The sequence below is a fragment of the Panicum virgatum genome, chromosome 2N (assembly GCF_016808335.1).
Source record: "Panicum virgatum strain AP13 chromosome 2N, P.virgatum_v5, whole genome shotgun sequence".
Classification (NCBI taxonomy): Eukaryota; Viridiplantae; Streptophyta; class Magnoliopsida; order Poales; family Poaceae; genus Panicum; species Panicum virgatum.
This window is the reverse complement of record NC_053146.1, coordinates 6,183,003-6,321,796: the sequence shown is the minus strand read 5'-3', so window position 1 is coordinate 6,321,796 and position 138,794 is coordinate 6,183,003. Positions and strand designations below refer to the sequence as shown.

At 46.3% G+C, this 138,794-nt stretch overlaps 15 protein-coding genes, 1 long non-coding RNA gene, 2 other non-coding genes and 1 pseudogene across 28 annotated transcripts; 4 read left to right on the top strand and 15 right to left on the bottom strand.

Moving 5' to 3' along the window:
• The first annotated feature begins 1,589 nt into the window (after positions 1-1,589).
• LOC120658693 (regulatory protein opaque-2-like) lies at positions 1,590-4,718 on the top strand. Its single transcript, XM_039936932.1, has 6 exons — positions 1,590-2,048; positions 2,796-2,850; positions 2,951-3,143; positions 3,265-3,340; positions 3,437-3,562; positions 4,152-4,718. The coding sequence occupies exons 1-6, from the start codon at positions 1,671-1,673 to the stop codon at positions 4,539-4,541; spliced, it is 1,218 nt and encodes a 405-aa protein (XP_039792866.1). The 5' UTR covers positions 1,590-1,670; the 3' UTR covers positions 4,542-4,718.
• An 18,279-nt stretch (positions 4,719-22,997) lies between these two features.
• Positions 22,998-24,751, top strand: LOC120659522. Its single transcript, XM_039937700.1, has 2 exons — positions 22,998-23,350; positions 24,334-24,751. The coding sequence occupies exons 1-2, from the start codon at positions 23,222-23,224 to the stop codon at positions 24,433-24,435; spliced, it is 231 nt and encodes a 76-aa protein (XP_039793634.1). The 5' UTR covers positions 22,998-23,221; the 3' UTR covers positions 24,436-24,751.
• On the bottom strand, positions 24,568-30,371 carry LOC120659520 (guanylate-binding protein 5-like). Of its 4 annotated transcripts, none has more exons than XR_005669049.1 (17): positions 29,902-30,371; positions 28,980-29,082; positions 28,785-28,854; positions 28,660-28,698; positions 28,452-28,569; positions 28,301-28,358; positions 28,151-28,215; positions 28,045-28,066; positions 27,906-27,966; positions 27,280-27,339; positions 27,154-27,173; positions 27,000-27,065; positions 26,538-26,705; positions 26,193-26,450; positions 25,676-25,888; positions 25,196-25,598; positions 24,568-25,100 (listed from the first exon to the last, which is right to left on the bottom strand). XR_005669049.1 is itself a non-coding variant. In XM_039937697.1 (17 exons), the coding sequence occupies exons 1-17, from the start codon at positions 30,048-30,050 to the stop codon at positions 24,959-24,961; spliced, it is 1,884 nt and encodes a 627-aa protein (XP_039793631.1). In that variant the 5' UTR covers positions 30,051-30,371; the 3' UTR covers positions 24,568-24,958. The 4 variants fall into 4 exon arrangements, 3 of the variants coding, with proteins under 3 accessions (XP_039793631.1, XP_039793632.1, XP_039793633.1); XM_039937697.1 differs by having other exon boundaries at positions 25,196-25,467; XM_039937698.1 differs by having other exon boundaries at positions 25,196-25,467; positions 28,045-28,051.
• Positions 30,372-31,172: 801 nt separating this feature from the next.
• On the bottom strand, positions 31,173-31,268 carry LOC120663139. The gene has a single exon (XR_005670361.1). It is a non-coding gene; the product is annotated as a small nucleolar RNA SNORD96 family (small nucleolar RNA).
• A 149-nt stretch (positions 31,269-31,417) lies between these two features.
• On the bottom strand, positions 31,418-31,506 carry LOC120663150. Its single transcript, XR_005670374.1, has one exon. It is a non-coding gene; the product is annotated as a small nucleolar RNA SNORD96 family (small nucleolar RNA).
• Positions 31,507-47,344: 15,838 nt separating this feature from the next.
• LOC120659519 (pentatricopeptide repeat-containing protein At5g64320, mitochondrial-like) lies at positions 47,345-52,740 on the top strand. 3 transcript variants are annotated; one of them, XM_039937695.1, is made up of 4 exons: positions 47,345-49,587; positions 50,253-50,468; positions 51,469-51,700; positions 51,784-52,740. In XM_039937695.1, the coding sequence occupies exon 1, from the start codon at positions 47,380-47,382 to the stop codon at positions 49,450-49,452; it is 2,073 nt and encodes a 690-aa protein (XP_039793629.1). In that variant the 5' UTR covers positions 47,345-47,379; the 3' UTR covers positions 49,453-49,587; positions 50,253-50,468; positions 51,469-51,700; positions 51,784-52,740. The 3 variants fall into 3 exon arrangements, with proteins under 3 accessions (XP_039793629.1, XP_039793628.1, XP_039793630.1); XM_039937694.1 differs by having other exon boundaries at positions 51,779-52,740; XM_039937696.1 differs by lacking the exon at positions 50,253-50,468 and having other exon boundaries at positions 51,779-52,740.
• A 2,426-nt stretch (positions 52,741-55,166) lies between these two features.
• LOC120659518 lies at positions 55,167-57,124 on the bottom strand. The gene is made up of 2 exons (XM_039937693.1): positions 56,473-57,124; positions 55,167-56,351 (listed from the first exon to the last, which is right to left on the bottom strand). The coding sequence occupies exons 1-2, from the start codon at positions 56,863-56,865 to the stop codon at positions 55,581-55,583; spliced, it is 1,164 nt and encodes a 387-aa protein (XP_039793627.1). The 5' UTR covers positions 56,866-57,124; the 3' UTR covers positions 55,167-55,580.
• A 10,814-nt stretch (positions 57,125-67,938) lies between these two features.
• LOC120659513 (pyruvate kinase isozyme A, chloroplastic-like) lies at positions 67,939-72,130 on the bottom strand. Its single transcript, XM_039937685.1, has 6 exons — positions 71,430-72,130; positions 70,735-70,825; positions 70,463-70,656; positions 70,013-70,134; positions 68,779-69,257; positions 67,939-68,607 (listed from the first exon to the last, which is right to left on the bottom strand). Exons 1-6 carry the CDS (start codon positions 71,949-71,951, stop codon positions 68,306-68,308), a joined length of 1,710 nt encoding a protein of 569 aa, XP_039793619.1. The 5' UTR covers positions 71,952-72,130; the 3' UTR covers positions 67,939-68,305.
• Positions 72,131-72,765: 635 nt separating this feature from the next.
• On the bottom strand, positions 72,766-76,790 carry LOC120662308 (annotated as a pseudogene).
• LOC120659517 lies at positions 74,512-75,149 on the top strand. Its single transcript, XR_005669048.1, has 2 exons — positions 74,512-74,767; positions 74,902-75,149. It is a non-coding gene; the product is annotated as an uncharacterized LOC120659517 (long non-coding RNA).
• LOC120662307 (putative disease resistance protein RGA4) lies at positions 76,770-79,055 on the bottom strand. Its single transcript, XM_039941484.1, has one exon. It carries the CDS (start codon positions 79,053-79,055, stop codon positions 77,139-77,141), a length of 1,917 nt encoding a protein of 638 aa, XP_039797418.1. The 3' UTR covers positions 76,770-77,138.
• Positions 79,056-79,277: 222 nt separating this feature from the next.
• LOC120659516 (putative disease resistance protein RGA3) lies at positions 79,278-81,219 on the bottom strand. Its single transcript, XM_039937691.1, has one exon. It carries the CDS (start codon positions 81,058-81,060, stop codon positions 80,206-80,208), a length of 855 nt encoding a protein of 284 aa, XP_039793625.1. The 5' UTR covers positions 81,061-81,219; the 3' UTR covers positions 79,278-80,205.
• An 8,890-nt stretch (positions 81,220-90,109) lies between these two features.
• LOC120659514 (pyruvate kinase isozyme A, chloroplastic-like) lies at positions 90,110-95,930 on the bottom strand. 5 transcript variants are annotated; one of them, XM_039937690.1, is made up of 9 exons: positions 95,566-95,930; positions 94,387-95,099; positions 94,061-94,298; positions 93,540-93,950; positions 92,917-93,007; positions 92,644-92,837; positions 92,194-92,315; positions 90,944-91,422; positions 90,110-90,772 (listed from the first exon to the last, which is right to left on the bottom strand). In XM_039937690.1, exons 4-9 carry the CDS (start codon positions 93,795-93,797, stop codon positions 90,363-90,365), a joined length of 1,554 nt encoding a protein of 517 aa, XP_039793624.1. In that variant the 5' UTR covers positions 93,798-93,950; positions 94,061-94,298; positions 94,387-95,099; positions 95,566-95,930; the 3' UTR covers positions 90,110-90,362. The 5 variants fall into 5 exon arrangements, with proteins under 5 accessions (XP_039793624.1, XP_039793621.1, XP_039793620.1 ...); XM_039937687.1 differs by having other exon boundaries at positions 90,278-90,772; positions 95,044-95,099; positions 95,564-95,702; XM_039937686.1 differs by having other exon boundaries at positions 90,278-90,772; positions 94,061-95,099; positions 95,564-95,876.
• A 1,164-nt stretch (positions 95,931-97,094) lies between these two features.
• Positions 97,095-103,020, bottom strand: LOC120659512 (putative disease resistance protein RGA4). Of its 2 annotated transcripts, XM_039937684.1 has the most exons (4): positions 99,632-103,020; positions 98,756-99,529; positions 97,698-97,779; positions 97,095-97,603 (listed from the first exon to the last, which is right to left on the bottom strand). In XM_039937684.1, the coding sequence occupies exons 1-3, from the start codon at positions 102,885-102,887 to the stop codon at positions 97,730-97,732; spliced, it is 4,080 nt and encodes a 1,359-aa protein (XP_039793618.1). In that variant the 5' UTR covers positions 102,888-103,020; the 3' UTR covers positions 97,095-97,603; positions 97,698-97,729. The 2 variants fall into 2 exon arrangements, with proteins under 2 accessions (XP_039793618.1, XP_039793616.1); XM_039937682.1 differs by having other exon boundaries at positions 98,756-103,018.
• Positions 103,021-104,468: 1,448 nt separating this feature from the next.
• Positions 104,469-106,674, bottom strand: LOC120659511 (disease resistance protein TAO1-like; the record flags this gene model as incomplete). The annotated part of the gene is made up of 2 exons (XM_039937681.1): positions 104,469-105,063; positions 106,050-106,674. Coding segments are annotated over 2 exons (675 nt in total), but the record flags the coding sequence as incomplete, so codon positions are not given.
• On the bottom strand, positions 104,469-107,692 carry LOC120659510. Its single transcript, XM_039937680.1, has 2 exons — positions 104,981-107,692; positions 104,469-104,889 (listed from the first exon to the last, which is right to left on the bottom strand). The coding sequence occupies exon 1, from the start codon at positions 107,652-107,654 to the stop codon at positions 106,800-106,802; it is 855 nt and encodes a 284-aa protein (XP_039793614.1). The 5' UTR covers positions 107,655-107,692; the 3' UTR covers positions 104,469-104,889; positions 104,981-106,799.
• LOC120659507 (putative disease resistance protein RGA4) lies at positions 107,646-116,776 on the bottom strand. The gene is made up of 2 exons (XM_039937677.1): positions 116,248-116,776; positions 107,646-108,637 (listed from the first exon to the last, which is right to left on the bottom strand). The coding sequence occupies exons 1-2, from the start codon at positions 116,618-116,620 to the stop codon at positions 107,679-107,681; spliced, it is 1,332 nt and encodes a 443-aa protein (XP_039793611.1). The 5' UTR covers positions 116,621-116,776; the 3' UTR covers positions 107,646-107,678.
• LOC120659508 (putative disease resistance protein RGA4) lies at positions 113,917-116,241 on the bottom strand. The gene has a single exon (XM_039937678.1). It carries the CDS (start codon positions 115,208-115,210, stop codon positions 113,951-113,953), a length of 1,260 nt encoding a protein of 419 aa, XP_039793612.1. The 5' UTR covers positions 115,211-116,241; the 3' UTR covers positions 113,917-113,950.
• An 888-nt stretch (positions 116,777-117,664) lies between the features above and the next one.
• On the bottom strand, positions 117,665-120,009 carry LOC120659509 (60S ribosomal protein L4-1-like). The gene is made up of 2 exons (XM_039937679.1): positions 118,854-120,009; positions 117,665-118,049 (listed from the first exon to the last, which is right to left on the bottom strand). The coding sequence occupies exons 1-2, from the start codon at positions 119,952-119,954 to the stop codon at positions 117,936-117,938; spliced, it is 1,215 nt and encodes a 404-aa protein (XP_039793613.1). The 5' UTR covers positions 119,955-120,009; the 3' UTR covers positions 117,665-117,935.
• Positions 120,010-138,794: the final 18,785 nt, after the last annotated feature.

Here is a 138,794-nt window from a genome sequence, read left to right as displayed (position 1 = left end):
CTAATTTGTTTTGTCCAAGTAAGATATATAATATTCTTCCATTTTTATATGAAAGGCCTTTTTTTATTTCTCTATTCCACTCCATTTAGATCTAAGAAAGAAGAGCGGCCAATATATATTGGGCGTGAGGTTGTGGGGGTTTAGTCCCACATTAGTATTTGTTAACTCCTTTGCACGAATCGAGGATAAAACGTACGCTTGATATGAATGCACGTACATGGCAGCATTGCTTTCCTATGTATTGCAAGGTCAACATGTTTCAAAAGAAATTTTTTGCATGCACGCCTCCATTCCTGGTGCACGCTGACTCTGAACAATTTCTTGCACGCCTTCCATTTTATTGCACGCGCATATTTCTAATTTTTTGCATTCTGATGGCTGCGCAGTGTGCGGACGGGCCGGTGGATGGGTATTTTAGACCCTCAATAATAATTTATCACCAGCTAGAACTCTAAAACACAACTATATCTAGGATAAATTTTGAATATATTCTGGAACGGCTGGAAACGGAAGCAGTACATAATATATAATGGCACTATAAATATTAAAATCATATGTTAGCACTAAAAACACAAATGTGTTGATAAGCTACAATCTAGTGCATAGTGTACACGTCTTATGTTTTCGTGTGCACTTTTTATAGATAAAGTGTAGCTTCGTCGATACAAAAGGTTTACAAATGGACAAGCATATAGTTTGGTGGCTAATTAGTTGAGGACTAGTACAAGCATAGAAAATCACACAAAAAACAAAAACTGAAACAGCATTATCCCATGTATATTCCATATACAATATCCCTATAGGATGTAGCTGAAATTTCTGTTTACCTTTCCTTTCATTTGGACAGATTATCACATTGTAAGTGATGGTTATTCTATATTTTTTATGTTACTCGTAGTTTCTCCACATCAACCTCAAAGATCTAGCTAGGGTGAATAGAAAGTGCAAATACATGTTGGTAGCCATGGTAGTATCTACTAGCGCAAAGTCAGTTAGACTTGTTCAGTTGTTCTCCACTTATTTAAAGCTAGAAACACACAGAGATGGTTAGACTGTGTTTGGCTGGGCTTCACCTTGCTCCAGCTCCTGCAATGTAGACCACCGTAGCGGAGTCAGGAGAAGCACCAACAAACCAGCACCACTAGCTCCTTCTATTCCCTAGGTAAAAATGAGTGGAGCAGGAGCTGTTTTTCCGCTACAGGGCGAAACAGTACAACACAGTAGTGCAGGAGCTAAAGCCTCTACGGGAGGAGCCGTGCCAAAGAGGCTCATAGTTTGATACTTTGAACTGCCCTTGGCTTACTACCAACACGTGTGTTAAAGTGTTTAAAGGAAGCAAAACATTATAGCGTCACGATAAAACTCATAATAACTTTGTAGCACCTAACTTTGCTTTCTGTTAGCCTTTTTCGTTCCCTTCCCAAACAAAATTACTTGTCCTCTTTGCCGTGGTCACATAGAACGTGCAAGGTTCATGCACTTTTGCCTCTCCAGAAATTTCCGAAAACACAACCTTGCAGTAGATAAATAGGGGGGGGGGGGACACCCTTCAAACCCACACACCCGAACTTAACTCCTCATGGGTGCATAGTAGTAGGCAAACCCATGTCACTGGGTCCTTCCCTTGCCACTTCTTTGTTTCCTTAAAATTCACTTGGGATTCCATTAACATGGATCATGTCATCTCAATGGAGGAGATCCTTGACCCCTTTTGGGATATACCACCACCGGATAAATCTCTAGTGACTGGCAACGACATCATAGATGGCGTTGTTACTAATGGTGATGGCGGGTGTGGCAACACGGTGGATCAGAGCTCCTCAGAGTGGAGCTTTGAGAGGTTATTAGAAGAGGATCTTCTAGCTGATGCATCAGCAATGGAGAACTCTAGCAGCAGCGGCTCAGCCCTTCATGCTGAACCAGTGGTGGAGGTGGACCATGCAACCATGGCGCCTATGGCGGTTAGCAGACTAGGCAACGCCATGGAGTACAACACCATCCTGAAGCGGAAGTTGGAGGAAGACCTCGCCACCGTTGCCATGTGGAGGGTATCTCTATTGCCTATCTTTTTCCCATGTTTCTGATCTATATATGATGTATAAATTATATTTTGTAGTGTGCTTGGCTAGGTGTGCAATTGAAAGAAATTTTGGTTAGTTATTACAAATAACATAATTGTGCTCTGGTGAAGTAGTACTAAGTACAAATCACATCTAGGGCATGTGATAAACACATTTAAAAGCAATGTGGAATAGTTTATGATATGGACATAGCATTACAATTTATTGAGATCTGAGCTGTGCCATGGCTACACAAACAAATAGGCATTAGTTTACTTTAGTAAGGTCATTATGCTTGTTTGAGATTTTGTATGGTGCTAATGGCACGGGCGATAAGTTATATTTTTGGTACACTCCATTCTTACTCGTTTTGCACCTTGACTAGTTACTATCTGTGAACTATTTGGTTGCAAAATATTAAAATATGGAAACATATTGTGTCTTACAATAAGGTAAAAGCTGTGATCAAATTAGGATGTGATAAACCAAACTAGCATCTCCTTTTGTCTAAACTATTCTATAAAGCCCATGAGGAATTTACGAGATGAAATCATAATGGCATTTCATTCACTAACTATTAGTAACAACAAAACAATAATCCATTTACATGTAAAAATTTCATTACATTAGAAATAATTGACTTCACACGTGCATGTATTTGTTTCATTATATAGTTGTTTTTAGATGTTTCCACTCTGCTTTTTTAACTCCAAATTTTGGCATGTCCATTCACAGGCTTCTAGTGTTGTACCTCCAAGATGTTCTCAAGGCTCAACCAATTACATTGGAGGTACTATATTGTGCCCTTCAGGGTCACTATTCTATATTGAATAAACCAAAGTTGATTATGTACACAAGACGTACTTTTCGCCTCTTTCCACTCATTCTAGGTAACAGGAATCCCGTGCAGAACAAATCCAGTGGTGAAGGCCCAATAAATCGTGTTCGAAATGCATATATTCGTGCAAGGTTTGCTACTTCCTCTTCCTCAAGGGAGCCTTCACCATCAGATGATGATGACATGGATGGAGAAGTAGAGATACTGGGATTTAATGTGCCTACTGAAGAGAAAGTGAGGAAAAGGTAACATTTACATCATGAATGTCTTCACCCACATCCTTTTGAAAAGCAGCTCAATGCTATAGAAGTTCAAAATACTATGGAAATTATTTTCTGACTTCTATCTTGTTACCCAATTTTTTAGAAAGGAATCCAATCGAGAATCAGCCAGGCGCTCAAGATATAGAAAGGCAGCTCACTTGAAGGACATGGAGGATCAGGTGTGGTTTTCGCAAAGTTATTTCATTCGATTTCATACTCAATATATTTAGGAAAATGTGAAAGCAGTGGGTCTGAATGATGTCAGATGATTACAGGTTGCACACTTAAGAGTTGAAAACTCTTCTTTGCTGAGGCGCCTTGCTGCTTTGAACCAGAAGTATACTGATGCCACCGTTGACAATAGGGTACTGAAGGCTGACATGGAGACCCTAAGAGCTAAGGTATGATATTTGCTCTAACATGTCCAATGCACTGAATCCTCAAGTGCCTTCTTGCAAATCATGTAGTTTATGTAGAGAGGGACTTATGTATATTCTATTGAAGTGTTGGGAGAATAAGATTTTTGCCATTGTAACATATCAACATATCAAATTTTCTCGTCATGATTCCTAGAAGGACAATAATCTAGCTAGTACCGAGTAATGGCACATGTAAATTTTGATTTATTCATAGGATAAAAAGTGGTTGTGCCATCTATCACAACATGCATCAATTAGACACACTAGAGAATTCCCCAATCCTTATGGCAAACCAATGTAACCAGTGGTAGATCCAGGAATGGATTAAGGAGGGACTTATTTCTTCCTCCTTTCTTCTTTCCCCCCTTCTTCCTTCTTTCTCCTCAAAAATGGAGGGGGGCTCAAGAGGGGGCTCCATTATTTGTGGGGGTCTAGGGAGAGCTGGAGCCCCTTAGACCCACCGTTGCCTCCGCCACTGAATGTAACTAACTGATTGACTAATTCTTATATTACTGAGTGAATCAAAGTATGTGGATATATAGTTCACACAACATGTGTAATCCTATTGCAGGTGAAGATGGCAGAGGATGCCCTGAAGAGGGTCACAGGGATGAGCTCATCACAGCCCTCCTTGCCCATTCAGGTGCCGGCTAACACTGATGCTTCAGGCCCTATCCTTGACAACATCATTGACTACCTGATGAGCTCAACAGATGCCACGGCTGACAACAACTTCGTGCCGAGGACGACGGCCCCGGCGCCATTGCAAGCTGAGAAGCCAACCAGCAATGGAACTTCCAATGGCGTGATGCTAAACCGGATTGCGGCGCATCACGCGGTAGCCGTCGAGCTTCTCCAGAACAGGTTGGGCGCCATGCCGACCTCCTCCGACACTACATCGCCGGAATCCATGCCGTCTGGTGTGGACGAGTCCATGAGCATGGATGCTAGTGTGCATTAGGCACTAGTACCTACCTCTAATGAGAACTGAAATAAGTTGAACGGTGCTGTGTCATCGTCGTCGTCGTCGTCTTCTTTTTTGTCTGGACCTTTGGTTTTATGCGTCCTGGAGTCGTTGGTAACACCTTCTGAGTTCTGAATAAGGCACAAAGGTTGTCTCCGTTGACATTGAAGTGACCGCAATAATGAGCATTTTATTGATTGCTCCTAGTTCCCAAAACCTTAATGAAAGTGTTATTTTGATTCATCCATCTTCGTGCAAGACATTGCGTAGATTACTTAAAGTTAGTTTAGATGTCAAAGAAACATCCTTCTTGGATATATAACCTCAACATGAACACTTGACGTATGTTATCCCAGCCAATTCTTGAAGCCAATAGAATGAGGCCACGTGGACTTGATAGTTACCAAAAATTGAGTGACGTGAAGATTAAAATCACTCGATTTTTTTTGGGGGGGGGGGGCGAATCACTCAATTTTGAGTGACCCGCAAGAGGGGAAATCAGCGGGTCTCACTAATTTACGGTTGACCATAGGGAGGGGCTCCCTACGATCGATCTCCCGACCGTTTTTCCCTTTTTAGTATTTTTTTTGTTATTTTCCGATTTTGGAAATTTTTTGTAAGAGAAATTTTGGAGAGAGAAAAATTTTTGACGAGAAAAAATTAGACACAAAAATTTGAAAAATTTTGGAGCAGCAGCAAATTTTTCAAAAAGAGAATTGAAGAGCAGAAAATTTTTTCAAGAAAAAAAATTAGAGAGCAGAAAAAAAATTCAAGAAAAAATTAGGGGAGAGAGGAACCTTCAAGAAAAAGTTTGAAAAAAAATTGATGAGAAACATATGAAACAGAAAAGTTTGAGAAATAATTAGAAAAAATTTCAAGAAAAAGTTTTCCATCCAAATTGTAAAAAAATTTGCATCCAAAACCAAGAAAAAATCCAATGAAAAGAATTGTAAAGAATTTTTGCAACAAAAAAGAAAAAAGAAAAAAAACACTTGCCTGAAGCTGTCCGGCGAGCCACCACGCCGGGCCTCCTCTGCCGCGGGCCCGCCACGCCTCCCCCACCGGCGGCACGCCTTCTCGCCGCGCGGAGCATCCCTGTCTGCGAGCCTCCTCGCCGGCGCCGCGCGGCGCCCTTCCCATGGTGGCGCGCCTCCCCGCTGCCCCCAGGCCACCCCGCTGCGCCCGAGCCTCCCCGCCGCGGCACCCCGCCACCTACGAGCCTCCCCGCCACCGCCGCGCGGCGCCCTTCCCGCGGCAGTGTGCCTCCCCGTCGCCCCCGGGCCTCCCCACCACGCCCTACCCTCCCCGCCGCCCCCGAGTCTCCCACCGCCGCCACCGCGGCACCCCGCCGCCGGCAAGTTGGCTGCAGCCCTGCCACACCAATCGGGCCCGATGGGATCTGGGAGGAGAGGGAAGAGAGAGGAAAAGAGAAGAGGGAGGAAGAAAGGAATGGGAAAGAGAGAGGAGAGAGGGTGAGTGGAATCGATCGTGACTTTTGCAACTTACGGTCAACCGTAATTTCAGCATCTCGGAAATCAGCTGGAAACCTGTGCACAAATCACTAAAAAAAGAAGATGATGACCCACTCAGTGAATCCGTCATTTACAAATAAGATTTTTTTTCAAAATATTACAAAGTACAGCGATACGGACATGACATGAATATAAACAACACATAGAAACACTGAAATTGATAATACTAAAACATACTTAGACTTAAGTCAGATCCCTATGTTAACCAAACCCAGAAAATGAAACATACCTTTTAACAAAAAATGATACCTTTTTTTTTATCATTGCAGATGTTTACATACACATACGTACATTTGCAGTGGTAAATCTAGGATTTCTAGTGATGGTGGTCCAATAAAAATTTCTTCAGATATTTTAAGTGAATAATCTAATTTAATCTTATAAAAATATAATTTCTAACTTTTTTGTTTTCTCAATTCAATTATCACTTGTTGTATATAAAACAGTAATTATAATTAGTAACTATTTTTCTGTGAGGTAATAAATAAGGACATATGAGAGAAAAAAATATATATCCCTCACTTGAGTGAAATATCACCTTTTCTCACTCAATTTTTTAGACCACTGGATTAAAATCCAAGGGCTCTCTTTCATCTTCTACCTCCCTTCATCTTCTCCCCTTCCACGCCGCCCAGCCCCGCAGCCACCCCCCGGCGCAGGCGCGCTAGGGTTGCGCCGGAGCTCCGGCGCAGCCCTAGCGCGCCCGCGCCGGCCGCTGCGCAGGCCCCTCCCGCCACCGCCTCCCGCAGCCGTTGCCGCCACCTGACCCCGCCCAACTGCCGTCCTCTGCCGCCCGGGCCGGCGGCGCCACCGCCGCCAGCCTCGCCACCCCGTGCCGACCACCACCGCCGGGCCGGCCTACCGCCGCCGGCCCTCCTTCTAAGGCCGGTGGTGAGCAGCGCCCCCACCCCCAGCAATCCGTAACTCTAATCGAACCCTAACCTCGCCGGAGTTGGAGAAGGTGTAGATGGGAAAAAAATTCGAGTGAGGAGAGTCTCCAAATCACTCGAGTGAGATTTAGCTTTTCCGAGAAAAAAAACTTTGACTCTCCAACCGAAACACTTCGGTACACTTTAATACCAGGAAAGTTTCCTCCGTTTAGATTTCTACCATGCCGTCGACTTCTGTTACCCTTCTCTGTTAGACTGTCCACACTGGCCCGAGTAAAACTCAAGAGCAAAACGGGCCTTTTGCTCGCGCGCTCGGACATGGCCCCCCGAGCAAATTTAGGAGGCCACAGCGGCATGAGCAACACAAAGAGAATCCGGCCCAGTTAGTTTCTTCCCGCCAAGCCGCTGAAAGTGTAGATACTCGGGCGGTGGGCGGCACGAGCAAATTTATTGGGCTGCGGTGGGCGGCGTATATTTGCTCCACGGGATGCTCTTTCCGCTGTGCGAACCAGACCGAGCATTTTTATGTTTGCTCCTCCGGTTACTCGGGTCGTTGTGGACAGTCTTACCCTCCGTTTAGATGGCTGCTTGCTTCCATTGGCGGCCACGAGCCTGGGCACAAGCAGTGCGAAGGCATCACGCGGGTGCTCGCCGGCGACGAGCGCGAGCAGCCGGAGCTAGTGCCGGCGCAGCGGCGTCCTGTCGGCGGGCCGCACATCGGAGACCGCAGCCACGAACACCGGCAGCTCGTCGGCGTCCAGCTCCGCGGCCACCATGGCCTCAGTGTCCCGGTCCGAGAGCCGCAGCAGGCAGCGGTTCCTCGCCGGCACCAGGGGTACCAGGTGACGAGCGCAGGAGCACCAGGGGTTCACCGTGGTTTCGTTTTTGCGGTTGGTTGGGGACGAGGTGGCCGGGAGGATGAGCTTCACCGGCGGTGCCCGAGCTCGGGGCCGGCGGCAATGGCGGCCGCGGGGGTTTCAATCCCCGGCGCTAGGAGGCATGGCGGCGGGCAACAAGTGGTGGAGGAGGTAGCTGGGAGGATCAGGCAGATGTGTGTGGCGGCGATTTGAGAATAGTGGCCGGAGGTACGAGTAATTGGCCGGCTGATAGAGGCCGTGCCTTCAAGTTCGGGCAACCGAATCGTCGCGAACGCATGAGTCGCCTCCACCTCGGCCTGGCGCCGCTCCGCTGCTCGGAGAGGCGGTGAGCCTTGGCACAGAGGAGGCTGTGGACGGCAGCCGCGGCGTGGTGCGCGGCGTCCGTGTGGAGCGCGGCTGTGAGCGCGTTGAGGAGGCCCGGCGCGGACACAAGCTGCTCCCGCGCGGAGGTGGAGATGTTGAGGATCACGGCGGCGGCATCCACGCCCACGCACGCACCGGAGGGGGCGGCGACCTGCGCAGCGAGCAGGGCCACAGCGCAGAGGAGGCCAGCAGCCGTCGCGGGGAAGAGAGGGAGGGGCCTGCGCCCAGCGCCCGGCGCGAGGAGAGAGGGAGAGGCCGGGTGGACGGAGAAGACAGACGGATGGACGGAAGACGTGAAGAGTGGCAGATATCTAAGAGCTTCTCAAGTGGTGATTCGATGCATGTTGAAAAAAAGAGGACACGCGTAGTCGGACTCTCAATGATTCTTCAAACTCCAGTGATACCGACCCATACAGTGGGGTCACCTTGAATAGAAAAATCGTTTCATCGTCCCAATCTTTGTACAGCTTGGCAACAGTCGGCAGTCAGCCGTTGAAATTACTGTGCATTTATAGTTTTCTATTGCCCTTGCATCGACCTCTCTTTGGGAGTCGAATTCTGGTACTGTACAAAGATTCGCTGCAGTCCAGTGCTCATGGTTCGAATCTTGCACTGCCAGCACAGCCCAAGATTCGCTTTCCAAAGGCCACTGGAGAAGCCCTAAGGCTCCGTTTAGTTAAAAAAAAGTTTGCACAGTACTTGTCACATCAAATCTTTGACACATGTATGAAATATTAAATGAAGTTGAAAAAAATAACTAATTATATAATCTAACTGATTAGTACACGATGAATCTTTTAAACCTAATTAGTACTTGATTGGATATCATTTGTCAAGTAACAACGAAATGTGCTACAGTGACAAAACTCAAACTTTTTTACCAACTAAACACACCCTAAACGGAGTAAACTTTCGCTGGTATTAAAGTGTACCGAGATGTTTCGGTGGTAGATTTCTAAAACAGGAATCTTGTCATAGATCCAATTTTACCATATTTCTTCCACGGTTAGGTCACCATCTTGCCGAAAACTGGATCGTGTTGCATGGTTCAGCAGTTCACCTTCTTGGCTAATATTATTCAGCTGTTCCTTCTTGGAGTAGCGATATGCTGTAATCTGAAACTGAAATTCAGTTTGGGGAAGCACTTCGTTGAAAGCGACATAGCACTCCATTTCAATGATTCGATGGAAACAGTACTAATGAGGGTTTTCAATTTCAGTATTAGAATTTTTTGAAGTCCCGAAATTACCAGAAATCGGTTCGAACTTTGCCAAAAAAATTTAGACTTCAGCATAAAGTTCGATTTTCCAAAAAATTCAGAACTAAACAAAATACTAACATGATTTATGACTACACTATTGGAAAGAAACCTACAACAAATGAATTGCAGTTCTCTTCTTATAGTAGTTGTGAAACGTACAGTGTGGGTAGCCAATTCTCTGAAATAATACATATTGCAAGCGTCAGATTCTGTAAGCACAATGAGACCTATAGCATGCATGGGACTATGGAGACACATTCATAGTATCCGTCATTTCGTTTCATTCATACATCAAAATTGTGGCAAAGTGGAGACGGTGAAGGATGTTCCGCCATTGACTTGAATCTGTCATACAGCAGCTGAGGGATCAGAGCCTGGATTACCCTTGTCCTCCTGATCCTTGCCCCTGTTAAGGCTTAGAATGCCAGCAAGAGAAAGCAGAGCCCAGATATGGGTGAGGAACTCCCCACCATTTTCAAGACGCAACATGTGTTGTTTGGTGGTGTAGTGTGAGGCAGCAACATGGATAATTGTCTCGGCCCAGAAATCTTGCAGCACCTCCCAGCGATCCCCATAGGGCATCCTCTCCAGCTGCTTACCAAGCTTCACGCCTTTTTGGAAAATCTTCCTATTGTCATCTTCTTCCTCTTGTGTCATACTAGTGTAAATGTCAAAAAGACTGAAGTAGTATCCAAAATGGTCCTTACATTCTACCATCACCTCCTCTACCAACTCTGCTATGTCTGCCTCGTGGTATGGAAGCAGCTCTGGGACAGATCCAATCAAGTATGCACAGTATCTGGATAAATGAACTGCAACACCTCGGTGACCATCGCGAGCAATCCTGTTTCTTCTGCGGTGTGGACAAAGCAGTTGTAGCACATATCCAGACAAGTTTGCACCTTGATTACTACCCCGGGTAGTCCCATTACTGCTAGGGTCATCAGAAATATCACAGTATTCAGTTGCAATGTGCCAGATTAACATGACTTCCAGCTGAGAGAGGTCCTTGAGTGCCCAAGAATACTCATTGGACATTTGGTTGTGCGGCCTCACTAATGTTTCTCCATTGGTAGTTAGGTTGCTGCCATAAGTTGCTATGAGCAATCTAGCAACAGCTCTCTTCAATGTATCAGAAACCTCCACTGGGTCTGGCTGTTTTCTTGGAAAGATAAATGAGTGTTGATCAATCTTCTTTCTCAACTTCCCAGAAATCGTAACCCTTCTAAGAAAACTAATGACTCTTGCAAAAACATTGTGTTCAAACAAATTTTTGTTGACATCCATGCAGGTTAGGGATACCTGTGCCCAATTTGAAGCCAGATAAAACGTTGCCTGCACTAGCTCCACTATGAGGGCTATACTGAGAACTAGTAGAGTAATGATGTAATCGGCTTCTGAAGGGTGTACTTCTATCATAGGATGTGATGTTTCCAGAACCAGTGTTTTTCTAAAGGCCAACACTCCAACAATAAAAATTAGAATGATCTTGATCAAAACCACAGAAGGTTGGAAGAATGGCACGGGCCCAAAAAAGACATAGGGATACTTAGTGAAGAATAAATCGTAGCAAAATCCCAACTGTGCCTCAACAATTGTGAACGCTCTTTTGAACTCCCCTTCAGATGGCAACAGCTTGTTGAAGAAAAAATTGTGGGCCTTAAGACGATTGGCCTCGGGATAGAATACCCCGAAATAGCGCTGTCCCACGAGCCGCCAGAACAAGGTAAAGGATAGGCACATGTCTTTCAGTGCTTTGTCATCAGCTGAGTTGGCAAAAGAGTCCCAAATCTTGTTAATGGTGATGAATCGACCTGTAACACCTGCCTCGCGGACGGTCCGCTCGGGGTCGGCGGACGGTCCGCCAGCCAACGCCCAGATATTTATCCGGATGGACGTGGGCCCCACCTGTCATTCCTCTCTTCCTCCTCACTTCGTCCAGAACCGAGCGGAGCTCGAGCGCTCGCGCCGTCGTCGCCCCCTTCCGTCGATCTCTCTCCTCCGGCCACCACACTTCGATTCCTCGCGCAAGAACCTTCCTCGGCACCTCCTCCACCTTCCCAAACCCCCAGTCCGGCTTCTTATCGGCCGGAATCGCCCAACCACCGCCGGTCACCATTGGAGGTGCTTGAAGCTTTGCTCCACCATCGATCCGCCTCTCCGGTCGTCCTCCGCTCGAACCGACCGCGAGAATGGATTCGTGGTGAGTTTCTTGTGCTCCCCGGTCTTTTTCCCCTTCCGCGTTGTGTCGCCGGTGGCGCGGTGTCAAAAGTTAGGTATTGCGGACGGTCCGCCTGGGAGGTGCGGACAGTCCGCCGGTCAGATTAGGTTTCGTCCAGAGACGATGTTGTCTCTGGTGGTTTAGCAGAACTGACTGCGGATGGTCCGCTATAGGGGAGCGGACGGTCCGCCGTTGAAACTTGAAACTTGTCCAGAGACGATGTCTCTGGTGGGGTTCGGAGGATTGAACTGCGGACGGTCCGCCACTTGGGCGCGGACAGTCCGCAGGTAGGATTAGAGATTGTTCCAGAGACGTTGTTGTCTCTGGTGGGTTAGCGTAGGTGTATTGCGGACAGTCCGCTAAGGGTGAGCGGACAATCCGCCGTTTAGATTGAAGTTTGTCTAGAGAGGTACTTGATTCTGGGGGTCGGTAGAATGGTACGGCGGACGGTCCGCCACTTGGGCGCGGACAGTCCGCAGGGCATTCCAGTTGAAGTAAAATAGTTACATCTTTGAGCTGCACTCATTTATTTCATATGCATACGTGTAGCATCCGCAGTTGAGGGCGCCGTATTTGAGGTGATTGCGGCACCGCAGGAGCAGCCGGCGCAAGCCCAGGAGGAGAGGTGTGAGCACCCGGCCCAAGGCCCGTCTGACCCCAGCTCTGTGCAGCAGCCCGAAGGCAAGCCCCGGTGCACATTCTATTAATTTTAAATTATGACACCTAGATATGTATTTATTACTTGTGCATTATGTTTAGGAGTTGTTTGAAACCCTAGTTGCATGAACACTAGGTTCCCTTGAGTTGTTCTAGTATGTATAGGACGATAGAAATGCTATGCTAGATAGGGTTCGGTAGAAGTCGAGTAATTTTGGGTTACTCGCGAGATATAGGATGGTTTATGTTTCCAGATATGAGTTACTAAATATGAATGAAAGTCATGGAATGAAAGAAAGAATAAAATCTGAGACCGGGCGGGAGAGGTGTAGTTCCGCCTGTGTTGGTTAAGGACCGAGCCGTTGTTGGTCCTGCTGATCATGTTTGAACTGTACTAACCGCATGCCGGGAGTAGGAGGTAGTCGAAACCGGTAAGCCGAGTACTGCCTTGCTTCGGAAGTACAGAACTTTTACCCACCCCTTAGGGCGAGTCGAGTGGCCGCGGAGAATCGGGATGCATGAGTTTACTTTTGGTGGTCTCTCGTAGGGCTCGGCTGACTATTTGCAGGTGGGGCGGTTCTGTAGTTCGAGACAGGGAGGGGAAAAGTTGGTGCGTGTGGTCCGACGGGGCTAATGCGTGCCGTGTTTGTTATGTCCACCTTGCAAGGTTAAATCGAATCGATTCGCCATCAGTCGCTCTCGGATATGAGCACCTTGGTCACTGCGTCGCATCGTAGTGTTGTGATGGAATAATGGTTATACCTATGTTGATGAACATATGATTTATTATTTATTGCTCCACTATATTTGCTCTAGATTTGGTTATGCAAATATTAGACTATGTTAATTTATATAGAACTTGACTAAAATAAGGAAAGTGAGGAATTATCTTAGTCGCTGTTTTCTGCAAGTTAACCACCAGCCAAAAACCTTACATGTCTAGATATGTGGGCTAAGTTATACCCACTAGTCGGGTAAGTCTTGCTGAGTATTAGTTGCTCATGGTTTGTTGTTTACCTTATTTCAGGTTTAGGAGCTAACTAGGTGTCATATCAGTGGGCTCGATGTGGCGCCTTGTCTTCACGTTTCGGTAGTTCTCGATTTATTTAGTTTGTTTTATTCATTCTCTAGTAAAAATGCTCTGTATGTTATATTCTTTTCCGTTGCTATCTTTTCATTTGTAAATTTTAAATGTTAAGCTGTTCTGTAAAAGTCTTAATATAATTTGCTATTTTTTGTAAGATTGTATCATGCTGGTACCTTCTGCGCTCGCCTTCGTGCGAGACTTCTGGTGTGTTTCGGTCGGCCTGTGGGTTGAAAACAGCTTGTTAAGTTACACTTAATTAAGCTAACGCTTCAATTGATGGCGGTTATGCTTAATTAAGCATTTTAACTCGACGGGTCTGTCACACGACCCAGACGAATATATGCTGGATGTGGATAGTCGTAGACCTTCATGCTCTGTGGGCCAGAGTCATTTGCACCATCATTTACAGTTTCCTCTATCCTCTCTGCAGCTTGTGTTCGCCAGCTCTTCTTTATGATGTGGAAAATATTTCTTTCCTTTGGGTATCCGAAACATGCTGAATAAAGTGATTCAGATGTCTTTGTCATTAAAACGAATATAACAAGAACCATGACACACATTGAACTTGCTCTGCCATTCTTCATGTCCACATTTTGCTTTAGGTCAAAGGACGTATTCCAGTTCCAATTATCAGGAGCTGGAGATAATAATAGCTGGAGGAACATAATTGCGTAAAATAAATCCCGATAACTCTCAACAAGAACATGCATGAGCCTCTTGTAAAAGCTACCATAGAAATCATATTGCCGGACCACAGTGGTGCCAGCTGAAGCCATGATGAGAAAAACAGCCCAGACAGGATACGACGAATTACGCCTGCTAATGGGCTGTAACCCGCTCCAAACCCAACTCCACCCAAATATAAGCAGGTGATTGCCCCGACCCAACCCCACCCATTTAATTAGTCTCCCCACCCGGCCCAACCCGCCCCATCTCAAATGGGTATCTCAAATGGGTTTCCTCTGTCCTGTGGACTTCACCATCTCCACCATCAACACGGGAGGAAATCTTCTGTTTGCTGGAGCTGTGCTTCCCCGTTCCATCTTGAATCTGCGAATTCCCGCTTAGTTCAGTAGCATCCGTCCCCGGGCCTTGGCGAATTCGCTCTTTCCGGACTCGGATCGGATGTATCCCCGAGCCACGAAATCGTCGTGCAAGAGGCTTGGATCTTCGGAGCAGGAGGGGAAGATTCGATCTTTCAGGCCCCCCAAATCCCGCTAGTAGCTCACGCGGAGGCTTCTTCTAGCCGCAGCCCTCGCCCCATGGAGACCTCCACCATTAGCTTCTCGTCCCCATCCTCGTCGCCCCGGTCCCCGCTGCCGCCGCCGCGTGCCACACCGGCGGAGCTCGAGGCCGTCAGGGCTGGGCCGCCTCAGCGACAATCTCGAGCGCCTCCTCGACCCGGCCTTCCTCGACTACACCGACGCCGAGATCGCGCTTGCCGCGGGGAAGGGCGGCGCCGCCGTCGACGTCCACCGCTGCTTCCTCGCCGCCAGGAGCGCCTTCTTCCTCGACCACTTCGCCTCCCTCCCGCCACCCGCCGCCGTTGGCAAGAGGCCCCGGCTCGATCTCGACGGCTTGGTCCCCGGCGGCGGCCTGGTCCACGCGGCGCCCGCTGCGGCGGGGCTTGCAGATGCAGGTGTTCTTTCCCCACCCACCCCAACCCATCTTATCCCTAACCCCAACCCGCCCCAACCCTTTGACATATAGAACCCGTTTCCACCCATCTACACACACCCCGTATCAGAACCCGCCCCAAAAAACCCGTTTCCCCCCGACCCATTAGCAGGCGTACGACGAATTCTTGATTGGGGACGACTGCATCGTGCCCAAGGTGTAGACGATGAGAGGGAACATAATTCCATTACACGCCTGCAGGCCATATTTGAGGAAGGAATTATGGCACCGCCGCTTGCAAGAACCCAAGATGAGCTGGAGAAGCAGTAGCACAGCAGCCGCTACCACCAGCACTTCCACCTTGATGATCGTCCTCCTTGAGTGGTTCAACCAAGGGGACAAAGCCTCCATTGCCCTCGTCATGTTTACCACTCCATCTTGCTTTGAGGCAGGCCCCATGGCCATCGAAGAGAGATGAATGGGGAGGTGTTGCACTTCTAGACTTTAAGCGTCTGTCTTGTCTTGGAGATGAATGGGGATTTGGGGAGAGGTGTTGCTCGCTAGACCTGGGCGTGTGTCTTGTCTTGAACATGAAAACAAGGCTGGTTTCCACAGGTTCATATACATGGCGCTGCTGGCTTCGCCCAAACAAATTAGAAAGACTCGGACAGAGCCCATGTCTTTTCTTAACATATATGTGGTCCCAGCTTTCCCCAAACAAAATATGACTATGGACGTGTCTCTCTCTCTCTCTTGTTAACTCTGAGTCAGTGAGTCTCCCACTAACTCTTAGTCTCCCACTGTGACAGAACCGCCAAGTTAAACGGCTTAATTAAGCGTAATGGCCATCATTTGAACGCATCAGACGCATTAGCTTAATTGAGTGTAACCTGACAGCTTGTTTCCAACCCACAGGCCGATCGAAACACACCAGAAGTCTCGCGCGACGACGAGCACAGATGGTACCAGCATAATATAATTTCACAAAAATAGATAATAACAGAAATATTTACAAAACAGCTTTAAATTTAGAATTTACATAAAATAAATGACAGCAGCGGAAGAGAATATGACCTGAGAGAAGGAAATTTGATTGAGAACCAATAAAACAAAACGATAACTATGAACACGTGAGGACGTCACATCGAGCCCACTGATGCGAATCCTGGTTAGCTTCTATACCTGAAATAGGATAACAACAAACCCTGAGTATACTAATACTCAGCAAGACTTACCCGACTATGGGTATACATAGCCCCCTATCTAGACATGCACGGCTTTCTGGCTGTGGATTATTTGCAGAAAAGCGTCTAAAGATGGATCCTTACTTTCAATATTTTAGCTCACATATTCTATGTAGAAAGACTCTCATCTAATGTTGGCCTAACTAAAACAATCATGTTGGAGCATTACAATAATGATTCGAAATAGTTCCATCATGTATCCCTAATATTTCTAATACATTTCTACGTAGCGACAAAGAGATCAAGGCCCTCATAACCGCGAGACACGGCGAATCGATCCGATTTAACCTTGCAAGGTGGACCTAACCAACACGTCACGTATTTGCCCCATCGGACAATACAAACCAACCATTCCCCTCCCCGCCTCGAACTACAGGAACCAGCCCAACGACATATGGTCAGCCGAGCTCAACGTGAGACCACAAAAAGTAAACATCTGCATCCCAATTCTCCGCGACTACTCGACTCGCCCCAGGAGTTGGGTGCGGGTTCCTGTACTTTCGAAGCAAGGCAGTACTCGGCTTACCGGTTTCGACTACCTCCTACTCCCGGCATGAGGTTAGTACAGTTCAATCCCCGATCAGCACTGCCACAACGACCGGTCCTTGATCGACACAGGCGGGGCTAAGACAACCAGGAACCCTGTCCTGCTGCCATACCTAAACATCATCACTCCCCGCCCGGTCTCACAATTCCATATCACTTTCAATAACTCAGATACTGTAACATAACTATACATATAACTTATATCTCGCGAGTAACTGAAAATTACTCGTCTTCTAAACATCCTATATCTCGCGAGTGACAAGCAGTCACTCGACTTCTATCGAGACTTATTAAGCATAGCGTTTCTATCGCCCTATACATACTAGTACAACTCAAGGAACTACGGATCATGCAACTAGGTTTCAAATCAACTCCTAAAACGTAATGCATAAGTACTAGCAACATATATGGATGTCATAATTTTAAAATACTAGGACATACACCGGGGCTTGCCTGCGGGCTGCTGCTCAGAGCTAGTGTCAACTGGGCCTTGGGCCGGGTCGTCACGAAACGCCTGCGGGGCTGGCTCCGTCTGCTCCTGCGGCTCTGCGATCACCTCGTATACGACTTCCTTGGTCGCGGATTCTATATGCATGCATATGAGACAATGAGTAAATGCCATCATATGAGACAATGAGTAAATGCAATCATGAATTTGCCATTAGAAGATAAACATTAACAAATTAACAATTTACATAAAAGGATGCAAATATAGTGATAAATAACTTTAACCCTAAGTGCTAGGAACAATTAGAAGCTAAATTATCAATTAGAGCATGATTTATTATAAAACAAAATATGACTAGCAAAGACATTATTATTTGCCTCTTATAATTTGCATAAAAATCTACATGTAAAATAAATATTATTATACCTATACACATAATTAAGTTTGGTTACATATTATATTCATATACTAAACTAGGTCCTATGTGTATGAAAATTTTATGGTGGATCACTCATGTTTAAAGTAAGCTACTGCAAAAATTTCACAATTTTTAGATTAACAGATCTAGAGAAACTAATTAAGCAATACTAAACACAATCTAAATTTTTGCAGGGGTAAAAAGGTTATTTTGCCACTGTGGATATTTTTCCTCCATAGATCTTACTCTAACAAACCCAACAAAATTTATTTCATATTTTTTTGCATTTTTCCTTGAATTTATATGGAATTTACAATCTACAGCCGAAATAAATCAACAAAATAAACAAAATCCCCCCCTTAACCCACTGACCAGCGGGCCCCACTGGTCAGTGGGAGGGGTTTCTTCCCCTGCTCGACCACGCACGGCGCGGCGTGCGGCGGCGCGCTAGGCGCAGGCCAGGGGCCCTCGGCGGCGGCGGCCGGCGGCGTCCCGCGCGGCGGCGCAATAGCAGCAGTGTGGCGGGGCCCGCGCGCTCGCCCCCAGGCGGCGGAGCGGGCGGCGCCAGCAACCCTAGCGGCGGCGCTAAGCAGAGGAGGTGGCGGCGCGGCTCGGGCCGGCGGCGGTGGGGTCCAGCGGCGGCGGGGCGGCGCGGTGCGAGCAACAGTGAGCTCAGGCGGCCCTGGTGCGCGCGCGAGTGGGGCGGGAGGTGGTGCAGAGGCGGCTCGCGGCGCACGGCGGCGACGACGCAGTTCGGCCGGCGGCGGCGTGGTCGAGAACGAGCGTGGAAACCTCGCGAACGTGAAGGAACGTGGAGAGCATGAGCACCAGTGGCTCACCTAGGGACGATTTGAGCCGTCAAGTGAAGAAATCGATGATCGGACGAGGGAGTTCGACGGCGACCAGAGCTCCGAGCGGCTTTAATGGCTGGCGGCCGGAAAAGCTTCGGTTCCCGGCGATTTGGTCGATGAGGCTCGCGAAGGAGGGGTCGAGGAGGAAGCTAGGAAGGTAGACAAGCTTCGGGTGAAGTGGATTTGGGATCCATGGAGGGAAACTCGCGAATCGGGCCGGCGAGCGCGAGTTGTTTCAAACGCCGTCCATGGCGAACCCAGGGAGGAGAAGGAGAGGAGAGCGAGACGTAAACGAGAGTGAGGCAGGTGGCGAGCTCGGAAGGAAGAGCGTGGACGACTTGGCTACGTCGCTGGCCGGGAAAACGGGGCGACCCTCCACGACGGCAATCGCACGGAGTGGAGGAGCTTCGGGAAGGGAGGGAGCTGGCCGATGGCCATGCCTTGCCCTGTGCCGAACAGGGAAAGGGGATGACAAGGATGGAAGGGTGGATGACGAATGGGCCATGGCTAACGGTGTTTTGACCAGCAATTAGCGCTTGATCCATGTGCTAATCACCGGGTGTTACACCCACTATCTTGTGGGTCACTACGATTCGTCTATCATGATGGAGGATTAGCGAGTGAAACTTCCTTTTGCCATTAGTTGCTGAAGCGCGTATATAAAAGCTGAAACAAGAACTAGAACAGCAGTCCGTCAATGATATATAGCCCAGTGCAAAAGAGAAATTTAAAGCCTTACTTGGTTCATGGCATGCAACCTTTGTGCAATTTTGTTAACTCTGAGTCAGTGAGTCTCCCACTAACTTTTGGTTCACTATACGATTCGTCCATCATGATGGAGGATTAAGTAGTGAAACTTCTTATTACCTTCAAATGCTGGACTCAACAGTCAGTCTAACATATAGCCCAGTACTACACCATTAGTTGCTGAAACGTGTACATCTATACCTAATAATAAAAAGATAAAATTTCTCTATACCCTTTTCTTTGTCCGGTCCTCCCTCAACTAACTTTGTGGATGTGAAAACCATCACCAACAGATCTACACCATCTCCTCCTATTTTATTATATATGAGTATCTATGGTTTCTTTAAGGTAACTTGAATACAAATTCTAATCTACTAGCAAAAATTGCCCAAGCGTTGCAACGGGTTATAATTGTTTATAATTGAATTTTGTTCCATGTGCGAATACCCAAGACAGTTGTGATTCGTCTCCACCTCGTCATCCACCACAAACACCGCTAAGTCTGTCTGCACTCGTCATACTCTATATTGATCCTCTAAAAGGAATATTACATTCTGGTCATCGAGATTCTCTACTCTATGTCCAGTTTTCCCACAGCCATTCATCCTCTATTTTCTACTCTATACCAACCGCCGGACCCATGTGTCAGTTTTTTTATTTACCTCACCCGACCGCCCTCCCTCCCATCACTCTCTCTCTCTCTCTCTCTCTCTCTCTCTCTCTCTCTCTCCGCCCCTTCTCCCCTGCTCCAACCCGCCGGCGCGGCGGCCGTCGGCCTTCTCCTCCCTCCTCCCTGGCTCGCCGCCGCCAATCGGCTCCTCCATCCGTCGTGCCGGCCGGCCTCGAGCTCGTCGGCGCGGAGGTCGGCCGGCCTGGAGCGGATCTGCGCGCGGCTCGTCACCCGCGTCCGTGCTCATGGATTTCCTCGCTGCCTTGTCGCCCGCGTCCGCCGCCTCCGCCGCGGCTCCTTCGCCGAGGCCGCCAAGCGCGCGTGGCAGCCGGAGCAGCGGCCTTCGGCCTCCCGTGCTCCCTCTGCGACGGGCCGGCGGGACGGGGCCAGCCTCCCCTGCCCCCTCCGCACCGCCCCTCCCCTGCTCCAAGTGGTGCGGGGCAAGCGGATCCCGGCGGCAGGTCCGGCCGGCAGGGCGGCTTGCTCAATGCGGCGGCACTCGCCTCCCTCCCTCCCTCCGGCGGCGCTCGCCTCCCACCCTCTGGCGCGGAGGCGCCGCACGCGGGCCAGCACAGAGCAGAACAGCGGAGCTACGGTGGCAGCGGGGCATGCGCGCGCGGGCGGCGAGAGGCCACGACAGGTGCATGCGCGCGCAGGCAAGCGGCCGCGGCCCTCCTCCATCTCGGGCCGGCGGCGGGCCTCATGGCGGCGCACTCCCTCCTCCCCCCCCCCACCTCCCTCCACGCCCAGGCAGCACGGCGGCGGGCTAGCGGCCGAGCGGCCGCGACGAGGCGGCAGCAGTGGCGCCGCACGGTGGGGCTCGGGCGGCCGCGGAGCGCTGCGCCGTCGGAGCAACGGCCGGAGGCAGAGCGTCCATGGCCGCAGATCTACGACTGCCACTCTCCCTCCTCCCTCCTCGGTCTCGGGCCGGCGGTGGGCCTCGCGCGCGTGGATGAGGACGGCGGGGCGGCGTCCGGGCGCGGGAGGAGGCAGGGAGGAACGGCCGCAGGCAGGCCCCACGCCGCGTACTGGACGGCCGCTATCGCGCTTGATTTGCCGTGCGTGAGCCGGTCCGCTACGGCGTGTGGGATACCGTCCCCCGCTGCAGCAAAAAAAAAATGGTAAAATCGTGCGCTATATCTTTTACCGGGCCTTTTACAGGCACCGCTGTGGACAGCCTAATATCATCTCTTGGCTCTAGCTCGCCCATACAGGGCACAACGTTCTTCCTTTGTATCTTCTGAAGTGTGTACTTGCCCATACGCGGTGGCGGAGGCACGGCACGGCGCGGACGGCGGTGCGCGGAGGGACGGAGGCCGGCGCGCGGCCGAGCTGCAAGAAGGCGTCGCGCGGCGGGTGGAGGCTGACTGCGGTAGTACGGCGGTGCGGCGTGAGGCCGGCCGCGGCAGGACGGTGCACGCGAGGTTGGCCCTCCTCCTCCTCGGCGGTGGGCGTCCTCCACACGCCATCCCTCTTCCTGGTGGCAGAGCTCCCAGCGCAGGTCCTTCCTCGGCGGATCTGGCGACCCGGTGCACGGTGAGACGGGGCTGGCTATGACGGCGCATGTCAAGGCGGACCACTACGGCACACGGCGAGGCGGGGCAGGTGCACGGCAGTGGACGTCGAGGCGGGTCGCGGCGCGGAGGAGGAAGGGGGCAGGCAGCGTCTCTCGGCCCGCCGTCATCCTCCGGCTCGCCGTCCTCCTCCGGCAGCGGTTCCTGCTTCGGCTGGCCCTCTCCGGCGCGGATCCGCTCATCCCTCGAGTGGATATGGCGAGGACGGTGGCGGATCGGGAGCTCGAGTTCAACCACGCCTCCCTCGGGACTCAATCTCGGCGGCGACGGTGAGGAGCTGCTGCCCCCCAGCGCGCCTCCTCCGGCCTCCCCTGCCGCCTCCCAGCGGCCACGCCTCGCCTCGAGCTCGGCCGGCTTCCCCCGCCGCCTCCTCCGTCGCCGGTCTGCTGGTGTGCCCGCTCTGCCCCGCCGACTGGGCGGTTGGGATGGTGCGAGAACGGGGCGGGCCCCAGCCACATCGCCGATAGCGAACCTCCTTTACGTCCTCTAGAAGTAGCGTACGCGATAGCGTGCGCGGTAGAGGACGCCGCTGCAGCTGTTTTTCCGCTCCTGAAGGGTCGAGTAGCAACCAGGGTTTTATTTCCCAACCGGTTTCCGGTAACCGCCGGGCTCCGGTTCCGGTTTACCGGACCGGTTTGACCGGTTACCGGTGGAAACCGGTTGAATTCAAATCCAAATTCAAATAAATTCAAATTTTCCCGTGCAACCGGTTCCGACCGGTTTACCGGCCGGTTTGACCGGTTTACCGGCCGGTTTTACCGGTTTACCGGTCGGTTTGACCGGTTTGAAATTCAAAAGCTCCCATGCAACCGGTTTACCGGCCGGTTTTACCGGTTTACCGACCGGTTTGACCGGTTTACCGGCCGGTTTGACCGGTTTGATCGGTGGGCCTTCATGGGCCGGCCCATTTTTTTTCTTTTTCTTTTTTTGATTTAACTTTAAATTCCCACAAACTATACTAAATGAATGAATTTTTGAGAAAATTTGACACCATTAGATTCATCACACCTTGAAGTATTTTTAGGAATTTTTTGGGAATTTTCATTTTTTGAATTCAAATTTAAAATTTGAATTTTGGCCGGTTGGGTACCGGCCGGAACCGGAACTGGACCGGACCGGTTTGACCGGTAACCGGTCAAACCGGACCGGTTCCCACCGGTTAGGTTAACCATGGTAGCAACCGGCAGTGCGGATAGCCTGAATTACTCTGAACCTTATTGTGTAGGACTTAAAAAAACAGGATTTGAAGATTTTTCTTTATATATACGGCACGTTTGGTTTCAGACCGAGGTTAACCGAGCGAAAGCTCAAACTTCGGCCTACTCCGAAAAGGAATTATGCTACGGTTTGATTCCAGGCCGAAGTTGGGCCGCTCACAAAAAAATTAGACCCATCCAAGGCCCAGTCCACAGCACCTACCGCTGGGCAGAATCGCGGTCACGTCTGGGTGTAATGGTGTACGTGGCTGGACTCCGCCCCGCATCCGAGCTCGAACCCAAATCTGAACCAGATCGGGTCGGTTCGGTTCGGTCCAGCGGGCCGCCGCCGCCGTCGAGGGACCAGGGGAAGAGACCGAGAGAGGCGGGGCGTTTGAGCTCAGAGTGAGGCCAAGGGGGGCAGCGGCGGGGAGAGGAGTGAGGAGGAGGAAGGGGGGTCGCCGTCGCCGGCGGAGCATGTCGTCGCTGGGGACGTCCAAGGGGGTCCTGGAGATCGCCAAGTTCGGCGTCTACGTCTCCGTGCCCGTCGCGCTCACCTACCTCGTCGCCACCGACTCCAAGACGCTCAAGAAGCTCATGGGCCTCGTACGTTCCTTTCTTCTCGCTCTCTCTCTCTCTCTCCCTGAATCGTCGCTCTCGTCGCGAGGAGGCGTCTGGCCAATTAGCTGGTCGGATTGGTACTGCTGCTGCTCGTGTGATTGTTCTTGGGCTCTTGGCTAAGGACTTGGATTTGGATCTGTGGCTCGGCTGTGCCTGTGCCTGTGCCAGGCATTTGGGGCCGCTAGCGCTAGGATTTTTTTTGTTTCGGATGCTGAATTTCAGAACCATTTTCAGCCATGAACCGACTCGGAAATGGTTCTGAACCATGACCTGATGGTGCTGCTCGCGTTGATTGACAGTGGGATGCACTTGAGATGACGCTGCCCCAATCTTGCTACAGATTCAATTGGATCCCGGATGCAACAATCTTGTTATTCAAAATTTCTAGTATGCACAGCAGGAGTGCTTGTCTTTGCTTTAAGAAGAATTTTCCCCCCACTGTATGTGCAGTATAAGTGCCTATCGTTGCATTAAGAAAAATTTATAGGTTCTGTTACAGCACTAGGCAGCTGACTTGCAGCATACTACTTAGCCAAACGCACCGCAAAAACTCTTTCAGGAAATTATACAGAAAACAAGCAACAAGTTGTAGTTCATTAACCAGGGTGCTGAATGCCTGCTTGTATCCTTACAGAGCTTCTCTTTGCTGGGGAGCTGTGGATGCATATGCACACATTCACCAAATCACCACCAAGGTTTGAGCCCTCTTTGGCTTCAATCAGGGTGACTTTCTTTTCTTAGTGAAACAACATCGTGTTTCTCCCTAGATATTCTTCTTCTGAATCCTAATAAAAATGTTAGTGTTCTGGTGTGCAAATGGCAGTTTGCGTACTTGCTCAACTCCTATGGAACATGTCTGATCCTCTATGTACTTTCCAAAGACAAATACATTAGCTGTGTGTGTTGATATACCCTGCATCTATGTTGCTTAACATGAACACTGAACTGTCTTTATGCACCCTTTGCAGCGTCCATATGTGGTTTATCCACCTGAAGGCCCACGCCCACCGCCGCCTGAAGAACTTCGCGAGAGGGCTCGGGAAATAGCTCGTAAGAGGCAGCAGAGCTGAGTGGATTGGTGACTAGGGAACATCAAAGATCATAAATCCAGCTCACAGATATTGTAGAGAATGACACTCTGGTTGTTGATATGGAACATGTGTTTGGCCTTGGTCGGTAACATCTTTTTGCTGTTGTTGTCACTGTTGTTGTCGTAATAGCGTTGAAGTGGCTACGGGTCATCTGCTTTGAGCTGTGAGGGTTGACTAGATGTAATTCACTGTATTTCTTGTTGGGAGGCAGTTCAAAGAATAAAAGAAAGGCCATATTTCGTACATCAGCATCACTTTACTCTGAGTCTAATGTTACTATAAAGAATGCAATTGAGCTGGATGGGTACCTCTGAGCATAATTACTCTGTTTGGATTTACAATTTTACAACAGAAGCTTACAGGGTGCCTCCAGGATGCTCATTTTCGCATTGCCATGTGGAGTTAAATGAGTCTGTTATCTGTTGGCTGGGAACACTGATAAAATCACGCCCAGCCAACAGGTGAAGTATGTACACGCTCTTGTTTGTGTGTACTTGGTGGATCAGTCTGTTCTTGGACGATTGGAGCTTCTGTAAGACCCATTGTACAGAGGCAGCAACGACCGTGCGATCCCTTTCCTTCCACCCAGGCAACGCCAATAAATCGCCAAAAACGACAGCACGGCAAGGATTGGGATTGCCCATCTGTGCAAGAAGATCAGCAGCATATAAGAGCAACAACCCATTAGAGATTAAGATTACAAGGGCGCTGCATTGTCACAGGGAGGAAGAGTGCATACCTGTCAAGGTCAAGAATAGGGTTGTACACAATGGTTTCCCAGGTAGAGACGACGACATGCCAGACAGGGTTGTAATACAGGGACTCCGAGGACCAGAAAAGCCTCGTGTATGTCTCCAGGAAGGCAAACATCACCCAGGCAGCAATCTCCAACAGGAAGAACTTGATCACAAAGCGCCCGATGACAACCATGATCAGGGAGAATATCACCAGCCAGTTGAAGAGCTTGTTGTTGTACTCCTTGATGAAAAGAGAACGTGATCTTGCCAGCATCTGAAGCGTGCATAGACGATAGAACTTGATTCAGTTTAACAATGTCCGATAGCAAATACAGTCAAAAGGTGATACTTCTGTTTTGTTACTGGGGAAACATATACTATAGCACACCAAACAGCTCTGTTTCCCTGAAATCCATCACAGTTAATCATGTTCTCATGGAAGTCATCTTAACTTGCATTTTTTTAAGTTAAAAGAGATAAACCTTTGACATCCGGCGTTGATAACTTTCCTTGGCTGGTCCTATGCAATCCATTTCAAATCTTTGATTGCAGAGAAGAAATCCTGCATCAAATTTTGCCATGGACGGAAGCTTTAAGACTTGAAGGTGTTCCATTTTATCTTCGCACTCTGAGAATCGTGCTTCGCACAACTTTGATGACTGGTATTCGTTAGCTTGACCAAAGTTTCTGAAGACCTAAAAAGAATAACTGGTTAGGTATTACCGATGTTTTTTTTTCATATTGCATAGGCTGCAACACACACAAAATAAAAAATGACAAAAATACTTCTTCCACTAAAGCCATGCAATCAAATTATTCAAATTCACCACAAAATAAAATGCACAAAACCATTACACTGTCATACTTAGTCTTTGGGTCGGAAGGAATAAATAGAAAACCTTGAACTCTAGCAAGGAATAGAAACTTCATGACTGGGACACAATGCGGAACAAAATTTTATTATGAACTGATAAAATGATGAACAAAATGTCAGGTAACCTTTATAATCTCTTCATCAAGCTTGGAGGTGGATTGAGCAGCATGATGTTTACCGAAATGCTGCTTGTCGAAGAGGCTTCTAGCTTCATCTTTTGCCAGGTCATGAAACTGCTGAAGTTTATCCACTGATACTGGCAGACCTGCTCTGCCCATTCTTTCATTATACAACTTCAAGCAACGTTCAACAATGGCCTTATTGAAAACTTCAACAAGTGATCCAGTTGATGGAATTTCACCTTTATTCAAAACCTCAACTATCTAAAACAAAGGCAATAGTTTTGAATATTTTGCAAAGATACATTTGAGATATTCTATGTAAGTAATGAACTTTCAAAGAAGTATTACCTGCCCTAGGAAGGATACAAACTCCGTCCCATTTAGAGTTCTACCTTGCACAACTTTTGGTTTTATCAAGGATGAAACAATTTGTTTCAGTTGATCTCTCCTTTTTAAGTACAACGGATCAAGTTCTTTGTCATCCAGATCACATAACTGTGTCCTTTGCAGATGAGGCTGGAAAAGAATTTAAGCATCTCAGCTACCCATGGGCGCAAAAAAAAAGGCAGATTGCCAAACTGAATTCACGTTGGAGTATAGGACAATTTATTGAATTGTAGGTACTGTTCTTATATATGTAGCTTAAAAGAGCAAAGTTAAACAATTAAGTCCTCATCAGGATCATGTTTTACACTTCTGATAAGCACTGTATAAATTTAATCTACGTAACATAATGTCAGCTGAAGTGAGATTCTTGAGAATCCAAAAATTCGCAGCCATCAGTGTTGCTAATGGTCTTGTGCAACACACCTGTGGCAAGCTAAAAGCTGTACTGTTATCTCCCATAACCGCCAATGAGTCTCTGATTTGGTTGATCTGGCATTAACATGAAAGCCATTTTCTTCAACCAAAATTACATATCATATATTCAAGTTAGTAACATATTGGCTCAAATAACTGTTACCTCATTAATATATTTGTCTCCTGTAGCAATACACAAATGAGTAAGTTGAGCTCAATACCTTACAGGTGCTTCTATAGAAGAGCAAAACAATACAAAATATTAGTTTGTACGATAACTTGAACTAACCATTGTTGTTAGGCACCCGTTGGAGTGCCTCATCAACCATCTGCTGAACAGATTTTCCTTCTGCATCATCGAAGTTAGTGACATCAGAGTAAGTTTAAGAAGTTATGATATAAGAGCATATATCACTACTACTGCGAGTCTACAACACATGCTGATGACTAATGCAACACCTACCTTACGAAAATGCAGGTACCTAGAGAGAGCATCAACCAATTAATGTGATGGTATGTACTTTACAAACCCCATGAAAAAATTATCTCCATGCAGCTTGTAAGTGTCATGGTTCATTACCTATGTATTTACCATGTGTTTTTTAATCACATCAATGGTATGTATTCAGAAAAAAAGGTAACAAAGTGTTCAAACAGACTGCCTGGGTGAGGGGTGGTTGCCTGAAGGAACTAATTTATATGGATACTTTTCGTAGAAGCGAAAAGAATCAGTAACTAATTTGAAGAGTTGTGGCACCATGTATCTATACAAAAACTGTTTAGGTAAATCAACCCTAAAGGGGTGCTTGAATAGATAGCAACATTTGCAATACTAGGAGATAAGAAGACTATTCCCTAGAACATTTGCACCATCCAAACAAAAAATAGTGATAAGCAAAACTGGAAGCAACTTACGGAGGAAATCCCTCTGGATTAGCCACAGAAGTTTTGCTGGCTCAAAAGCGACATCTTGCCCCTAAAGAGACAAACTCGTGATTTTGTTATTGTTTTCCACTTCATAACTCTGAGACTTAATAAGTTAATGAAGTATTACCTTGACTCTGGTTTCCACAAGTCCGAGGGGGGAAATTGGAAATAAGTTAGAATACAGGGTAATTATTAACTGGAAAGCTCCAAATCAGAACTAGAATCAAGCAAACCTTCCATAGAATTCTTCAGCAATTTCAACAGCAAATGAAAGCCTAGAAATATCAGCTTCACGAATCTGTCACCAAAAGGTGTAAATTAACTCCTATCAAATCAAAGAGTGGAGATGAAAGCCCTGGAGGCATCAAGGGAGAGAAACTCACTGTCTCAGGAAGATTGTAGATCAGAACAGAACTTAAAACAGTTGCCAGAGCAAATATCCTGCCACAAGCAAAAATTTTAACTCATTTGTTGCCACATACAAACAAGAAAATGACAATTCAGAATTAGCATGGCTTATTTGTAGCAACCAACCTATCATCATATACATTTGATTTTCCAACACTCTCAAATCCTTCAGTGTCCAGGTATAGGACAGAAACTATGGAGCCATCAATATCCACCTCAATGGGGGTATCCAAAACCCATATACCTGCAACGTGTGGTTCAGCGTGCTCATGTCCTCTGACAAAAAAATAATAATGAGAACATTAGATTGCTTTTAATTAGCAAGTCATCTTACCTTTTGTTTTGGTATCCCGCATGTGTCCAACTCCAAAACCTGCACAGGAAATTTATCATCCCTCCAGTCCAAATTTTAAATACTTAATTTTCTGAAGCATGATGTAGAGCTGAAGCTCAGTGTACCTTTGTCACATGAAAGGGAGAGGAGCTGGTTGAGAAGAAAAGATTTGCCAGATCGATATGGACCAATGACCTGATTTTTACAACAACAGACAGAAAACTTAGTAAAGGCAGCATGTTTGTGTTTCTTATGATAAAATTAATATCCAGTATCTACATAAACTTATAAGTCATTCAAATATTAAAGTTCGAGCATACAGAGACAGCAGCTACTGGAGTTTTGATCCTCTGAATGGCCTCCAAACCTTCTTTTGCAAGACGGAGTTTCGTGTGTCCGTAATCTGGTTCGACTATTGGAAACCTGCAAAACTATCTAATGAAAAGTCTGGAAATAGATGAACTTTCTACAGTCTATCTTGTTGAGTGTTGACGATTACCAATATGTTCCATCTCAATTGATTCATATATTTTGAGCTATACTGGAATTAAACGGGACACATATTTCACTCCCATATACACTGAGAAAAACATTTGTTAGTTTAGCTTTACCGTCCATCCAAACAGCAATGTGCCTTATTCCGTTAGATCACAGTTTGTGGATAAGATCAGATGGCCAAGTGTTCAATTTAGTTATTGTCATCCATTAATATACAGAACAACAACGTTTGCATGCTTGATTAGTCATGTACCAAGCAAGTATAATACCACACAAAGTAGTACCTACTCCACGTTTCACATGACTATACCCACTTGGTTTCACCCCCCATGCGTTAGCAAGAACCTACTCCCCTTCCACAACTCAGCTTCGCACATAACTACATTTCACATCAAAAAAGGCCAGCACATGCCGCCCATTAAATCACTTCTATCACTCTACCAAAGCAGCAGAAATTCGCACATTTTTTGAGTTACACAAAATGGCCTCGTATGCAATGTATGCGGGGATGATCGATTCGCAACTGAAATTTGGGCTTCTTCCAATCTAAAACATGATCTGAATGAAATGATGCTGTCATCTGAACCCGGTGCTACAATCTAAAGCCGGATGAAGAATCCAACGCGAAATCTGACGCTTAAACATAGGAAATGGGAAATCGGGAATAGTCAGCGAAAGCTTTCAACTTACACTTAGCATTGCATCCTCATTAAGTTTTTTTTTTAAAAAAAAATTCCAACTTACGCACGCTCGAGGCCGCCGGCATCGGCATCCCCAGCCGCCCCAGCCGCCGCGGCTGCGAGACACCACAGCGCCGCCGCCGCCACCACCAACACCGCCAGGGCACGCGCCCGCCACCCCATCACTGCCGGGGCACGCGCCCGCCACCCCATTGCCGCCAAGCCACCTTTCGCCCGCAGGAGGCGCGACCAGACCTTGAAACCCACGCGCGACCGCCCTCAAACGGCTTGCGGTTTCTCCTCGGGTCGTGGGAAGGAAGCTTGGACGCGGAGGGGAGGGAAAGGGAGAGGCCCCGCGCCAGCACCGGGTACGGGCTGATAAAGGGCTCGGGTTGGGTTCCGTGACCTTGCCCCCGCAGGGGCGGTGGCTTTTGCTTGGCGAGCGGGAGGAAGGAGACGTCGCGGCGAGGCGACGTGGCCGGCGTCGGCGGGCGGAAGCGGAAGAGGAAGAGGCGATCGGAGGGTAAGTTTTGATTCGTTCATTAATCGTTCAAATGAGGGGGATTAATTCAGACACTTGATTCGGTTTAGAATCTTAATCGAGGATGTGTCGATGTCCACGTGTCAGCACGCGGGCCACCCTTCCAGCCAGCTCGGACGCCGGAAGAGTGGGCCCGGGCCCAGCGTGTCAGCGGGAGAAGGAGAGATGGAAGCCATGGGCTGCCCTCAGATCAGCAGTTGGGCCATGTTTACCAGCCCAAGGCAGAGAGAGGTCCAGCCCAAACGAAACAGCAGCAATTCCGGATCCTCAGTGGTTCAGTTCCTCACGAGTCGCGACCTCAACGCCGCCGTCTGCATTTCACTTCAGTTTCCTGCTGCCAAGCATCATCAGTAGAGGCATAGGTTTTCAAATTTTCGTTACCAGTTCAATTCAACCAGATGTAGATGGTGTGCTGCTGCATGTTTCTCATTAACTTTACGTCTTCAGATTCAGAGTCATTATTTTCTTTTGAAAGAAAAATTCAGAGTCATTCTTCAGATTTAGTCTATGTTGCGTCTTCAGGTTCGGATTTCAGGGCGGAGTTTCTTGTAAAAGCTTACTCCTCGACATACCGCGTGTGGGCTGTGGCATGGTATTACTGCGAGAGGCATAGTTTTTCTGTATGCATAGTGATTTGAACACCATGATCGCCGCTTCAGGTCGAAAATTAGCAACCCTTTCTTGGGCTTATCTGCTGCATGCCATGTCTTTGAATTTAAATTCTGAACTCGATCTGAAAGACAACTAAAGTTGGTTCTTTTACTCCAATCTCAGAGTAAGTGGTTTGCTTGGTTTGGCCTCAGAATTGCAGAATGGCAGCATGGCTTGTGACGAGCCAATCAGCCACGAAAGATGGTGTTCTTTTATGCGAAGTTTCTCATCACCGGACATCAAACAAACTCACTTCTCCGATCCAACCAAGTCTCATCTCAATAAAGAAAGGCAGCAAAAAAAACCTAATAAAACGAACATCACTGATGAAAAGATGCATCGTGCAAAACCATTACACCAGAGATCATATCTGAGGCGTATCAAGGGGGGACATCAAAATTGCAGAGTTGGCAGCATGGCACGAGGCAATCAGCCCCAAAAGATGGTGTGTTTTGGTTGCATTTTTCATCACAGTCCAGCTAGTTTGCACTCGAAGATCGATCCCAGCAAACGAAACAAAGAAGAAACAAACAGAGAAAAAAATTCAAGGCAAAAGGAGGGAAACAATACAAGAACCCAGGAAACAAACCACAATGCTTCGAGATCAAATCCAATCGAGAGAAACAAATAGGGCGCCGTAACAAGAGCGGCGAACGGCGTTGCGGCGGCGGCGGAGGATGAGGAGGAAACCCTAGTCAGACATGGGATGGGGATGGATTGCCAAAGTGGAGGTTGTTTCTTTATATATGAGATGGGGTGAACTCCCAGCCCGTTGGATTGGGTGTGGTAGAAAATAACAGGCTTCGGGTAGACCTAAACCTAAAGGCCCCAAATGGGCCCGATCATGTCGGCCCAACGGAGGAGGAGCAACACAAGCAATTCAAAACCATTTGTGCGAGCAAAACTAATGTTCTCTTTGGGACTTTGTCTAAAAAAACAAATGTTCACTTTGGTAGTTTGACATTGTTTGCACTATATGTATACTGGACGAACTTACCTTTCAATTTTCCTCGAAAAATTTTCCTACCAAGATAGGTATAAGAAAATTACACATTAATAATATGTGCTTCATCCCTTCCAAATTGTAGGTCGTTTTCGCAAATCTAGAAATACTTTTTTCTATGCATCTAGATGCAAGCTATGTCTGAATACATAGCAAAATATATATTTATATATATATTTGATAATAATAATCTAGAATTTAGAATGGAGGGAGAATAGTTCTTTTAACACTTTCTCAGTTTAGTAATGATAACTAAAGTACTTATGTTTCGATCCCTTTCTCACTTTGGGCGCTAAATTTGTCCCGGCTATATTTACTTTCAAATTACTCTTTAGAATTAAGTGCATAAGAGCATAACTTTTCAATGACGTGATTGGAGTTTCCTAAATACCAAATCGCTCTTAATTTTAGAGCTTATTGGTCTGAGCACTCTTTATGGTTGAAAATACCTAGTAAATGCCCCTATTTTGTCTACAAGTATGGTTGTATGTAACACCCGGTGTTAATTTTTACGATAATATCGTGCTTAATCGCTAATTAAGGCTAATCACAATCATTAGCGCTAATCGAGTCGCATAGTAAACATCGTTTTAGCCGTGTTCGACCGCGTTTTTCTCCCTAATCCGGGCTCCAAATCAACTTTCGCCCAAAACAAAAGTTGTAGATCTTATCTTCCTCTACAACTTCTATTTTGGCCAAATTTCAAGTTTCAATTGGTTAAACATGACTCAAAATCAGTCAAAACAATCACTGTGATCTCCTGTTCTCCCCTGTGCGCGCCCATGCCGGCAAACTGGCAGCCGGCGGCGACGCCACGCGTCGGCCGTCGCGGCGAACTTCGCCTTACATGCTCGTCGCCCTTATCCTTTGCGAGCACGGGAAGCTTCTCCTCTCTTCCATCCCATTCTCCTTCTTCGCGCGCACGCCGAGCCCGACGCGAGCAGAGCTCATCGCCGACGCCCCTCCGGGCGTTCCTCGCCGCTCCGCTCGATTTCCTCACGCCCCAAGCCGAGTAACCTCGCCCTCCACCTTCTCCACCCATCCACGAGTTCGATTAAGTCGTTTCCCGACCGAATCGCGCTCGCCATCGCCGGCCGCCATTGACGCTCACGTCGAGCTCCGCCCCCCTTCGTCGATCTTCCCTCTCCGGCCACCCTCCGCCCAAACCGAGCCCGCGGAGAGCTTCCCCGCGAGCCCCTCTCCCTCCCCATCCCTTTTCCCCTCCCTTCCGGCACCACCCTCGCCGGGGCACAGCTGCGCTGCCGCGGCGGCCATGCCGCCACCGCGAGCGCACGCCGCGGGCCGCCCCTGTGCGGGGCCGCGTGCCATTGCCGCGCCCCCCGGGGCCACCTGGGGGCCCTGGTCGTGGGCCCAAACCGCTGCGCCGCAGTCGTGTCCCGTGCCGGCGGGAACGCCGCGCGCCCCAGCTCCGCCATGGTCGCCGCCCCGGGTGCACCCTGCCCAACCCTGTGCGGCGCCGCTCGCAAGCCGCCGCCGCCACCCACTCTGGCCGCCACCCTGCCCTGCTTGCACCGCCGCCGGCCGGTTACCGCCGCCGCGGGCCCCTCCTCCCCTGCGCCAGAGCGCCGCCGCACCCACGGCGTGTGTGGTCTGGGTAGGGAAAACCGCCCCTCCCTCTGACCTATGGGCCCACATCTCCAATTAGGGGTAGTTTTTGTTTTTCTTTTTGTTTGATTTGAGTGGAAGTTTGATAATTTGTAGAAAAATGCAGAAAAATCCTATAAATGCAAAACCAGATCCTATAGCTTCATAATTTCGTGCTCTATCTGATAGAGCCATGTAATAGCTAGATTCCATCATTTTTGCTAGATGGTTTTGCTTGTTCTTGTTTAGTAGTAGCAAAAATCTAGAACTCTTTCTTTCGGTCATGGAACTGAGCATGATCTAATTCGATACACCCTTCAGTCTTCTTGAGGGAGACACTTCAGGCTAAAAGGCGTCTGGAACTAAAACCCCACCTCAGCATTTCATCATCCCTTGAACCTTAGTCGAGGATGTTACTTTCCCATTTCACCCTGCATTTTTGTATAAGTATTGCATTGCATCTTTCCATGAGTTTCATGCATGGCATATTTTTATTCGTGTAGACGCTGAAACCGAAGTTGCCTATGAGTTGATAGCCGAGCCGGTCCAGGAGCCTCCCACAGGAGACCAGCAGTCAGGAGAAGTAGTTGAGCCAGCGCCAGAAGAAATCACTAACTCTGCTGACCTGCAAGGCAAGCCCCGGAGCATATCCCTTATTTTAAGTACTCTATGTTTTATTTAAAGTATTGTGCATTTATGTTCAAGGAGTTGATTGGAACCATGGATGCATAATCTTGGATACCCAGTGTCTTTATTAGTTCAGTTTATCACTAGCACTGCTATGCCAAGTAAACCCGGTAGAAGACGGGTGATTTCCTGTCACCCGCGAGATATAGGGTTACTACTTCAGTAAGAGAAGTGAGAAATAGTGCTGTAAGAATGATATTGGAGACCGGGCGGAGGGAAAGTGGAACATGATTATGGAATAAAGGAAAATTGAGTCTCCGCCTGTGTCGATTGTGGACCGTACCATTGCTGGCCGTGCTGACCAAGTTTGAACAGTACTAACCACATGCCGGAAGTAGGAGGTAGTCGAAACCGATAAGCTAATTACCTAATTGCAACAGAATCTGACTCTCCATCCGCTACACTGGCGTGGTGCGAGGGCGGATGATGCAGTCGTCCACGGGTTCATAGGGTGTTCGCACGTGTGGGACTCATCATCCGAGTGTTTGCGGCCGCGTGTCAGATTTCGAGGTAATTATGGGAACAATTGCTCGGTGTGACTCAACGGGGTTGCACTTGGCATGCGAGTTAGGTCCACCTTGCAAGGTTAAATTGGATCGATTCGCCGTGACTCGCGGTTATGAGAACCTTGGTCACTTTGTCGAATCATAGTAAAGAAGTGGAATGAGACTGGAATGGAAAGGTTGAGTTGTATGTTACTAAAAATTAATATGATCAACCATGTATGCTCTAGAGAACTAGGCAAACCTAGTTTATAGTTGTCAACTCAATTGGAGCTAAAATATTAAAAGTAAGGATCCAGTACTAGTGGCTTTTCAGCAAAAGAACTACAGAGCCAAAAAGCCTTACATGTTTAGGAGTCGGCTAAGTATATACCAATAGTCGGGTAAGCCTTGCTGAGTATTAGAATACTCAGACTTGTTGTTGTAACATATTTTAGCAGGATGCGTTCTGTAGGATTTCGAGGAGATCTGCGCCTCGTGGATCGGTCAACCACTTCCTCCGGGTTGGTCGGTCGAGTGGGTCCCGTCTTCTCCGTGAAGTTCGGGTAGGTGAGCATCACATCAGTGGGCAAAATGTGAAGCTCGTCTTCTGTTGTCGACGTTATCTATCGTATTGTATTTTTGAAGCTTGTTTTAAAACTCTAAATTACTTTCCGATGCATTTGAACTCCGAAGTTTGAATTGTAAACCTCGCTTGTAAACACTTTTTGTAAATTAATTTGGTACTTTTGTTATAACCTCTGGTTGCAAAGGAATTTGAACACTTTTGTTGCCAGTAATCATCTGTGCTCGTCTTTTGGCGAGAGTTCCTGTGTAATCGATCCTGGTTACAACAGGCAGTCTGAGTGTACTGGTTGAGTGCAGTAATTCTGGATTAAGTTTAAGTGTTAATTATTGCACTTGATTGGTATTATTTGGACTATTCAGTGACAGCTGGCATCTGAGCTAATTGCATTGGGGGGTGATTACTTACGAGTTTAATTAAGTTAAGTAACCTATCTTGCAAAGTTTCGGATTTTCGAAAAGTTGACGCTAGATGCGCTAAGGAATAGAATAGATAGTTCGTATGCCCTAATTATGTTCTATAAGTTAGGTGGCATCTAAGTATCTATTTTATTCCAGCACTTCCAGCATTTACTTCTCGTTAAATCTTACTTTTGTGCACAACTACTATACTGTAACGACGCACCTACGCTGAGGTAAGCAAGGTGAGTATTCTGGTAGTCCTTAGAATAGCCCACGTGTTTCATACGTGCACGGGTCCCATATGATGAGCATACGAGGATGTGATAAGACTCAATTCAAATGAGCCTGTCGCTATCTGCCGCCTGATATGGAGTGCGGATTTCTTACCGTGTGATTGTGATCACGGCCATCTCGAAAGGCAATGTTACGAGGTGAAGACTCGTTATGCAGTTGGTCATAACCGTGTACCTTGGGACACGTGTACCATTGGGTATCCCGTAAGGTGATTTGTACGGGAAGTGAATACGTTGCCTTGATAACGTATGCAGCGCTGCTCATTCAGCGTCGAACATTTGGGTGCCGTCTCTATAGTGAACGGTAATATATGGGTGAATATGTGGGCAACTGCATATGCGTTACCCATGTGGCGTAGGACACATGGGGGTCGTTCGTGTGTGCTGGCACGAAAGGTCCAGAAATGGATATATTATCTCTTTATATACCTTGTATTTGGATTGTTTGCAGGAATACTAACTACGTTACTCGCGTTATGAAATCCTTGATCGTAGGGACGACTAGTATATATATAGGGAGAGTACGTAATTGTGCCGCCAAATCCTTTTGTATACCATAATGGTACTTGTTTGGGTGAGAAACGAATAGCGCGAGCATGCATTCTGGCATCTTTAAAAATTTATTGCATATCTGGGTGGTTTAGTAATTTATCTTATCCGCAGTTATGTATGTTTCTTATTAAGGTTTATCGCTCTTTTATCAATAACTGTGGCTTATGTTAGCGTTACCTGTCCCTACAGATGGCTGACTTCACGCAGGTGGTGGTGGATGCTGAGGGCTGGGCACACTCCAATGCCCTCCACACTGGCCATTTTCCTCGTCTGCTGTGGGAGATGCTGATGGCTTTTGGTTATACCGAGCCCCCACAGTACACAGGACGTGAGTCTAGCCTGCTGGGTACAGAGTGTTGCTATATGATAGTCAAGATTCCACCTTGCCCATCTCGTCTGGATTGGGATTCCTGGCAGCTTACAGTGCTTGGCAGGAAGCTAGCCGACTCGTGGGAGATTGCGGCTAGAAAGGCCATTGAGGAGTTCACGGAGAAGCATCCGGCCGAGATAGTGGATACTCCCTACAGTGTCATCCCTCTGAAGGATGAGACCACTCAGGCCTGGGCAGAGCGGGTGAACCGCAATCTGAACTACATGATGCTAGACTACAATGCCAGGACATCTCTCTTGTTCCGTTACTCCACAGCTTTGGCTCACATGTATGAGCAGCTTCGTGAGGAGAATGTGGAGTGCCGAAGCCAGGCCCGTGAAGCTCATATTCGTCAGAAGAACATGAATGACACCATGGACAGAATTAGAGCTTTAAAGGCTAAGTCTCATGCGAGGAAGTTGAGGATCCAGGAGCTGACTGCGGAGTTGGCAAACAGGACGCAGATGGTTGAGCACCTGGAGGGGCAGTTGCAGGAGGCACATGAGATGGTCAATGATGTGCAGGCTCAGGTGCAGGCCCTTGCAGACATGGCAGTAGCTGAGGTTGATGCGGAGGACTCTGAAGATGAAGAAGAAGAGGAGCCTGAGGGGATCCAGGGAGAGTCCGGAGTGGAGTCTGGACCTGAGACGCCGTGAGGACGTAGTCAGAGGGCAAAATTTCTCCCCTCGTGATAGCCTAACTTTTGCGTAGTTGGTAGGATGGCTAGTGTGACGCCTTAGGCTAACCTTGGGTAGAGAAATTCTTTTGTGACTCAGTGACTTGAGTCATGTATGATAGACCTTTGCCACTGTTAGTGTGGTGTGTTGTGGTTCCACCGGGACGGTGATGATGTAGGCAAACAGTTTCTGGCCTGTGCAGCATGGCTGCTGTTGAAAATAAATAAATTGGTTGTGATCTTTTATCCAAAGGCTGTTATCTCAAAGGTTGATGCTTGGTTACGATTTGTTGAGGGTATGGGTGTGTCATTGTGGATGATACAACATTTCTATTATGAGCCATGTGTTGGGTATATGCAGCTCGAAATTTTATTTGTGCAAAGTTACTATCCATTATTTTTAAGATATTATGGTGCACAAATTTAAATGGATAATGGGATTTTAGTGAGAGTGGGATAATTTTTGTTGGAGCGATTATATTAGCTATGCACATCCTTATTTTACATGGACTAGTCCTAATAGCGAAATAGCTAACCAAGGGATGTTACAGATGGGCGATAACAACGCTGCTAACCATGGAATTGGGGGGTCAAGGAGCACAGCCACCGCCACCTCCCTCCTTGGCTTAGGCTATTGCGGCCCTTATAGCTGACCGCAATGAGCAGACCGAATTGCTGAGGCAACTGGTGCAGAGTAATGCTAGTAGAGACCAACAAGCACCCCCTGCAGGAACTGACTACATCGGTTTTCTTGCCACTCAACCGCCCTTGTTTCATAAGGCAAATGATCCACTGGAGGCCGATGCGTGGATTCGCACCATCGAAGATAGGTTTAGTATCCTTGACTGCTCAGAGGTGAACAAGACTGCCTTTGCAGCACAACAATTGAGAGGTCCGGCAAAGATATGGTGGGATAACCACAAAGCTCTGCTCCCTGCCAATGCTCATCCCACCTGGGGTGAATTTGTGGCAGCATTTAGAGCCCACCATATTCCCACTAGTTTGATGAGAAGAAAGATAGCAGAGTTCCTAGCATTGAAGCAAGGGATCAATACTATTCTACAGTATGCGCAGACCTTCAATCAGCTATCCCAGTATGGTGGCTTCCATGTGGATAGTGATGAAAATAGGCAGGATTGCTTCAGGAGGGGACTGAATACAAAGCTGCAGGACAAACTAGCTCTAACTATATGTGCTAACTTTAACGAGCTAGTTAATAAGGCTATCACTCAAGAAGATGCCATAGTAGCTCATAAGGCTGACAAAAAGAGGAAGGCACTGGTTGTATCTTCCAGCAGTGCATCGCAGAGATATAGGCTGGTGCAGACAAAGACTCAACAAACTCCAAGTCGCCCTATGCAGCCAGGTCGTTGGGTTGCTAGGCCGCCACAGCAGCAGACAGGTGTACCCCGTCTCCCTACGCCACAACAATGGCAGAGACCTCCAGCTTCGCAGTTTGGACACCCCAGCAACTATCCTTGTTATAACTGCGGGCTTCCTGGGCATTTCACACGTGATTGTCCCATGCCACGTAGGCAAGTCAATTACAAGCCTCCTGCACCAATTTCAACTTCTAGTACCCAATACAATAAGAAGAAGACTGTACCTGCAAAGACCAGTCGCGTGAACTACACTGCACTGGAGGATGTCACTGAAGGTACTCAAGTAATGACGGGTATGTTTTCCATCAACCAATGCCCTGTTGTTGTGTTATTTGATTCTGTGCATCGCATACATTCATCAGTGAGGCATGCGTAGCACGGCTCAATCTACCAGTAACACACATGGATAAACCTTATACTATCCATGCACCGGGTGCACAGTTAAGGGCTAATCGACTCGTTCGGGGTGTATCCCTTAACCTAGGTGAAAAAATTTTCCGAGCCCCTTTCATTGTTCTTCCAAATCAAGGGATAGATGTCATCTTGGGAATGGATTGGATGGAAAAACATGGTGCTATCCTTGATACTTCTTCTCGTTTTATCTGAATCCATTCTTTCGCATATGATTCTTTGGATATCCCTCTTCCTAAATATGACCGATCAGTCAAGGCAATCTATCATCTAAAAGGGGAGGGTGTAGCAGAAATTTCTGTAGTTTGTGAGTATCCTGATGTGTTTCCGGAGGAATTACCTGGTATGCCTCCAGACCGGGATATTGAGTTTGTTATTGAATTACAACCTGGTACCGCACCAATATCTAGACGACCCTACAGAATGACTCCTAGTGAATTGGCTGAATTGAAAATCCAGTTGTAAGAGCTGCAAGATAAAGGTTTTATTCGACCAAGTACCTCACCTTGGGATTGTCCGGCTTTGTTTGTAAAGAAGAAGGATCATGGGTTGAGATTATGTGTGGATTATCGACCCTTGAATGCGGTCACAATCAAGAATAAGTATCCTCTCCCTCGTATCGATCTTCTTTTTTTATCAATTAGCTGGTGCTAAGGTATTCTCAAAGATAGATCTTCGATCTGGCTATCATCAAATAAAAATCAGGCCATCTGATATACCAAAGACGGCATTTTCCACTCGTTATGGTCTATATGAATATTTGGTTATGTCCTTTGGATTAATCAATGCTCCGGCTTATTTTATGTACCTCATGAATTCGGTATTCATGCCAGAGCTGGATAAGTTTGCGGTGGTATTCATTGATGATATCCTAATTTATTCCAAGACAGAAGAAGAACATGCTCAGCACCTCCATATAGTACTTCAGCGTCTCAGAGAACATCAGTTATATGTCAAATTCAGCAAGTGTGAATTTTGGCTAAAAGAAGTTCCATTTCTAGTCCATGTCATCACGCCTGAGGGTATTTCCGTTGATCCCAGTAAAGTACAGGATGTACTGAATTGGAAAGCTCCAACTTCAGTGCCTGAAATTCGGAGTTTCTTGGGTTTAGCGGGATATTATCGTCGGTTCATACCTGAATTTTCCCGAATTGCTAAACCTATGACCGAACTTCTCAAGAAAGATACCAAATTCCACTGGAGTGATCGATGTGAGGAAGCTTTCCAGAAGTTGAGAACTCTACTTACTTCAGCACTAATCTTAGCTCAACCCGATACAAAGCCATTCGATGTCTATTGTGATGCTTCAAGCACCGGGATTGGCTGTGTTTTGATGCAAGAAAATCGAGTGATTGCTTATGCTTCTCGATCACTCAAGTGTCATGAAGAGAACTATCCTACACATGATCTTGAATTAGCAGCTGTAGTTCATGCTCTGAAGATCTGACAACATTATCTTATCGGAACACTCTGCAATATCTACACAGATCACAAGAGCCTTAAGTATCTCTTTACTCAAGCTGAGCTGAATATGCGCCAATGAAGATGGCTTGAATTGATTAAAGATTATGAGCTAGAAGTGCATTATCATCCAGGGAAGGCAAATGTAGTTGCGGATGCGTTAAGTCGCAAGGCTCACTGTCATTGCCTTTCTGCTATACTTTTGAGTGCGTCTCTTTGCTATGAAATGGAAAAGCTAAATTTGAGTATTGTACCATCTGGTACGTTGGCCCATATAGAACTCACTCCTACTCTTCGTGATCTGATTATTGAAGCACAAAAGAAAGATAAAGGGATAAAAGAAATTGAGAGAAGAATAAAAGTAGAAGATTCGATAGTACAATGTTTTCATTAGGATAGCGAGGGTGTAATATGGTTTAAGAACCGATTAGTGGTGCCTAAGGATTTTGATCTCCGAAAGCAAATTCTTGATGAAGCTCATACTTTCCGACTTTCCATCCATCCTGGTAGTAACAAAATGTACCAAGACTTGAAACAACGATTCTGGTGGACTAGGATGAAAAGAGAAATTGCCAAGTATGTATCTGAGTGTGATACCTGTCGAAGAGTCAAGGCTAGCCATTTACGGCCCGCCGGGACTCTTCAGCCTTTGAGTATTCCTGAATGGAAATGGGAAGACATCAGCATGGATTTCATTGTTGGTTTACCTCGAACTCAGAAGGGTTATGATTCGATCTGGGTCATTGTAGATCGCCTCACCAAATCTGCACATTTCCTTCCAGTTAAGACAAAATACTTGACCAAACAGTATGTCGAGTTGTATATGGATCGCATCCTATGTTTACGTGGTGTGCCAAAGACTATCGTCTCTGATCACGGAAGCCAATTCACTGCTCGGTTTTTGGAACAATTGCATGCTTGCTTAGGAACTCGTTTAATCCGCAGCTCTGCTTATCACCCTCAAACAGATGGCCAAACAAAGAGAATCAATCAGATTTTAGAAGATATGCTCTGCGCATGTGTCTTAGCCTATCCACAGAAATGGGATCAATGTTTGCCATTAGCGGAATTTTCTTATAACAATAGCTATCAAGAAAGCATCAAAATGGCACCATTCGAAGCTTTATACGGTCGTCGATGCCGTACTCCTCTGAATTGGTCCGAAGTTGGAGAGAGGACTATTTTTGGACCTGACATAGATAAAGAAGCCGAAGAACAAGTTCATCTTATTCAAAAGAACTTGAAGATTGCACAGTCCCGTTACAAGAGTTATGCGGATAAGCGGCGTGACCCACTTGTTTTTGAAATCGGTGACCACGTCTATTTAAGGGTATCGCCTTGGAAGGGTATTCAGCGATTTGGGATAAAAGGAAAGCTAGCTCCCCGCTACATTGGTCCATACCCAATTGTAGAAAGATGTGGTCCAGTAGCTTATCGGTTGGATCTTCCTACAAATCTCTCAGCAATTCATAACATCTTCCATGTATCACAACTGAAGAAATGTCTGAAAATTCCAACTGAAGCTATTAATAGTGATACAATTCAGTTAGAATCTGATCTCACTTATGTTGAACATCCTATCAAGATACTTGACCGCAAGGACCGTATTACTCGTCGTACTACCATCAAATTCTATAAGGTTCAGTGGAGTCACCACGCTGAGGATGAAGCGACTTGGGAAAAAGAAGAGTTTCTAAAGTCCAAGTATCCGGAATTCTTAAACTCATATCAAGGTACTCCACACTTGAGCTTTCCACCTTAATTCCGTCATTCTGAATCTCGGGACGAGATTCTTTTTAGGGGAGAAGGCTGTAACACCCCGGTGTTAATTTTTACGCTAATATCATGCTTAATCGCTAATTAAGGCTAATCACAATCATTAGCGCTAATCGAGTCGCATAGTAAACATCATTTTAGCCGTGTTCGACCGCGTTTTTCTCCCTAATCCGAGCTCGAAATCAACTTTCGCCCAAAACAAAAGTTGTAGATCTTCTCTTCCTCTACAACTTCTATTTTGGCCAAATTTCAAGTTGCTATATCAAATTTTGAGTTTCAATTGGTCAAACGGGAGTCAAAATCAGTCAAAACGATCACTGTGATCTCCTGTTCTCCCCTGTGCGCGCCCATGCCGGCGAACTGGCAGCCGCCGGCGACGCCACGCGTCGGCCGTCGCGGCGAACTTCGCCCTCCATGCACGTCACCCTTATCCTTTGCGAGCACGGGAAGCTTCTCCTCTCTTCCATCCCCTTCTTCTTCGCGCGCACGCCGAGCCCGACGCGAGCAGAGCTCGTCGCCGGTGCCCCTCCGGCCGTTCCTCGCCGCTCCACTCGATTTCCTCGCGCCCCAAGCCGAGTAACATCTCCCTCCACCTTCTCCACCCATCCACGAGTCCGATTAAGTCATTTTCCGACCGAACCGCGCTCGCCATTGCCGGCCGCCATTGACGCTCACATCGAGCTCCGCCCCCCTTCTTCGATCTTCCCTCTCCGGCCACCCTCCACCCAAACCGAGCCCGCGGTGAGCTTCCCCGCGAGCCCCTCTCCCTCCCCGTCCCTTTTCCCCTCCCTTCCGGCACCGCCCTTGATGGGGTACAGCTGCGCCGCCGCCGCAGCCATGCCGCCACCTCGAGCGCACGCCGCGGGCCGCCCCTGTGCGGGGCCGCGTGCCATTACCGCGCGCCCTGGGGCAGCCTGGGGGCCCTGGTCGTGGGCCCAAACCGCTGCGCCGCCGCCTTGTCCGGCGCCGGCGGGAACGCCGCGCGCCCCTGCTCCTCCATGGCCGCCGCCGCGCCATTGGGCGCCGCCCCACGTGTGCCCTGCCCAACCCTGTGGGGCGCCGCTCGCAAGCCGCCGCCGCCACCCGCTCTGGCCGCCGCCTTGCCCTGCTTGCGCTGTCGCCGGCCGGCTACCGCCGCCGCGGGCCCCTCCTCCCCTGCGCCAGAGCGCCGCCGCACCCACGGCGTGCGTGGTCTAGGCAGGGCAAGCCTCCCCTCCCTCTGACCTATGGGGCCCAAGGCTCCAATTAGGGGTAGTTTTTGTTTTTCTTTTTGTTTGATTTGAGTGGAAGTTTGATAATTTGTAGAAAAATGTAGAAAAATCCTAAAAATGCAAAACCTGTTCCTATAGCTTCATAATTTCATGCTCTACCTGATAGAGCCATGTGATAGCTAGATTCCATCATTTTTGCTAGATGGTTTTGCTTGTAATTGTTTAGTAGTAGCAAAAATCTAGAACTATTTCTTTCGGTCATGGAACTGAGCCTGATCTAATTCGATACACCCTTCAGTCTTCTTGAGGGAGACACTTAAGGCTAAAAGTCGCCTGGATCTAAAACCCCACCTCAGCATTTCATCATCCCTTGAACCTTAGTCGAGGATGTCACTTTCCCGTTTCGCCCTGCATCTTTGTATAAGTATTGCATTGCATCTTTCCATGAGTTTCATGCATGACATATTTTTATTCGTGTAGATGCTGAAACCGAAGTTGCCTACGAGTTGATAGCCGAGCCGGTCCAGTAGCCTCCCGCAGGAGACCAGCAGTCAGGAGAAGTAGTTGAGCCAGCGCCAGAAGAAATCACTAACTCTGCTGACCTGCAAGACAAGCCCCGGAGCATATCCCTTATTTTAAGTACTCCATGTTTTACTTAAAGTATTGTGCATTTACATTCAAGGAGTTGATTGGAACCATAGATGCATAATCTTGGAAACCCAGTGTCATTACTAGTTCAGTTTATCGCTAGCACTGCTATGCCAAGTAAACCAGGTAGAAGACGGGTGATTTCCTGTCACCCGCGAGATATAGGGTTACTACTTCAGTAAGAGAAGTGAGAAATAGTGTTGTAAGAATGATATTGGAGACCGGGCGGAGGGAAAGTGGAATATGATTATGGAATAAAGGAAAATTGAGTCTCCGCCTCTGTCGATTGAGGACCATACCGTTGCTGGCCGTGCTGACCAAGTTTGAACAGTACTAAGCACATGCCGGAAGTAGGAGGTAGTCGAAACCAGTAAGCTAATTACTTAATTGCAACAGAATCTGACTCTCCATCCGCTACACTGGCGTGGTGCGAGGGCAGATGATGTAGTCGTCCACGAGTTCACCGGGTGTTCGCACGTGTGGGACTCATCATCCGAGTGTTTGCGGCCGCGCGTCAGATTTCGAGGTAATTATGGGAACAGTTGCTCGGTGTGACTCGATGGGGTTGCACTTGGCGTGTGAGTTAGGTCCACCTTGCAAGGTTAAATCAGATCGATTCGCCGTGACTCGCGGTTATGAGAACCTTGGTCACTTCGTCGCATCGTAGTAAAGAAGTGGAATGAGACTGGAATGGAAAGGTTGAGTTGTATGTTACTAAAAATTAATATGATCAACCATGTATGCTCTAGAGAACTAGGCAAACCTAGTTTATAGCTGTCAACTCAATTGGAGCTAAAATATTGAAAGTAAGGATCCAGTACTAGTGGCTTTTCAGCAAAAGAACTACAGAGCCAAAAAGCCTTACATGTTTAGGAGTCGGCTAAGTATATACCAATAGTCGGGTAAGTCTTGCTGAGTATTAGAATACTTAGACTTGTTGTTGTAATATATTTTAGCAGTATGGGTTCCGGAGGACTTTGAGGAGATCTGCGCCTCGTGGATCGGTCAACCACTTTCCTTCGGGTTGGTCGGTCGAGTGGGTCCCGTCTTCTCCGTGAAGTTCGGGCAGGTGAGCCTCACATCAGTGGGCAAGATGTGAAGCTCGTCTTCTGTCGTCGACATTATCTATCGTATTGTATTTTTGAAGTTTGTTTTAAAACTCTAAATTACTTTCCTCTGCGCTTGAACTCCGAAGTTTGAATTGTAAACCTGGCTTGTAAACACTTTTTGTAAATTAATTTGGAACTTCTGTTATATCCTCTGGTTGTAAAGGAATTTGAACACTTTTGTTGCCGGTAATCATCTGTGCTCGTCTTTTGGCGAGAGTTCCTGTGTAATCGATCTTGGTTACAACAGGCAGTCTGAGTGTACTGGTTGAGTGCAGTAATTCTGGATTAAGTTTAAGTGTTAATTATTGTACTTGATTGGTATTATTTGGACTGTTCTGTGACATTGTATATAACTCTCACTTGCACCCAAATGTGGCTGGCATCTAAAGTTGGCTGCTAAGAGACAATCTAGCCAAATGTGGGAAGATGGTAGCTCATTTGTGTTCCATGCTGAGAGAGATCTTGTGTGTAGGGGTGGGGGGGGGGACGCATGCCCCACTATCACTTTGCTATATTGTTGTATCTCGTCATTTGGAGATGGAAGGTGATATGAAAAAAAAATCAGAAACGTATAGAAGAGGTGAACTTTGCTATGCTTGATAAATATTTGGAGTCAAACTATCCACTAGGTGGAGATTTGTGTGTCCTACAAAACTAAGGCTGTGAGTTTGGAAGCCTCACACAGCAAGGGGAGTGTAGAGAGCAACCGTGATTTTGATGTGCTTTTGTGAATTTTTCTTTCTTCATGAATCTTGCATGTTTGTGTCAGGGCGGATCTAGTAGTGGGTCTGGGAGGACTCCTGCCCTACCGCCCGGGCGGTGAAGTAGAGTGAGCGGAGCCCTCGGCCCGGAGGGGGCGGAATTCTATGCATTTCCCTATTCGGGGTCTAAGCCAGAAGTGGATTATTATATAAAAAAAGCCAGAATTGGATCAATCACGTTTATTAGAAGTTGACAATAGAGTGGTTGTACCAGCCAAAACTCATCTACGTATGATTGTAACACCTGCTGATGTACCTCATAGTTGGATTGTATATTCCTCGGATGTCAAATATGAAGAAAGTTTGAAAGCTCAATGGAGAAAGAGTTGCTCCCCCTAGAGGCTCCAACCCCCCCCCCCCAATCCCCCCAAACAATGGAGCCCCCTTAAGCCCTCCATGTTTAAGGAGAACGGAGGAAGAAGTTGAAGAAGAAGAAAGGAAAGAAGAAAATCAACTCCGTCTTTATTCATTTCGGGATCCGCCACTAGTTTGTGTCATTGTGTGTGGTGTTGGCTATGTGTGTCAAGCCAAGCACTTTTTCTTAAGAGTGTGTAATTAAAACAATTCAACAATATAGTATGTAAATCCATGATGATCCTAATACAGTATAATATAAACCTCAAAAATAGTGTTGCAACGCTACAAATGATTTGGAATTCTGAATACTCTGATAGTACATGAGGCATTGACTTCAGAATTTGAGGAAGGGTTCTGATAAGAGAAATACATGTAGCCGGCCAGCCTGGTGACTAATATAATTGTTTCCCTTGTGGTGTTACATACAAAAACTGTTATCTTTCAAACAAAAAAAATACAAAAACTGTTACTCCTATATGGTGCGCAAGTGCGGTGGTGCCATGGTGGCAATGCCGCCGATCGCACGGTTGGTCCTGCCTGCATCACGTGCTTTCACTCGAATCGGCGCGGAGCGTTGGAATGGGAGAGCCCCCGACCCCGCGGCCCGCGGCCAGCTCCACTGCCCGCGCCGGCGCCGGCGCCGGCGCCGGCGCGACGTCATGGTCGGAGCTGCTCGCGCCGTTCGACCTCTCCCGCCTCCGCGCCACGCTCTCCTCCCGCCCGCTCACCCCGCGCCGCCTCGCCCGCCTCCTCGCGCTCCCGCTCTCCCCGGCCACCTCCCTGCTCCTCCTCGACTGGTACGCGGCTTCCCATCCCGCGCTCTCGCCCTCCTCCCTCCCGCTCCGCCCCGTCCTCGCCGCCGCCGACCCGGACCGCGCGCTCGCGCTCCTCGACTCCCTCCCGCCCGGCCGCCTGCCCCCGCTCCGCGAGTCGCTCCTCATCCCGCTCCTCCGCTCCCTGCCCCCCGGCCGCGCGCTCCACCTGCTCGACCAAATGCCCCGCCGCTTCGCCGTCGCCCCGTCCTTCCGCTCCTACAACGTCGTGCTTTCCACGCTCGCGCGGGCCGACTGCCACGCTGACGCGCTGGCACTGTACCGCCGGATGCTCAAGGAAGGCATGCCGCCCACCACCTTCACCTTCGGGGTCGCCGCGCGCGCGCTCTGCCGACTCGGCCGTGCTGACGAGGCACTTGCGCTGCTCCGCGGGATGGCGCGCCACGGCTGCGTGCCCGACGCCGTGCTGTACCAGACGGTCATCCACGCCCTGTGCGACCAGGGCGGGGTCGCCGAGGCCGCCACGCTCCTCGACGAGATGTTCCTGATGGGTTGTCCAGCGGACGTGAACACATTCGACGATGTCGTGCGCGGCCTGTGCGGGCTCGGGCGGGTGCGCGATGCAGCCAGGCTGGCGGACAGGATGATGATGAAGGGGTGCACGCCGAGCGTTCTGACGTACGGGTTCCTCCTGGAGGGGCTGTGCAGAGCAAGGCAGGTGGATGAGGCGCTGGCAATGCTAGGGAGGGTGCCAGAGGTGAACGTCGTGTTGTTTAACACGGTAATCGGTGGGTGCTTGGCTGAGGGGAAGCTGGGTAAGGCGACAGAACTGTATGAGATAATGGGTTCCAAAGGCTGCCCGTCAGATGTGCACACATACAATATATTGATACATGGTCTTTGCAAGCTTGGGAGGATTGGTTCAGCTGTGCGGATTCTTGGTGAGATGGAGGAGAAGGGTTGTGCTCCAAATGTCGTGACCTACACAACCTTGCTGCATTCGTTTTGCAGGAATGGCATGTGGGATGACACAAGAACAATGCTGGACCAGATGTCGGTGAAGGGCTTGATTATGAATTCCCAAGGATACAATGGAATGATATATGCAATATGCAAGGATGGCAGGTTTGATGATGCAATGAGGCTCGTCCAAGAGATGAAGAGTCAGGGGTGCAAGCCTGATATTTGCACGTACAATACAATAATTTATCATTTGTGCAACAATGACAGGATGGAGGAGGCGGAACATCTTTTTGGAAACTTACTTGAAGAGGGTGTTGTCGCCAATGGAATAACTTATAACACTCTCATTCATGCACTTCTACGTAATGGAAGGTGGCAGCAGGGCCTAAGGCTTGCTAATGAAATGGTACTTCATGGCTGCTCACTAGATGTTATTAGCTACAATGGGCTGATAAAAGCCCTCTGCAAAGAGGGGAATGTTGATCGGAGTATGGGGTTGCTTCAGGAAATGATGGAAAAGGGAATTAAGCCAAATAATTTCTCATACAACATCCTGATCAGTGAGCTCTGCAAAGCAAGGAAGGTACGCGATGCACTAGAGCTCTCAAAGGAGATGTTGAATCAAGGACTCACTCCTGATATTGTGACTTACAATACCCTCATAAATGGATTGTGCAAAATGGGATGGACACATGCTGCTTTAAATCTCCTAGAGAAGCTACCCAACGAAAATGTGCATCCTGATATTATCACATATAATATTCTCATTAGTTGGCACTGCAAAGTCAGATTGATTGATGATGCGGCTATGCTTCTAAACAAAGCAGTAAGTGGAGGGATAGTTCCTAATGAGCGAACTTGGGGAATGATGGTGCGAAATTTGGTCAGGCATCCAGCCAATCTCGAGGGGTATTAGAAGGTTTTACTGTATATGCTGTATGTTGTAATGGCTGTCATGGTTTTGGTACTATGTGAAGCTTGATATGTTTTGAAGGTCAAAATGAAGCGCATCTTGCCTTCCAGCACACCATTCGTCATGCATGTTGATCTGGTACATATTTCTTCTCCAGTTACACCTTGTACCATCAATGCTCCTAATGAGCAAACTTGGGAATGTTACATATTTCTTTCCCATATGATGCCTAGTGACACTAATAAAAAATTGAAATATTTGAGCTGTACTCACAAATAAATTACAAAGGTAATAACTTTTTATACATTGTGCCTGTCGCCCATTGCAATTTGCAAAATTACTCCTGCTTCTAACTTTTTCTTTGGTAGAAGAATAGGTTATTCCTTTGAAATCTTGACCCTACTCTGTTCTTGTGAACTCTAGAAATTAGGAAATCTGTTATAAGCATTCATGAACTGTATGTGTATACCTTTTTCATTGCCATGATCATGATGGAAAATAAGGATACATACTCAACTCAAACAATGGACATCTTCATTCAAGTAATAACATAATATAAAAAAAAAACTCGACCATGTGGGGAACATTTTCCCCTGGGTGTGCCTTAAGAGATGGGAGTACGGAACCCTTTAGGGAGGTAGTCACAAGCTACGGGGACCTGAGTTTGAGCTTAGGTGGGCAAGCTTTCAACTTGGGGGCTCTACCAACTGAGCTATCAATTTTTTTTCTCTGTACTTATGCAAAATAATTGGTTAAATGCATGAAATATATCACAGCTGACATACAACACTTGAACTTTGCAGGACTGTTGCAGTTCTCTTAGAATACTGATTAAGCGTGATAGCAAACATACTAGCCGGTTCTTTGAGATAGTTCAACCATAATGTTGGCTGAAAAGTGCCTGAATGGGAAAGGAAGGGAAAGTTTCCAGTAGCACAGTAATCATATTTGTGAGTGATACATAATGGACCTTTCTACCTGTCCAGCACATCCTATCTGCAGTATTAAACCACCCCAAGGTACATAACTCTGAGTAGGCAAGTAAAATATCTAGGTAGGCATACTTTCTTACATCACCTTTTTTGGGAGCAAGAAAACAGGTGCACCCCAAATTCTATTTCCACATGTTGTCTTGAAGTTTGCCCCAACTTGTTCACAGTTTGTTCTTCAGAATATAACTAATTTAATTGAGGTGCCCATGGGTAATTCTAGGGAACAGTCTAGCTTGATGGGATCTTTCTATTGTGGAGTAGCAAATGCACTGTAGGTTTCATTTAAAATTTGTGAGCTTTTACTGGGTTCTCCATAAATGAGTTGAGTATAATTGACTTGTTAAATTAGAGATAAAGTTACTATGATTTTTTTTCCAAAGGTAGGGATTTATCTGGTATATTCCATTATGGGCAGTATTATAGCTGAACGGATTTTGCAATGACAGGGAATCTGGTTGGTGCAGGATCAATACCTTGATACTTTAAATAAAAAAACTGTGCTGCTGCGGTACTTACTTTATGCGGGAGCTGTAAAACTAATGCACTTATATTTAATTTAAGCCATTGTAGCTGCATTTGGGAGGGGACCAATATAGATATGAAACACAACTTGGATCTTGAACATGAAATACTTTGGTGCGGAGTCCAAATTAGTAAATTTAAGCTTTTAATGTATTATACATGTACTGTCTAACTAATCAGCCATACCGAGACATAAAATGGAAGAAGGGCGCATAGCCCGGTATGGCCTCCATGAGTCTCCGCCCCTGCTGCTGGGTGGTGGCTGCATAGTGTCAATTTGGGGCTTGGTGTTAATGATCCTCATGAAAATAACGTGCTTGCATAATTGCATTGGAAAAGTAGTTAAGCTCTTCGTGTCATTCCGTTAAACTGGGTTCTACCACAAGTTGACATCACAAATTACGAAATTTTTATCTACTGTACCGTCCCTGTAGCTGTGCTTACATATCTGATTAGTGACTGAAAGCTAACTTATAGTTTCCTGTTTTCTCGCTGTGTTATCCAGTGGCAGTGGGCTAGCGAGCACCCATCATGAATCACAGCGTCTCCGTGGCCCTGTGGTTTGGGTCGGTGATGGTTGGGAACTCGTGGAGCTGTGATAAGCATTGCTGTGGCGCTTGAGGAGAACGTTCGGTTACCTGAGATAGTGTCATGTGGGTTTTTTCCCTCCATCACTGGAAATCCAAGAAACCATGCTGGTGTTGAAGGAAAGCATGCCAGTGCCCAGGCCCCCGCAGGTATTACATTTGTTATATGCTCGTGTCTATTTCCTGTGTCCTGAAGCACCAGTTGAGCCCAAGCATTTCCAAATTCAGTGCAGCACAACATGGGTGGAGGGAGCTCCCCCTCTGCTCCCAGCATTATTGCAAGGGCGTCCACCGGGTCGTGAAGGGACGGGCCAGCGACACCGGCGGCCGGCCTTGGGGCGCCACCTCACCGTCCCTTCCCTCCTAGACCAGCGCGCGGCTCGGGTGCAGACGCAAGGCGAGCGTGGTGGACTGGTGGTGACTCCGTTGCTCCCAAGGCTTCCCCAAAGCACGATGCGCCCATGGCCGAGGCGCCGGCGGCCACAGCCCATCTGCGTGCGTGCGTGCGGACTGGAGGGGAGCTGTTGCCGTTCCTCGCGCTAGCTTCTTTTTGTTTACCCCTTTGGACGCCGCGGCTGTCTGCTCGAAACTGCAAACGGCTTTGCCTCGATCTAACCTGCGTTCTCGTGCGAGCGCGGGACGCGAAGCCTGTGGTCAGCCGGGCAGTAAGATCCTGTGGCGCCGAAGCCCAAGCCAATCCTCTGCGGTCGACTGCAGTGACCGACATGTGGGCCCAACAGGCGTCCAGGGCATCTGGGCCCGCGTGCAGCGACGGTGTTACTCTACAACCGGCTGCAGAGTTGATTACCAAACCGAAGCCGAAGCCGAAGCCGCTGGACGTGCCCGGTGTCCAGCCAGCCATGGGATACAATCAGCACACCCACGCCGCGGCCGTGGGCGGTGGGCCTGCGCGACGCGACGCGAGGCGACACGCGCGCGCACGCGTCGTCGTCGTCGGCCTCGGGCTCGGGCTCGCGTCTCGCCCCTCGAGACGCCACGGGCGCGGCGCAGGCGGCAGGCCTGCCTGCCCGCGCTCGCTGCTGGTCGCCGGCGCCGCAGGGAACCTAACCTGGGCAATGGCATGGGTCCCATCTCTCCTCTGAGACTCTGACCTGCCCCACCTGGCAGCACAATCAGCTTGATACTCGGTCAAAATGCACCAAACAAGGCATTCGCCTCGTCTCCTTTTCCGCTCGTGTTCCACTGTGTCTGTGTGTGCTCGCCTCGTCTCCTATCTGTACAGTACTGTACTCCAGGGCTCCGCTTAGCAGTAAAAGGCGGTGGGTGCTGGCGTCGCGCGTCGGCGTGGTCGCTGCGGCCGCGAAGGCGTAGCCGGTCGCAACGCCTGCGAGCTGGGCGAGCACGGCGGCGAGGAGGCCTGTGCGCGCGCACACGCCATGTGGGTCTTCTCCATCCGTGTGCCCGTGCTGAGATGTTTCGGCAGCGTCATGGTGGCGTGGCGGGCGGCGGCTGGTGGCGTTCAGCAGCGTCGTGGTGGCGTGGCTGGCGGCGTCGGCCGTCGATTGCATCTCAGTGCGGCTCTGGTGGGTTCGGTGGAGGTCAAGGTGAAAACCTGGACGACGACGGCTGCGGACGCCGTTCCCTCTTTGGAGGCGTCCTCTCTCTGAACCTCACCATTTCGCCGTCCTTCGGATATTGCGGGTGAAAACCTAATTCTTCTTGGGCTGGTGTCGTTGTGCCTTGTGGCATATCTTTCCTGAAGGCGACGCTAGGCATTTCCGACGTGGTGGTTCGACTTTTTCCGGCCGGCTTCAGCAGAGAGTTTTTTTTCTTTTTTCTCTCTTTTTTAAAAAATAAAAAATAAAAATAAAAAAGAGTTGGTGGGCGTGTGGTAGCTCGTATCGACGTCCTAATTCAATCGGGCAAAGTTTGTGGAGGCTCATGTCGATGACCCAATCCGACTGAGCGGGGTTTCTTTCGAGGCTCGTGTTGATGTCCCAATCCGACCGGGTAGAGTGAGTTTAGGCTCAGGTCGATGATCCAATCCGACCAGGCAGAGTAAGTTGAGGCTCGGGTCGATGTCCCAATTTGACTGGGTATTTGTTGGAGTTGATTTGATCTCGGCGCGTGCTGATGCTCCAATCTAACTGCCTGGTGTTGCTTTGTAATTTTTTTTTCCATTTGTTGTTTACTCAGATTTTATTTTTTTAATATAATCGGTAGCTCAATCTGTCTGGTTGGTTTCGAAAAAAAAATTCGACGAGAGGATCAGCAGTAAAAGTTGTTGGGTGATTCCTTCTCTCTTTTTTTTTACCGAGCAGGACGATGCTCCTCCGTCCTCAAAAATAAGTTCGTTTTTTTTTTTACCGCGGTGGGAGGAGAGCGCCCCCACGCTGTCGTCATGGGCCTGCGCGCGCACGCGTCGGCCTCGCCGTCGGTCGCCGCCGCCCACGCCCCTCTCGAGACGGCACGAGCGCGGCAGGGCAGCGCACGCCCACCTCCTGGTACTCCGGCCCTGTTTGGATGAAAATAGCACAAGTAGCACAAAAATTTTGACCAATAATTAGAGGTACTAAATAAAGGTAATTTACAAAACTAACTCCACAGCGCTGTACTACTTCGCGAGACGAACCTAATGAGGTTTTTGACCGCACGATTCGAGAATGGTTACTGTAGCATCACTGTAGCCAATCATCGATTAATTACTATCATTAGATTCGTCGTGAAAAGTTACACCCATCCGTAAAAAGGTTTTGCAAATAAACTTCGTTTAGTACTCCATGCATTGAAGATTTTTTTTTCGGGAATTGTGTGCTAGTAGTACTAGAGCTAAACCAAACAGGGCCTCCAAGACCACTCTGTACGACGTCGACGACCTGACAGGCTGCAGCGATATCCATGCTGCCATGGATGGCTGATGCAGATTTATTACGAGAGAATATTATTTATCACGAGAGAATAGTATTATTGATGGGCTGATAGCTGGTAGTTGGTACTAATTTAGTACAAGAAAACAGTACCGTTGGTTGACTGACAAATCAAACCAACACAGTTCATTTCCATATCCTTTCTGGTCAATGACGCCGGGCCCCACACTCGCAGTAACTGCCCCTCCCTGCTGCGTTCAGCTCCTCAGCTCAGCCACCAGCAGCCCGGCAGTGCTCGCCTCACTCCTCGCCGTTTCTTCAGACTTGTGTTCAGTTGCTTCGCGAGTAAAACCAGTAAAACCTCGCCGTTACCTTTACCTGTCGACCAGTCTACACGATAGCTGCTCGCAACAGAGCTCAGCTGATGAGATGACTCCATCACCAACACTGTTTGCAACATTGCCACTACAGAGTCGAGAAGAGAAGTAGCTGTAGACTGTAGTAGATTGTTTTCTTTACTAATGTCACAATCACATATTTGGACACATATATAGTATTAAATAAAATTTATTTACAAAATTTGTTGTATAAATAGATTGTAAATCGTGAAATGAATCTAATAAACATACTCAATTCATAATTTGCCATAATTTGTAACTATCATGCTACAATAACTACCTGTTAATTTTGAACTAATCATAAATTATTTAGATTTATTGGATTCGTCTCACGATTTACGATGCATAAAAATTTTATAAATATATTTTATTTAATACTTCGAAATCTAATTTTATAAATATATTTTATTTAATATTTCGAAATACCAAGATTTCGTTTCAATTCAAATCACAAGCCTGACATGACCTGACGAACCCGATACAGTACTACAGGTAGAAGTTCAGAACGGCAAAACCGCCAGGTTCCTTCCGTTCCCCCGGCGGCGGAGAACCGAAACATATGCTCGGAAAAAAAAAAGGAAACCGGACAAAAAGAAGCGTTTTTCTCTCTTTACCGAGGAGCCGGAAAACCGCTAAAACACCTGGAGCCGGCCCTCGGACGGATCGAGAAACGCGAAGAGAAAAAAAAAGGCGACAAAATTTGGGTGGAGGTGGAGTTCTTGGGTTGATCAGCTAGCTAGTGGCCGCAGGAGGAGGGTGGCGCTCGTTAGCGTTATTCGATCCGGCACGCCGCCGCGCGGGGGATCAGAGCACGGAGGCGAGCCCCGTCACAACCTTCCCCTTGCCCTGCGGCGCCGGCGGGCTCTGCTTGCTCGCCTCGGGCTCCTCCGGGCGCCACGGCGACGGCGACACCACCACCGTGATCTTCTTCTCCTCGCCGGCGGTGCCGTCGGGCGCCTTCGGCTTCTCGTCGAACCGCAGCTCGAACTCGCCGGCGAAGCTGGCGGCGGACGCCGGCGCGGCGAGCGCCGGAGCCTGCGCCGGCGGCTTGTCCGGGACGCCGGCGCGGGCGTGCGGGGACAGCCACTTGGCGCGCATGTACTCGGGCTTGCGCCACGGCGGGAAGTGGAGCCCGCGCTTCCGGAGGCTCTGCCGCGCGGCGTCGGCGACGAGGGCCACGACCCGGCCGAGCCGGTCGGGCGTGCCCACGAACAGCGGCGGCAGCGCCTGCAGCGCCGCGCGGTACGCCTTGGTGGGCCGCGCCACCTCGAACTCCGACCGGAAGTCCACCTCCACCACGAGGCGGGTCGCCGTCGCCGCCCCGGGCCCGGGCTCCACCGCCACCACCGCGTCGATGTACTCGTGCTCCCCCGCCGGGTGGGAGGGGCCCTTGTCCCACCGCGATGTGCACACCGCCGCGTCGTACCCAAGCGCGCGGAGCCCGTCCGCCACCGCACGCCGGACGTCCGCCTTCTTCCGGCCGGACCCGCCGCCGCCCCTGCCGCACCGCTCGGCGATCCGCGACGCGTCGGCGAGGAGGTTCCGCTCCGCCGTGCTCGCGCACTGCACCAGGCCCTGCGATGCGAACGCCGAAAGGGGGAGGGGGAAGAAATTCAGTTCGTGCCCAAACTCGACGACGACGAGCGATCGATTCTTCCGGAAGCGACACGAGATGAGTCCGGACAAGAGAGGCTACCTTGAGCAGCTCCAAGGCGTCGCCGGCCGCGGCCGGCGCGGCGGCGGGGGCGGAGGCGGAGGGGAGGAAGTAGTCGGAGTCCTCGTCGTCGCTGCCGTCCTGGTTGCCGTTGAAGCAGTTGCAGCGGCCCCGCGGGGGTCGCTCCACCACGGCCGCGTTGTCCTCCATGAAGCTCAGCACCATCCGGTCCAGCCCGATCGACCCGACCTCCGCCTCCCCGGCGGCCGCCGGCCTCTCGTCCTTCTCCCTCTCCCTCTCCTTGCCGTCTGCGGCCAGGCGCTCGGCCGGGGTCACCCGCACCATCAGCCGCCGGAACATCGACACCCTCGGCGGCGCCGGCGGCCTGCCCTCCATCGCACCCTGCTGGCTCCTGACCGGGAACAGAAACGTCATCGACCGCCGGCAACCACCGCACCCTCTCCACACCCAGCAACCACCGCCCTCGCTCGACGACAGACCAAGAATGACGCCCGCCGCGTGCCTTGTTCAGAACTGAACGGTACCCATCTACACCGTCCTAGTTGTGGTTTTCGCTCACAGGAGGCTCGCCGGCGTCGGCCATGTCCGGCGGGTCGTGCTCTCTTCTTCTCAACGGAGACGGGGACGGAGGAGTGAGACAGTGGAGTTGCCCGCGAGGTCTTTATAAAGAGGGAGGCCGGAGGGGCGGAGCGGAGGGATGGATGACGTGGCGTAGGTGGGCCCGCCGAGTACGTGGCGTAGTGGGTGGAGGCGGTATGGGGACGGGGGCGAGGACGACGTTGAGAGGTGGGCCCGAGCGGTGGGTCACGGTGTTGTTGCCGCTGTTGTGAGAGGGAGACGGGCCGGACGGGGGGACTCCGGACTCCGTGGGCGGAGGTATGTGACGGATTTGCCCCTGAGTGTCGGGAGGGCGAGGCGAGGGAGGGAATATACCTGGGCATTTCTCGGGTTCGGGTCGGGTCGAAAAAAAAACCGATAGAAACTCTCATGGCTCGAGTCCGCCCGTGGCCCGACGAAAACCCTAAAATGTTGGCCCGAGCCCGCCCGCAGCCCGACCCGACGGCCTGCGGGCCGACCCGCTGACCCAACGATCACCCGCATGATCCCAGAAACCAGCAGCAACAATCGTACAGGCATGACTAATTTAAATATTACATGATCCGAACATCACAATTCTGATAAAACAACTGTACAACACATGCACCACAGACAATAGTTCACACAGATCACAGATGTGATAAAATAAAATGGCAAATGGCATAAATAAATAAGATAATAGATCACAGATGTGTCTTTTTGACCGGGCCGTCGGGCCGGCCCGCGGGTTTAATTTTCAGCCCGCACCCGACCCGAATTTTTCACCGGGCTGAAATCATGGCCCGGACCTGCCCGCCGTGTTCCTCGGGCCGGGTCGGGTCGAGTTTTTTTCGGTGGGTCGGTCCGGGTTCTTCGGGTCGGGCGGCCCATGCCCAGGTCTAGGAGGGAAACTGCAAGTTTTGGCAGGGGTAGTCTTGGTATTTACGTGGGAAAGGTCATTTGGGTGTTCGAATGACGAGTTTGGTCTCCTTGAATTTGCCCTTGTCTCCGCTGCCCGTGGTTTTGTGTGTGCGCTTCTATGTTAGGTTTGGATGCGTCAGACTAAAGTTTAATTCTATTAAGTAAAAATTAATTATAAAATAATTGTGTAAATGAATGCTAAATCACGAGACAAGTTTATTAAATCTAGCCATTTCATCATTAGCATATATTTACTGTAGCACAACAACAAAGTCAAACCATGGACTAATTAGGTTTAATTGATTCATCTCATGAATTAGCCTTCATTTATGCAATTGATTTTATATTTAGTCTATATTTAATATTTATAATTAGTGTCCAAATATCCGATGTGATAGGGACTAAAGTTGAGTCTCCCTCTAAGTTTGAATAAATTGAGGTTAGAATGACTATTTAAATAGATGGGGAAATTCATATAATTTTTTAAAGCAACATTTATAGAATCTATGTTGCGGTGGATGAAAAAACTACAAATCTCCATCTAAATTCGGCGAGTTGATGTGAATAGATAATTGATATTTATGTATTGGCAAATCACAAGTCTTGTGTTTAGTCATAGACTCGTCGTGACCATCTTGAATGACTTTATTCCTCCCTATTGTGTGGCTTATTTTTTTTTCAAAACGTGCCATTTTCTATAAACGTCGGTAGCTTTGCCAATCAAAGCATCACACAACTAACAATCTTTACCATGATCTTCACTCTAACACGACCTGCTTTACCAAAGCGGGGAAGGAAACCCTCGTCGCCCTTGCCGTCCCCGAACTAGAAACCAACAGCTGGTGGCAAAGCCGTAAACTAGAAACCAACAGCTGGTGGCAAAGCCGTAAACTAATCACCTAGCCAGGGGCAAATCATGAAAAGGAGGTAATCAATCAGGAAAAAAGGAGGTAAACCTCTCGCGACTGGGGGACACTGGCCCTCCTCAGGCCTGAGAGTTAATTCCCTGAATGTCATTGAAATTTTCGTCAATCTCTTGAATGCCACTAAATGGTATTGAAGGAATTTTTTATGTGTCTATGATATGTGGGGTCAATGGCAATCAAGGGATTGGCTAAAATTTTAATGGCATTGACTTCCGCGGGTCGGACACACGGCGCGCGGCAAGTGGCCCAAGCGCACCGGCGACAGCGACGGCCACAGGCGCGTCACGCAGGGGGCGATGCCTTCCGTGTACCGTGCGGAAAGGGCGAGCCCGCCACGGGAAGAGCGGCCGCGGGGTGCCCCACAGGATCTCGTGTGGCCGGGCAGCCTGTGCCCCTGTGCCCCTTTTCCTTTTGCTCCCGCTCCCATGGCTTTTCCGTTTCCTGGCGCCTTTGCTTTCCTCTTGCCTGGTCCGGCCGGGCAGCGGCTGGATTGGTTGCGAGGTGGTCTTGGCCTGTTGCAGCTGGAGGTGAGTGAAAAAAGATTTCCTGTTCTTGGTTGTTACTATTTTTGTGAAGCTGTTGGTATTTTGTACGAGCAATGTGTTTCTTTCTATATGGGTGATCACCAAATTAATATATGATCTATAAATTATACGCCACAAAACGTTAATGGTATACTATGAACAAAGATAATATGTTTTCTGTTTATCATATATGCTTGTGCTCCTAGTTCTCGCCTTGGTGTTGCTACTTTCTTGTCATCATAAAAGTTATATTGAATGATATTGCAAGCGGATAGTCATGCAAAGCACTTCTTGGTTACTGAGGATGGCTTGTCCTTTTCCACTTGACTGTTTTATATGGACTTTGAGGGACAATTTGAGAGAGATGGTGGTGGAACACATTCTCTACATGACTTTTTACCATATAAACTTATTGAATAACCTTTTTTAGCATATATTGAATTCTACATATTCCAAAAAGACAAGATTGGCTCAGTTCATTTGACACACCACCTACACCGCCCTGATCAAATTGTTCAATTTTGGACTTACCTACATCGTGTAAAAAAGGTCATCTGTAAAAGCACATGGCATGGTAGGTCCACCGTTTCTAGGAAATATGTGTATTTCATGTTTAGAGAAAAAAACCCGCATATACTACATATGTATGTTGACACCTTCCACAGATAGTAATGAATATTATTTTCATGTCATATAGCATGAGTGTATTTTTTTTTTTTTGCTAACCAGTGAAAAGGGCAGATCACGATCCTTCGATTTTGTATTTTGTATTTGTGAGAAGGGGCCCACCTGACGGGTGGTTATTTGTTCCTATCTATTGGTGTAACGACTTGATTCTTTCTTGACACTGTCCCCTAACCACTATTCTCTGCCCCCATTAAAAACCGAAGGCTGCACCTTGCAAAGCTGATGGTCTGGTTCCTCATATGCAAGATGCATGATATATCGATCATGTACTGAACCAACAAACCCACCTTGCCGCATCATCACACCTTTACCTTTCTTGAGTAATTCTTAGATCACACACAATGTGTATATTTTCCTTATTTTGGTGGTATGCACTTTTGGCCCTTTCTATCTTGACTTTCGGTTCTAAAAAGTAGGGAACATGGTTTTCAGTACTGTGCTGAAACTGCATGAGAGAGAGAGACCCCTTTTTTCTCATAAGAAAACGTAGGTTTTTAATCTGCAGCCCTACCATGATCAATCATTTTTATTTTGGCCAAATATATGCATGTATCTGTACGACAATACTTACTAGATACATGATGAAAAATCCATTCATAATATATACAGAATTCATCATCAGAGATGAAATGCTACAAATATTGTAACATGCACGATAGTGCCCGAAACTAGCATACTTGAAATTAGAGTAGTCCATGGCACCCAATTCTCTATCGTAGAACAGACTGGAGAACCGATCGGTCTCGGGTGTGGTCGTATGGGAGATGTCCCAAGAAGCCAAATTATTGCTCTCTAGATCAACACCTCTCATGCCATTTCATTTTCAGCTGGCTACAGGACCTGACCGGGATGGATAAGCCCAAGCCACAATGATTTAGTATGAACAACTGGCTTGATGACGCGATTAATTATTGTTTGATGGACGCGCTGAATCAATTAGTTGATCTCGAAACCACAAATGTCCTCAATAAGCTCCTGCACGGTCCAAGTTTCCGAACCTCGTTGATAAAGAAGAAATCAAGGTAATTTCACTATTTTTTCACACTTGTTCCTTTTTCTTTGTGAGCACACTTGTGGTAAATGTTGCATGCATGTCTCTTTCCATTCGTGTCCTTCAAATATATTCCATCCAAATTCATCTCATATCTTTTCGGGTTCATGGCCGGTGATTTGATATGTATTGTTGCCAGTAGATTGACTGAGTCTGGTTTAAATGTTTAATGAACCAACAGATCATCATTGGCGTATGCACAATTTGATGACCACAAGTTTTGGCACATCTATGATCTCATCTTGTAAATTAGAGTAATTAGCAATGAATAATAGGCAGGCTTACCCAAGTCTTCATCACAGTGAAATTAAGTTATTTTGCTCCATTTTTTAGTGAAAGTGTTTTGGACACTATTAAATTGGACATTGCAACAAGGTACAGCTTAAGTGTTTTGGGTGAGTTTAGTTTGTCTCTTGTTCCTTTCTTGAGTATTATACTTCAACTACAGCTTGATCTAATTTGTTAATCTATCCTGAGCTTGGGAACTTCTGATCATGCCGTCCTTGGCGTCATGCCTAGTAAGAAAAACTTATCCGAAATGATCTATATATACTCTCACATCTCTTGTTAAAGCACTGGAGACACCGATCAATTCGGAAAGCAAACACTTTTTCCAACTTAATATGCTGCTTAGAATATTTTGCTAGCGACTTGATGATTTAGAACAATTCAACAATTTTATGTTGATTTTGGCTTGCCAATGCAAAAGAAAAGAAACGAAGCTTCTATAAGAAATTTACATTGTGACACGCATACATCAATGCAGTTCTTCAAGTGTTCTAAGCACTTAGTTTCGTTAGGATCTAGGAGAAAGGCATTCAGAAACCATAATGTTGTGCAGAACCTCGTCATGCAGTCTATGTGCGTAGCAATCAAAACAACCATATGTATATGTATAGTCCCTAGCTACCTAAACAACAAAAACCATGAGAAGCTCACATCAGCTACTACTCAATCAAACTTCCGAGGATCAAAAAAGAAGAGGTGAGGCTATACTATCCTCTCACCAGAAATGCTGTTCTCAGCAAGATTTGCGAAGATTTAGGTCAGTTTAACTAATTTGTGAGAGACAAACAACAAGGGAAAATTTAATTTGTCTGTTCACTTAGCCTGTAGTTTAAGTGGCCTAGTTTTGGAAGGGAGTGGCAACCTTCAGAGTTGATGAGAAGTTTAGTTGTTGCGAGTTCAAACCTGTTCCAGTTGGTTATTGCGATAATCAGTGGTTATTTGGTCTCAGTGCTTGAAGAATGCCTTTCCTGTGGTCAAGCCCTACAAGAAGTAAGTGCACAAGGTGATGATTGGTTGGGAGATTATTACACTGACCATATACAAAGGCAAAACAAAACAGAAAGTAGGATGATTTGGTAGGGATATCATGGAAGATGCATGCATGATTTGCTCCCAGGCCCTTTTCAAATGAAAGAAGAGCAGCAAAAAAGTCATCAAGTGCTGATCACTTTCATGTGCATTTAATAGTGGGCTCACTATGACTGCGACACATGTCCTGGCCCCACATGCAGAGGCAGGGAAGAAAGGGACTTACTGAAGCATCATAGATTGAACACCACCAGGCAGATGAGACTGAAAACTGAATAGCCTTAGCTCTAAAGAATGCTCCCTGCTTTCTTGTAGCTAGATAGACTTTACCACCTGCCCTTTTGTCATTAATGTTTCTTTACTTGTGCTAATTATGGTGTTGCAGAAACAGCGATTCAAGAAACATGTTGTGAATATTCGACTGAGTATTCATTATTGCGCATATCACTTGTTCAAGAACAGTGTGCAGCAGTCTTGTGAATGTGATACCACACTTCTCTTAGATTTATGACGCTGCAGCTTTCATATAGTGATAGTGAGGTGATATGTTGCAGTGAAGGATGGTATGAAAGGCCAGCTCAGTTGAAAGATCAATGATCTGGTTACAGCATATACACAGGAATATGCTGGTGATGGTGTCTCTTCTGAGGTTTGGTTTTGACTCGTTTATTTACCACATGTACTGATGATATAGTGATATACCTGTAGGGATAAAAAAACTCTGGTGACTTATTTTCACCACAGTAATATGCAAGGACATTGTAGAAAAAGGGAGCACAGTGGCCCCACCGACCTCACACACCACTTTTAACTTCACAAATGTAAATTCATCGTTTTTCCTCCCTCCCTCTCTCTCTCTCTCTCTCTCTCTCTCTCTCTCTCTCTCTCTCTCTCTCTCTCTCCCCATATGAATGCGATGCCTTTTGGATTCTTTGTTTGCCACAAAGCAGGTGTCACGTCTATTTGCCCCTATACTAAGCATTTGATGGGGATAGAGGTGGTGATGATATCCTATAAAGGATAATGAGAGGTTTTTCGGTTTCTTTTGAGAGAGATGCCTTTTTCTATATAAAATGAAAGTGTGCTATTCATGTCATTTTGTGAGTTTGTCATAATTTGTGTTTGGTATGTGTGTGCTTTGTATTCTTTTTTGTACCACTAGACATAGGTTTAATTTCCTAGGCCAGTAGTTTGGCTGGGACTTAAGAGAGTGGTTTTTGTGTGGTTGCATTTGTGGCCAAGTGGCAATATCGTTAACTAACAAGTGTCATCAGTAAAAGGGCGTACCCAGTGCTGTAGGCTTCCCGCACTGTGCGGGGTCTGGGGAAGGGTTGTTTTTAAGCCTCAAGCCTTACCCACACAAATGTGCAGAGGCTGGGGCTCGAACCCGGGAGGGAGTCAAGAAGGCAGGCGCGAGGGAAGCCAAGGAGATCACGTCCGCCTGTGTCTTCATCTTCCTCGCCGCCGTCGCCTTCATCCACACCACGCCGGCGGCGACCTCGTCAACCTCGCCGACGCCAAACAGAGGCCGAGAAGCGAGTCAAGGGAGCCGGGGAAGAAACCATGGCGCCTCGTTTCGTCTTCGGAAGTGCCGCAGGTTAACCTTCTGTCCTCTCCCAATTCTTCTACATTTTTGCATGCACACACACGTCCACTGGCGTTCGCTGGGTCGTCATCCATCCATGTCGCTGAAGAAGTGTTGTACGAGCACGTGATGGAGACGCTGAGCAGATGATGAAGCCTGAAGGTCCGGCCGGTGACGACACCACACCAAGCCCGGCTGCCGGCCGACGCTGGCGCCACTACCGGCGATGACACCACCCAGCATCGTCAAGCCCGGTTGCCGACTAACGACGACGGCGCCGCGAGTACACGCGCCGCGAGTACACTAAGATGACAGGCGACGACACCCCGGTACGACTCCGAGCCCGGCTGCCGACCGATGACGGGGTCGAGAAAATCATGGTTAACAAGTGTCATCAGTGTCCGCAAAAATCCACATACTTCCAAATATGTCGCTGTATGTTGCACAAAGACCTCGTATATCTAGATAATGCATCACAATATTGTACATAGAAATATTTTTTCATGTAGAGGTCTGAGAATTAAACCATTTCGATTCTCATTTGACTTCAATTTATTTCACAATGGGTATGCTTATTAATGTTTTCTAGGCAGCGCATTACAACCAAAATGAAATAAAAGTCCTAGTTCTTCTGAACCGCCGCTGTTTTGCGTACCATATTGGATTCATGATTTTATACTTCACCAAAAATTATGGTGGAATATATAACACATCCTGCACTTATTATTAACAATCTATATAGTACAATGTCGGTTACCTTTTCTTTATGGCAAGTAATTACCTAAATTTTTCGACCCCGGGCTGGGGTTTTGCGATGATAACAAATCACTACAACATGTGTGTCACGGCTGGGTAAGAGCTAGTGGCAGTCTCCCTCAATTGGATACACGAGAGTCAAGATTAAGGTAAGGCTCACAAGTCAAGTGTTGTGCAGTGGCATGCTCAGCGACCGTTCCGTGTGGAGAGTGGAGACGAAGACTCGCAGACCTCTGACCACCACTCGCAGGAGACACCTGGGAGGGTGCAGGCCACCGGGCCGGACTTGGCCTCATACTTCACCCGGCGCCGTTGGATTTGCCTGTCGTTCACGTGAACTCCGTGATGCCTCAAGCTGGCATGTTTAGTTCCCAAAATTTTTTGCCAAAAATTTTTGGACCACCCTTTGAACATATGGATGAAGTATTAAATATAGTTGAAACGAAATACTAATTGCATAGTTTGGATGTACACGACGAGACGAATCTTTTGACCTTAATTAGTACATGATTAGCCATAAGTGCTATAGTAACCCATTTTTACTGATGACTGATTAATTAGCCTCAAAAGATCCGTCTCGCGGTTTCCAGGCGATTTATGAAATTAGTTTTTTTAATTAGTATCCGAATATCCCTTCTGACATCCAGTCAAACGTCCGATGTGACACCTAGGGCAAAAAAACAGCAGCATTTGACAGTTTCAGGGGGTTGCTTTCTACACCACGTCATCTTGGGGCTGGGTCCGTAAGGCCCTCCACAGCATTGTCTAGAGTGAAGCTAGAAAAGGAGAGAGAGCATATAGTCACCACTCATCACATTGCAGGTAGTGATGCTAGCGCTTGAAAATTCAGGAGCAGTGAAAGTTCTTGCACCGATGCCTATTCATTAGAAAAATATATTTTATACTATGCAGAGAGAGAATTAGATAGAAGCAAAGATGGAGACCCTACTGCACAGAGCAAATATTTCTGACATGTTGTCATCATGTGGGTCAGCAAGTGATGCCTGCACGCTGTGAGATTTCAAGCATGATGCCCAGTTCTTCTCTGTAGGACCCAAATTTTTTAGGCATCACTCCACACTGTGGAGGGCCTAAGTAGAAGACTGCTCCATCCTCCTGAAATGTAAAATATTTTAATTTGTCTTAGATTAATGTTCAAAGTAGTTTAAATTTGATCAAATTTATAGGGAAGAATATTAACATCTAGTAACATGTTAAATAGATAAATTATGAAAACATGTTTCGCAATGAATCTAATTGTTCTCATTTGATATTCAAAATATTATTACTTTTTTCCATAAACTCGATCAAACTTTGAATATTTTGGCTTGGAACAAATCAAAATATCTTATATTTCAGAATGAAGGGAGTACAATAAAATGATTTAAATACCTGAATTTAGTTTACGCTATAAACAAAATGATTCATCTAAATGCTCCTAACACACCTGCAGCTGCAGACCCACGATTTTTCTTGGAGCTCCTAATACCTAGCTCCAAGTGCTCCAAACTTATTTTTTTTCTAGATCTGGAGATCTGCCAAATAGAGATTCATCATCTAATACAGCAGAAAAGGCGAATAATTTCGGTACAACGAACCGTCCCTCGAGCTCACGGTGCTGGAGATCAATCAAGGCCGTGTCGCATCGCATCCCGGACACGGAGGTACTGGCCCACGCTCGTCACCTGGATGGGCTGCGGCAGTGCAGCTCGTCGGCGAGCGCCATCGCCAGGTCGCCGGGGCTGGACCATGCCCCCGGCCGGCAGCAAGGTGCGGTCCAGGTTGCTCGCCATGTCGCCGGAGAAGCTGACGCCGAAGGAGACGTTCGTTGGAGGGCCCTCCCTGTCCCTGGAGGTTCTTCAGCCGTGTCCTGAGTAGCAGTCACCGAGAGCAAGTGATCGTAGTGGTTACTGCAGTACAGTCCACATGGTGAACACCGGCCTTGCAGCGTGACCATGGAAATTGGCTCTGTTTTTTCTGTACATTCTTTTTTTTTGGGAGATCTGTTATGAAGCATGCGAATGAAATCGGAGTGGAGTTTGGGGCGATGGATCTCAGCCACTGATCTGCAACCGGAGGGCGGAGATCCATTTCTCTTTTGACCTTCTATTTTGTTTTCCCAAGTTTATCAGTGCTTGGAGCAGGATCTATGTTACCAAGTTATCATTCTTTTAGTCTCAAAAAAAGTTATCATTCTTTTAAAATACAAGGACATTTATCCAAAAATTTGTTTTACGAATCTTGAAAACATACTAACCTCGTTTGAAGTGCAGTACAAATGTCTGTACGTGAATCTCAAACAGCTGATAACGTTCAGCACATACGCTGATATGTCTGGAGCAGCTACAAATTAAAAAGGGAAGTTTCTCTTCATTTACAGCTCATGAACACTATCACTAGAAAATGATCACCATTCGTTATGTATGGCAGAATATTACTACAGCAAAAGGATCTCAGAGCTTGAGCTTTGATCGACACGACTCTTCAGTTATGCTGCATGATTGAAGCGTGTACCAGTAAAAAGCTTCAGCACAACTCCAAGAGCACTATCAGTGAACTACTGTATTGTAGCTGGAAACACAACTCCAGTAATAACCCCAGCAACCCTTCAACCCTCGGAGTTCTCTGACATTGGCTGGTTCTGGCCAAGCTGTCATGCCCTCTACCTTGTTTGTATGTCTAAGGACGCGATCTAATAGATCGTTGTATCGAGTAGTTGGATCATAGTCTCTTACCATAAAAATGGCTGCATGTGCAGCAGCACCGACTATTAGAAATCCGTCAATCCACATGTGGTGTGTGAACAAGTTCTCTTACCTTATTATTCAGCCTACCTTGTCCCGGGGTCCCTATTTCCACTGCGGGGGTCCTTCGGGCCTCTTTCATCCAGCCGGAATATATAGAACTAGAACCTTTTTAAAGCGTAAGGCCTCTTTCATCCAGCCGAAATATATAGAACTAGAACCTTTTTAAAGCGTATCAGCCGACCTGGCTTACGAATTTATGGGCTTATCAAATTCTCTATCGAGCCGTGAAAAAGATTCAACAAAAGACAGAAACAAATCCACTATTGGTTTTACGTCAAGCAATACGTAGAGTAACTCCCAATATAGGAGTAAAAACAAGACGTAATAAAAAAGGATCGACGCGGAAAGTTCTAGTGATTCTTCTATCAGCAGGAGCGTGAGATTCAATTAAACTAACACAATGCGATGGATAAGCCCATCACGGCCCACAGCGAGACTCAAGCTTCCACATTAAAAAGTGACCCCAAGGTCAGACTAAAGCCTACGTAGTAACGTAACAGTTTTACAACAGGCAGAATGCCGCAAATTATTGCCACAGTTCTCCGGTGTTGCCTAGCATCTTAATACATGAGAAAAGTGAACAATTTCAGTGCATATGGAACTGTCCTCCTCCAAGTTCAAGGTGCCGAATGTACGTGTTCCATTTCCATCGCATCTGATCATCTCATAGAGGATCACGTAACACGGAGATGAATGGCTCTTTCTCAGGGTACGTTCATCACCTGGATGGACTGCAGCATGTCGGAGAGAGCGATCACCAGGTCACCCGACTGGATCATGCCCCTGGCCTTGAGCAGGGAGAAGGTGCGGTTCAGGTTGCTCTCCATGTCGTCGGAGAAGCTGAGGCGGAAGGGGATGAGCCCCCACTGGAGGTTCAGCCGTCTCCTGACGGACGTTGAGGTTGTGAAGGCGAAAACAGGACAATCAGGACGGCATCGTGAGAGCAGGGAGGCCATGTGGCCAGTCTTCGTGAAAACAAAAACGGCGTCTGCTCCCAAGCCGTTAGCTACAGATGAAATCAGCTTTGTTTAGACATATATTCTAAGCAGTGGAATCAGAATGTTCTGCCAGCAACAAAGATAATGGGCAACAATAGGAAAATGAAAGCAGTCGAATATATCACTTGCTATGACAACATAATTTTCATAGGCACTGAGTGCGTAGTGGCAGTACTTACCCATTTTAGCTGCTGAATTGCAGATTTCTTCTGATATCTTGTCAGAGAAGGAAGATGAAACTCCTTGAAGTTCCAGTGCCTCGTGGCACTTCTCCTCTCGCCACCACTTCTCAATCCTGAGGCTAACACTCCTAAGAACACTAAGAGCCTTCTCTGGGTATCTCCCCATTGCTGACTCACCAGAAAGCATTAGAGCATCTGCACGCTGGCGGACAGCTTCAGAAACATCGGCAACTTCAGCCCTTGTGGGTGTAGGATACTCAATCATCGATTCGAGGAGCTGAGAAGCAACAATGACTGGCTTGTTGAGCTGCCTGCACAGTTGAACTACCTTTTGTTGTATTGAGGGGACCTGCTCCAAGGGAACCTGTGCCCCCATATCTCCTCTGGCTACCATGGCACCATCTGATGCTCGGATGATCTCCTCCAGGTTCTTTAAAGAGTCAATGCTCTCGATTTTCGCAAGGACTGATATATCACTGATCATATACAATAAAGCATTAGACAGAGGAACCAACAAAGTTCAGCGAAATGAAGGAAACATTTCAGTAACACAATACTAGCCCATCTATAAGAAAAACTTATGCAATCCTTTTTGCATTGGATGTTTGCAAGGCCCAACTATTTGAAGTGTAAAAGATATCATAGCAAGTTTGATTTTGTTGGCAGTATGGAGCTATCAATTTTAAGCTAGGTAACTGTGTTTGTCACTAACGCAATTTTAACCATAAAACGCGAGATGGACATACAATAGCTAACTGACCGTAGCACAACAAATAAAAACAGAGATATATACGCAGACAATTTTTCTAATGCATGCAGAAGAATTGTAGGTGTTGCGATGACACCAAGTGTTTTTTTTTGGCACAGAGATGACACCAAGTTATGGTTTAGGTTACCCATACAATTTTAAACAGTTCTTATTATTCTTCTGTGAATCACATTGTGGCACAGCATTATTTCAACAAGTATACCAGAAAGGGGATAGCTTGCCAATTCACTGTTTTCTCTACTAATTACATATAAACCAATTCATTCCAGACTGAATTCTTTTTAGGAGTTAGACTACAAATAAAACCCTACCAATCTGGGACTGACCAGGAACCGACAAGAAACAGTGGCTATGCATCCACAACAGTTCTAGGTACACCCGTTATCAGTTTAATAATGTCAACTATGGCTTCCCCAACAAAGCATAAACTTAAATAACGGGATACAATTGTACTCCTGGTACCTGCCACGACTCCTTGCAGCTATGTAGCTTTTCAAATGTTTAATTACTTCTGCAGACTTGACAAATGAAACAGCGATGAAATCTACACCTTCAGCAATTCCGAAGTCTATGTCAAGCCAATCCTGCACAAGTTGTCCCAAGAAAAGGAGCAACATTATTATAAACTAATAATATTAGCATCTGCTACTGGAAGATTCCATTTTTTAATTAAACTACTCCGGGTGGTAGAAGCCTTTTTAAGAAATAGCTGATAAAAACTATCCAGAGATGAGTTTCATTGAGTAAGGCTTTGAACAAAGTCATACATGTTGTTTAGAAGTGACCATGGTATTGACAGAAAAAGAAGCTGTAAATCCACTGCAGTACTGGCACCAAGGGGTGACATAGATGCACAAAGCTTTGCAGACTTTGGTAATTACAGCAAGAAATTTAGTATGCTAGTGCATTTACCTTTGATGAAATTGTAGGAAGCATAGCATTCCTCTCACGGACAATACTGCCATCACGCCAAAATGTAAGATTCGCACGTGGCAACAATAAGCCAGGATCCGTGCAGCGACACTTAACATCTGGTCCTAACTTCTCAATCACCTCAAATCGAGCCATTCCACCATCCACAAGAAGCTCATCACCAACTCTCACATCTATGTAGCATTCCGATGCAATGTTATGCACTGAACAATAATTACGAACAACATCAACAAATAGGCTAGCTTAAGTACCTTCAGCAAATCCATCATAGTTCACATTAATAGTTCGTTCTGGGAGAGGTAAATCAAATGCCCTGACGCTAAATGTCCAGACTTCTCCATCCTGTAGAATCCAACAAATGTGACAGGATTTGTTACTACTTCAGGAACATTTAATACCAAGGAAATTGAAGTCATTCGGTAAATAACATGGCTTAAGAAAAAAAAAACTAAGAGCATGGAACAGGCATACAGTCAAGCATCTAACTGTATGGTTATTTAAAAACTAAAAACAAAACACTCGAAGGGGTGAGATAATTTCCCTTTTTGGCATAGTGACATACTGATTTTTACCAAAACATGGCGATTTTTACCAAGCACTTTCTTCGAGTCACATTGACAGCCTTGAAAATGACTATTACTTTCACAGTTCAGTGTTTGACAACAATCTGAACGCTTTCCCTCCTATGATGATTTCAAACATGAGCTGAAAATCTATATCAAGTTATCAACCAAACATTCGATGAAGAAAGAACTCTTTGTGAAATCCTGGCTCGACAGTCGACATTGCCACAACATTTTTCTCTCACCCACATTGCAACAAGCACATTTCATCGAATACGTCCAACGGTCTAAGTGAATGAAGGCGTCCACTCGGATAGCTACAATGCAAAGGCCAAACCGGACAGCAGCAGCTTACATACAGGCACAGCACGTCAGCACCTCACCTCTGCCTTGGCCGAGGACGTGCCACCGAGGTCCCCCATGTGTATCTCGCTGCCCTCGGTGTCCATCATGACGGCGACGGCGAAGCCCTTCTCCTCGTTGAGCCTCCGCACGGCGCGGATGACGCCCCGGTGCCACTCCCGGTCCCCGTGGCACATGTTGACGCGGGCCACGTTCATCCCGCCGACGGCGAGCGCCTCGAGCTGCTCCGGGGACGAGGTGGCCGGGCCCACGGTGCAGACGAGCTTGGTGCGGCGCGTGCTGCGGAACCCGTTCTCCCGCAGCTCGGCCTCCGTGGCGGCGTCCACGTCGATGGGCGCGAGGTTGCCGCTCGGGGTGGGGAAGGCGGTGAGGTCGGAGGCGGCGGCCGGGGAGGCGGAGCGGAGGCGGTGGAGGTGGGTTAGGCGGGGGCGCGCGGCCGGGAGGCGGAGGAAGGGGGAAGGGGAGGGAGGCGAGGGCGCGGGGCCCTTGCGCGCCGCCGGTGGGTGCAGGAGGGAGTGCGCGGCGGCGGCGGCGGCGGCCATGGCGGTGGCGGTGGCGGGGGAGAGGAAGGGAGACGCGGGGGCGGGGGCGGCGGCGCGTGACAACCTTCGATGGGGGTGGCGGAGATTGCGAGGCGGGGCTCCCAGTCCCAGGCTCCCAGCTCGCTTGGGAAGCGTCGCCGCAGGAGCGTGACGTGGCGGAGTGAGCTGGCGGTTCTGTCCTACGTGAGCAGCACGTGCACGGCACCGTGTCATTATCAGTTTGTGCTGGAGTACTAAATAAGTAAATATGGTTAATAGTAAAAAATATAATCTTCAAATCCAACTATGATTTTTCTTAAGAAAAGGGTGTCTTAGATTTATATTAAGGGAAACAGGGACTAGTATGCGAGAAAGAAAAACATAATTAAATCGGGCATTCTTCTTTAACGCATCTATTGCAAACCATAGCCACTTATTTGTTATTCCATATCAATCACTCCGTTCGGTAGGCTGGAGCTGGAGCCTGGAGCTGGAATGGTGTGTGAGAAAAATACTGTTGGGCTGGCTGGAGCTAGAGCTGGAGCTGGTGGCTGGAGTGGTGTGAGAGGAAAATACTGTTGGGCTGGAGCTGGAGCTAGCTGCCGAACGCAGTGAATGTAGATCATACCGGAATGGAAAAATGACAAACACAGAAATGTTGCTGCAGGATGTAATTTTGAAGAAACAGACAATTTTTCTCTCTCTCTGAAAGACGAAGAAACAGGGCTCGACAATGAGACCTCTGCATAAGACCATGCCATCCAAAGCCTTGCAGGAACACCCCAGACCCTGCACGCTATTCAGTTCATATCAAGCAGCATGTCGAGCAACAACAGGAGTATATGTTGGACACTTGGATTGTTGATCAATTCTATGGCAAGTATCCTCTGCTGTAATTTAGAAAAACACATCATGAAATGAAAGCGCTAGCTCTGTTTCTCTGGTGCTGGAGCAGAAACAAACTCAAACACATCATAGTTCAAAAGCAAAAAAAAGGATAAAAAGCTGGAGCATGGAGTTCCAAAGGCTACAAATTCTTCAGCTTGTAGTCTGGGACTTGTCTTCTGCTCAAAATCAAGGACTTTGGCTTGAAGAAGGATGATAGAGGACTGGAGCACCGTTCAGAAAAAAAAAAAAGATAGAGGACTGGAGCATGGAGCTCTCTATGCTAGATTCTTCAGCTTCTGATCCGGGACTTGTTTTCTGCTTAAAATCTTGGAGTTCCGCTTGAGTTCTCTGGAGATTATCTTCAGAAAGGGCATGTTATACATTCTACCATGGTCACAATAAGCCATCATTTGCAGGTCTGGTAATACGATCCTACAAGGAAGTCACACGTCATAGGGAGTCAGCATATATTAGGAGCTAGAATCTTTGAAATCAATCATTAAGAGCACTGATATTACAAACCTTGGACAGAACTTTGATCAGGTCCTCAATCTGCTATTTCAAGCACACCAGGCTCCTCATGGCACATTTCCGGGTCTTTGGTTCTGGCAGATCTGGCCGTGATCATAGATGATATTAGAATTTATGCATGCAAATCAAGACTAAATTAGAAAGTATATATACAGGAGAATACACTACGGTGTTTCTGTAAAAAGGCAAAAGACAAGTAAAGAGAAGTACACATACTCGAACTATATGCAATGGAGCTAGTGAATGTGCAGTGTAACGTTAGGACAAATGCCACTTTAATTGGTTCTCCAAATGTAAGGTGATCTAAATCAGACGCTAAAAAGAGAAATTAGTCACAGAGTACTGTACTATCATATTGTATCAGTTCAAAGGACCGTGGGAAATTTAATTCACCAAGGCACTAGGATAAAAACTACAATTCCATAATACAATCTGGCCGCATTAGTTCTGTGATGGCATGCTTAATTTAATGTATGACTAAAGGAAGATGATTAATTTTACACTATCCGAATTAGCAATTACAATCATGGTTAAAAAAAAGTGAACAGCAAAGATCATCTTATATTTAAATTCCTTTGTAGGGACAACAAGAAAAGAGATATACAAGGATGACCATCGAAAGTGCTGTATATTGGTGCCTAAACTTGCGTGTTTAGATACCCTGAATATGCAATATCCAAAAGCTAACGGATTTAGGTGACACAACTCCATGGGAAAATTCGATTTATGCCACCACAACTCCGTGAAATTGGAGTGGCATGGATCCAACTGACCCTAGAAATATAGGTATTAGTGGTGCAGATAATGTACGAAGCACCAATGGACAGCTAGCACTGCTAGAAAACGGCTTATTCGTCCCTGCACGTTAGTACCAGTCGCACTTTGGTCCGGTACTAACGGCTCAATTTAGTACCGGGCGGGACGCACAGTGCCAATGGGAGTCGGTTAGTACCGGCTGGAACTCCGAGCCGGCACTAAAAAAACGCCACCGACACGAGCAGGGCAACGGTAGCGACCATTTAGTACCGGCTAGTACTTCCAGCCGGTACAAAATGACGCCCATAATATTTAGTACCGGGTAGAGGCTTCATCCGGTACAAAAAGTAGCCTATTAGTACCGGACGGAGGCTCTACCCGGTACTAACGTGACCACCCAAAAAAAATCTGCTCAGCGAGTTGTCAGGAGCGGCTTTTATCTTCTCTTCATCCTCCACCGTCTTCTACCTTATCTCTTTTCTCTTATGTCTCTTTCTTTCTCCCTTCCTTCTCTCCTGGGCGAGCAGGCGCCGGTGGCCCACAGGGTGGCGATCCCCACGGCGTGCGGCGCCCCCCGGACGGCCGCAGCATCGGAGACGTGTGCGCGGGCGCGGCCATGAGTGCGGCTAGGCCGCGGTTCAGTTCCTGCTCAAGGTTTGCAGGTTTGATTTGATTTCTGCTTTGTTTTGCTCAGTAGGATTTAGCTTCCGCCGATCGATCCGGCTTGTGGTTGATGCGATGAACTTATGCTGATTGCTGGATCTGTGTGTGTCCCGTGTCTGTACTCGCACGCAAGACTATGAAGGTGACGGTGGACGTGTACGGGAAGCGGAAGTGGGCGGCCGGCGGTGGAGGCCCTGGCGACCTCTTTAACTAATGTGCCGTAATATTTTTTTTGTTTTTAGATAGTTGAATGTTGAATCTCTCATGTTGTATCTGTTGAATCTCTCATGTAATTTTGGGTCTTTGTGATTTTGGCTTGAATGTTGTAAACTTGCAATCTAAGTGAAGCTTTTCAGGCTCCTCATCTCTTTCTTCTCTCAATTTTCTTCCCACCGCTTCTTGCGTGATCTGGAAGAACAAAGGAAGACGAAGCAGAAGGCGTGGAAAGAAAAATGAGACGAGAGAGAAAGGGGTGAGGAGCCGGAGAAGCAAACTACTATTTTTTTTGGCGCGGGAATTCTTTAGTACCGGCTCGTGTCCCGGACCGGTACTAAACGTGTGATTTAGTACCGGTCAGACCGACCGGTACTAAATGCAAGTGTATTTAGTACCGATCGGACGGTACCGGGCCGGGAACCGGTATTAACTGGGGTTCCCGCTCAGTACTAATGTTTTTTCTTGTAGTGTAGATGTTCTAAACACAACTCTTGTAAATTTTTTATCACTAAATCACATCCACAGCTTGTAATAACTAACAGAATGTTGAAGTGGAGAGTTGCATTTTAGACAGCACCAATTGAGCTCCTGGTCATTTTGTTAAAAGAAACAAGGAAACTGGAGATTACCTTCATAACGTGCATCTAGATATTTCTCCTTGAGGCGATCCAAACGGCTCTGTAGGCTTGGCGGGAGCAACTTTATACGATCACAATCTCTAATCCGAAGAACTCTAAGAGATGAGTATGCTTGAGGCCCATCCGGTAAGGATACCAGGCTTCTGCAATCAGATAGCTCGAGTTCTTCCAGCGACCGGAGCTCTCCTAAGCAAGATTCCAGTGATTCCAACCAAATGCATGATATAATAGTTAATTTTTGGATGGCACCTAGCTGTCCTGATAGGGATTGAAGATTCCTGCAGCCCAAAATGCGCAAGGTCTTGATAGACGAAGGAAGATTGGCAACCTTTGACAAACCATAGCAGTGACATATCTCTAGAGCTTCTAGGCATGGAAGGAAGCGATGGTTGGCCGCTGATGACAGCTTCAGTACAGCTGTAGACGCCGTGGCCTCACTACTGCTGGACCCTGAAATTGGTGATGACGTGTCCAGCTGTACAACACCTTCTCCACTCACCAACCTCGTATCCTCCTGCTGAACGAATACGATGGACTCGATATTATCGCACCGGTTGATATTTAATGTCTTGAGAGATGGCGGCAGGTTGGGGACTTCTACCAAAGATGCGCAATTATTTATCAGACTCCAGACGTAGCAGGAGTCCGCCTCCTGCTTGAGCAGATTGCTCCCCAGAAGATTGTGTGCCTCCTGTCAGATTGCTGCAACTCCTAATCAATAACTTCCTCAGGGATACCAGGACCTGGAACACGTTTTCTGGCCAGTAGACAAGATCGTCGCAATCCCAAATTGTCAAATCTACGAGCCGTGCAAAATATGTCCACAGCGCCAGTGCAGCTCGTTTAGTTGGGAAGGCAAAAAAATTTGGATGTCTCGTCGTGTGTTTGACCAGATGTTGCGAGGGTTTTTCGGATACTAATTAAAAAACTAATTTCAGAACTCACTTGGAAACCACGAGACGAATCTTTTGAGGCCTTTGACCGCATCATTAGCACATGTGGGTTACTGTAACACTTATGGCTAATCATGTACTAATTAGGCTTAAAAGATTCGTCTCGTCGTGTACATCCAAACTGTGTAATTAGTTTTGTTATTTAATTACATTTAGTGCTTCATACATATGTTTAAAGGGGAGAAGAACAAAAGGGTGCACCTACATAAGCACATAGTTGCTAGGGGGAGTTCAAGCTTCCATTTCTGCTTGACATGCTGCAATGTTGTTTCTGTGTCATCGGGTGACACATCCAGACGCAGACTGGACAGTGACGGAATGCATCTGCTAGCTGCCTGCAGGGATATTTTTTGATCATGTCCTTCTATGGCTAATTCACTTAGCCTCGGTGCATCAGGTAGATCAGTCAACTTCGGGCAGCCATCAATTTTCAATTCCTCCAGCAGAGGAAATGTTACCTCTTCTCCCACCTCTCAAGGGCCGACAAACAAGATAAGCTTAGTTTCCTCAGTGCTGGAAATGCAGAGTGACAACACACAGTTTCAGCTCCGCCAAATGATTGTTTAACCAATAACGACCCTTTTTGGTAGTGCACTGAGGCTTGCACAATGGCTGATGTACAGTTCCTCGAGCCGAGGAAATGTTACCCCTTCTCCTAGATTTCCTTCGACTGCCTCCCACCTGTCAAACATATTCAAATCATTTAACATCATTTTTCTCAGTTCTGGAAATGCGGAGCGGCACTTAGTGTCAACTCTGCCAGATGATTCCATAATCACTAGCGCTGCTTTTGGTGATGCAGTCAAACCTCCACACCAACGGATCTGCAGCTCCTCAACCTTGGGAAATATCGGCTCTTCTCCTTGCACCACATCTGTGTCCCACCATGCCTCAAATTTTTCCATCGCAAACAAGGTTAGCACCTTCAGTTTCTGAAATGTGATGGGTGTAGTACCACCGCTGCACAAACAATGTAAACTCGGCAATCCTTCCAGGTGAAGAATTTCCAGAACTGGTAACTGCCAGAGTGCAGGAAGCTTCTCGAGCTTTTTGCAACTAGATAATGTAAACTCCACCATGCCATTTAACATATTCATCCATGATGGAAAAGTACTACTCCCACATGAATATATCCTTAGGGCCTTCAGCCCATCATGAGGTTTGAGACCTAGCACCACCTCTTTATGATTATTATTCTGTGCCTGCTGGTCATTATCAGTCCATACTAACTCCAGTTCGGTCAGTTTTTTCTTATTTCCAAGACCTGCTGCTTCTACAACATCTGCTCTTGCGACATTTTCGAGCTGTCTTAGCTCTAGTCTACCACCAAGGTCCAAATTCTGCAGCTCTCTCACATTACTGCAACTGGTGTCAGTACCTACAACAAAGCATGTGAGTGTCTGCAGGCAAGAGAGGTGTCCGAGCTCTGCGGGCATGCTTTTCAACTTTGGACATTTGTGAGTGTAGAGGTGACGGAGGGAAGTCAAATACTTCAGTTCCTTTGGAAGTCGCTCAAGAACACGGCAATCAGAAAGGTTGAGTGTTTGCAGATGATACAGGATGCTGATGTCTTCAGGAAGTGCTTCAATATCACTTCCTGAGAGATCAAGATACCTCAGGTGATGAAGATATTTCGGCCTTAGGAATGAGCCCCGATCGATCTTTAATGCTCTAATAGAGTTGTATTTTGATAAGATCTTCATATCTTCTTTTACATATCCATCACATATCAATGTTTGGAAAGCTGGAGATCCTTTCTCTGGGGAAGCATTCAGATGATTTTCTGGTCGATTGACTGATAAATACAAATGACGAGTTGAATGAAGAGCACCCTCACTTTGGCTCGGGCGTGTAGTTATTGCAGCACATTCTTTTCCCATAGCAGATTCTGCAACATCATGCATAAGGTCGTGGATCTTACAAGTAATTCTAGAACAATACATGTTCGTACTCCTTGCAGAAGTAGAAATTCTTTTGTCAAATGGGACGCTTTTCAAATCCTGAAAAAACGACCTCGACTTCAGCTCATTGAAAATTTTTTCTCCAATGGTTTCATGACACACTCCTGGTTGCTCTGGGATAAAACCATTGGCCATCCATAGGTGGATTAGACTTTGCACATCAATCTCATAATCCTGTGGAAACATAGCACAAAAAGCAAAGCATTGCCGCATATATGACGGCAAGCAATTGTAACTGAGTTTAAGTACTGGTAAAATTCCATTTTCCTCATCACAAATCATGCTTCTATTTAGTATACCTTCCCATTCTTGCTTGCTGGTCTTGGTACGTAGTACAGAGCCCAAAGCTGTGGCAGCCAAAGGAGAGCCAGAACATCTCTTCACTATGTCACCAACCATTTCAACTAGTTCACGAGGCCTTTGCTCTACTTGTTTTGAACCGAATGCTTTTGTCTCAATAATTTCCTTTATGTAGATTTTATCCAAGCTCTTGAGATTGTTGGCTTCTGTTGTACCCATTAGCTGAGCAACTTTGGACAGTTGTCAGTGTAGAGGTGATGGAGGGAAGTCAAATACTTCATTTCCTTTGGAAGTCGCTGAAGATGACGGCAATCAGAAAGGTTCAGTGTTTGCAGATGATATAGGATGCTGATGTCTTCAGGAAGCGCTTCAATATCACTTTCTGAGAGATCAAGATACCTCAGGTGATGAAGATATTTCGGCCTTAGGAATGAGCCCCGATTGATCTTTAATGCTCTAATAGAGTTGTATTTTGATAAGATCTTCATATCTTCTTTTACATATCCGTCACATATCAATGTTTGGAAAGTTGGAGATCCTTTCTCTAGGGAAGCATTCAGAAGATTTTCTGGTCGATAGACTGATAAATACAAATGACGAGTTGAATGAAGAGCATCCTCACTTTGGCTCGGGCGTGTAGTTATTGCAGCACATTCTTTTCCCATAGCAGATTCTGCAACATCATGCATAAGGTCGTGGATCTTACAAGTAATTCTAGAACAATACTTGTTCATTCCAGAAGTAGAAATTCTTTCGTCAAATGGGAAGCCTTTCAAATCCTGAAAAATGACCTCGACTTCAGCTCATTGAAATTTTTTTCTCCAATGGTTTCAGGACACACTCCTGGTTGCTCTGGGATAAAACCATTGGCCATCCATAGGTGGATTAGACTTTGCACATCAATCTCATAATCCTGAGGAAACATAGCACAAAAAACAAAGCATTGCCGCATATATGACGGAAAGCTATTGTAACTGAGTTTAAGTACTGGTAAAATTCCATTTTCCTCATCACAAATCATGCTTCTATTTAGTATACCTTCCCATTCTTGCTTGCTGGTCTTGGTACGCAGTAAAGAGCCCAATGCTGTAGCAGCTAAAGGAGAACCAGCACATCTCTTGGCAACTTCTCCGACCATTTTAACTAGTTCAACAGGCCATTCCTCTTCTTTTTGTGATCTGAATACTCTTGTCTTTATAATTTTCTCTATGAAGTATGCACCCAAGCTTTCAAGTTTATAGGCTCCTTCAGTTTTACCCATCATTATGTCAGCAACTGCTCCATCGCGAGTTGTTGTCAACACTGAGCTACCACTGCCACCATGCTAAAGGTTGGACTTCAGCCTTTCCCACTTATGCTCATCACGGTTCTAGACATCATCCAATACGAGGAGGTACCTCTTACCCTTCACTACATTGTGAAGCTTGTCCAATGCTGAACTTCCACTTGCTTCACAACCATTCTCTTTCACTATTCTATCAGCCAGGGAATCCACCTCAAAGTTATCAGAGACACACACCCAAAGCCGCAACTGGAAATGCTTCCTGATTTCAGGGTCATTGTAAATGAGCTGTGCCAAGGTGGTCTTGCTCAATCCCCCCATTCCAACGATTGGAAGGACCGTGAGATCCGGGCTACTAGCTTGACCAAGTAATCTATCAACAACATCCTTCTTCTCTTGGGCTCTTGATTCTTTAGCAATGTTCACAGGGTCGATGATATCAGGATTATTCTGCCTCAAGTAATTTATGGGCTCTAATGGCCCTAGTTTGAACCTGAACCTAAAGTCATTCATCTCTTTGATGAGGTCATCAATTTCTTGCAGGATCATACGGAGCTTGTTTGCCATCTTGTAACGAAAAACAATACGGTTGTGAGTAGGGAAGAGCTTTATTACATCCATGCCGAGGTCCTTGTAGCGGCCCTCCTCCTTGGCTTTGCGGCGCAGTGCCTCGTACTTGAACTCATCGAGGACATCATTCGCCTGGTGGGTCACCTTCCGGACCTTCTCCAGCCAAGCTTTCGCCCCTTCTCTCTTGGCTGCTGCCTGCTCCTCGGCATCGGTAATGACGTCCAAGATGTTCAGCAACTTGCGCTTGAGGACCTCGTGCTCCTTCTCCATGCCCTCCATCACCTTGTACTGGTCCAGGAGGTAGCTGGAGGCCTTGTCCTTCACCATGGACACCAGTGACCCAACCACCATGGTGGCCAGTACCTCAGCCATGGCTACGCCTGGAGCTCCAAAACACACGCACAGGACACAGGGAAACACGGTTGTGTGGGTTCGGTGGAGAGGGAGAAGCTAGACAATGGGTTGGAGAAGCTGCTTTTGTCGAAAATGAAGACTCAGAGCATTGACGTCGTTGGTCTAGATGCGTCCGATTTGAATATCTTGATTTGCATCTCATCAACCAGCGAGGAGCCAGTCTAAGGACAAGGAGACCATGTGCACTTTGCAGAAATTTTAGACCGTCCATCAGCATATCGAGGCCAGGAGAAAAAAGAATACTACTTCAAGAATGCATCTCGAGGCCAGTAGTTTGTTAAATGCATCTCAAGACCATGTGCACTTTGCAGAAAGCCGCGTCACGCAGGGGGCGATGCGTTCCGTGTACTGTGCGGAAAGCGCGAGCCCGCCATGGGAAGAGCGGCCACAGCGTGCCCCGCGGGATCTCGTGTGGCCGGGCCGCCGTGCCCTTTTTCCTTTTGCTTCCGCAACCTTGGCTTTTCCGTTTCCTGGCGCCTTTGCTTTCCTCTTGCCTGGTCCGGCCGGGCAGCGGCTGGATTGGTTGCAGGGTGGTTTTGGCCTGTTGTAGCTGGAGGCCTTGAAATATGCAGGTGAGTGAAAAAAGATTTCCTGTTCTTGGTTGTTACTAATTTTGTGAAGCCATTGGTATTTTGTATGAGCTATGTGTTTCTTTCTATATGGGCAATCTCTAGTTTTTGTTTCTCCTTTTACCCAAATTAACATATCACCTATAAACTATAGGTCACAAAATGTGAATGGTATACTATGAGAGAAGATAATATGTTTTCTGTTTGTCATATATGCTTTCGCTCCTAGTTCTCTCCTTGGTGTTGCTACTTTCTTGTCATCGTAAGCTTGTTAGTTTTATTGAATGATATTGCAAGCGGATAGTCATGTTAAGTGTTTCTTGGTTAGTGAGGATGGCTTGTCCTTTTCCACTTGATTGTTTTATGTGGACTTTGAGGGACTATTTGTAACGAACATGGCACCATTTATGCCATTTCGAGTGATTTTGGTGATCGGATGACAACACAACACTTGGACTAATATGATTGTTTAGATGATCATTCTCAGGCTTTTAGGTTCAAGTGATGACAAAGAGAAAGAGAAGATAGGCGTAGCAAGGCCCAAAGGGCCGCCCCTACGGGGGTTCCGCTACCCGGTTAGCGGACGGGGGTCGAGGGGGAGCCGCCCCTCGCGGGTCTCAGGGCAGCGCCCTGAAAGCTCTTCGGATCAGGAGCACCGGAAGATCCGACGCCATGGGCATCGGAGCATCCGGTGGTAGTCGGAAGAACCGACGCCATGATGTTTGGTGCAGGATGGAATCAAAGCCAAGTCAGCCTTTAGGCATCGGTTGAACCGACGGTCCAATAAAGGGCATCGGTGCATTGGCCGTCCTTTGTACCAGAGACGATGTCAAGTGCCCAGAAGAAGTTTCTTCAGCACCGGTTCAACCGACGGTGCATCGGTGCATACCACCGGTGTAATGACGTCAGCGTCCAGGAGAAGATTCCTTCAGCACCGGTTGAACCGGTGAAGCATCGGTGCAAAGCATCGGTTCAACCGGTGGTCTCTGCGTCAGCTGTCAGGACTTCAACGGCTACTTCGGGTTATGAGTGACCGGATGAACCGACGCTACCCCACCAAGAGGCATCGGTTCTTCCGGTGATATGCAGATTTTCAGCTAACCGTTGGAACAACGGCTACAAGACTTGGTGGCCTATATATACGCCTCACCCCGGCCATTTGAAGCTTGCTGGAGTTGCTGGACATCCCACACACACCCAAGAACATCTCCAAGCCATACAAAAGCATCAAGATCATATCCTTAGCCCTTAGCACACTTTGAGAGTGTTGTGTAAAGGATTAGCTCTTAGTGAGTGAGATTGCAAGGCCTTAAGCCTTTGTGCTGTGGTTCTTTAGCGAACCAAAACAAGAGCTTGGTGCGCCGGCACCTTGGAGCGTGAAGCTCGCCGGCAACGTCATCGACCCTCCGACTTGGTGTGGAGCGGCGACGACATCTTTGTGCGGGGGACGTGGAGACCCCCATCCTTTGTGGAGAAGCTCCTTAGTGGAACCCGGGGCCAAGGTGACCGTGATTGTGTTCATGGAAGAGACTTGGTGACCGAGTAGCAATACTCTTAGTGAGTGCTACAACAACGTGGATGTAGGTGTGCCTTTGTGGCTAACCGAACCACGGGATAAACACCCGCGTCAAGAGTTTGCTATCTCCTATCCCACTCTTTAAGCTTCCGCATTTCATTCTAGCAATTTGTGTGCCTTTACTTTCATAGAATAGTTTCTTGATAGAAAAGGCTATAGGTTGCTAAACTCTTTTGGGATAGGGTTTTCACACTAGAACAACCTAGTTGCACATCTAGATAGCATGTTTTAGTTTAAGTTTTGTGCAAACTAGTTGGAGCTATAGGTCTAAGTTTTTAGAGTGCCTAATTCACCCCCCTCCCCCTCTTAGGCTAGAGCACCCGATCACTATCACTATTTGAGAGAGATGGTGATGAAACACATTCTCTGCATGACTTCTTACCATATAAAAATTATTGAATAACCTTTTTATCATATAATTGAATTCTAACATGTTCCAAAAATAAGATTGGCCCTGTTCATTTGACATGCCACCTACAGGGTCTTGATCGAACTGTTCAATTAAAAAATATATTTTGGACTTACCTACAACGTGTCAGAAGGATATCTTTAGCACAGATGACATGGTAAGATGACCATTTCTAGGAAAATATGTAGTTCACGTTTAGAGGGAAAAAACCCACACATATATGTTGACACCTTCCACGAATAGACATGCATACTATTTTCATGTCATATAGCATTTTTGTATATTAACTTTTTTTGCTAACCAGTGATAAGGGCAGATCATGGTCCTTTGATTTTGTATTTGTGAGACGGGGCCTACCTGACGGGTGGTTATTTGTTCCTATCTATTGGTGCAACGACTTGATTCTTACACTGTCCCCTAACCACTATTCTCTGCCCCCATTAAGAACCGAAGGCTACACCTTGCAAAGCTGATGGTTCGGTTCCTCATATGAAAGATGCATGATACATCGATCATGTACTGAAGCAACAAACCCACCTTGCCGTATCATCACACCTTTTCCTTTCTTGAGAAATTCTTAGATCACACACAATGTGTATATTTGCCTTATTTTGGTGGTATGCACTTTTGGCCCTTTCTATCTTGACTTTCGGTTCTAATAAGTAGGGAACATGGTTTTCAGTACTGTGCTGAAACTGAGAGAGAGAGAGAGAGAGAGAGATCCCTTTTTTTTCTCAGAAGAAAACGTAGTTTTTAATCTGTAGCTCTACCATGATCAATCATTTTTATTTTGGCCAAATATATGCATGTACATGTATCTGTACGACAATATCTGACTAGATGCATGATGAAAAATCCATTCATAATATATACAGAATTTGGCAGATGAAACGCTGCAATTATTGTAACATCCACTATAGTGGCCGAAACTCTTTTTTTTTGAAATTGTAGTGGCCGAAACTAGCATACATAAAACTAGAGTAGTTCATGGCACCCATTTCTCTATCGTAGAACAGACTGAAGAACCGGTCGGTTTTGGGTATGGTCGTATGGAAGATGTCCCAAGAAGCCAAATTATTGCTCTCTAGATCAACACCTCCCATGCCATTTCGTTTTCAGCTGGCTACAGGACCTGACCGGAATGGATAAGCCCAAGGCACAATGATTTAATATGAACAACTGGCTCGATGACGCGCTTAATTATTGTTTGATGGACGCGCTGAATCAATTAGTTGATCTCGAAACCACAAATGTCCTCAATAAGCTTCTGCGCAGTCTAAGTTTCCGAGTCTCGTTGATAAAGAAGAAATCAATGTAATTTCACTACTTTTTTTCCTTTTCAAAGAAAAAAATTCAGTACTTTTTTCACACTTGATCCTTTTTGCTTTGTGAGCACACTTGTGGTAAATGTTGCATGTCTCTTTCCGTTTGTGTTCTTCAAATATATTCAATCCAGTGATTTGATATGTATTGTAGCCAGTAAATTGACTGAGTCTGGTTTAAATGTTTAATGGACCAGTATGCACAATTTGATGATGACCACAAGTTTTGGCACATCTATGATCTCATCTTGCAAATTAGAGTAATTAGCAATGAATCATAGGCAGGCTTACGCAAGTCTTCGTCACTGTGAAAGTTATTTTGCTCCCTTTTTTAGTGAAAGTGTTTTGGACACTATTAAACTGGACATTGCAACAAGGTACAGCTTATCTGTTTTGGGTGGGTTTAGTTTGTCTCTTGTTCCTTTCTTGAGTATTTATACTTCAACTACAGCTTGATCTAATTTGTTAATCTATCCTGAGCTTGGGAACTTTTGATCATGCCGTCGTTGGCGTCATGCCTAGTAAGAAAAACTTACCCAAAATGATCTATATACTCTTACATCTCTTGTTAAAGCACTGGAGACACCGATCAATTAGGAAAGCAAACACTTTTTCCAACTTAATAATATGCTGTTCTTCTTTAGAATATTTTGCTAGCGATTCGATTAGAACAATTCAACAATTTTATGTTGATTTTTGGCTTGCCAATGCAAAAGAAAAGAAACGAAGCTTCTATAAGAAATTTACATTGTAACACGCATGAATGCAGTTCTTCAAGTGTTCTAAGCACTAGTTTCCTTAGGATCTAGGAGAAAGGCATTCAAACCATAATGTTGTGCAGAACCTCGTCATGCAGTCTATGTGCGTAGCAATCAAAAGAACCATATGTATATCTAAAAAAAGAACCATATGTATAGTCCCTAGCTACTGCGAAAGGCCGGGCGGTTGAGATGGCTAGCCCGGCCCGGTAGCGTCGCGCTCCCAGCAGGTCCTGAGTTCGAATCTCATCAGAAGCGAATTTCAGGTTGTTGGGAGAAAAAAAAACCCCTCGCTGTGCTCGCCGCAAGGCTTGGCCCTCTCGGGCATGGGCCAAGGTTTGGGGGATTTCTCTATCCGGTTAGCCGGTTAGGCTTCCTCTTAATGAAAAAAACGGTGGGGTCCGTTTCACACCCCCCCGGGTAGAGTTTTTTTTTAGTCCCTAGCTACCTAAACAACAAACACCTTGAGAAGCTCACATTAGCTACTGCTCAATAACACTTCCGAGGATCAAAAAAGGAAGAGATGAGGCTATATACTATCCTCTCACCAGAAATGCTGTTCTCAGCAAGATTTGGCAAGATTTGGGTCAGTTGAACTAATCTGTGAGAGACAAACAACAAGGGAAAAAATAATTTGTCTGTTCACTTGGCCTGTAGTTTAAGTGACCTAGTTTTGGAAGGGAGTGGCAATCTCCAGAGTTGATGAGAATTTTAGTTGCTGTGAGTCCAAACTGTTCCACTTGGTTATTGCAATAATCAGTGGTTATTTGGTCTCAGTAGTTGAAGAATGCCTTTCCTGTGGTCAAGCCCTACAACAAGTAAGTGCACAAGGTAATGATTGGTTGGGAAATTATTACACTAACCATATATACAAAGGCAAAACAAAATATAAGGTAGGATGATTTGGTAGGGATATCATGGAGGATGCATGCATGATTTGCTCCCAGGCCCTTTTCAAATGAAAGAAGAGCAGCAAAAAAGTCATCAAGTGCTGATCACTTTCATGTGCATTTAATAGTGGGCTCACTATGACTGCGACAAATGTCCTGGCCCCACATGCAGAGGTAGGGAAGAAAGGGACTTTTTGAAGCATCATAGATTGAGCACCACCAGGCAGATGAGACTGAAAACTGAATAGCCTAAGCTCTAAAGAATGCTCCCTGCTTTCTTGTAGCTAGATAGGCTTTATCACCTGCCCTTTTTTCATTGATCTTTCTTTACTTGTGCTAATCATGATGCTGCAGAAACAGTGATTCAAAAAAAAATTATGGATGTTCGACTGAGTTTTTTTTAGGCGAATCGACTGAGTATTTGTTATTGCGCATTTCACTTGTTCAAGAACAGTGTGCAGACTTATGAATGTGATACCACACTTCTCTTAGATTTATGATGCCGCAGCTTTCTGCTCTCATATAGCGAGGTGATATGTTGCAATGAGGGATGGTATGAAAGACCAGTTTAGTTGAAAGATCAATGATCTGGTTACAGTATACACACAGCAATTTGCTGGTGATGGTCTCTTGTGACTGGGTTTTGACTCTATTTACCACATGTAGGGAGCAACTCTGGTGACTTATTTTCACCACAGGAATATGCAAGGACATTTATTTTCGAAAAAAATATGCAAGGACATTCTAGAAAGAGGGAGCACAGTGGCCCCACCGACCTCACATCACTTTTACTTCACAAATGTAAATTCATTGCTCTCTCTCTGCATGAAAGCGATTCCTTTTGGATCCTTTGTTTGCCACAAAGCAGGTTCACGTCTTTTTGCCCTCATACTAAGCATTTGATGGGGATAGAGGTGATGATGATATCCTCCTATAGAGGATAGTGAGGTTTTTTGGTTTCTTTTGAGAGAGATGCCTTTTTCTATATAAAATGAAAGTGTGCTATTCATGTCATCTTGTGAGTTTGTGATAATTTGTGTTTGGTATGTGTGCGTTGTATTCTTTTTTTTGGGGGGGGGGTTACTATTAGACATAGGCTTAATTTCCTAGGCCAATAGTTTGGCTGGAACTTTAGCGAGAGTGGTTTTTGTGTGGTTGCATTTGTGGCCAAGTGGCAACATGGTTAACTAACAAGTGTCATCAGCATTGTTTGCAAAATTCCACGTACTTCCAAATATGTCGCTGTATGTTGCGAAGAGACCTCGTATATCTACATAATGTATCACAATATTGTAAATTGAAATATTTTTTCATCTAGAGGTCTGAGAATTAAATCATTTTAATTCTTATTTTACTTCAATTTATTTCACAATAGGTATGCTTATTAATGTTTTCTGAGCAGCGCATTACAAACAAAATGAAAAGACCTAGTACTTCCAAACCGTCTTCCGCTGTTTTGTGTACCATCGGATTCATGATTTTATATTTTACTGAAAATTATGGTGAAATATAACAGATCCTGCACTTATATATTCACAACCTATATAATACAATGTCGGTTACCTTTTCTTTTTGGCAAGTAACTTACCGAAATTTTTCGACCCGCCGGGGTTTTGCGATGATGACAAATCACCACACCATGTGTGTCACGACTGAAGAGTGGCAGTCTCTCTCAATGGATAGATGAGATCATGTCAAGATTAAGGTAAGGCTCAGAAGTCAAGTGTTGTGCAGTGGCACACTCAGCGACCGTTCAGATCATGGAGAGTGGAGACGAGCAGACCCCTCTGACCACCACTTGCTGGAGACACCTGGGAGGCTGGGAGGGTGAAGACCACCGGACCGGACTGGCCTCATACTTCACACGGCACCGTTGAATTTGCCTGTCGTTCACGCGAACTCCGTGATGCCTCAAGCTAAACAAAGCTTGTGGTTGTGGATGTCTAGCTCGATCGCAGAAAACAGCAGCATTTGGCCAGTTTCAGGTTGTTGCTTTCTACACCACATCATATTGGGCTGGGTTTGTAGTTTGAAGACTGCTTCCTCCGTCCTGATATATAAAGTATTGTAGTTTGTTCTAAGTCAAAGTTAAAAGTAGATTAAATTTAACTAAATTTGCTGAGAAGAATATTAACATCTAGTAACATGTTAAATAATTTAATTATAAAAATATATCATAATAAATCTAATTATTCTTATTTGACATTCAAAATATTATTATTATTTTTTCTATAAACTAGATTAAACTTAGAATATTTTAACTTAAGATAAATCAAAATGTCTTATATTTCAGAATGGAGGGAGTAAAATAAAGTGATTTAAATATCTGAATTTAGTTTACGCTATAAACAAAATGATTCATCTAAATGCTCCTAACACACCTGCAGCTCCAGACACACTATTTTTCTTGGAGCTTCTAATACCTAGCTCCAAGTGCTCCAAAATTACTTTTTTTCTAGATCTGGAGCTCTGCCAAATAGAGATTCATCATCTAATATAGCAGAAAAGGCGAATAATTTCGGTACAACGAACCGTTCTTCAAGCTCACGGTGTTGGCGATCAATCAAGGCCGTGTCGCATCCCGGACAGGGATCGCGTGACACGGACCTGGATGGGCTGCTGCAGTGCAGCACGTCGGCGAGCGCCATCGCCGAAGGAGACGTTCGTTGGAGGGCCCTCCCTGTCCCTGGAGGCCGGAGGTTCCAGCCGTCTCCTGAGTAGCAGTCACCGAGAGCAAGTGATCGTAGTGGTTACTCCGGTCCAGTCCACATGGTGAACACCGGCCTTGCAGCGTGACCATGGAAATTGGCTCTGTTTTTTCTGGATATTCAAAATTTGGGAGATCTGTCATCAAGCCGGCGAATGAAATCGGAGTGGAGATCTGGCATTGGATCTCAGCCACTGATCTGCAATCGGAGGGCGGAGATCTGTTCTCTTCTGACCTTATTTTGTTTTCCCAAGTTTATCAGTGTTTTGAATTTGAGCAGGATCTATGTTATCCAAGTTATCATTCTTTTAAGAATGCAAGGACATTTATCCAAAAATTTCTTCTACAAATCTTGAAAAGATACTAACCTCGCTTGAGGTGCAGTACAATTGTTCGTACATGGATCTCAAACAGCTGATAACGTTAAGCACATATACTGATATGCCTGGAGCAGCCACAAATTAAAAGGAAAGTTTCTCTTCATTTACAGCTCATGAACACTATCACTAAAAAATGATCACCATTCGTTCTGCATGGCAGAATATTACTATAGCAAAAGGATATCAGCTTGAGCTTTGATCGACACGATTCTTCAGTTACGGTGCATGGTTGAAGCCATGGCCACTTCAGTGTTCAAACAGGAGCGCAGTGTACCAGTAAAAAGCTTCAGCACACCACCAAGAGCACTCCAGCAATGAAGGTCCAAAAATCCAAATAATGATGTCGGGCGCAATGATCACTAGCGATTGCTGCCGCACAATCAGTGAACTAATGTATTGTAGCTGGAAACACAACTAGTGATTCTTCTATCAGCAAGAGCGTGAGATTCAGTTAAACTAACACAATGCGATGGATAAGCCCATCACGGCCCACAGCGAGACTCAAACTTCCACATCAAAAAGTGACCCCGAGGTCAGACTAAAGCCCAAGTAGTAACACAACAGTTTCACAACAGGCAGAAAGCCGCAAATTATTGCCACAGTTCTCTGGTGTTGCCTAGCATATAATACATGAGACAAGTGAACAATTTCAGTGCACGGAACTGTCCTCCTTCAAGTTCAAGGTACCGAAAGTACGTGCTCCATCGCATCTGATCATCTCATTGAGGATCACGTGACACGGAGATGAATGGCTCTTTCTCAGGGTGTTCATCACCTGGATGGACTGCAGCATGTCGGAGAGAGCAATCACCAGGTCCCCTGACTGGATCATGCCCCTGGCCTTGAGCAGGGAGAAGGTGTGGTTCAGATTGCTCTCCATGTCGTCGGAGAAGCTGAGGCGGAAGGGGATGAGTCCCCACTGGAGGTTCAGCCGTCTCCTGACGGACGTTGAGGTTGTGAAGTCGAAAACAGGACAATCAGGACGGCATCGTGAGAGCAGGGAGGCCATGTGGCCAGTCTTCGTGAAAACAAAAACGGCGTCTGCTCCCAAGCTGTTAGCTACAGATGAAATCAGTTTTGCTTAGACATATCTCCTAAGCAGTGGAATCAGAATGTTCTGCCAGCAACCAAGATAATGGACAAAAATAGGAAAATGAAAGCAGTCGAATATATCACTTGCTATGACAACATAATTTTCATAGGCACTGAGTACGTAGTGGCAGTACTTACCCATTTTAGCTGTTGAATTGCAGATTTCTTCTGATATCTTGTCAGAGAAGGAAGATGAAACTCCTTGAAGTTCCAGTGTCTCATGGCGCTTCTCCTCCCGCCACCACTTCTCAATCGTGAGGCTAACACTCCTAAGAACACTAAGAGCCTTCTCTGGACATCTCCCCATTGCTGACCCACCAGAAAGCATTAGAGCATCTGCGCGCTGGCGGACAGCTTCAGAAACATCGGCAACTTCAGCCCTTGTGGGTGTAGGATACTCGATCATCGAATCGAGGAGCTGAGAAGCAACAATGACTGGCTTGTTGAGCTGCCTGCACAATTGAACTACCTTTTGTTGTATTGAGGGGACCTGCTCCAAGGGAACCTGTGCCCCCATATCCCCTCTGGCTACCATGACACCATCTGATGCTCGGATGATCTCCTCCAGGTTCTTTAAAGAGTCAATGCTCTCGATTTTCACAAGGACTGCTATATCACTGATCATATACAACAAAGCATTAGACTGAGGAACCAACAAAGTTCAACGAAATGAAGGAAACATTTCAGAAACACAATACCAGCCCATCTAGTAAGAAAAACTTATGCAATCCTTTTTTTGCTTTGGATGTTTGCAAGGCCCAATTAATTGAAGTGTAAAAGATATCATAGCAAGTTTGATTATGTTGGCCGTTTGGGACTAAGTAGGTAACTCTGTGTGTCACTAACTAAATTTTAACCACAAAACATGAAATGGACGTACAATGGCAAAATAACAGTAGCACTACAAATAAAAACAGGAGATGCATAAACATACAATTTTCTAATGCATGCAGAAGAATGTAGGTGCTGAGATGACACCAAGTGCTGTTTTTTGGGCACAGAGATGACACCAAGTTATGGTTGAGGATGGCCATACAATTTTGAATAGTTCCTATTATTCTTCTCTGAATCACATTGCGGCACAGCATTATTTGAAAAAGGAGGTACACCGGAAAGGGGATAGCTTGCTAATTCACTGTTTTCTCTACTAACTACATAGAAAGTTAGAAACCAATAAATCCCTGGCAGAATTTTTTTGGGGGTTAGAGTACAAATAAAACCCTACCAATATGAGTAATCATCTGGGACTGACCAGGAACCAAACAACAACAGTGGCTAAGCATCCAGAACAGTTCTAGGAACTCCCGTTATCAGTTTAATAATGTCAAATATGGTTTTTCCAACAAAGCATAAACTTAAACAACAGTATAGAATTATACTCTTGGTACCTGCCACGACTCCTTGCAGCTATGTAGCTTTTCAAATGTTTAATTACTTCTGCAAACTTGACAAATGAAACGGCAATGAAATCTACACCTTCGGCAATTCCAAAGTCTATGTCAAGCCAATCCTGCACAAGTTGTCACAAGAAAAGGAGCAGCATTGTTATAAACTTATAATATTAGTATCTGCTATTAGATGATTCCATTTTTCAATTAAACAACTCTAGGTGGTAGAAGCCTTCTTAAGAAATAGCTGATAAAAAATATCCAGAGATGAGCTTCAGTGCACAATATAAGGCTTTAAAGTAAGTAATCCATGTTTTGAACTGACCATGGTATTGACAGAAAAAGCTGTAACTCCAATGCATTACTAGTACCAAGGGGTGGCATAGATTCACAAAATTCTGCAGCCTTTTGGTAATTAAAGCAAGAAATTTATTGTGCTACTGTGTTTACCTTTGATGAAATTGTAGGAAGCATAGCATTCCTCTCACGGACAATAATGCCATCACGCCAGAATGTAAGATTCGCACGTGGCAACAATAAACCAGGATCCGTGCAGCAACACTTAACGTCAGGTCCTAACTTCTCAATCACCTCAAATCTAGCCATTCCACCATCCACAAGAAGCTCATCACCAACTCTCACATCTGTGTAGGATTTAGATGCAAAATTATGGCGCTGAACAATAACTACGAACAACATCAACAAATAGGCTAGCTTAAATACCTTCAGCAAACCCATCATAGTTCACATTAATAGTTCGTTCTGGGAGAGGCAATTCAAATGCTCTAACGCTAAATGTCCAGACTTCTCCATCCTGTGGAATCCAACAAATGTGATAGGATTTGTTAATTACGTGAGGAATATTTTAATGACGAAAAAAATGGAAATCATTCAGTAAATAATGTTGCTTAAGAAAAACAAGGAGTACTGAATAGGTGTACAATCAAACTTCTAACTGTATTGTTAAAAACTTAAAATAGACAGCTGAAGTGTGAGACAATCTCCGTTTTGGCATAGTAACACGGTGTTTTTTTTACCAAGCACTTTATTTGAGTTACATTGACAGCCTTGATAATGACTGTTACTTTCACAGTCTAATGTTCGACAACAATCTGAATGCTTTCCCTCCTATAATGATATCAAACATGAGCTGAAAATCTAAATCAACCAAACATTCGATGGAGAAAGAACTCTTTATGAAATCCTGGCTCGCTAGGTTTTGTAGAAGTATGAGACGACAGTGTCGGCATTGCCACAACCTTTTTCTCTCACCCGCATTGCAACAAACACATTTCATCGAATACGTCCAACCGGACAGCAGCTTACAAACAGGCACAGCACCTCACCTCCGCCTTGGCCGAGGCCGCGCCGCCGAGGTCCCCCATGTGGATCTCGCTGCCCTCGGTGTCCATCATGACGGCGACGGCGAAGCCCTTCTCCTCGTTGAGCCTCCGCACGGCGCAGATGACGCCCAGGTGCCACTCCCTGTCCCCGTGGCACATGTTGACGCGAGCCACGTTTGAGTTATACATCCAACTACAAATTCTCTGTGCACTTTCAATCACTGCTTCATGATCGGGCCACTTGCCAATATCCTTTAGCATGAGATTGATCGTGTGGGCAAGGCATGGCTACCAGACGATGTGGGGGAACTCCCTACCCAACAACTTGCAAGCCTTCTTGTAATTGGAGCCATTATCAGTCACGATTTGCACAATATTTTCTGGCCTAATGCTGTCAACATCCTTTTTGATCTCCTGCCAGTTTAGACACTCCATGAATATGGTATACCCCAAATATGACTAAATCGATGAAACCACAAAACAATTCAAAGTGAACATATAGTTGACAATCGACATACACATACCTTCAGTAAGAATTTATGATCCTGTGAATACTCCAGAAATACATAATGCCATTGCAATAAACCAAGAAGTTGATGACGCTCTTCCGAGTTGGCCCTGTCCATGAATCACACATGACTGTCACACCAAATTCAAGCCACTCACTCTTCCACTTCTCTATCTCCGCTTTGATCTGTCTCACATTTTCTTCCAGGTATTTACCATCAATCTCTCTTTCTATTGGCAATTTGATCCCGGTACCTGTATTACAAGTCAAACAGTTAGTAAAGTACAATCATGAGAGATAAACCATAAGGAAAGTATGGACTTCCAGCAAACATGTGTACACCTTGCTTCTAGGTCTCGATGATGGCTGCCCTAAAGTAAGGGTCATCTACCTTCCTGCCGATGGCTGCCCTAAAGTAAGGGTCATCTACCTTCCTGCCGGGTATTCCAACGGCGTGGCAAGCCTTAGCCCAAGCCCTCCCAAGTATTTCTTTCGAACTCCTCCCCTTGCTAGTCCAAGGGCCTGTATCGATCCTTTGCTGCCTCGGGCCGGAGCTTGTTGCTAGATTGTAATCTCTTACCCGCTCTGGCACGTGTGAACGACTCCTGGAGAACATCCGTGGGAGTGGTCCCTGTCCTACACTCGAGCCACCACCGCCACCTGATCCACTCCCAGCACCCCTCTCGTACCGTGAACCAGCCCTCTCTCTGAACTCGTACTCCATCCTTGACTGCTCCATAGCAGCTTGCAGGTCAGAATCAACCCCAGCATCCTCATCTACATCAATGGCATTGCCTCTTGCCGCCGATGCCTGCTGCCTCAACCTCTCTCGCTCCCTAGCTGCCTTCTTTGCCTTCACCTTGTCTAACTCACGATTAAAGAATGTCTTCACCTCAAGAGGAACCGAAGGACATTCCCTCACATCCTTTCCCCTTTGTGCTAGGTGCTCCTTAAACCGAGTTGTCCCACCACCACCCTTTGTCATATGTCAGTACTTACACTTGAAACCAGCATCAATCTTCTGTCCATGCTCCCACACTAGGTCACCCATCCTGCTGCAAATATGCAAAACGAACACAGTATACTGTAAATAAATTTCAACATTTGATTTCATGAGAACCATGGACCAAATAATGCTTACACATTACACTATTACAGTGTACCATATTCTAAATACAATATTATCATACCATTATCTAAATACAACAAAGTAGCTAAAAAAATAACGTCTCCCTAATTCACTAGGATTTAGAGGCAATATTAGCACACCATTATGCTATGTGTGTTTATAAAAGAAATTAATGACGGCAACACTTCCTGGTTATGAGCTCAAATCCTAAACAATTCAAATCCTAAACATTTCAAATAGCACTAAATCCATAAATTAGGGAGCTCACACGGCTATGAACTGCTATGAACAGCAATAAACATTTCAAACATCCTGATTATGAGGTCAACAAATTTATCTCTACTGCTATGAACCGTAAATCGAACAAATCGATGAAAGTTAGGAGCTCACACAGTGTTTTCCGGATCCCAGACGCCGGATTTCGGCCCGCCCGAAATCCGGCGAAAACTGGTGGCGCCGGTGCCCTTCCCGCCCGCTGCCGCTTCCCGCCGAAAACCGCTGTTTCCCGGCCGAAATCCGGCCGAAAACCGGCGAAAACCCGTGGCGCCGGCGCCCTTCCCGCCCGCTGCTCCCGCCCGCGTGCGCCGCTGCCGCTTCCCGCCGAAAACCGCCATTTCCCGGTCGGAAACCGGCGCGGATCCGGCGAAAACCGGTGCTTGGGGGCCGGATCGAGCGGCGGCGCAGCGCCCTTTGGACAGGGAGCGAGGGGGAACTCACACACGGCTGCTCTCTCGTAGTCTCGTGAGTGGATGGCTCTGCTCGGTCCCAAGCGCCCCTCCGAATGGATAAGGCATCCAAAACCGCTAACGGGTCCGTTTGCATAACGGGTTTCGGGTCTCATTGCGGGTCTGCAAAGAAAAAAATTATTTCACTGACCAAATCTCCATGTTTTTTATCATGCACCATATCAATAAGCTCATATGAACCTCTAGTTTTTTATCATAATTTTTTTCAAAATTTATATAAATTTTTTTGAATTTTTAAAATTTGGAACGAAATCCTCCGAAATACCATCGAAAACCGGTTCCCGCCCCATACCGAAAATGGTAAATTTCGCTGAAAACCGGCGAAAACCGACCGGTTTTGTAAACCCTAGGCATGTGACAATCTTCGATGGGGTGGCGCCATGGCGGAGATTGCGAGGCGGGTGACGAGCTCGCTTGGGGAGAGCCGCCGCGGGAGCGTGACGTGGCGGGGTGAGTTGGCAGTTCTGTCCTTTATCGCCTGCGCGGGGTAATTGTACCGTATTGTGACGGTGGCGGCACTCTATCGTCTCGTCACCCTTCTCCTCTGTCTGTCGTAAATAATTCTATCGCATTAGCAAATTTATTAATATGGTATGATATTTAATATTCATGACACTTCCATTAAAATTAGCTTTATTAGTTTGTGCTGTACTCCCTCCATTTGAAATGGAAGTTATTCCAACTTTTCTAAAAGTCAACAATTTTCATAATTGATAAAAAATTATAGAAAAGATTATAAAAATTTATATCTACTATAAAAGTTATATTTAATGATACTTATAAATATTAGTATTTTATTGTATAAACTTGGTTAAATTTAAAATATTTTGACTTTTTAAGAAAATTAGAATGACTTACAATTTAAAACGAAGACTACTAAATATGGTTAACAATTAAATAATATGCTATTCAAACCAAATCGAACTAAGTTTTTTTTATGAAAAGGCGTCTCTTACTTCATTTATATTAAGAAAAACACAGTCAATAGCCGAAAAAGAAAAATATAATTAAATCCGCAATCTTCTTGCGACCATAGCCACTTTAGACAATACCGGCAATGAAAAAAAAAAGACAAACACAGAAATGTTGCGGCAGGATGTAATTTTGAAGAAACAGACCCTTTTTTTCTGAAAGACGAAGAAAACAGGGCTCGAGAATGAGACCTCTGCCCAGCGTGCAATCCAAAGCCTTGCAGGACCCACCCTCACGCTATTGAGTTCATATCAAGCAGCATGTCGAACAACAGGAGTATGTCGGACTGTTGACCATTCTATGGCAAGTACCTTCTGCGGTCATGCAGAAAAACACATCATAAAATGAAGCGCTAGTTCTGTTTCGCTGGTGCTGGAGCAGAAACGAGCTCAAACACGTCATAGTTTAAAACAGAAAAAAAAAAGGATAAAAAGCTGGAGCATGGAGCTCCAAATGCTACAAATTCTTCAGCTTGCAGTCTGGGACTTTGTCTTCTGCTCAAAATCAAGCACTTCGGCTTGAAGAAGGATGATAAAGGACGTACTGGAGCATGGAGCTATATATGCTAAATTCTTCAGCTTATGATCCGGGACTTGTTATCTGCTTAAAGTCATGGATTTCCGCTTGAGTTCACTGGAGATCATCTTCAGAAAAGTGCATGTTATACGCATGGTCACAATAATCCATGATTTGCAGGTCTGGTAATTCGATCCTACAAGGAAGTCACACGTCATTGGGAGTCAGCATAAATATATTAGGAGGTCGAATCTTTGAAGTCAATCATCAAGAGCACTAATATTACAAACCTTGTGAGAACTTTCGTCGGGTTCTCAATCTCCTATTTCAAGCACGCCAGGCTCCTCATTGCACATTTCCGGGTCTTCGGTTCTGGTAGATCAGGCCATGATCATAGATGATATATATTAGAATTTATGCATGCAAATGAACACGAAATTAGAAAGTATATATACATGAGAATACACTATGGTACTCCTTCCATCTCAAATTATTAGTTATTGATGCATAGATTTTGTTGTGCAACTAGTCATAATATATATCTAGATGTACAACAAAAACTTTGTAACTAGTAAAACCAAAACGATTAATAATTTAGAATGGAGGGAGTATCCAATAGTAAAAGTTATGAAGGAAATTATTGTTTATGTACAAAGGCAAAAGGCAAGTAAAGAAAACCACACATACTCGAACTATATGCAATGAAGCTAGTGAATTTGCAGAGTAACCTTAGGATAAATGCCACTTTTATTGGTTCTCTAAATGTAAGCTGATCCAAATCAGACGCTAAAAGGGAAATTGATCACAGAGCACTGTGCTATCATATAATATCAGTTCAAAGGACCGTGGAAATGTTAATTCACCAAGGGACTTGGATAAAAACTAATATATGATTTTGCCGCATTAATTCTGTGATGGAATGCTTAATTTAATATATGACTAAAGGATGATGATTGATTTTACACTATCCGAATTAGCAACCATAGTCAAAAAAGTGAAGGGCAAAGATCATCTTATATTTTAATTCCTTTGTAGGGACAACAAGAAAAAGAGATATATATGGATGGCTATAGTAAAGTGCAGGATGCTGGTGCCTAAATTTACGTGTTTAGATAACTTGAATGTGCAATATCCAAAAGTTAATGGATTTAGTGGTGCCGATAATGTACTATCACCAATGGATATCTCTAGAGGTTCTAAACATGACTCTCGTAAAAGTTTATCACTAAATTATATCTCATCTTGTAATAACTAATAGAATATTTAAGTGGAGAGTTACGTTTTAGACAACACCAATTAAGCTCCTGATCATTTTGTTAAAAGAAACAAGGAAACTAGTAGATATTACCTTCATAACGGGCATCTAGAATTCCCAGCTCGAGGCAACCCAAGAGGCTCTGTAGGCTCGGCGGGAGCGACTTCACACCATCACAATGTTTAATCCCAAGAAATCTAAGGGATGAGTATGCTTGAGGCCCATCCGGTAAGGATACCAGGCTTTTGCAATCATAAAGCTCGAGTTCTTCCAGCGACCGGAGCTCTCCTAAGCAAGAATCCAGTGATTCCAACAGACTGCATGAGTGAATAGTTAATTTTTGGATGTCACCTAGCTGTCCTGATAAGGATTGAAGATTGCCGCAGTCAGCAATGAACAAGGTCTTGATAGACGGAGGAAGATTGGCAACCTCAGACAAACCACGGCAGTACACAAGGTTCAGATATTCTAGGCATGGAAAGAAGCGATGGTTGGCTGCTGATGACAGCTTCAGTACAGCTGTAGACGTTGTGGCCTCACGACTGCTGGACCCTGGAATTGATGATGATGTGTCCAGCTGTACAACACCTTCTCCCCTCGCCAACCTTGTGTCCTCCTGCTGACCGAATACGATGGACTTGACATTATCACTGCAGCAGTAAATCACTAATCCCTTGAGAGATGCCGGCAGGTTGGGGACCTCTACCAAAGATGCGCAATCTTTTATGAATAGAGACTCCAGATGCGGCAGGAGTCCATCCCGTCCTGGAGCAGATTGCTCGCCAGAAGCTTGTGTGCGTCCTGTCAGTTTGCTGCATCTCCCAATCGATAACTCCCTCAGGGATACCAGGACCTGGAACACGTTTTCTGGCCAGTAGACAAGAGCGTCGCAATCCCAAATTGTCAAATCTACTAGCCGTGCAAAACTTGCCCAAATTGAGTGGGATGAGAACAGAAGGTCGCACCTACCTAACGACATAGTTGCCAAGGGGAGTTTATGATTCCATTTCTGCTTGACATGCAGCAATGTTGTTTCCGCGTCATCGGGTGACACGTCCAGACGCAGAATGGACAGTGAAGGAATGTATCTGCTAGCTGCCTGTAGGGACATATGTTGATCACGTCCTCGTATGCCTAATTCACTTAGCTTCGGCGCTTCAGGTAGATCAGTCAGCTTCGGGCAGTCATCAATGCCCAACTTCTCCAGCACAGGAAATGTTACCTCTTCTCCCGGAGTTCCTTCGGCTGCCCCCCACCTCTCAAGGGCCGACAAATCATCTAAGTCTAGTTTCCTTAGTGCTGGAAATGCAGAGCGGGGGCACACAGTTTCAGCTCCGCCAAATGATTGTTTAACCAATAACGACCCTTTTGGTAGTGCACTGAGGCTTGCACAATGGCTGATGTACAGTTCCTCGAGCCGAGGAAATGTTACCCCTTCTCCTAGATTTCCTTCGACTGCCTCCCACCTGTCAAACATATTCAAATCATTTAACATCATTTTTCTCAGTTCTGGAAATGCGGAGCGGCACTTAGTGTTAACTCCGCCAGATGATTCCGTAATCACTGGCACTGCTTTTGGTAATGCAGTCAAACCTCCACACCAAAAGATATCCAGCTCCTCAACCTTGGGAAATATCAGCTCTTCTCCTTGCACCACATCTGTGTCCCACCATGCCTCAAATTTTTCCATCTTAAACAAGGTAAGCACCCTCAGTTTCGGAAATGTGACAGGTGTAGTACCACCGCTGCACAAACAATGTAAACTCGGCAATTCTTCCAGCTGAAGAATTTCCAGAACTGGTAACTGCCAGAGTGCAGGAAGCTTCTCGAGCTTTTCGCAACTACATAACGTAAACTCCACCATGCCATTCAACATATTCATCCATGATGGAAAAGTACTACTCCCACATGAATATATCCTTAGGGCCTTCAGCCCATCATGAGGTTTGAGACCTAGCACCACCTCTTTATGATTATTATTCTGTGCCTGCTGGTCATTATCAGTCCATACTAACTCCAGTTCGGTCAGTTTTTTCTTATTTCCAAGTCCTGCTGCTTCTACAACATCTGCTCTTGCGACATTTTCGAGCTGTCTTAGCTCTAGTCTACCACCAAGGTCCAAATTCTGCAGCTCTCTCACATTACTGCAACTGGTGTCAGTACCTACAACAAAGCATGTGAGTGTCTGCAGGCAAGAGAGGTGTCCGAGCTCTGCGGGCATGCTTTTCAACTTTGGACATTTGTGAGTGTAGAGGTGACGGAGGGAAGTCAAATACTTCAGTTCCTTTGGAAGTCGCTGAAGAACACGGCAATCAGAAAGGTTGAGTGTTTGCAGATGATACAGGATGCTGATGTCTTCAGGAAGTGCTTCAATATCACTTCCTGAGAGATCAAGATACCTCAGGTGATGAAGATATTTCGGCCTTAGGAATGAGCCCCGATCGATCTTTAATGCTCTAATAGAGTTGTATTTTGATAAGATCTTCATATCTTCTTTTACATATCCATCACATATCAATGTTTGGAAAGCTGGAGATCCTTTCTCTGGGGAAGCATTCAGATGATTTTCTGGTCGATTGACTGATAAATACAAATGACGAGTTGAATGAAGAGCACCCTCACTTTGGCTCGGGCGTGTAGTTATTGCAGCACATTCTTTTCCCATAGCAGATTCTGCAACATCATGCATAAGGTCGTGGATCTTACAAGTAATTCTAGAACAATACATGTTCGTACTCCTTGCAGAAGTAGAAATTCTTTTGTCAAATGGGACGCTTTTCAAATCCTGAAAAAACGACCTCGACTTCAGCTCATTGAAAATTTTTTCTCCAATGGTTTCATGACACACTCCTGGTTGCTCTGGGATAAAACCATTGGCCATCCATAGGTGGATTAGACTTTGCACATCAATCTCATAATCCTGTGGAAACATAGCACAAAAAGCAAAGCATTGCCGCATATATGACGGCAAGCAATTGTAACTGAGTTTAAGTACTGGTAAAATTCCATTTTCCTCATCACAAATCATGCTTCTATTTAGTATACCTTCCCATTCTTGCTTGCTGGTCTTGGTACGTAGTACAGAGCCCAAAGCTGTGGCAGCCAAAGGAGAGCCAGAACATCTCTTCACTATGTCACCAACCATTTCAACTAGTTCACGAGGCCTTTGCTCTACTTGTTTTGAACCGAATGCTTTTGTCTCAATAATTTCCTTTATGTAGATTTCATCCAAGCTCTTGAGATTGTTGGCTTCTGTTGTACCCATTAGCTGAGCAACTTTGTCATCACGGGTTGTTGTTAGCAGTGAGCTACCTCTACCACCATGTTGAAGGTAGGACTTCAGCCTTTCCCACTTGTGCTCATCATGGTTCCAGACATCATCCAATACGAGGAGGTACCTCTTCCCACTCACTGCGTTTTGAAGCTTCTCCAGTGCTGAACTTCCTTTTGTTTTACAACCATTCTCTTTCACTATTCTATCAGCGAGGGAATCCACATCAAAGTTATCAGAGACACACACCCAAAGCCGTAACTCGAAATGCTTCCTGATTTCAGGGTCATTGTAAATGAGCTGTGCCAAGGTGGTCTTGCCCAATCCCCCCATTCCAACGATTGGAAGGACCGTGAGATTCTCATTGCCGACTTGAGCAAGCAATGTACAAACAACCGCCTTCTTCTCATCATCTCTCGATCTGCTGACAATATTTGTTGGGTCGATGATATCAGAATTACTCTGCCTCAAATAATTTGTGGGCTCTGGTGTCCCTGGTTTGAATTTGAACCTAAATGCATTCATCTCTGCGATGAGGACATCAATTTCTTGCAAGATCATACGGAGCTTGTTTGCCATTTTGTGACGGAAAACAATACGGTTGTGAGAAGGGAAGAGCTTTATTACATCCATGCCGAGTGCCTTGTAGTGCCCCTCCTTCTTGGCTTTGCGGCGCAGCGCCTCGTACTTGAATCCGTCTAGGACATCATTCGCCTGGTAGGCAACCTTGCGGACCTCCTCGAGCCAAACTTTCGCCCCTTCTCTCTTCGCTGCTGCCTGCTCCTCGGCGTCGGTGATGACGTCCAGGATGGCCGGCAGCTTGCGCTTGAGAAGCTTGTGCTGCTCCTCCATTCCCTCCATCACCTTGTACTGGTCCAGGAGGTAGCTGGAGGCCTTGTCCTTCACCATGGACACCAGCGGCCCGACCACCATGGTGGCCAGTACCTCCGCCATGGGTGCGCCTGGAGCTCCAAAACACAACGCAAGGAAAACACAGATGCGGTAGGTATGGAGAGAGCTAGCTTGTGAAGCAAAAGCAATAATTGGTTTCAGTAGCTAGAGATCGATATGTAGCAAGAGCGAGCTGCTATCAGGAAGGGATGGTGGACGTACCCTTTCCAGCTGGAGTACCCTGCACCTGTCCTAGCAGTCTAGCACTCTGCTCTCCTGTCAAGGCGACACTGCCCACCCCTTGTCCACTTGGTGTAGATAGAGACTGCCATTATCATTCAAAATTCCAATAATTAATCAGGGATGTGAGACCATTTCCTTCTTGCAGTAGCTAAAAAATCTCGACCTTTGATTTGAACAGAAACAAATATAAACAATGACCAAATGATTCAAGATTGTTTTACACCAAGCTCACTTCCTGACGTTCCTGTACAAGTGAACACGGATACAATCATTGGAAAAATGGATCCACAGTGCTACTCCCTCATCTGTTTTCAAAATTCTGGACGTTTGAGACATTATCTCTCACGTACAGTATCACGGAGTGATTTATTAGTGTGCCTATTTCAGATCATGCCCAGATTTAATACGTGCAGCAGCAGCCGGCTCTGCAGTGAGCCAGCGAGGGACCTCAGTGGCGGGCACTGGACGGCTCCTCAGTGGCGGGCCAGGCAGCAGGACGGTGTCTTGCGACGACTTGGACCATCATCCTCCGGGAGGCCCACGTGCACGTGAATATGAACAAGATGTCGGATGCACGCTGCTTGGGAAGATCCACGATCTGGTTTTGGCGATCCTTGTGGTGGCGAGACGAGAGTTAATTATTACTTTTTAAATTATAATAAAAAATACCGTACCAAGACACATATAGTGTATGATATAATATACTTTAATAAAATTATATTCATAGCATTATAAGATGCTAACTAATATATTTATATGACTTCGCCCGTAGTAATGTATGCGCATATTTGCTCATTTATAATTGACCATAAATAATTGAAGAATTTTTTAGCGACCAAGCTCACTTTGTGTAGGAGGGAACACTTGTACAATCATCGAAAAACTGGATCCACGGTCCCCTAGCTTTAAAAGTCTAGACATTATCTCTCATACCAAGGAGTGGTTTAGTATGGTGCCTATTTTCGATTTTACTCATATTAAATACGGTGCGGTGAGATAATGCTAGTAAAAAAAATTGTCCGAGCCAATATGATTTTGGCGGAGCTGGCGGTTGTGTGAGCAACTCGTGCACGACACCGTGTCATTATCAGCTTGTGCTGGAGTACTAAATAAGTAAATATGGTTAATAGTAAACAATATAATATTCCATATCAATGTAGATCATATCAGACCGGAATGAAAGAAAATGAGACACAGAAATGTTGCTGCAGCATGTAATTTTGAAGAAACAGACATCTTTTCTCTCTCTGAAAGACGAAGAAACAGGGCTCGACAATGAGACCTCTGCACAAGACCGTGCCATCTAAAGCCTTGCTGGAACACCCTGCACGCTATTCAGTATTCAGTTCATATCAAGGAGCATGTCGAGCAACAACAGGAGTATATGTTGGACACTTGGACTGTAGATAAATTCTATGGTAAGTATCCTCTGCTGTCATGTAGAAAAACACATCAAGCGCTAAGCTCTGTTTCGCTGGTGCTGGAGCAGAACAAACTCAAACACATCATAGTTCAAAAGAAAAAAAAAGGATAAAAAGCTGGAGCATGGAGCTCCAAATGCTACAAGTTCTTCAGCTTGCAGTCTGGGACTTGTCTTCTGCTCAAATTCAAGAACATCGGCTTGAAGAAGGATAAATATAGGACTAGAGCATGGAGCTCTATATGCTAGATTCTTCAGCTTTCGATCTGGGATTTGTTTTCTTCTTAAAATCTTGGACTTCGCTTGAGTTCACTGGAGATTATCTTCAGAAAGTGCATGTTATAGACATTCTACCATGGTTACAACATATAATCCATCATTTGCAGGTCTGGTAATACGATCCTACAAGGAAGTCACACATCATCGGGGAGTTAGCATATATTAGGAGCTAGAATCTTTGAAAGCAATCATCAAGAGCACTGATATTACAAACTTTGGTCAGAACTTTCATCAGGTCCTCAATCTGCTATTTCAAGCACACCAGGCTCCTCATTGCACATTTCCAGGTCTTTGGTTCTGGTAGATCAAACCATGATCATAGATGATATTATAATTTATTATACATGCAAATGAACACAAAATCCGAAAGTATACATATAGGAGAATACAAATATGATACTCCTTCTCTCTCAAATTATTAGTCATTGGTGTATAAATTTTATTATGCATGTCGACATAATATATGTCTAGATGCATAATTTAGGACGGAGAGAGTATCTAATAGCCCTAAAAGTTATAAAGGAAATTATTGTTTATGTAAAAATGGAAAAGGCAAGTAAAGAAAACTACACATACTCAAACTATATGCACAGAAGAGTGAATTTGCAGAGTAACGTTAGGACAAATGCCACTTTAATTGGTTCTCTGAACGTAAGCTGATCAAATCAGACGCTAAAAGGGAAATTAATCACAAAGTACTGTAGCACTATAATATAGTATCAGTTCAAAGGACCGTGGAAAATGTTAATTCACCAAGGCACTTGGATAAAAACTAATACCATTTGGCTGCATTAATTCTGTGATGGCATGCTTAATTTAATGTATGACTAGAGGAAGATGATTGATTTTACAATATCCGAATTAGCAATTACAACAATGGTAAAAAAATTTAAACCGCAAAATCATCTTATATTTAAATTCCTTTGTAGGGACAACGAGAAAAAGAGACATATAAGGATGACTATAGTAAAGTGCAGGAGTGGTGCCTAAACTTACGTGTTTAGATATGCTGAATGAATGTGCAATATCCAAAAGTTAATTAACGGATTTAGGTGACACAAGTCCATATAAATATAGGTTTAGTGGTGCAGATAATGTACGTATCACCAATGGATATCTAGAGGTTCTAAACACGACTCTCCTAAAAAAATTTATCACTAAACCATATCATCACATCTTGCAATAACAAACAGAATGTTTAACTGGAGAGTTCTGTTTAGGCAAAACCAATTGAGCTCCTGATCATTTTGTTAAAAAAAAGAAACAAGGAAACTGGAGATTACCTTTGTAACCAGCATCTAGAATTTTCAACTCGAGGCCATCCAAACGGCTCTGTAGGCTCCGCGGGAGAAACTTTATACCATCACAACGTCGAATAAAAAGATGTCTAAGAGATGAGTATGCTTGAGGCCCATCCGGTAAGGATACCAGGCTTTGGCAACGAAAAAGGTCGAGCTCTTCCAGCGACCGGAGCTCTCCTAAGCAAGATTCCAGTGATTCCAACCGACTGCATGAGCTAATACTAATTTTTTGGACGGCACCTAGCTGTCCTGACAGGGATTGAAGATTGCCGCAGTTCTTAATGTCCAAGGTCTTGATAGACGGAGGAAGATTGGCAAACTCTGACAAACCATCACACGACCGTATTTCTAGAGATTCTAGGCATGGAAGGAAGCAATGGTTGGCTGCTGATGACAGGTTCAGTACAGCTGTAGATGCCGTGGCCTCACTACTGCTGGACCCTGGAATTAATGATGACGTGTCCTGCTGTGCAACACCTTCTCCACTCACCAACCTCGTATCCTCCTGCAGACTGAATATGATGGACTTGATATTATCGCACTCCTCAATACTTAATTCCTTGACAGATGCCGGCAGGTTGGGGACCTCTACCAAAGATGCGCAATTATATATTCAAAGCAACTCCAGACGTGGCCGGAGCCCACCTCGTGCTTGAGCAGATTGCTCGCCAGAAGCTTGTGTCCGTCCTGTCAGTTTGCTGCATCTGCAAATTGATAACATCCTCAAGGATACTAGGACCTGGAACACGTTTTCTGGCCAGTAGCAAGAGCATCACATTCCAAAATTGACAAATCTACTAGATGTGCAAAACATGTCCACAACGCTAGTGCATTCAAGTGGGATGAGAACAAAAGGTTGCACCTAGATAAGCTCATCCTTGCCAGGGTTCGTTCATGATTCCATTTCTGCTTGGCATGCAGCAATGTTGTTTCCGTGTCATTGGGTGACACGTCCAGTCTCAGACTGGACAGTGAAGGAATGTATTTGCTAGCTGCCTGCAGGGATATTTGTTGACCACTTCCACTGATGGCTAATACATTTGGCTTCGATGCTTCAGGTAGATCAGTCAACTTCGGGCACTCAACAATTTCCAAGTCCTCCAGCAGAGGAAATGTTACCTCTTCCCCCGGAGTTTCTTCGACTGCCCCCCACCTCTCAAGGGCCGACAAACCAGATAAGCGTAGTTTCCTCAGTGCTGGAAATGCAGAGCGGCGGCACACAATTTCAGCTCCGCCAAATGATTGTTTAACCAATAATGACCCTTTTGGCAGTGCACTGAGACTTGCACAATTAGAGATGTACAATTCCTTGAGCCGAGGAAATGTTACCCCTTCTCCTAGAGTTCCTTCGACTGCCTCCCATCTGTTAAACATATTCAAATCAATTAACGTCATGTTTCTCAATGCTGGAAATGCGGAGCGGCACTTAGTGTCAACTCCGCCAGACGATTCCGTAGTCACTGATGCTGCTTTTGGTAATGCTATCAATTTTCCACACATGCGGATCACCAGCTCCTCAACCTCGGGAAATATAAGCCCTTCTCCTTGTATCACAGCTGCATCCAACCATGCCACAAGTTTATGCATCCGAATCAAGGTAAGCACCTTCAGTTATTGAAATGTGACAGGTGTAGTAGCGCTACTGCACAAACAATGTAAGCTCTCCAATTCTACCAGGTGAAGAATTTCCAGAACTGGTAATTGCCAGAGTGCAGGAAGCTTCTCGAGCTTTTTGCAACCTGATAACTTAAGCTCCATCATGCCATTCAAAATATTAATCCACGTTGGCAAAGTACTTCTCCCACAAGAATATATCCTCAGGACCTTCAGCCCATCATGAGGTTTGAGACCTTCCACCACCTCTTCATGATTATTATTCAGTGCCTCCTGGTCACTATCAGTCCATACTAACTCCAGTTCAGTCAGTTTTTTCTTATTTGCAAGACTTGCAGCTTGTGCAACATTTGCTCCTGTCACATTTTCGAGCTGTCTTAGCTCTAGTTTACCGCCAAGGTCCAAATTCTGCAGCTCTCCCACATTACTGCAATCGGAGTCAGTACCTACAACAAAGCATGTAAGTGTCTGCAGGGAAGTGAGGTGTCCGAGCTCTGCGGGCATGCTTTTCAACTTTGGACATTTGTGACTATAGAGGTGACGGAGGGAAGTCAAATACTTCAGTTCCTTTGGAAGTCGCTGAAGATCACCACAATCAAAAAGGTCTAGTGTTTGCAGATGATATAGGATGCTAATGTCTTCAGGAAGTGCTCTAATATCACTTTCTGAGAGATCAAGATACCTTAGGTGATGAAGATATTTTGGCCTTAGGAATGAGCCTCGGTTGATCTTTAAAGCTCTGATAGAGTTGTATTTTGATAATATCTTCATATCTTGAAATACATGTCCATCACATATCAATGTTTGGAAAACTGGAGATCCTTTCTCTAGGGAAGCATTCAGAAGAATTTCCGGTTGATCCACTGATAAATACAAATGACGAGCTAAATGAAGAGCATCCTCAATTTCGCTCGGCTGTGTAGCTATTACAGCACAATCTGTTCCCATAGCAGACTCTGCAACATCATGCATGAGGTCGTGAATCTTACAAGTAATTCTAGAACAATAATGGTGCTTACTCCAAAATACATGTTTGTCAAATGGGACACTCTTCAAATCTTGAAAAAATGACCTCGACTTCAGCTCATTGAAATTTTTTTCTCCAATGGTTTCAAGACACACTCCTGGTTGCTCTGGGATAAAACCATTGGCCATCCATAGATGGATTAGACTTCGCACATCAATATCATAATCCTTGGGAAACATAGCACAGAAAGCAAAACATTGCCGCATATATGATGGCAAGCAATTGTAACTCAGTTTAAGTACTGGTAAAATTCCATTTTGTTGCCCAGAACCCACACAAATCATGGTAAAGGCCGGAGGTCAGCTTGACCTGATTGAATTGGAAATGGAATTCACGGTTACAAAGGGGGGTTGGCTGTGCTTGATATAGGCAGCAGCTCAACCACTAAAGTGATAAAGCAAAAGTAGCCAAGGCCCTTCAACTTGGAAGCCAAGGCAAGTCTAAAACATAATTAAGATACAAACACTAGGCTTATATGCCATCAATCTCCTCCTAAGCCTAGTGCTGAGTGATCTGCTCCAGCCCAATCCTCTTCCTCATCTCCAGGAATCTACTCTTCCCTAGTGACTTGGTGAGAATGTCGGCCAGCTGATCAGTAGTGGGAATGTGATCAGCCTTGATGCTCCCATCCTCCAGGCAATCCCTGATGAAGTGATACTTGATCCTGATGTGCTTGCTCCTGCCATGGAAGACGGGGTTCTTGGCCAGCGCAAGGGCAGACTTGCTGTCCACCTTGAGCTCCACCACATCCACCTTGCTGCCCAGCAGCTCCCCGAGCAGCCTGGACAGCCACAATGCTTGAGTTGCTGTAGAAGCGGCGGCGATGTACTCTGTCTCGCAGCTCGAAAGCGCCACCACCTTCTGCTTGATGGATTGCCAGCAGACCAAGCAACCGCCGAGGAAGAACATGGACCCGCTGGTGCTCTTGCTGGTGTCGACGTCGCCGGCGAGGTCGCTGTCGCAGTAGCCGACGAAGCTCGCCGCGCCGGGGATGCGCTTGTAGACCAGACCGTAGTCCAGCACCAGCCACGTAGCGGAGGATGCGCTTGACCGCCTGCAAGTGCTCCGTCGTAGGCCGCTCCATGAACCGGCTCACGTACCCGACCGCGAACGCCAGGTCCGGCCGGGTGTGCACCAGGAACCGGAGGCTCCCCACCAGTCGCCAGTAGTGTGTGACGTCGACCTCCTCCGCCTCGCTCTCGCAACTGAGCTTGAGCTTCTCCTCCATGGGCGTGTGGACGGAGTTGCAGCCCACCATGTCGCCGAGCTCGAGGATCCTCTTGGTGTAGTGCGCCTGGGACAGAGTGATGCCGCCGGCGCGCTGGCGCACCTCGATGCCGAGGTAGAAGCTCAGGAGCCCGAGATCGCTCATGTCGAATCTCTGCTTCATGGCCGCCTTGAACTCCTCCACCTCCGCATCGGCGCCGGCGATGACGAGGTCGTCGACGTAGACCCCAACCGGCAGGATAGAGCGCCTACTGCCCCCGCCGGTACATCGCCGCCTCGTGCGCGCTCTGCTGGAAGCCCATCTCCTTGAGCGTCGCATCCAGCTTCGCGTTCCAGGCCCGCGGCGCCTGCCTGAGCCCGTACAATGCCTTGCGCAGGCGGTACACCTTGCCTTCTTCTCCGGAAACGGCAAAGCCCGGCGGCTGCCGCACGTACACCACCTCCTTGAGGTCGCCGTTGAGGAAGGCGGACTTCACGTCCATGTGGTGCACGCGCCACCCTTCCTGAGCCGCTAGGGCGAGGAGGACGCGGACGGATTCCATCCTCACCACCGGCGCGAACGCGTCCTTGTAGTCGATCCCCTCCTGCTAGACAAAGCCGCGCGCCACCAGCCGCGACTTGTGCTTGATCACCGCCCCCTTCTCGTCCTTCTTCAGCTTGAAGACCCATTTTAGGGTGATTGGGCGGTGTCCAGCCGGCGGATCCACGAGCTCCCAGGTCCGGTTCTTCTCCACAGACTCGAGCTCGATCTTCATCGCCTTGCGCCTCCGCGTGCGTGGTCGGCTCGCCAGCATGCGTCAGATGCAGCTGCGCGCACACCCGAGGCTCCACCTCGGGCACAGACTCCTCGCCGAGGATGTTGTCCATCGTGCGGTAGCGGAGGGATTCGCCGCCGTAGAACGCGTCCAGCCGCTCCTCGTCGTCCTCCAGGGGAGTGGCCAGCTCCGCCGGATCAGACTCTGCTGCCGCGGGAGTCTCCAAAGCAGGGGAATTTGCCGGAGCAGAGGAAGGCGAGGCGCGCGATGTCGAAGCAGAGGAAGGCGGAGTCGACGCAGCCGCCGGCAGTGCAGCGTCACCGAGGTCCCTCGGAGCCGGCGAGCTTGACTCAGTAGTCGTGGCAGCCAGCGATGGTGAAGGCGCGTCCCGACCTCCTGGCCCTCCTGCGGCGGTGAGCTCGAAATCGATGCAGAGCTCCTCCGCCATGGACGCAGCGTGCTCTGCGCTGCTGTTCCAGTCCCAGCCGCGCGTCTCGTCGAAGACGACGTCGCGGGACACGAGCACACGCCGGGCCACCGGATCGTAGACCCAATATGCCTTGGCACCATCCGCGTACCCGAGGAACACCCCTGGCCGGCTGCGATCGTCGAGCTTGCGCACCTAGTTCAGCTCCTTGGCGAAGCAGAGGCAGCCGAAGACGCGCAGGTGTGCCATCGCCGGTGCTCGCCCGTACCAAGCCTCGTAGGGCGCCTTGCCCTGCAGGCTCTTGGTCGGCGACCTGTTCAGCAGGTGCACCGCGGTGACCACCGCCTCGCCCCAGAACTTGGCCGGCATGCCCCGCTGCTTGAGCAACGCCCGCACCATGCCCACCACGGTCTGATTCCTCCGCTCCACTACGCCATTCTGCTGAGGCGAGTAGGGAGCAGAGTAATGACGCGTGATGCCCTCGTCGGCGCAGTAGTCGGCGAACTCCCCGGCGGTGAACTCCCGGCCGTTGTCGGTGCGGAGCACGTTCAGCTTACGCCCGCACACCTTCTCGGCCTCCGCCTGCATGCGCTTGATGGCGTCCGCTGTGGCCGACTTGGTGGTCAGCAGCGACACCCACATGAAGCACGTGGCGTCGTCCACCAGGAGCAGGAAGAAGCGCCAGCCGCCAGGCGTCGCCAGCGACACCGGCCCGCACAAGTCGCCGTGCACGAGCTCGAGCTGCTTCTGCACGCAGTACTTGGCTTGGGCGGGGAAGGGGGCGCGCCTCTGCTTGGTGACGACGCAGGTGTCGTAGAGATGGCCGTCATGCTTGATCACCGGCATCCCGCGCACCATGTTCTCCTTGCACAGCTTGTGCAGCGCGTCGAAGTGCAGATGACCGTAGCGCTCGTGCCACAGCCAGGCCTGCTCGTCCTTGCGCGTGGCAAGACAGAGCATGTTGCCACCCTGCTGCGCCGAGGTGGTTGGGGCTGCGCCGGACCTTGATCATCAGGCGTCCGCGCTCATCCCACATCCTCAAGACCCCGTCTTTGATCCTCACCTCCGATCCTCCCTCATCCAGCCGGCCAACGCTCAGAATGGAGTTCCTAAGCGCGGGGATGTAGAAGACGTCGTGCAGCTCCCACTTCTCGCCGTTCTTGCCTTCGAACGCGATGGAGCCGACGCCCTCGATGTCCACCCTCGACGTGTCGCCGAACCGCACCGACCCGCGCATGTCGCCGTCGATATTGGCGAAGAGCTCGCGGCGTCCGGTCATGTGGTGGCTCGCTCCGCTGTCGAGGTACCACCCGTCGATCGCTTCCTCGTCGGCGGTGGCGTTGAGGATCGCCTGGGCACGCAGCTCGTCAAGCTGGAGGACGTGGCCGTGCGCAGCAGCCTGGTGCGCGCCCAGCTCGACGACGCCGTGCGCCAGGAACAGCCCGACGTCCACGTCTACCTCCGCGACGTGAGCCGCGCCGCGGTTCCGGCGAGGTTGGGGGCAGTCTCTTGCCCAGTGCCTGGCACGGTTGCAGTTGTGGCAGGTGTCGTCACGGTTCGTCCTGCGATCGCCGCCGGCATCACCTCCTTTCTCCCCGCGTCCGCCGCCAGAGTCACCAGCACCGGCCTCGCGCTCTCCCTTGGGTTTGTTCTTCCTGCCACCACGGGATCGGCGACGCCGCTCCTGGCCATCCTTGGCCGTGCTGGCGTTGTCCCCCCGCTTGCCGCCGGCGCGCCGCTGCTCGGAGTACAGCAGCTTGCCCTGCTCCTCCGACGCGCGATCCTGATCCTCCACCACCTTGAATCGCCTGGCGACGTCGTCGATGGAGAGGTCCTGGAGGTCGAGGAGGGTCTCGATCGAGAAGACCAATTGCTCGTACCTCTTAGGCATGCACCGGAGATACTTCTCCACGGCGCGCCCCTCGTCGAGATCGGTCTCGCCGTTGCACACCATCTGCTCCATCAGGTTGGTGAGGCGGACGGCAAAGTCTTCAACTTGCTCGTCGGGGCGAAAGGTGAGACCTTCCCACTCGCCGCGGAGGCGCTGGAGCGCGGCGCGTCGCACGCGGTCGCTCCCAACGCGCCTGGCCTCGATCGCCTCCCAGGCGAGCTTGGCGGAGGGCTTGGTGGCGATGGTGGCGCCGATCTCCGGTGGGACCGCAGCGCAGAGGGCCTCCAGCGAGCGGCGATCTTGCTCGTAGTCGGCGCCGTCGTACTTGATGGCGTCCCAGAGGAAGCGCGCCTGGAGCTTCACCTTCATGAGGAGGCTCCACTCGTAGTTGTTGGAGCGCGTGAGCATCGGCCATCCGGTCCCGATCTCACAGTAGACCTGCACGACTAGAGAACGCCCGCGACGCCGTGGTGGAGACGGCGATGCGCGGCGGCGGTGATCCTTCGGCGTGATGGAGCCCTCCGCGTCCTCAACGCCATCGTGCTCCTCCTGCTCCTCCTCGCGCAGCGCTGCAGCGGCTTCCGCCGCAGCCTTGGCCGCGGCCGCAGCATCCTTGGCCGCCTAAGCCGCAGCTGCCTCAGCGGCCTCAAGGCGCTCCCGGCGTGCCTGTGCGGCGGCAGCATCGCGTCTGGAGCTGGAGGTGGACATGGCGGCAACGCTGGAGGGAGAGGCACTAAAACCCTAGGCTCTTGATGCCAATTGTTGCCCAGAACCCACACAAATCATGGTAAAGGCCGGAGGTCAGCTTGACCTGATTGAATTGGAAATGGAATTCACGGTTACAAAGGGGGGTTGGCTGTGCTTGATATAGGCAGCAGCTCAACCACTAAAGTGATAAAGCAAAAGTAGCCAAGGCCCTTCAACTTGGAAGCCAAGGCAAGTCTAAAACATAATTAAGATACAAACACTAGGCTTATATGCCATCACATTTTCCTCATTACAAATCATGCTTCTATTTAGTACAGCATCCCATTCTTTCTTGCTAGTCTTGGTACGCAGTACAGAGCCCAAAGCTGTGGCAGCCAAAGGAGAGCCGCAACATCTCTTCACAAGTTCACCAACCATGTCAACTAGTTCACGAGGCCTTTGCTCTACTTGTCTCAAACTGAATGCTTTTGTTTCAATAATTTCCTTTATGTAGATTTCATCCAAGCTATTGAGATTGTGAGCTTCTGTTGTACCCGTTAGCTGAGCAACTTTGTCATCACGGGTTGTTGTCAGCAGTGAGCTGCCTTTGCGACCATGTTGAAGGTAGGACTTCAGCCTTTCCCAATTGTGCTCATCACGGCTCCAGACATCATCCAATACGAGGAGGAACCTCTTCCCACTCACTGCATTTTGAAGCTTCTCTAGTGCTGAACTTCCATCTGGTTTGCAACCATTCTCTTTCACTATTCTATCAGCCAAGGAATCCACATCAAAGTTATCAGAGACACACACCCAAAGCCGCAACTCGAAATGCTTCTGGATTTCAGAATCATTGTAAATGAGCTGTGCTAAGGTGGTCTTGCCCAACCCTCCCATACCAACAATTGGATGGACCGTGAGATTCTCATTACCCACTTGAGCAAGCAATATACGAACAACCTTCTTCTTCTCATTAGCTCTCGATCTGCTGACAATGTTTGTTGGGTCAATGATATCAGAATTATTCTGCCTCAAGTAATTTGTGGGCTCTGGCGGCCCTGGTTTGAACTTGAACCTAAATGCATTCATCTCTGCGATGAGGACATCAATTTCTTGCAAGATCATATGGAGCTTGTTTGCCATCTTGTAACGGAAAACAATACGGTCGTGAGAAGGGAAGAGCTTTATTACATCCATGCCGAGTGCCTTGTACTGCACCTCCTTGGCTTTGCAGCGCAGCGCCTCGTACTTGAACTCGTCGAGGACATCATTCGCTTGGTAGGCAACCTTCCGGACCTCCTCCAACCAAACTTTCGCCCCTTCTCTCTTGGCTGCTGCTTGCTCCTCGGCGTCGGTGATGACATCCAGGATTGCTGGCAGCTTGCGCTTGAGAAGCTTGTGCTGCTCCTCCATGCCCTCCATCACCTTGTACTGGTCCAGGAGGTAGCTGGAGGCCTTGTCCTTCACCATGGACACCAGCGGCCCGACCACCATGGTGGCCAGTACCTCAGCCATGGCTACGCCTGGAGCTCAAAAACACACGCACAAGACACAGGGAAACACGGTTGTGTGGGTGGAGAGGAGAACCTAGACAATGGGTTTGAGAAGCTGCTTTTGTGGAAATGGAAGACTCAGAGCACTGTCGTCGTTCGTCAAGATGCGTCCGATTTGAATATCTTGATTTGCATCTCATCAACCAACAAGGAGCCAATCTTAGGAAAATTGCGAAACCATGTGAAAGCATGTGCACTTTGTAGAAGTTTTAGACCATCCATCAGCAAATCGAGGGCGTACCCAATGTTGTAGGCTTCCCGCACTGCGCGGGGTCTGGGGAAGGGTTGTTTTAAGCGCCAAGCCTTTCCCGCACAAATGTACAGAGGCTGGGGCTTGAACCCGGGACCTTCCGGTTACAGACGGTAGGCTCTACCGCTGCACCAGGCCCGCCCTTCATCCATCAGCAAATCGAGGCCGGGAGAAAAAAGAATACTACTTCGAAATGCATCTCTAGGCCAGTAGTTTGTCAAACGCAACACTTGGGTCTCATGTTTTGCTTAATAATGACAACTCGAAATACTTTTGCAGGATCAAGGTACAGAAAGATTCTCGAACCGAACAAATGGTCAACTCTCTATGATCTGTTATATACGGACAACTGGAATAGCTTGGTCGAATAGTTCTATGCACTAGTTAAGTGCCCGTGCACATGCACTGCTCAATTAAACCTAGAGAAAACATTTTGTTTGGTTTCACGACAGCTTACAAACTATATAATACGATTTCCTTCTTGCGGTGCCTAATCATGATCCACGAACAATAGGCAATCAAATCATTCATTGTATTCTCTTGGCAACAATTTGATCAACTTTTGTGCAAGTAACAACTTGGACTACTTAATGCTAAAATCTGAAAACAACCGAATCGTAATCGAGGAGCCAAATGGTTGCATAAACTACGGCAATATAGGACCACGTCCGTTCAGATTCGTTCGATTTGTTTATCTCGATTTGCATCTCTACAACCGAGGAGAAGCCAATCAAAGTCAAATGTCGAACCATGTGAGAGGTGGTGGAGCCTGGAGATCGTTGACGGCGAGGAGGAGGTGGCGCGGCGCCCTGCCCGGTTCGTCTCGACGCCGCGGAGGTGGAGCCGAGGAGGCCGAGAGCGGCGGCGCGGCCCTGGGTGTTCGCGCCCTCGCGGCCGGCAACTCCGCCATCTCCCGCAACAGGCCGGCCGCGGCTCGCCCCCGCCGCCGTCCGTAGATCCGGATGGTGGCGGGAGGCGGCGGTGATGGATGGAAGCTTCCCTCACCACAGCAGAGGGAGAGGGAGGAGAGGCGGTGATGCCACGGTGGCATTTCGCTCTCCCACGTTGGCTGCCAACCAAGCAGCCATAGAAGTCAACCAATCTAAACTGTGGAGAGGGCATTTCACTCGCTACTCCGGTCAACCAATCCAAACAAGAGCTTCGCGCAATCAATCAATCACACCCTGCCTCGCTGATGAATTTGCAAGGCCATATCCACATGGATGGCTGATGAATTTGCAACAAGAGAGCAGCCATCGCGTGATGGAAGTTGGCGAAGCTCATACTGACGATGAGACTGTTCGGTAGTGTTCGGCTATAGAATAAATAGTATTATATGAGAGAAAATAAGTCGAGACAAGTTGAAACAAACCGAGAACCGATCAGTCGAACAGCCTCGATGCTTGCAGAACCAACAGTCCAACAACACTGAAGGTGATGCAAGTACAATCATCTGTCTACTCCCAATGGAGAGTACATCTTTATTAACGTAAATAATATTAACCAAATGGTATCACAGGCAACATGTTTAAAAAACAGAACATGTTTAAAAAACAGAGAACACATGCCGGCCTCGCTTAACCAGAGAGCTTAGCAGCGAGGGGGTTTATTGTTTGGTTTCTGGAATTTTAGAAGGAGCCGGCTAGCAAAACACAGGCGGCGAACGGGCATCACCAACTTGAGAAACAGATGAACACTGGTGGACAACGTGGTGTGTGGGCAGCGATGATGCGCGAGCAACAATGGCCAGAGGGACCAGGCGACATTTGGCCCAACAAAGCTTGATCAACTCATTTTAGTACCAAACAAAACGTGTCACAAGATGCAGAGACGCCAGATGTTGGCAGCAACAACTAGTAAATACAGCCACGGCGAGGGAAGAATCAACAAAAGCACAACAAAAACGAGCGGCATCAATCATACAAACGGATCATCAAAACTCGACAATACAGATGAATATTGCAGATTTTCACCACTTACGACGAAACATCCGCATGACAACAGTAAAAGCCTCCAAAACAAAAACTAACCCAAATAGAATTCACAAACCAATCGCGATACCATGGCACAAATAGAGTCCAATTTCATGCCACGCAAGGGATACACAAAGCAATCTGTATGAGCAAAATTTCACAACCATACCATTCATAGCACGGGATTAGGACACTGCACAACAGCACTTGCACACTTGCGAAAGTGAACCCAATCAGAGAACACCATCAAGTGCACAAATCACAAGCATACTTTAGGTAACTGGTTTGAAGCTGCTCATACTCTATGTTCTCATGGCAACGCATTAACAAAATGGACATGACTTGTCTCAAAATCCCACAGGTCCGTAAATTCTTATGATGATGCAGGATAAAACAGAACGATAAACCCTCTAGATAAGTTCAGCAACACTACTACTCAAAACTGATAACTAGATAATACACGCTCACTGCGTCACGCCGAGCCACTTTGAGAAGTTCTCAAACTCGGTGTAGTCACTGTCTGAGACCATGGTCTTGTACCATGCCTTTCCAGCAGCCTTGACCTTGGCAGCCTCCTCCTACAAAGGATCAAAAGATAATGTTCAGTACATGCTTGTTAACAAAAGGGTGTGCTGCAGAACAAAATAATCAGCATCTTGTATATTAAACCAACAGTAACTCAGAAATAGATTAGTTTTGTGGTGTTGCTGATCAAAATGAAGGCAAACAATGTAGACATTGAACTATGCTGCTAAGCAGATGGTAAGAAGATATTTGGTTGTTCCAGTAGACATGCATGTATTCTGTAACCAAAATGCTTAAACCATTAAACTTCGCATCCTAGCTAGGTAGAGTCCAAAGTAACCACTATGAACAAGAGTAATCAAACTATCACAATCAACATAAATAATCTGATCCATGAATAACCAGGGATGTGGTATTATATATGTCAACATTACCCAAGCTTCCAGTATCAATTGTTTCTAAGATATACTCGCATCCGAAGAAATTGAACTGAATATGGACAAATGAGCCACCCTTGCAGATTACCCATGCATGATGGTCAACACAGAATGACAAATAACAGAATCTTCAGTCGCACAACTAACAGATCAATGCACATCACTAAACCATAACAAGAATCACTAAAGGAGAAACATGTGAAATACTCTTGTTCACACAGAACTCCAGCACTAACACATCACTAAGCAATCAATTAAATTTCCTAATGTTAGGATACATCAAACAAATCAAACCATTGATACAAGGCGCAGCAAATGTACTCAAACACTAACAGTTATAAACAGTACTACAGAAAGGTATGGTCAGTTAATGTTGACATCAGAAATGAAAGGGGGGGGGGGGGGGGGGAATGGTCATACCGGGCTAAGCTTGGCCCTCTTGGAGTCAAGCTTCTCCTTCCTGGCCTTGACGCGGGCAGCCTCAGCGAGGGTGGCCATCTTTCGGGCAGTGCCGAGGTAGGGGTTGAGCTTGAGCACAGCAGACATGTTCTTGAGCGGGTTCTTCCTCTTCTCCCTGCGCTTCACCTCCTTGTTGAGTGGCTTCACCACAGACTGGACCTCGTCAGAGTTGATGATCCTGCCCAGGTCTGCGTTGGTCATCTTAGGCCTCGGCAGCACGAAGCCCTTCTTCTTCTGCGACGGGGCCTCGAAGGTTCCATATACCTCCTCAAGCTTCTTGAACGCGCTCTCGGTCCAGATCACAAAGCGCCCGAGGTGGCCACCGGGGGCGAGGTCGAGCAGGTTGAGGCGCTCGACGTTGGCGACATCCACACCAGGGAGGTTGCGGAAGGCCTTGACGATCTTAGAGCCCTGGGTGTCATAGACGATGAGCGGGCCCTTGCGGTTGATGTAGCGGCGGTTGCGCATCTTACCCTTGCCGGGGCGGATGCCGACCGACTCCTTGGCCTTCTCGGCGTCGGCGTAGGCGCCGACCTGCTTGAGGATCTTGATGCCCTGGGAGGTCTTCTCGATGGACTCGGCGGAGTCGGAGATGACCAGGGGCAGCTCGGGGACGGCCTCGATGCGGTGGCCGCGCGCCTGGACGAGGGCCGGGACGGCGGTGGCGGCGAGCGCCGAGGCGACGGAGACGCGGCGCAGGTTGACGTTGACGCGGCGGTGCCACTTGCGCCAGGGCTTGGTGGGCGCGAACATGCGGCCGCCGCGGCACATGTTGCCGAAGGCTCCCTGGCCGGCACGGTGGGTGCCGCCGCCGGGGACGCGGGGGATACGCGACACGGCGCGCCCCGTGCCCCAGGACTCCGCCGACGTCTGGTGGCCGGCGCGGCGGGAGACGGCGTAGGGCTGGCGCTTGTTGCAGGACAGCAGCTTGTGGGTGAACCTGACGACGTCGGGGCGGATCGGCGCGCTGAGGACCGCCGGGAAGGGGATGCCCGCGGCGTCGACGGCCATGTCGCCCTCCAGGGCCTTCACGGAAACGAGGGGGCGGTTGAAGGCGACCATGGCGGCGGCGGCGGCGGCGTCTAGGGTTTGGGGGGCGGCGCGGCGGGGGTGCGAATGGAGGCGGGGCGCGAGGGGAAGAGACTATATAGTGGAGGTGGCTAGGGTTTGTCTCCGGGGTTACTGGGGAGTGATCCCGGCCGTTGATTTGGGGCGAGCGGTGGGATGTGATGGGGGAATGAGTGCGCTGGGCCTGGAGATCTCTATCTCTATGGGCCGGCTGATGCTGTTGGTGCTCGGTTTTTAGGAGGCCGAGGGAGGCCCAGTATGTAAATATGCTGCAGTTTCACTGATTAAATATAACGTGTAGTCTCTTTTTTTTTAATGAAAAGACTGTTTTAGTTTTACTACCCATTTGACACCTATACATAATTTTGGATCAAATTAATCTTCCGGAATTTTTGGATTGGTCAACACTAACCCCTAATTAGATTGTGTCCTCTTTCTATTTATACACATGCAAATTGAGTTTGAAGTTCAAGTTTTGTGGAGTGGCGTATGACATGATAACACTTGCGTTGAAGTACATCAAAACACATAATCACAAAAGTATATGTTTGTGACATATGAAAACCATGTTTATCACCCCAAAAAATTTTGAACCCTTTTTTTAATGGAAAGATTTGAACTTGACTTACTAGGAGTAGATTGGACCAATTTAAATGGTTTTTGGAGCAAATCAGAAGAAATGTTGTTCAGGGAGGCTAAAAATAGGACAAAATGGGTTTATTGAGATAGCAAAATGACCTTCTCTCTCTCTCTCTCCAAAGCGGTTCTCTTTTAGCAAAAATATGTCATGTTTTCCCTTTGGGAGTATGTTGTTCCACCAGGCCAATATTTGCAGTCCCATTTTTTCAAAAGAAAAAATTGCAATATTAGGACTGTAAACATTGACCACTTATAATTTTGCCACTCCCAGTGAATGACACTGTGGGACCATATGTGTTTATGAAATGTTGATCCAATGTCAAAACTGCAAAGGCCAATATTTGCAGTTCCATTTTTACAAATTTCTAGCGCACAGGCGCACAATACTCCTACTAGTTGAACAAACCCGCCACCTTCAAGGTGACTAGGAGGGATATCTAACTTATGCAGAATGAAGATGCAGGTAGGGTTGTGGTGATTAGGAGGGATATCTAACTTTTGCAGAATAAAGATGAAGCGAGGCTAGGCAATATGTTCACAGTCGCAACATGCTAAGAGAGATGCTCAGAAAACGAGGGACAACTACGCTGAAGCCTTCCTGCAGCAACACCATATACGCCTACACCCTCTCATGAGGTCAGGAGCAACCGACCGTTCCATGCACTCGCCTTAGCGACATCTTTGATCCATGTGATCTGCTCCTGCTACCTTCCAAGCCTAGAACAACATAAAGCACTGCCAGTACTACTGCTAGTAGAACGAGGATGTCATTTTCTACCGAAGTCCAAACACATAGCAAGATTGATCTCTCAAAAGACAATGCCTTGAGAGGCAAGGACTAACAACAGGCACACTTTTGTTCTTTTTTTTTGTTCCCTCTAGCTATATATTCTTTACCTTCCAAAACATTTGTGTATATATCACCATTGAGGAAGGTAATAAATGAGTTCATAACTCAACTATAAAAGAAATGGTAAAGTGTGACTTATATTAGAAACCCAACAGGAGTGTTGATCATATGACGACGTATGGAAGTGTAGAATCTCCTTTTGGAAGGATGGCGAATAGTAGAACACTCGGTCAAACAATGCCCTGATCAAATGGGCTGGGTCATGCTTTGGTTCCATTATAGCCTGTGTTAGGAGGCAATACATGAAAAATAACATGATGTCATGAAGATGTCATTGGTCAAAATAAGAAGCGAGAAAATACCACAATTTTTGTAAATTTTTCAGGAGTGTACTATGTTTTTTTTCTTCTCTTGAGAGCAAGCAAATATGATGTGTTTTCCCTATCCAAAATAGCTCATCTCATCGGAATCAGTGATGGTTATCGCTAGCACCTCACAAATAACTATACATCATATTTGATCCCTAAAAAAAGCTAGGCAACTGGTACTAATTGAAGCCTTATGCCTCTGGCGGGAGAACTCAGTGTCGCCAACTGCTCCTTCGACCATGGTTGAGCAACTCACAGTTCAACAGGATTACCTTCGATCGCGCATGGATCCACGTTACCTTCCTCCGTTGCCTCCCAAGCCTAAAGTTGTGTACTTGAGTTTGGATGCATGGCACATCCAGAACTCCCAGTTGGGTAAGTTATACTGCCATCGTTGAGGCTTGATGTTGGATTGTTTATTGTGCTGTAACTCGCCCAGCATGTGGTGGCGTTTATTTGCCACACATACAAAGAACATCTGAGACCATGAGCGTGGCTAGCTAAGGGAACAAACTGAACGTGGCCTAAACCTACATATACAGTTACTACAACAACATCACACAAGATGCAATGCCCCACCATGATCTTTCAAAACTAATGCGGGCACCATCAGCAGCAGGGCACTGGCACTGGGGAAGTAGGAACCCTTTTTGTTCTTTTCATGCACCTTCGACCTTCTTCACCTCCCAAGTCATTTGTATACTATATCATGTGGAGGAGGATAGGAACCAAAATGAGTCAATAACTCATATATGTACAAGAGTAGGTGAAGGTAACTCGAGTTAAAAGCCTCAGACGTACGGTGTGTTGTTGCATTGAGAAGTAGGTTCAACGACGTGAGGCGGACTCGGCCATCCTAAAATAATATCGTGTGGTATTTCCTCTAGTTTTAAATGTATTAATATGCTTTTAACTCATTAGATTATCATAAAAATGGACCTGGCTAACGTACGGTCGGCCGTAAGTTAGGCCCGCTGTATGGCCGCTCTTTTTAGGGAAAGTTACTAATCATAGTTTCCTCTTTTGGCAATCTTCCCACTTCAAAAAAATATTGTGGCTAACATGTATTACTAGATTGAGAAATGAGAACACAACATGAGTATTACTAGATTCATAGTAAAAATATTTCCCTAACATGTACTCCCTCTGTCCCTTATCAAACGTCATTTTTGATTTTCGTGTCACAAGTTTGACTAGATTTATAGAAAACACGTGCAACATTTGTATCTCCAAATAAATTTGTTAAAAATAGATTTAAAGATCTATCTAATGATATCAATATGTATCATAAATGTTAATATTATTTTATATAAAATTAATCAAAGTCATTTTTCGAGAAGCGAGAATGACAGATATTTAGGGACGGGGGAGTAAGCATTTTCATTTTATATTTTTAAGGTACTGCTAGTCAAATTCTGATCTTCTTCAAGATCTTGTTGATCCTAATAGACTTATCATATTTTTTAAAGGGAGTACGTAACACACTACCAGAAAAGCCCCGGCTCCTTGGCGGATATTTACAATGGGATCTTCAAGCTTGACTGTGTACACTGGATAGGGTCTCGAGTAGGACCACTTGTTGTGCGAGCTCTCTTGGGCAATTTAGAACAACAGATTTTCAACAAGCATCACGTTAGCAATCGCTTGGATCCATGTGATCTGCTCCTGTTGCCTCCCAAGCCTAAACCACCTAGCTAGCATGATCTCTCAAGAACAATGCCTTATGGAACACAACTTGGAACTAGCTCCCTTTTTTTGTTTCTTTTATATATATTCGTCGCATTCCACGACATCTATATATGTAGCACCCTTGAGAGCAATAATTCCCCCCAAAATGAGTTCTTTTAGAGGCCCAAAAATGAGTTTATAACTCATAGAAAAGTAGGTAAAGTGAGATTTATTAAGAACTCCACTTGATGTCAGGATGATTTTGGACCAATGCTCTGTCAGCCAATAATGCCTCAGTCATATGGGCTGAGTCATGCTTTGGTTCTCTTATAGTCCATTATTAGGAGGCAAAAGGGAGGCCCAGTAAGTAAATTTACATGTGTAATTGGTAGGAAGAAGAAGCGAGAAAATAATTCAGAAAAAGGAATACATATGTTGTGCTTTTCTATCGAACGCACCCATTCTATTAAACTCATACAGTACAGCTGAATGATTGTCCACTCGGCAAATAATTACAACGCAACAGAAAATGATTAAGAACATGTGTAAAAAAAGAATGGTGAGCCTTCTTGCTCTACGAGCACAGTGGTTAGCTAAAACATATGCTCCCAACAAAAAAAAGACAATAACTTTTTACTAACACTCTCTTTTTTGGAAACGTACAACTTTTACCGACGCTAAAATTGGGCAGGTTGGTACAATGAAAATTAGTATATTTCTTAGGTATGATTGGTCAAATTGTGATCTTGTTAATCAGGACCTTATTCATGTCCTAGCTCGTTGGCACATATTCGGAATGGGATCTTCATCGCATAAACTCCATATGTTCGACCCACGAGCCAGCAGGATTATAAACTTTGCACGCAACAAGAAGCCACTGCTCTGAATGTCTGAGAGAATCACTTCGTCAAGGATCTACTTGAGCACATGATGAAGCCGGTAAGGCAGCTCCAGATGCAGATGGTTCAAGCAGGCCAGCTTGACCTACCTAAAGTGTAGGGACGAGCGCACTGGGTAGGACCTCAAGTAGGTGGAATTATGTTGTTTCTCTCTTAGGCCATTTATAGAACTACGAATTTACAAGGACAATCATGTTAGCGATCGCTTGGATCCATGTGACATGCTCCTGTTGCCTTCCATGCCTAAACCACCTAGCAGCATGATCTCTCAAGAATAGTGCCTTGTGGGGCACAACAACTGGAACTCTCTGGTCTATTTCTTTTATATACTCATCATATTCCATATATATACTACCCTCTACCCGTAAGAATAATAATAGCCAAAAAGTGAGTTTATAACACCTACAAAAGAGTAGGTAATAAAGTGAGACTTATTAGGAACTCCACTTGATGGTAGGATGATCTTGGAAGAGCAGGAGAGATATATGATGGGGAATGAGTGGGCTGTGCCTAGCCGGCTCATGCGGGTTGCCATAGTCCTTTAATTTTATTTAGTAGGCCAAGGGAATTGTTGTAGGCTTTTCTTTTTTTTAGAAAAAAAATCAGATTTACTACCTTGAGCAATTCACTTTGTCCATTGACACCTAAACATGACTTCAGCTCACTTAGTTCTTCCAAAATATTTTAATTGGGTCCGATGTGGCCTCTAATAATATTTGTCTTCTGTTTGTTTAAACACGTGTGGAAGTTAATTTTCAAGATCCAAAACTTAGCATGATCTCTCAAAAGGCAACGCCTTGAGAGGCAAGGACTAACAACGGGCACATTTTTGTTCTTTTTTGGTTCCCTATTCTTTACCTTCCAAGACATTTGTGTATATACCCCCTTTGAGATGATAACAAATTAAATGAGTCAATAGCTCAAATACAGAAGAGCTGGAAAAGTGTGACTTGTATTAGAAACCCAACAGGATGTTGATCATGACGAATTGTTGGAGTAGTTGGACTTATATTAGCAACCCCACAAGAGTTCTTCTTATTGTTGTAGAATGTCCTTTCGAAGAAAGAAGGATGGCGAATAGTAGTGCTTTGCTTCTGTTATAGCCTGCGTTAGGAGGCAATACATGAAAAAGAACATGATGTCATGTCATTGGTCAAAACAAGAAGCGAGAAAATATCATAGTTTTTTGTAAATTTTTCAGGAGTGTATTTTGTTTTTTCTCTTGAGAGCAAACAAATATGATGTGTTTTCCCTATCCGAAATAGCTCATCTCATCGGACTCAGTGATGGTTATGGCTAGCATCATATTTAATCACTCTAGAGCTAGACAACTGGTATTTATATATTGAAGCCGTCTGCCTCTGGCGGGAGGACTCACTGTCGCCACTTTCTCAATCGACCATGAGTCCATGATTGAGCAACTCAAAGTTCAAAAGGATTACATTTGATCGCGCATGGCAACTCAACGTTACCTTCCTCCGTTGCCTCCCAAGCCAAAAGTTGTGTTTGGATGGCATGGCACATCCAGAACTCACAGTTGGGTAAGTTTGGCATGCTGCTCTCGCTGAGGCTTGGAAGAGATGAGAGCCCTTTTGTTCTTTTCATGCACCTTCGGCCTTCTCTTCACCTCCCAAGTCATTTATATACCGTCTCATGTGGAGGATAGGAACCAATATAAAATGAGTCAACTCATATATGTACAAGAGTAGGTGAAGGTAACTCGAGTTAAAATTTAAAAGACGACGTAGGTGTTGTTGCATTGAGAAGTAGGGCAGCACATCACAAATAACTATGCATGATATTTGTGTTGACGCAGATTTCGGTCAACACACGAGAGCACTCGAGCATGCGTGTCGCAAACAGACCGAAGAGCAGCTAGGCCGCGCAGACCGGTAAGACCGCTAGAACAGACTGGTCGTACCGGTTCTCTAGGGTTTCGCCGGAATCGGTCATCTCGAGGGATAACTATCACACTTACGTGGTGAAAGACGGTGAGGTTTACAAGCAAACCAGCAAAGGATAACCAACATGCTTACGTGACGAAGAACGACTAGTTTACAAGCAAACTAGCAAAGGCCGTCGAAACTCTCGCCCGGGAGGGACCCCGTTTATGAGGACATGACCAATACGCATATGACCAAGGCCCAAGCGAAGATAGAGTTCAAAGCCCAATCCACATTGAAGTCCGATTTATTCGCGAGTCTGGTTCCGACTGCAGGAGCAGGCCTCACGAAAACGCACGCCCAGGCCACATACGGGCTCCGTTTTGGGCGTTCTATATATCGTTGGAAAGATAAGGAGATAAGCTTTCCAACCCAACTGATCCCATATCAAAATACGCTCGGAGTCAATGGGAATAGTCGAAACAACATGACGACAAGAATCTGCCTGGATGCAGCGACGCCAGTTTTTGGGCCCGAAGGCCTTGTACTCCCTAGGGTTGCTCGGCCACCCCCTTGGCCGCCCCCCTAGCCTCTCTCTTCTATATACATAGCAGCCGCCATTAGGTTACTTGGGTTTTGCTTAGATTATTCTGTCGAGAACAGTTTCGCCGCCGTGTCGGTTTGTGAGACCCCAACTTGAGATTAATCTTTCATCTGCAGAGTCACTTCAATTGAGCTGCGTTCTTTCGAGTTCTTGCTTGTGTTCTTCGTTGCGCTTGCAGGGATTAGCCTTCTTGGCGAGGTCAACCGGGTTGTGACACGGTTGATAACCAGAGGAGTTGTGGTGCTAAGATTGCTGGATTCGGGTCTTAGGATCTGTAGCCGGATCGGTGTGTCTCGCTCCGCCTACAACGAGAGTTATCCAGAACCTGACGGAAGATCGGGAACCCACATCCCCATTATTTGGTATTCAGAGACTCAGGTTTACTGTCAGGTTTCACATCTATCTTTAGTTTCATCAATTTCGCCATTGTCCCACAGTCCACCAAAAAGCCCTAGAGAATTTTGTGTTCGTGCTGTTTTCCCATCCCATTAGCCCTTTTAAGCCATTGCATATTTTGATATCGGAGTCCGCATCATTGAGTTTGTGTCCATAGTCGTGGTCTTGTTGCTGGTTTAGATCGAGTTCTTAGATTGGTTTGAGTTTTGCATCGTGTCACCGTGTCCTTTTCCATTCCGTCATCACGTCCGGTTCGGACTTGTCTCTGTCCAGTTCGGTATTTTGTTGATATCTCTCGCATACGAACTCGTATTTTTGTGTTCTAGTACTTTCTGGAAAGCTTGTGAAATTATCTACAACTTTATCAATTGTGAGAATTCCATAAAACGTAGTTATCTGCGCCTAATCTGTATTGGAAGTCAATCTGTTGGTGACCCAGAAATTTCTGAGTAGTCTGTATTTCGGGGTCAATATCTTCTACTTCCTTTATCCAAAAGAGACTTTCCATAAATTGCAAAGAAAGAGAAAAGGAGGATCTACAACTTTCGTGTTGTAAGTTTTCGTGTTTGAGGTCTCTAAATTTGTCAAACAGCCTGTATAAGTTTGTGTAGCAAATCTGTAATTTACAGACAACAATTTTGTGATAGTGTGGAGTTGTCTCTTGCTCTTGTGGCACTTTTGAATAGAAAAAAAAGAAAGAAAAAGGCAAGTGCATAAAAAAGAGCCGCACAAAAAAAAGAAAAAAAAATAGAATTGCTTGCATCCTTTTGTGTCCTTTGTGCTTGGTATATGTCGCTTGCTTGCTTGAACTAGTTCTAGGAACACGTTTAGGCCAGCAACATTGATAAGTACTTTGGATATTTATTCAATTTTTGCTATCTGATTTTCAATTGTGCTAATCCTTCTAATAAATAAAGCCCCCCGAAGCTCCACATATTACTTCAGATCAGTACACCCAGAGGATCTTGCAATCTTGGTACCACTTCCTCACAGGTATCACGAACCAGCCACCAGCTGTACCATCCTCTGCTTTGCATTGGTAAGAACACTTGTAAGAGCTTGGTAAGACGTGCAAGATTGTGTTTCCACCATCCACATCCACATCCACATATAGTAGTTGATAGGGATAACCTTTTGTGTTTTCTCTTGTCTACTTACTAACAATGTCAGGAAACACTGAGATTGCTCAACGAGTGTTGAGTTCTCAAATGGAGAAAGGGGAGCAAAATCAATTCAACAATTTGTTCCAGACTTTCTTTGCCGTGATGGAACGACGTTGCCGAGTCATCATTGATGGTGAGACTTGCAACAACCTTGCAAGTTTAGAGCTGGTCGAGAAGCTTGGTCTGACCACAAAGCCACATCCACATCCATACTACATGCAATGGGTAAATTCTTACGATAAGATTAAGGTAACTGAATTTGCACATATTGAATTTAGCATTGGTTTTTACAAGAGTAGTGCTGATTTTGATATAGTACCCATGCAAGCATGTCATTTATTGCTAGGAACGTCATGGATTAATATAAATAATGTGGTACATAAAAAGGTTGTAAATAGATATTCTTTCAACTACAATGGTAGAAAAATTACACTTAAATCTATGACCACAACTGAAATTTTAGAAGCCGATCTTAAAAGAGCAGAGAGAAGAAAGAATGAGCCTTTTAGAAAAGAATGGATTATTTCAGATGTTACAGTGCCTTCCTCTAAATCTGATTTTGTACAAATTAAAGATATCGCTTTGTCTTCTATTGGACCTAATATTTTGCAGCATGTATCTAAAACAGAAGACAAAGTGATAGAGAATGAACAGGTAATTGTCTCAGGTAAGAGCTCTCTTGATGTGCTGAAATTGTCCACCACTCATGCTATAATAGAGCAACATTTAGTGGATACCAAATCTGAATTGACTTTGTCACATGATAAATATTCTACTGATTTTTGTGATAAAGAAGAGTTGTGTGATAGTTCTATGTTTATCCCTGTGCCACAACTTGTGAAGGAAACTGATCCTTTTGTTTTGGAACCAAAGACTTATGCTAAAAATAAACATTTGATTCCAATTGCTACAGAAAAGGATGAAAGGAAATTGTTTTCTTCTTTAAATACTTTGGGTTATATAGAGTTTGATACTTTGTGTGCACTTAGTAGTTTGGAGGAGAAATTTAAATGTGTTGGATTGCCATGGTTATCTCGATGTACATATCACTTTATTGGCAATTATAATTGTAAAGGAGAGTACATGGTGCATCGTGTTTATATGTGTTCAAATCTGAAATCTCCTTTTGCTGTGCAACAATTTGATGAAAAAGAGGGCTATTTTAAGACTAATCCTATCACGCAGAGTTCCTCTTCTTCTTCTTTGTTTGTTTTGTCACAACAGGTTCAATTTCAAGAAAGGGAGCAACGCAGGATCATGTCAAGAATGGGAACAACTACTTCCGCAAGCATCAGCGACTTTGAGTCGAGGACGACTCAAAACCAAGAAGGGGAGAATGATGAGGACATGACCAATACGCATATGACCAAGGCCCAAGCGAAGATAGAGTTCAAAGCCCAATCCACATTGAACTCCGATTTATTCGCGAGTCCGGTTCGGACTGCAGGAGCAGGCCTCACGAAAACGGACGCCCAGGCCACATATGGGCTCCGTTTTGGACGTTCTATATATCGTTGGAAAGCTAAGGAGATAAGCTTTCCAACCCAACTGATCCCATATCAAAATATGCTCGAAGTCGATGGGAATCATCAAAACAATATGACGACAAGAATCTGCCTGGATGCAGCGACGCCAGTTTTTGGGCCCGAAGGCCTTGTACTCCCTAGGGTTGCTCGGCCACCCCCTTGGCCGCCCCCCTAGCCTCTCTCTTCTATATACATAGCAGCCGCCATTAGGTTACTTGGGTTTTGCTTAGATTATTCTGTCGAGAATAGTTTCGCCGCCGTGTCGGTTTGTGAGACCCCAACTTAAGATTAATCTTTCATCTGCAGAGTCACTTCAATTGAGCTGCGTTCTTTCGAGTTCTTGCTTGTGTTCTTCTTTGCGCTTGCAGGGATTAGCCTTCTTGGCGAGGTCAACCGGGTTGTGACACGGTTGATAACCAGAGGAGTTGTGGTGCTAAGATTGCTGGATTCGGGTCTTAGGATCTGTAGCCGGATCGGTGTGTCTCGCTCCGCCTACAACGAGAGTTATCCAGAACCTGACGGAAGATCGGGAACCCATGTCCCCATTACCCGTCGGGGTGTGAACGTCGCCGGACGTGCCCTAGGTTGACCAGCAAGTCTTAGGATGCCATCTCTGGTCGTGGAGATCAATAGACGAATAGCATGTCGAGGTTGGAAGAGAATTAGGATTTGAAAGGTAAAGAGTAGTAGATTGATTCGATTGGATGTGTCTCAATCGGCCGTAACCCTTTATATTTATAGGGTGGGGTGGTCTGTACCCATTAGGAGTCGAAACCCTTATAAATCTCGTGTCAAAATACAACTCCTAACTCTAATTGGGCGTTTTGGACTGGTCTGACCGGTCTCCGAACCGGTCTGACCGCCCCTGGACCGGTCTGACCGATCAGACCGGGGTGCAGGTCTTCTGGGAGGCATAACTTTCTCATCCGGAGTCCAAATTGGACGTTCTATATATGCATTTCGATTGTCTCGACGAGATCTACGTAGTGGTGAAGTCCAATTTACAATATGACAAACTTGTCTTGTCCGGTCTGACTGGTTTCCACGACAGGTCTGACCGGTCTGCCCAAGTTGTCCAGCAAACCTGTTGTGTGCCAATTTTGGGTGTCAACAATTTGATCACTCTAAAAAGCTAGGAAACTGGTACTTTTTTTTTGAAGCAAACTGCAGGTACTTATTGAAGCCGTCCGCCTCTGGCGGGAGGACTCACTGTCCCCACCTGCTCATTCGACCATGATTGAGCAACTCACAGTTCAACAGGATTACCTTCGATCGCGCATGGATCCACGTTACCTTCCTCCGTTGCCTCCCAAGCCTAAAGTAATGTTTGGATGCATGGCACATCCAAAACTCACAGTTGGGTACATATGTTTTGCATGCTACGCCCTCGCTGAGGCTGATGTTGGATTGTTTGCTGCAACTCGCCAAGCATGTGGTGGGTGAATCGTTTATTTGCCACACATACACAGAACACCTGAGATCATGAGCGTGGCTAGCTAAGGGCACCACAAGATGCAATGCCACAACATGATCTTTCAAAACCAATGCATCATCGGCGGCAAGACACTGGCACTAGGAAGTGGGAGAGCCCTTTTGTTCTTTTCAGGGACCTTTCGGCCTTCTCTTCACCTCCCAAGTCATTTATATACCATCTCATGTGGAGGATAGGAACCGATAAAATGAGTCAATAACTCATTTTTGTACAAGAGTAGGTGAAGGTAACTCGAGTTAAAAGCCTTAGACGACGTAAGTGTTGTTGCATTGTTCAACGACTTGAGGCAGACTCTGATGACATCCTAAATAATATAGTGTGGTATTTCCTCCATGTTTAAATGTAATATTATGCTTTTAACTCAAAAGCTTATCATAAAAAATACCATAAAACACATAATTTAACTTTTTTTTAAAAAAACATAGCAAATAATGTTTATCACCCCAGAAAATTTGATTATTTTACATGGAAATTTGAACTTAAAACCTAAATTGCATGTAGAGGAAAAGTATTATAAATAACACTAGCTAGGAGTAGGTTGTTGGACCAATCGAAATGGTTTAGGGAGTTAGTATTACCAAGTGTAACTTGTATTAACAGGCCCTTAGGGTGCGTGTCGATTGGGACAGTTTATATGGGAGTAGTTGGAGTTATATTGATAACCTTACAAGTTACAACTTACAAGAGGACATTATAGTTCCAGATGGTGAAAAGAATCATTCTTTTTTGCCTTTTGGAGGACAATGCCTCAGTCACATGGACTGGGTTACACTTTGGTTAGTTTAGTGTCTTCCTTCCGGAGAAAATACACAACTTCACTATTTGTTTACATGAAAGAAAAAGTCCGATTTACACTCTCGAACTATCGCAAAAGTTCAATTTTCAACCTTTAACTACGAAACCGGACAACATACGCCACCCAACTGTCAAAACAGGGCAAATTTGGCCCTAGGGGTGGTTTCGAAGGTGGTTTGTATTTTAAAAAAAAATAAAAACTAATTAGATCTAAAAATCAAAATTAATTCATTTTAAATCAAAAACTATGAAACTAGTACCAAAATTTTGCTAAAAATGTAACATGTCTATTATTGCTCCATTTGAATCTTAATTATTCAAAAATAATAGGTATAACTACAAGCAACCAATTATTATATAAAAAATTGGATCTGATGACAATTTTTAGAAAACTTTTGATACTCATTTCATAATTTTTTGACTTAAAATGAATTACTTATGATTGTTTTAGTTTAAAATTGAGTATTTTTAATTATCATAAAATAGAAAACCACCTAAGGGGCTAAATTTGCCTGGTTTGAACAGTTGGATGGCCTCTGTTATCCGCTTTCACAGTTGAAGGTCGAAAATCGGACTTTTGTGATAGTCCGAAGGTGTAAATCGGACTTTTCCCTTACATGAACTGTCCACGAGTCAGCATGCACTGTTGTAGCTGCTACCCTGAGCCATTAGGACTATGCGATTGCGATATCGGTGAACTGGCCTGAAGCTTGAGAGGACCCGGGTAGTGCACCACCACATGCTGACGGTTCAAGCAATTACTGTCATTGCTCCCGTAGGCCATTTAGAATAGAACAACAAGTTTTCCAAAACGATCACATTAGCGATCTCTTGGATCCATGTGATCTACTCCTGTTGCCTTCCAAGCCTAAACCACCTATCTAGCATGATCTCTCAAGAACAATGCCTCGTGGGACACAATAACTGGAGCTAGCTCTTTCGTATGTTTCTTTTATGTATATATTCCTCACATTCCAAGACATCTATATATAGCACCCTTAAAAGCAATAATAATTCCCTCAAAGATGAGTTTATAACTCATAGAGAAAAGTAGGTAAAGTGAGATTTATTAAGAACTCCACTTGATGTCAGGATGATTTTGGACCAATGCTTGCTCTGTCAGCCAATGCCTCAGTCATGTGGGCCGAGTCATGCTCTGGTTCCCTTATAGCCCATTAGGAGGCAAAAGGGAGGCTCAGTAAGTAAATTTACATGTGTAATTGGTAGAAAGAGGAAGCGAGAAATTAAATACCTCAGTTTAGTGTTTCCTTTCAGAGAAAAAGGAAAACATATGTTGTGCTTTTCTATCAAACATGCCCATTCTATTAAACTCACAAAGCCATTCGGCAAATAACAACGCAACAACAAACGATTAAGAACCTGTGTAAAAAAAAAGGAATGGTGAGCCTTGCTCTACGAACACAGTGGTTAGCTAAAACATATGCTCCCAACGAAAAAATAATAACTTTTTACTAACACTTTCTTTTTTTTTGGAAAAGTACAACTTTTACCGACACTAATAAAATTGCGCAGGTTGGTACAATGAAATTTAGTATATATATATATATATTTCTTATGTATTATTAGTCAAATTGCGATATTCTTCAAGACCTTATTGATATCCTAATAGACTTATTGTTATATTTTTTTCTCGGAGAAAATAGCACATAGGCTAAAGAAGCCTAGCTTGTCGGTGCATATTTGCAATGTGGCCATCATTGCATAAACTCCGAATGTAGGATCCACAAGCCAACATGATTATAAATTTTGCGAAGGAAAAAGCCGCTGCTCCCAATATCTCTGAATCACTTCATCGAGGGATCTGAATTGAGCACATGATGAAGCCGGTAGCACAGCGCCAGATGCAGACGGTTCAAGCAGGCCAGCTTGACCTACCTGGAGTGCAGGGGCGAGCGCACTGGCTATGGCCTCGAGTAGCACCAACTGATCTGATTGCTCTCTTAGGCCATTTAGAACAACTGATTTCCAAGGACGATCACGTTAGCGATCGTTTGGATCCATGTGACAATCTCCTGTTGCCTTCCATGCCTAAACCACTCAGCAGCATGATCTCTCAAGAGCAGTGCCTTGCGGGTTGGGGCACAACGACAACTGGAACTCCCTGGTCGGTTTCTTTTATATACTCATCGCATTCCAAGGCTGGGCTGGCTCATGCGGGTTGCCATTGGGCTATCCTTTTTCATTGGGCCCGATGTGTCCCCTAATAATGTTTGTTTTCTTTCTATTTAAATGTGTGTCCAGTCATAGTTGAAAAAAATCCGCCACCTTCACGTGATGCTAGGCAGTATATGTTCACAGTGGCAACATGGTAAAAGAGATGCTCAGGGGAAGGAGGGACGACAACTGCACTGAAGCCTTACTGCAGCAACAACATTCGCCAACCCTCTCATGAGATCAACAGCAAGCAACATGTACTCGCCTCAGCGACATCTTGGATCCATGTGATCAGCTCCTGCTGCCTTCCAAGCCTAGACCAACATAACGCACTACCAGTACTACTACTGCAGCTAGCCTAGTAGAAAGAACAAGGATGCCATTTTCTACCGATCAAGTCCAAACATATATAGCATGATTGATCTATCAAAAGACAATGCCTTGAGAGGCAAGGACTAACAACGGGCACATTTTTTTTTCTTTTTTCGTTCCCTCTTGCTATATATTCTTTACCTTCCAAAATATTTGTGTATATATCACCTTTGAGGAAGGTATTAAATGAGTCAATAACTCAAATACAAAAGAGATGGTAAAGTGTGACTTATATTAGAAACCCAACAGGATGTGTTGATCATGACGATTTATGGGAGTAGTTGGACTTATATTAGCAACCCCACAAGAGTTCTTATTGTAGAATCTCCTTTTGGAAGGATGGCAAATAGTAGAACACTCGGTCAAACAATGCCCTGATCAAATGGGCTGGGTCATGCTTTGGTTCTGTTATAGCCTGTGTTAGGAGGCAATACATGAAAAAGAACATGATGTCATGAAGATGTCATTGGTCAAAATAAGAAGCGAGAAAATACCACAATTTTTGTAAATTTTTCAGGACTGTACTGTGTTCTCTTTTCTCTAGAGAGCAAGCAAATATGATGTGTTTTCCCTATCCAAAATAGCTCATCTCATCTGAATCAGTGATGGTTATTGCTAGCACCTCACAAATAACTATGCATCATATTTGATCCCTCAAAAAAGCTAGGCAACTGGCACTTATTGAAACCGTACGCCTCTGGCGGGAGAACTCGCTGTCCCCACCTGCTCATTCGACCATGATTGAGCAACTCACAGTTCAACAGTGTTACCTTCGATCACGCATGGATCCGCCTTACCTTCCTCCGTTGCCTCCCAAGCCTAAAGTTGTGTACTTGAGTTTGGATGCATGGCACATCCAGAACTCCCAGTTGGGTGAGTTATGCTGCCCTCGCTGAGGCCTGATGTTGGATTGTTTATTGTGCTGCAACTCGCCCAGCATGTGGTGGCGTTTATTTGCCACACATACAGATACACATAACACCAGAGATCATGAGCGTGGCTAGCTAAGGGAACAAACCGAACATGGCCTAAACCTACATGTACAGTTACTGCAACAACATCACACAAGATGCAATGCCCCACCATGATCTTTCAAAACTAATGCGGGCACCATCGGCAGCGGGGGACTGGCACTGGGGAAGTAGGAACCCTTTTTGTTCTTTTCATGCATCTTCGACCTTATTCACCTCCCAAGTCATTTGTATACTATATCATGTGGAGGAGGATAGGAACCAAAATGAGTCAAAATAACTCATATATGTACAAGAGTAGGTGAAGGTAACTCGAGTTAAAAGCCTCAGACGTACGGCGTGTTGTTGCATTGAGAAGTAGGTTCAACGACGTGAGGCCGACTCTGCCATCCTAAAATAATATCGTGTGGTATTTCCTCTAGTTTTAAATGTATTAATATGCTTTTAACTCATTAGCTTATCATAAAAATGGACACGTACGGTCGGCCGTAAGTTAGGCCCGCTGTATGGCCGCTCTTTTTAGGGATAGTTACTAATCACAGATTCCTCTTTTGGCAATCTTCCCACTTCAAAAAAATACTGTGGCTAACATGTATTACTAGATTGAGAAATGAGAACACAACATGAGTATTACTGATCTTCTTCAAGATCTTGTTGATCCTAAGAGACTTATCATATTTTTTAAAGGGAGTACGTAACACACTACCAGAAAGCCCCGGCTCCTTGGCAGATATTTACAATGGGATCTTCAAGCTTGACTGTGTATTTACATGAATTTTTAATGCCTGGTCCATGAGGCGGCAGGAACTCTAGTGGCGGAAGAAATTGTTGCTATCTGAAGCATTCTAACCAAGCAATCTGGAGTGCGGGGATGAGCACACTGGATAGGGTCTCGAGTAGGACCACTTGTTGTGCGAGCTCTCTTGGGCAATATAGAACAACTGATTTTCATCAAGCATCACGTTAGCGATCGCTTGGATCCATGTGATCTGCTCCTGTTGCCTCCCAAGTCTAAACCATCTTGCTAGCATGATCTCTCAAGAACAATGTCTTATGGAACACAACTTGGAACTAACTCCCTTTTTTTGTTTCTTTTATATATATTCATCACATTCCACGACATCTATATATGTAGAACCCTTGAGAGCAATAATTCCCCCCAAAAATGAGTTCTTTTAGAGGCCCAAAAATGAGTTTATAACTCATAGAAAAGTAGGTAAAGTGAGATTTATTAAGAACTCACTTGATGTCAGGATGATTTTGGACCAATGCTCTGTCAGCCAATAATGCGTCACTCATATGGGCTGAGTCATGCTTTGGTTCTCTTATAGTCCATTATTAGGAGGCAAAAGGGAGGGCCAGTAAGTAAATTTACATGTGTAATTGGTAGGAAGAAAAAGCAAGAAAATACCTCAGAAAAAGGAATACATATGTTGTGCTTTTCTATCGAACAAACCCATTCTATTAAACTCACACAGTACAACTGAATGATTGTCCATTCGGCAAATAATTACAACGCAACAGCAAACGATTAAGAACCTATGTAAAAAAAAGATTGGTGAGCCTTCTTGCTCTATGAGCACAGTGGTTAGCTAAAACATATGCTCCCAACGAAAAAAAGACAATAACTTTTTACTAACGTACAACTTTTACGGATGCTAAAATTGCACAGGTTGGTACAGTGATAATTAGTATATTTCTTAGGTATGATTGGTCAAATTGTGATCTTGTTAATCAGGACCTTATTCATGTCCTAGCGCGTTGGCACATATTCGGAATGGGAGCTTCATCGCATAAACTCCGTATGTTCGATCCACGAGCCAACAGGATTATAAACTTTGCATGCAACAAGAAGCCGCTGCTCTGAACGTCTGAGAGAATCACTTCGTCGAGGATCTACTTGAGCATGTGATGAAGCCGGTAGGACAGCTCCAGATGCAGATGGTTCAAGCATGCCAGCTTGACCTACCTAAAGTGTAGGGATAGCGCACTGGGTAGGGCCTTAAGCTAAGTAGGTGGAATTATGTTGTTGCTCTCTTAGGCCATTTAGAACTATGAATTTCCAAGGACAATCACGTTAGCGATCACTTGGATCCATGTGACCTGCTCCTGTTGCCTTCCATGCCTAAACCACCTAGCAGCATGATCTCTCAAGAATAGTGCCTTGTGGGGCACAACAACTGGAACTCTCTGGTCTGTTTCTTTTATATACTCATCTTATTCCATATATACTACCCTCTACTCGTAAGAAGAATAGTAGCCAAAAAGTGAGTTTATAACACCTTGAAAGTGATCGGGTGCTCTAGCCTAAGAGGGGGAGGGGGTGAATTAGGCACTAATAAAAACTTTGACCTATGGCTCCAACTAGTTTGCACAAAACTTAAACTAAAACATGCTATCTAGATGTGCAACTAGGTTGTTCTAGTGTGAAACCCCTATCCCAAAAGAGTTTAGCAACCTATAGCCTTTCCTATGAAGAAACTATTCTATGAAAGTAAAGGCACACAAATTGCTAGTATGAAATGCGGAAGCTTAAGGAGCGAGATAGGAGATAGCAAACTCTTGACGCGGGTGTTTATCCCGTGGTTCGGTTAGCCACAAAGGCACACCTACATCCACGTTGTTGTAGCACTCACTAAGAGTATTTCTACTCGGCCACCAAGTCTCTTCCGTGAACACAATCACGGTCACCTTGGCCCCGGGTTCCACTAAGGAGCTTCTCCACAAAGGATGGGGGTCTCCACATCCCCCGCAGAAAGTGTCGTCGCCGCTCCACACCAAGTCGGAGGGTCGATGACGTTGCTGGCGAGCTTCAAAGCTCCAAGGTGCTGGCGCACCAAGCTCTTGTTTTGGTTCACTAGAGAACCACAGCACAAAGGCTCAAGGCCTTGCAATCACACTCACTAAGAGCTAACCTTTACACAACACTCTCAAAGTGTGCTAAGGGCTAAGGATATGATCTTGATGCTTTTGTATGGCTTGGAGATGTTCTTGGGTGTGTGTGGGATGTCCAGCAACTCCAGCAATCTTCAA

Bases quoted from the DNA above. Each gene is read 5' to 3' on its own strand.
- LOC120658693 (XM_039936932.1), top strand. From the start codon at position 1,671: ATGGATCATGTCATCTCAATGGAGGAGATCCTTGACCCCTTTTGGGAT. The intron at 3,341-3,436 runs GTGTGGTTTTCG...AGATGATTACAG, and splicing joins TGAAGGACATGGAGGATCAG to GTTGCACACTTAAGAGTTGA. The intron at 3,563-4,151 runs GTATGATATTTG...ATCCTATTGCAG, and splicing joins TGGAGACCCTAAGAGCTAAG to GTGAAGATGGCAGAGGATGC.
- LOC120659522 (XM_039937700.1), top strand. From the start codon at position 23,222: ATGTCGTCGCTGGGGACGTCCAAGGGGGTCCTGGAGATCGCCAAGTTC. The intron at 23,351-24,333 runs GTACGTTCCTTT...CACCCTTTGCAG, and splicing joins TCAAGAAGCTCATGGGCCTC to CGTCCATATGTGGTTTATCC.
- LOC120659520 (XM_039937697.1), bottom strand. From the start codon at position 30,050: ATGGGGTGGCGGGCGCGTGCCCCGGCAGTGATGGGGTGGCGGGCGCGT. The intron at 27,174-27,279 runs GTTAGTTCAAGT...GTATTGCTACAG, and splicing joins ACGGGTGCCTAACAACAATG to GAGACAAATATATTAATGAG. The intron at 25,101-25,195 runs GTATGCACTCTT...CTTCTTGCACAG, and splicing joins CCTATTCTTGACCTTGACAG to ATGGGCAATCCCAATCCTTG.
- LOC120659519 (XM_039937696.1), top strand. From the start codon at position 47,380: ATGGGAGAGCCCCCGACCCCGCGGCCCGCGGCCAGCTCCACTGCCCGC.
- LOC120659518 (XM_039937693.1), bottom strand. From the start codon at position 56,865: ATGACGTTTCTGTTCCCGGTCAGGAGCCAGCAGGGTGCGATGGAGGGC. The intron at 56,352-56,472 runs GTAGCCTCTCTT...TTCGCATCGCAG, and splicing joins ACGCCTTGGAGCTGCTCAAG to GGCCTGGTGCAGTGCGCGAG.
- LOC120659513 (XM_039937685.1), bottom strand. From the start codon at position 71,951: ATGGCCGCCGCCGCCGCCGCCGCGCACTCCCTCCTGCACCCACCGGCG. The intron at 70,826-71,429 runs GTGAGGTGCTGA...TGGATTCTACAG, and splicing joins CGTCCTCGGCCAAGGCAGAG to GATGGAGAAGTCTGGACATT. The intron at 69,258-70,012 runs GTACCAGGAGTA...GTATATGATCAG, and splicing joins GCTGCAAGGAGTCGTGGCAG to TGATATATCAGTCCTTGCGA.
- LOC120662307 (XM_039941484.1), bottom strand. From the start codon at position 79,055: ATGGGTACAACAGAAGCCAACAATCTCAAGAGCTTGGATAAAATCTAC.
- LOC120659516 (XM_039937691.1), bottom strand. From the start codon at position 81,060: ATGGCTGAGGTACTGGCCACCATGGTGGTTGGGTCACTGGTGTCCATG.
- LOC120659514 (XM_039937690.1), bottom strand. From the start codon at position 93,797: ATGCTAAAGGATATTGGCAAGTGGCCCGATCATGAAGCAGTGATTGAA. The intron at 92,838-92,916 runs GTATTTAAGCTA...AATCCTACACAG, and splicing joins CTATGATGGGTTTGCTGAAG to ATGTGAGAGTTGGTGATGAG. The intron at 90,773-90,943 runs GTAAGTACTGCC...TTTCATCTGTAG, and splicing joins CAATTCAACAGCTAAAATGG to CTAACAGCTTGGGAGCAGAC.
- LOC120659512 (XM_039937682.1), bottom strand. From the start codon at position 102,887: ATGGCGGAGGTACTGGCCACCATGGTGGTCGGGCCGCTGGTGTCCATG. The intron at 97,780-98,755 runs GTAATATCTACT...CTGATCTACCAG, and splicing joins TCTAGATGCCCGTTATGAAG to AACCGAAGACCCGGAAATGT.
- LOC120659510 (XM_039937680.1), bottom strand. From the start codon at position 107,654: ATGCATAAACTTGTGGCATGGTTGGATGCAGCTGTGATACAAGGAGAA.
- LOC120659508 (XM_039937678.1), bottom strand. From the start codon at position 115,210: ATGGCTGAGGTACTGGCCACCATGGTGGTCGGGCCGCTGGTGTCCATG.
- LOC120659507 (XM_039937677.1), bottom strand. From the start codon at position 116,620: ATGCCCTCTCCACAGTTTAGATTGGTTGACTTCTATGGCTGCTTGGTT. The intron at 108,638-116,247 runs GTTCGACATTTG...ATGATGTTGCAG, and splicing joins GCTCCACCACCTCTCACATG to AGTCTGCTATGGGAACAGAT.
- LOC120659509 (XM_039937679.1), bottom strand. From the start codon at position 119,954: ATGGTCGCCTTCAACCGCCCCCTCGTTTCCGTGAAGGCCCTGGAGGGC. The intron at 118,050-118,853 runs GTATGACCATTC...GATCCTTTGTAG, and splicing joins AGAGGGCCAAGCTTAGCCCG to GAGGAGGCTGCCAAGGTCAA.